Source organism: Salmo trutta, chromosome 24 (assembly GCF_901001165.1).
Source record: "Salmo trutta chromosome 24, fSalTru1.1, whole genome shotgun sequence".
Taxonomy (NCBI): Eukaryota; Metazoa; Chordata; class Actinopteri; order Salmoniformes; family Salmonidae; genus Salmo; species Salmo trutta.
The window spans coordinates 10,762,158-10,889,154 of NC_042980.1; the positions used below are offsets into that span (position 1 = coordinate 10,762,158).

The following is a 126,997-nucleotide window of genomic DNA, read 5'->3' on the forward strand; positions in this document are numbered from 1 at the left end:
TCTGGCTTTTTTATGGCGGTTTTGGAGCAGTGGCTTCTTTCTTGTTGAGCGGCTTTTCAGGTTATGTCGACATCGGACTCAATTTACTATGGTTATAGATACTTTTGTACCTGTTTCCTCCAGCATCTTCACAAGGTTCTTTGCTGTTGTTCTGGGATTGATTTGCACTTTTACGCACCAAAGTACGTTCATCTCTGTGAGACAGAACGCGTCTCCTTCCTGAGCGATATGATGGCTGTGTGGTCCCATGGTGTTTATACTCGCGTACTATTGTTTGTTCAGATGAACGTGGTACCTTCAGGCGTTTGGAAATTGCTCCCAAGAATGAACCAGACTTGTGGTCTACAATTTTTTTTCGAAGGTCTTGGCTGATTTCTTTTGATTTTCCCATGATGTCAAGCGAAGAGGCATTGAGTTGGAAGGTAGGCCTTGAAATACATGCACAGGTACACCTCCAATTGACTCAAATGATGTAAATTATCCTATCAGAAGCTTCTAAAGCCATAACATAATTTCCTGTAATTTTCCAAGCTGTTTAAAGGCACAGTCAACTTAGTGAATGTAAACTTCTGACCCACTGGAATTGTGATACAGTGAATTATAAGTGGAATAATCTGTCTGTTAACAATTGTTGAGAAAATTACTTGTGTCATGCACAAAGTAGATGTCCTAACCGACTTGCCAAAACTATAGTTTGTTAAGAAGAAATTTGTGGAGTAGTTGAAAAACGAGTTTTAATGACTCCAACCTAAGTGTATGTAAACTTCCGACTTCAACTGTAGTTCCAAGGGCTGGGGGTAAATTGAGGTCCCATCTGGCTGGGGGATCTGTTTGTTACCTTCCTCAAAGTTTTTTGCCAAGGGTTTACTATTCCCAATAATTTAGGCTACATCCCACATGGCACCCTATTCCTTATATAATGCACTACTTTTAAACAGAGTAGTTAAAAGTTGTGCAGTAGGGTATAGGTTGCCATTTGAGATGCAGCATTAGACACTTAAATGTCAAAGTTTACTCTACTGCACCTCTTGAGAGTAGGAAGCCAAATGACATATTTCAATCCCAGAACTCACTCATTCTGAACTAGAATCCCTTTTCAAGTCCTTGGCACAGAGGGGAGCTCATGCAGAAGGGATTTACCCTATCCAACCATTGTACCTGCAGTAAATAATAGATTTGGAGAGATTTGACAAAATGGCAACAAAAAAAATGGAAATCTCCCAGACATAAGACATGTCAAGTTAACAGACATAAGAAAAGAAACCGGGCTTGGAGAAAATTGGATTTTAGAGAATGCCTTGTCTTGCAAAAAATGACCAGTCAGAAAGTATTAGTGAAGCAGGCTGGCTTTCATTATATCAGTCATTTAGAGCTATTGAACCATGAAGATTGGTTAAGTGATATTATGTTAACCTCCTGTTCTACATCTAGAGTGAAGATTAAACGTAATTAGGGAGCTTTTGTAATGTTCCGCACTGTCCCCTAGTAATTGATGAGTGACTGAAGCCATTTAGTGTGTGTCTGTGCTATTGTTCCGATTCCAGGCAGTGGCATATGCCATTTTACAGTGATTGATCGCAAAAACAGCAATTCGCTATTTCACTCCTCCTTTTTGCTCTGAATTTGGGCCCATATTGCATTGGAAAATATTGTGTCACATGAGGGGTTTATCTATATTCTGTTCTATAATAGTATGTATTAAGAATTCTGCAATATTCTTAGTTACGCATGAATCAATGTTAAAACGAAATCGTCCTACTATCACATCTAAGCCAGTATAACCAATTTCGATAAAACTCAGCAAATCTACTTGGATGGAGGTCCACAATCAACTCTCTGCATCTCGTAATGCTAGCTAGCCAAAAATAACCAAACAAGAGTGTACAGTCGTAGCCAAAAGTTTTGAGAATGACACAATATTAATTTCCACAAAGTTTGCTGCTTCAGTGTCTTTAGATATTTTTGTCAGATGTTACTATGGAATACTGAATTACAATTACAAGCATTTCATAAGTGTCAAAGGCTTTTATTGACAATTACATGAAGTTGATGCAAAGAGTCAATATTTGCAGTGTTGACCCTTCTTTTTCAAGACCTCTGCAATCCGCCCTGGCATGCTGTCAATTAACTTCTGGGCCACATCCTGACTGATGGCAGCCCATTCTTGCATAATCATTGCTTGGAATTTGTCAGAATTTGTGGGTTTTTGTTTGTCCACCTGCCTCTTGAGGATTGACCACAAGTTCTCAATGGGATTAAGGTCTGAGGAGTTTCCTGGCCATGGACCCAAAATATCGATGTTTTGTTCCCCGAGCCACTTGATTATCACTTTTGCCTTATGGCAAGGTGCTAATTCATGCTGGAGAAGGCATTGTTCGTCACCAAACTGTTCCTGGATGGTTGGGAGAAGTTGCTCTCGGAGGATGTGTTGGTACCATTCTTTATTCATGGCTGTGTTCTTAGGAAAAATTGTGAATGAGCCCACTGCCTTGGTTGAGAAGCAACCCCACACATGAATGTTCTCAGGATGCTTTACTGTTGGCAGGACACAGGACTGATGGTAGCGCTCACCTTGTCTTTTCCGGACAAGCTTTTTTCTGGATGCCCCAAACAATCAGAAAGGGGATTCATCAGAGAAAATGACTTTACCCCAGTCCTCAGCAGTACAATCACTGTGCCTTGTGCAGAATATACGTCTGTCCCTGATGTTTTTCCTGGAGAGAAGTGGCTTCTTTGCTGCTCTTCTTAACACCAGGCCATCCCCCAAAAGTCTTTGCCTCACTGTGCGTGCAGATGCACTCACACCTGCCTGCTGCCATTCCTGAGCAAGCTCTGTACTGGTGGTGACCCAATTCCGCAGCTGAATCAACTTTAGGAGACGGTCCTGGCGCTTGCTGGACTTTCTTGGGCGCCCTGAAGCCTTCTTCACAACAATTGAACCGCTCTCCTTGAAGTTCTTGATGATCCGATAAATGGTTGATTTAGGTGCAATCTTACTGGCAGCAATATCCTTGCCTGTGAAGCCCTTTTTGTGCAAAGCAATGATGACGGCACGTGTTTCCTTGCAGGTAACCATGGTTGACAGAGGAAGAACAATGATTCCAAGCACCACCCTCCTTTTGAAGCTTCCAGTCTGTTATTCGAACTCAATCAGCATGACAGAGTGATCTCCAGCCTTGTCCTCATCAACACTCACACCTGTGTTAACGAGAGAATCACTGACATGATGTCAGCTGGTCCTTTTGTGGCAGGGCTGAAATGCAGTGGAAATGTTTTTTTGTGGATTCAGTTAATTTGCATGGCAAAGAGGGACTTTGCAATTAATTGCAATTCATCTGATCACTCTTCATAACATTCTGGAGTATATGCATATTGCCATCATACAAACTGAGGCAGCAGACTTTGTGAAAATGAATATTTGTGTCATTCTCAAAACTTTTGGCCATGACTGTATATATGGACATGTTGTGCACCATAACTAAATGTTGACTATATCCCACATTTTCCACAAAACATACTGTAGATAGCTAGCTAAGTTCAAAGCTAAAAGCAAACTTTGGGAAACTGCAGCACTGCTAACTCTCACGTGTATTACTTAACTTACTAGCTTGCTACATATGTAGCTACTAGATAGCTATCTACTCCATAATCCAACAAGCTAGTAAGGTAAGCCAGCTAGATACAGATAGAAGGTTTGAGTCTGCCCTGTGGTGAGTAGCCTACAGTACATGTTGTTTGAAGTACAATAGACCAACATAGCTATTGTAGTAGGTCAAAGCTGTGAGTCTATTAAACCTAAGTAGTGCATGTGTGAAGTTAGACCTCGTGTTGCTTGTCAGACCAGCCTCGCTTCTCACTTAAAAGGTTGTTTTTGTGCTTAATTGAAAGTATATTCTGTCTTTTTATATCCAGTATGCCGTACAGATTTGATAGACTCCCCCTGCAACATCTTGGAACAAATATGGAGGCAGGAGATGGATGACCAATGTCATTTCCAGTGCACAAATGCCTACATCATATTGAAGCGTGGACTCCCTGACCTTTTAAAAAGCACTATGAATGATATGTATTCACATGAAATTATGTGTTGTCAGCCATTACTCTGGACTCTTCTTTTTGTAACGCTCCTTTTCGTAACTGCAGCTTTCACAACCAGGTGTGAGATCTTTATTTGATGCATGCAGATGCATGTACATTTTGATAGTACATGGGGACAGTAGTACAGTAGTACAGATATGGCCAGAGATAGAGTGGTGGATTTGTTTTTCTAAGATATGGGAAAGTGGGTATGGAACACAAACAAATCTAAAAGTACTTTCACTCATGTTATTTTGGTATCTTGGACAATATGCTACAAAGGAGAGCAGGTACACTCTATCCTGCATAAGGGTAGAAGGAATTGAATTCTGCTCTGTCTTATGCTCATCATGGACAGAATGGAATGGCCCAAACAATGTGCAAATATACCTCATGCTATGTTAACTACCGTAAGTAGCATGTAATAACAACCATTTTAAATGATCAATTATTTTAATGACAAGATATAGATCTAAATAAAACAGCATAATCCCGTAAAACCGTGGTGATAATTTTCCATTCCCTGATCATGTCACGTGTAGCGCATGCATGCATATGCATCAGAGTTGTTGAAAGTCACCTTTCTCACCAATTCTCAGTAGAGAACACGCATATTTCAATAGCTTTTGGCAAGGCTGCTCCTTTTCCACCCATGTTAGGGGATGAGAGTGGTTTAGGGGCTGGAGAGGCAGATGGGCCCTCATCTTTCCCTCTCCACTGATGGCCTGACCTCTGCGTCCCCTGAAAGCATAATACCACCAAGGGCTCTGATTAAGACCAGTGCAGCCTGCATGGGGCCTGGAAAACCCACTGTGCAGGTGAGAGAGGAGGCAATAGAGTGGACATGATTGACTATGCTGCACACTCTGGCCGAGAGTTGCAGTTCTAACAGATCGAGAGAGTCCTCCCCATGTTTTCTGCTCTTTGGCTAATTAAGTATTATTATCCAACACAGCAGGAAGTACCTGAGAGATAATTGTCCACAGCGACAGCTAAATGTCCCAATCTGGAGGTTGAAGCCAGGAGCACTAGGAAAGGTCAGACACCATTATGTGTTCCGCTGCTGATCTAATTATTGCTACCATCCCTCACAAGGACTCCATTAATTCAAATTCCAAAATATTTCTTAGATGTAGTCATATTATTTTTTTTACTGTGTCGAAAAGTGAAAAAAATTCTCTCTTTAGAAAAAAAGTGATTTAATGGGCATTAGTGTCACCGGAAAGCAGCTATTTTGGTCTCTGTTTGAAAAGGTATTTTTATGTAGCCCCAGCCCTTGTTGGCATGCTCTATATTTTAAGGTCTGTGCATAATAAACAAACTGCTTTATTGTGGTGAATTGCTGTTTCGTCATAGTTCTTTGAAGACATAAATGACATTTGTATCAATAGCAATGCCATGCGGACTTGATTCGTTGCTTTTCTCTCATGCAAATGTTTGAATTCTCTGTGTTATGATCAGATGCAAAAGGTCATCTCAGAGCCACGAAGGTTACATACTGTTCACAGCTTGGTTACGTTTTACACTGATGCCTGATTCACATTGGACTTCATTGCAGTACATTTCACATCATAATAGATTCCTCCCCCCGCTGATGATAAAGACATTTTGGATCTGTTTGGGCAGAATGGGACTCACGTACAATGTGAAAAACGGTATTCAACAAGTAGCTAGCTGCACATTGTACTGTTATACTGTGTTACATTTTCCTTTTGAAGTACTCAAAGCCGTTGGTATACTTTCAATAGAGTGGGTTCTAACTTTCTTGATCTGTTTTCATTCAGAAGAAATAAAATCGACTCCCATTCATAGTGACTGAACAATATGAAGTTCTGGCTCATGTAAGATCGCACCAGCATGTTCTGAATGGCTCAAGTGTACCGTCAATCCAATTTAGTTTGGAACAACTGAACACATTTGAACTAGAAGGGTGACTTGTTCTGGAAAGTAATAAACGTCTACAGCTTACAACTACATCAACACATTTGTGCCCAACAGATGTTCGAAGCAAGACCTTGCCAAATTGTGTAAAATTGATCTGTCTTTCATTGCCTTTGTGAGGATCCCATTATCGGGTGACTCTTCTGCAATATTTATTCAGTTCACCCCTCCATGCCCCCTGGCTGATCCATCCATGCTCCCCTTGTACCTCCTTTAGCTATCCAATCACTCGCCAATGCTAATGAGCAGCTTAGGTGCCTGCTCTCCTGTCCCTCAGATATCATGACTGGAGACGGGCTCATTGATTGGAGTAGATTGATCAGGCCAGAGATGATACAGCAACATTACATGATTTATTCTGCCTCTAATACCCTGTGTCAGGGCCTCTCCCTAAGGATGCTGTTCTTCAAGCATGTTGTTCTTTCATCATCGGGAGGATCAGAACCTCTTTACAAAATGCAACCTCAACTTTTCTCGCAGGATGTGGCTGCGACACTCTTCACTTAGCGGGGAGCCCGGCTGTTTTGATGAATTTATACACTGTCTCAAAATTGTCGTCATTTATATTTAATAAGTTATTGTTCTAGGACTGTTTTTTTATTTCTCTCCCCTTCTCTTACACCGAACAGCCGTTTGTTTGTTTTGCATTCGGTAGATGCTATGTTAAGGCAATTTAATGAGCTGTTTCCCACCTCTGAAAGCCAAGACAGCACAAACAAACACAATGATTCTACCTCTCAAAATAACTGGATTAGAGATAAGATCCAGCCAGAGAGACAGTTTTCAACTTTTAACTCTCCTCCCACCACCACCACCCTCCCCCAAAACAGAATAGAATCATTATCATCGTCACTGACTCTCTGTTGTGTGAAATCCTAGTGAGCCTCACAGGGCTGGAGTGAGTTTTCACAGACTCTACCGAGTCGGGGTGGCGTGGCGTGCGTGGTTGTGAGGTACACAGCTGGCGGCAGAACATGCCCTGTTGTTGTTTGGGCTGGAGGGCAGGTGAGGCTCTGTCAGAGCAGGGGAAAGATTGGGAGTGTGATGCCCGTCTTGTTTGTAATGCTGATGGGGAGGGGGAAGAGGGTCAGCGGTCCCTCCCAGGCTTCCCTCCACATCCCATCTGTCCTGCACTGACAGCCTGTGAGCCCAATAACAAGTCAGCATCTGTCCTCTAATGAGGCTTCCCGCTCTGCATCAAGACATCAAACACAAACATATAGATAATCAAGGCAGGGGGAGAGGCGTCCCATGTGAAATATAGCCGTATCAGTCCACTTAATCACAATGTCTCCAAGTACAAAGTAAGCAATTATCTCAAGATGGCTCGGAGCTCCTTGCTGTTCATTTTACAACACACACAACCTGGCTTTATCAGTGTAAACTTTTGCTTTGTAAACCCCTCAAAAATCTTTCATTTGTAAATATCTGTCCCCGCCCCGCCCCGCTCACATTTATCATGTTTTTCCTCCTCTGTCATCCATTGTTTCCAACTGGACTGTTATTCTGTGTGTCGGATGCAAACCCGTATCAGGTTCAGTCAGTCGGTGTTCTCCCCTGGCATCGCAGGCCATCGCTATTTTGGCCGGCCTCCACAGAAAACCTGACACTCCCATGAACTCTCGAAGAGGGAGAGGGATTTTTATTAAGAAGCTCTTAAAAAGAAAGTCCATGTATTATTTACCAAAAGCTATGTGTTGTAGAAATTGCGCATGAGTGATTTTTGCGAAAGGAGATTCAGCCTGTGACATTTAGCTTTTGTTCCACTTGCTTATGGGAGAGAGTGCCTTTCTTTCTTTTTCTTGGGGGAAGGGTGTGGGGAGGAGAAGGGGCGAGGACACAAAAATATCATACTGACGGGGAAGTTAGTCTGCTCTACTCTGGCTGTGTCCTTCACTAACTATAGATGCAGAGCTCTGCCATTTTGGTTGTCAATACTTGAAAACCCAGCATATTGTCAATAACCTCAGTTTTTTTATTTGAGGTTTTGCCAATAATGTTGCATTTGTTAGCCTCGGTCTATTTTTGGTTCCCTTAAGAATAGTAGTCTTTCATCTGGACTGTAGCTGAGAGCAGCTGATTGGCAGCAATACACTGCCAGGGAACTAATATACTGTGGTCCTCAACATTCTCTGTGAGAGCACTACTAGGAAGGTCATGGGATGTGCACTTTCCGTGATCTCTCCCCATGTTATTCACATATCTATGGATTTTATGGACTTAAACATTGAAGATGTACAGTACCGTTCAAAAGTTTGGGATCACTTAGAAATGTCCTTGTTTTTGAAAGAAAAGCACCTTTTTTGTCCATTAAAATAACATCAAATTGATCAGAAATACAGTGTAGACATTGTTAATGTTGTACATTTTCATTTTACCTTTATTTAAGCAGGGAAGTCAGTTAAGAACAAATTCTTATTTTCAATGACGGCCTAGGAACAGTGGGTTAACTGCCTTGTTCAGGTGCAGAACGACATATGTTTTACCTTTTCAGCTGGGGGATTCAATCTTGCAACCGTTTGGTTACTAGTCCAACGTTCTAACCACTAGGCTACCTGCCGCCTATTGTAGCTGGAAACGGCTGATTTTTTTATGGAATTTCTACATAGGCGTACGGAGGCCCATTTTCAGCAACCATCACTCCTGTGTTCCAATGGCACGTTGTGTTAACTAATCCAAGATTATCATTTTAAAAGGCTAATTGATCATTAGAAAACCCTTTTGCAATTATGTTAGCACAGCTGAAAACTGTTGTCCTGATTAAAGAAGCAATAAAACTTGCCTTCTTTATACTAGTGGAGTATCTGGAGCATCAGCATTTATGGGTTCGGTTACAGGCTCAAAATGGCCATAAACAAATAACTTTCTTCTGAAACTCGTCAGTCTATTCTTGCTCTGAGAAATGAAGGCTATTCCATGCGAGAAATTGGCAAGAAACTGAAGATCTCGTACAACGCTGTGTACTACTCCCTTCACAGAACAGCGCAAACTGGCCCTAACCAGAATAAAAAGAGGAGTAGGAGGCCCCGGTGCACAACTGAGCAAGAGGACAAGTACATTAGAGTGTCTAGTTTGAGAAACAGACGCCTCACAAGTCCTCAACTGGCAGCTTCATTAAAAAGTACAAGCAAAACACCAGTTTCAACGTCAACAGTGAAGAGGTGACTCCGGGATGCTGGTCTTCTATGCAGAGTTGCAAAGAAAAATACATTTCTCAGACTGGCCAATAAAATGAAAAGATTAAGATGGGCAAAATAACACAGACACTGGACAGAGGAAGATGTGAAAAAAGCGTTATGGACAGACGTATCTACGTTTGAGGTGTTCGGATCACAAAGAAGAACATTCGTGAGATCCAGAAAAAATGAAAATATGCTGGAGGAGTGCTTGATGCCATCTGTCAAGCATGGTGGAGGCAATGTGATGGTCTGGGGGTGCTTTGGTGGTGGTAAAGTGGGAGATTTGTACAGGGTAAAAGGGATCCTGAAGAAGGAAGGCTATCACTCCATTTTGCAACGCCATGCCATACCCTTTGGACGGCGCTTAATTGGAGCCAATTTCCTCCTACAACAGGACAATGATCCAAAGCACAGCTCCCCTATGCAATAACTATTTAGGGAAGAAGCAGTCAGCTGGTATTCTGTCCATAATGGAGTGGCCAGCACAGTCACCGGATCTGAACCCTATTGAGCTGTTGTGGGAGCAGCTTGACCGTATGATAAGTAAGAAGTGCCCATCAAGCCAATCCAAATTGTGGGAGGTGCTTCAGGAAGCATGGGGTGTAATCTCTTCAGTTTACCTCAACAAATTGACAACTGGAATGCTAAAGATCTGCAAGGCTGTAATTGCTGCAAATGGAGGATTCTTTGACGAAAGCAAAGTTTGAAGGACACAATTATTATTTAAATTAAAAATCATTGTTTATGACCTTGTCAACGTCTTGACTATATTTCCTATTCATTTTGCAACTCATTTCATGTATGTTTTCATGGAAAACAAGGACATTTCTAAGTGACCCCAAACTTTTGAACAGAAGTGTACGTGAAGACATTGTGCATTTTTAAATAAAGCAGTGTACTGCTTCTTGAATAAAAATGATCCTTGCGGCTCTGAAAATAATCAGTGAACCTTGAGCTTTCTGCTCATGTGTGCAGAGCATGTCAATTCCTCAGTCCACTGCGTTGGCTACACTCTTTCTTTTTCTCCCTTGGGCAATGGGCTCCATTCATACATACAGCAAAATGAGTATCCATATGGTCCTTCAGTAGATAGTCTAACCTTAATAATGAGAGCTCTCACTAGGCCCTGGCACTTTGGACTTTCATGTAGTATTAGACCATGGCAGCAGGATTTGCGCTGGCCAAGGCTGAACTATGCGACTGATCCGTACCGTGTCCAATCTCAGCATAAATGGGGGGGGGGGAAGTCTGGTGTGTGGCTTTCAATGTCATACCAGTTATTTTAGCAATTTCAGAGGAATTAAAAGAAAAAGAGTCTCAATCTGTAATGAATGGTGAACCGGATGTAAAGCCGAAATTCCAATTCTATACTTAGCAGCAAGGTTGGCCTCAGTACAAATATCAGGGGAATATGTTAATACATTCACTGTAGTGTATGTATTTTTTGATTTGGATCCCCAGCAGTATCTACTCTTCCTGGGGTCCACAAAAATCACAAAACATGACATATAACAAAACACTGATACACTGCTCAACAAGAACAGTCACAGAAATATAAAATACAACGATATACAAACAATACAACTAAATAATAGTGTGTTAGTGTGTCTGTTTGTGTGTGTCCCCTCCCGCTGTTCCATTATTACCTGATGTAATAATATTACCTCTTTTATTTATATATATATATATTATCCCTTTTTCTCACCAATTTCGTGACATCCAATTGGTAGTTGCAGTCTTGTCCCTTCTCTGCAACTCCCGTACGGACCCGGGAGAGGCAAAGGTTAAGAGCCATTCGGCCTCCGAAACATGACCCTGCCAAGCCACACTGCTTCTTGACACACTACTCGCTTAACCCGGAAGCCAGCTGCACCAATGTGTCAGAGGAAACACCGGACAACTGGCAACCGTGTCAGCGTGCACTGCGCCCGGCCCACCACAGGAGTCGCTAGAGCGCGATGGGACAAGGATGTCCCAGCCGGTCTCATGGGTCTCCCGGTCTCGGCCGGCTGCGACACAGCCCGGGATTGAACCCGGATCTGTAGCGACGCCTCAAGCACTGCGATGCATGATGTAATCTCTAAAATAAAAACTAGCAGCCTAGCGTAAGAAAAAAATCTCCATAACGATCCATTAGTTTAAACTAGAGATATGTCATTTTTTGCAATGGATGCGTCTCAATATGCCACATCCACCAAAGTCGCACATCTGCATCTTCTGTGAAAGCTAGAGCAGTCTTTGTCAGACCATGAGACGTGAAAATTGGTTTTCTCAGGAAACCATCTGTAGCGTCTGAACAGTTTGGCATACAAACTATTATGACCCCTCTTTGGAAAGATGAGAAGTTTTGCTATGACCCCCACAAGTGTCTTGGGACTCGGCAGATCAGCTGTACTAACTTCAGACAACTTCTGTCTGTAGCGTCCGAACAGTTTGGGCTCCAAACAGGTACATGTCGGTTGTTTTGCTCTAGGACAACCACAAGCCTCACAAGACTTGTCTGAATGTTCCCCAGTACCAGTTTAAAAAGTTTATGGATATGTCACGCCCTGACCATACAGATCCCTTGGTTCTCTATGGTATAGTAGGTCAGGGCGTGACTAGGGGGTGTTCTAGGTTTATTATTTCTATGTTGGTGTGCTTGGTATGGTTCCCAATCAGAGGCAGCTGTTTAGCATTGTCTCTGATTGGGGATCATATTTAGGCAGCCATTTCCCCACTGTATTTTGTGGGATCTTGTTTTGTTTTGAGTTAGTGCATGAAGCACATCTGATGTTACGGTTCGTTGTTTGTTTCTTTCTTTTTGTTTGGAAGTTTCGCTTAAATAAATATGTGGAACTTTAATCACGCTGCGCCTTGGTCCAGTTCCTACGACGAGCGTGACAGGATATACAGTGGGGGGAAAAGTATTTGATCCCCTGCTGATTTTGTATGTTTGCCCACTGATAAAGAAAGGATCAGTCTATAATTTTAATGGTAGGTTTATTTGAACAGTGAGAGACAGAATAACAACAAAAATATCCAGAAAAACGCATGCCAAAAATGTTATAAATTGATTTGCATTTTAATGAGGGAAATAAGTATTTGACCCCCTCTCAATCAGAAAGATTTCTGGCTCCCAGGTGTCTTTTATACAGGTAACGAGCTGAGATTAGGAGCACACTCTTAAAGGGAGTGCTCCTAACCGCAGCTTGTTACCTGTAAAAAAGACACCTGTCCAAAGAAGCAATCAATCAATCAGATTCCAAACTCTCCACCATGGCCAAGACCAAAGAGCTCTCCAAGGATGTCAGGGACAAGATTGTAGACCTACACAAGGCTGGAATGGGCTACAAGACCATCACCAAGCAGCTTGGTGAGAAGGTGACAACATTTGGTGCGATTATTCGCAAATGGAAGAAACACAAAAGAACTGTCAATATCTCTCGGCCAGGGGCTCCATGCAAGATCTCACCTCGTGGGGTTGCAATGATCATGAGAACGGTGAGGAATCAGCCCAGAACTACACGGAAGGATCTTGTCAATGACCTCAAGGCAGCTGGGACCATAGTCACCAAGAAAACAATTGGTAACACAACGCCGTGAAGGACTGAAATCCTGCAGCGCCCGCAAGGTCCCCCTGCTCAAGAAAGCACATATACATGCCCGTCTGAAGTTTGCCAATGAACATCTGAATGATTCAGAGGACAACTGGTGAAAGTGTTGTGGTCAGATGAGACCAAAATTGAGCTCTTTGGCATCAACTCAACTCGCCGTGTTTGGAGGAGTAGGAATGCTGCCTATGACCCCAAGAACACCATCTCCACCGTCAAACATGGAGGTGGAAACATTATGCTGTGGGGGTGTTTTTCTGCTAAGGGGACAGGACAACTTCACTGCATCATTTGACGGGGGCCATGTACTGTCAAATCTTGGGTGAGAACCTCCTTCCCTCAGCCAGGGCATTGAAAATGGGTCGTGGATGGGTATTCCAGCATGACAATGACCCAAAACACACGGCCAAGGCAACAAAGGAGTAGCTCAAGAAGAAGCACATTAAGGTCCTGGAGTGGCCTAGCCAGTCTCCAGACCTTAATCGCATAGAAAATCTGTGGAGGGAGCTGAAGGTTCGAGTTGCCAAACGTCAGCCTCGAAACCTTAATGACTTGGAGAAGATCTGCAAAGAGGAGTGGGACAAAATCCCTCCTGAGATGTGTGCAAACCTGGTGGCCAACTACAAGAAACGTCTGACCTCTGTGATTGCCAACAAGGGTTTTGCCACCAAGTACTAAGTCATGTTTTGCAGAGGGGTCAAATACTTATTTCCCTCATTAAAATGCAAATAATTTTAGAACATTTTTGACATGCGTTTTTCAGGATTCTTTTGTTGTTATTCTGTCTCTCACTGTTTATATAAACCTACCATTAAAATTATAGACTGATCATTTCTTTGTAATTGGGAAAACGTATAAAATCAGCAGGGGAACAAATACTTTTTTCCCCCACTGTATGAAGGGGTCAAATACATGTAAACAAATATATACTTTTCTGATCTTTCTTACAACTCTCAGATATAGGACAGACACTTCAGTTATTTGACCAATCAGATCAGCTCTGAAAAAGATCTGATGTGAAAAGATCTGACGTGATTTGTCAAAAGACCAATTAGTGGAAAAAGTATCAGAATTGGGATGTATCTGTAAACACAGCTTTAGTGACAGCTTTTTGTTGTTGTTGTTATCTTCCCTTAATTTTACACCTGAATCTCCCAAACTGGGATCTATGCTATTTATTATTTTTTTAAATTGTAAATATCACCACATCTTTCAATTTCTCACAGTCCCCCATCCTCAAATGAGGAAAACCAACTAGAAATACAATATTGTTTTGCTTAAATGTAAATCTGACATTTCCCTGGCCTGTTTCAGGCAGTTGGATTGTCTGTTTGGTGCAGATAAACACCTTTGTTACTGCTTGTTACCTCACCTGCATTCAAGGAACATTTTTTAACAACTGTCAGAGAATTAATACCCCTCTATCAACAATTACATAGCCTCAGAGTCTCAAAGTTCATTTAGTTGTGTAGCAGCAAGGCTGGCTAGGGTCTGTCAGAATGTCAAACTTCATATCTCATAGTTGCACTCTTGGGAATGAATAGAAATGCCTGTGTGGAAAACATTCACCCCAAGGAAAAGTTTATTCAACAGAGATAAAAGAAAATATATTTATTCCCAAGATAAATCGAAAATATATTGAACTGCAAAACGGAAGCGCAACATTCTGGATTCATTATGTAGCACAAAACTGAAATGTGAAGAGAATTCTCCAGTTCTACACTGAACAGAGATATAAACGCAACATTCAACAATTTTTAAGATTTTGCTGGGTTACAGTTCATATAAGGAAATCAGTCAATTGAAATGAATTCATTAGGCCCTAATCTATGGATTTCACATGACTGGGAATACAGATATGCATCTTTTGGTAAGAGATACCATAAAAAAAAGGTAGAGGTGTGGATCAGAAAACCAGTCAGTATCTGGTGTGATGACCACTTGCCTCATGCAGCGCGACACATCTCCTTTGCATAGAGTTAATCAGGCTGTTGATTGTGGCCTGTGGAATGTTGTCCCACTCTTCTTCAATGGCTGTGTGAAGTTTCTGGATATCGGTGGGAACTGGAACACGTTGTCATACACATCGATTCAGAGCATCCCAAACATGCTTGATGGGTGAGATGTCTGTCTAATGAGTATGCAGGCAATGGAAGAACTGAGACATTTTCAGCATCCAGGAATTGTGTACAGATTCTTGCGACATGGGGCCGTGCGTTATCATGCTGAAACATCAGGTGATGGCGGCGGATGAATGGCATGAAAATGGGCCTCATGAACTCGTCACGGTATATCTGTGTATTCAAATTGCGATCGATAAAATTCAATTGTGTTTGTTGTCCGTAGATTCTGACTGTCCGTACCATAACCCCACCACCACCATGGGGCACTCTTTTCACAACGTTGACCTCAGCAAACCGCTCACCCACACGACGCCATAATTTTACACCTGCCCGGTACAGTTGAAACCAGGATTCATCTATGAAGAGTACACTTCTCCAGCGTGCCAGTGGCCGTCGGAGGTGAGCACTTGCCCACTGAAGTCAGTTACGATGCCGAACTGCAGTCGGGTCAAGACCCTGGTGAGGACGACGAGCATGCAGATGGGCTTCCTGAGACAGTTTTTGACAGTTTATGTAGAAATTCTTCGGTTGTGCATGCCCACAGTTTCATCAGCTGTCTGAGTGGACAACTTCTTTGCTCGCTTTGAGGACAATATAGTGCCACCGACACGGCCCGCTACCAAAACCTGCGGGCTCTCCTTCACTGCAGCCAACGTGAGTAAAACATTTAAACGTGTTAACCATCGCAAGGCTGCCGACCCAGACGGCATCCCTAGCCGCGTCCTCAGAGCATGCGCAGACCAGCTGGCTGGTGTGTTTACGGACATATTCAATCAATCCTTATCCCAGTCTGCTGTTCCCACATGCTTCAAGAGGGCCACCATTGTTCCTGTTCCCAAGAAAGCTAAGGTAACTGAGCTAAATGACTATCGCCCCATAGCAATCACTTCCATCATCATGGAGTGCTTTGAGAGACTAGTCAAGGACCATATCACCTCCACCCTACCTGACACCCTAAACCCACTTCAATTTGCTTACCGCCCCAATAGGTCCACAGACAACGCAATTGCAATCACACTCCCCTAACCCATCTGGACAAGAGGAATACCTATGTAAGAATGCTGTTCATTGACTACAGCTCAGTATTTAACACCATAGTACCCTCCAAACTCGTCATTAAGCTCGAGACCCTGGGTCTCGACCCCGCCCTGTGCAATTGGGTCCTGGACTTCCTGACGGGCCGCCCCCAGGTGGTGAGGTTAGGAAACAACATCTCCACCCCGCTGATCCTCAACACTGGGGCCCCACAAGGGTGCGTTCTCAGCCCTCTCCTGTACTCCCTGTTCATCCATGACTGTGTGGCCATGCACGCCTCCAACTCAATCATCAAGTTTGCCGACGACACTACAGTGGTAGGCTTGATTACCAACAACGACGAGACGGCCTACAGGTAGGAGGTGAGGGCCCTCGGAGTGTGGTGTCAGGAAAATAACCTCACACACAATGTCAACAAAACAAAGGAGATGATCGTGGACTTCAGGAAACAGCAGAGGGAGCAACCCCCTATCCACATCGATGGGACAGTAGTGGAGGAGGTGGAAAGTTTTAAGTTCCTCGGCGTACACATCACGGACAAACTGAAATGGTCCACTCACATAGACAGCGTGGTGAAGAAGGTGCAGCAGCGTCTATTCAACCTCAGGAGGCTGAAGAAATTCGGCTTGTCACCAAAAACCCTCACAAACGTTTACAGATGCACAATCGACAGCATCCTGTCGGGCTGTATCACCGCCTGGTACGGTAACTGCTCCGCCCACAACCGCAAGGCTCTCCAGAAGGTAGTAAGGTCTGCACAACGCATCACCGGGGGCAAACTACCTGCCCTCCAGGACACCTACAGCACCCGATGTCACAGGAAGGCCAAAAAGATCATCAAGGACAACAACCACCCGAGCCACTGCCTGTTCACCTCGCTATCATCCAGAAGGCGAGGTCAGTACAGGTGCGTCAAAGCTGGGACCGAGAGACTGAAAAACAGCTTCTATCGTAAGGCCATCAGACTGTTAAACAGTCATCACTAACATTGAGTGGCTGCTGCCAACATACTGACTCAAATCTCTAGCCACTTTAATAATTAAAAATGGGATGTAATAAATGTATCACTAACCACATTAAACAATGTCACTTTATATAATGTTTACATACCCTACTTTACCGTTCGGCCATCGCTCATCCATATATTTTTATGTACATATTCTTATTCATTCCTTTACACTTGTGTGTATAAGGTAGTTGTTGTGAAATTGTTAGATTACTTTTTATATATTAATGCATGGTCGGAACTAGAAGCACAAGCATTTCGCTACACTCGCATTAACATCTGCTAACCATGTGTATGTGACAAATAAAATTTGATTTGGATGGTCTCAGATGATCCAGCAGGTGAAGAAGTCGGATGTTGAGGTCCTGGGCTGGCGTGGTTACACGTGGTCTGCGGTTGTGTGGCCGGTTGGATGTACTGTCAAATTCTCAAAAATTACTTTGGAGGCATATGGTTGTTAAATTAGCATTCAATTCTCTGGCAACAGGTCTGGTGGACATTCCTGCAGTCAGCATGCCAATTGCGCGCTCCCTCAAAGCTTGAGACATCTGTGGCATTGTGTTGTGTGACAAAACTGCACACTTTAGAGTGTCCTTTTATTGTCACCAGCACAAGGTGCACCTGTGTAATGATCATGCTATTTAATCAGTTTTTTGATATGCCACACCTGTCAGGTGGATGGATTATCTTGGCAAAGGAGAAATGCTCACTAACAGGGACGTAAACAAATTTGTGCACAACATTTTAGATAAATAAGCTTTTTGTGCATATGGAACATTTCAAGGATGTTTTATTTCAGCTCATGAAACATGGGACTAACACTCTACATGTTGTGTTTATTTTTTGTTCAGTAAACTTACATGTTGTTGATTTTGTATGTTGCATACAGTATCAAGTAATCCCTTCCATCACAATAGTTTTTTAAATGGACAAAGGTGTTGAATAGCCTGAGGCCAACGAGTGACATTTGCTCGGCTGCTGCTACCAAAATATGATATGAAATGTAATATGATATTTACTAGGGCTGAGAATTGCCAGGAACCTCACGATACCATCTTATCATGATACTTAAGTGCCGATGCGATATGTACTGTGATTCGTACAATTCTATATGTATCGCGATTCGATACTGCAATTTTATTGATATTTGACGTTCCAAGCATATTGTTCGCTTTATGTCTGCTGCAGAGAGCGCATGAGGAAATGAGTTTTGAACAGTCATGGAAATGAAAGAGCTGAAAACGTGTTGGCTCACTCGTTAAAAAGTAGATGGAGAGCAAGCTATAGAATGAAAAACACAGGCGTTTTGGGACAGATACAGCTGACTAGCGCTAGCTAACGCTATCTAAACAAATTGATACTTGGAGTCAAAGAATCTATATAATTATCATCCAAAAATAATATTGTGATGTCTTAATGTATAGATTTTTTTCCCCTAATCCCTGATATTTACCATAGTCTCTAGGGTTCACTCAGTCACTTCACTCTAGGTCTATTGAATCCTATCATCACAATAACTTTCTTTAAGGTTTTGCGATTTTTTTCCCCCCACATCTTTGAAATACACCAACCAATCAGAAATACCCTATATTCCGTGTGTGCTTTGTGCGTGAACAATGGCTGCTGAAAGGTTTGAAGTTTTTGCATCTCAACATAAAGAAGGGTATGACAAAAAGCACAAAGATGCTGAACTAAGGTACATCACATGGCAGGGAATTACCATGCTACTGGGAGTGGCAGGTGCTTCCTTTCACAGCTTATCAGTAGCACCATTTTCCTTTTCACTGGGATAAAAAGACTACAGCTACTAGCTGCTATCAAATACTAGAGCTACAGTACTGCTGGATGCACCCATTCCTCCTTATTTTTGAGCTCAAAAAATATTTTAATAATGTGATAAAAACAGCAAAAAAGTTGTTTATAATCTATGCTCAACAAAAATGCAATTCAACATGTAATGGTCCCATGTTTAATGTGATGAAATGATCCCAGACATTTTACATACGCACAAAAAGCTGATTTCCCTACAATGTTGTGCATGCTGACTGCAGGAATGTCCACCAGAGCTGTTGCCAAATAATTTCATATTCATTTCTCTACCATAAGCCGCCTTCAACGTCGTTTTAGAGAATTTGGCAATAGCTCCAACCAGCCTCACAAAAGCAGATCACATGTAACCACTCCAGCCCAGGACCTCCACATCCGGCTTCTTCACCTGTGGGATTGTCTGAGACCACCCACCCGGACAGGTGATGAAACTGTGGGTTTGCACAACCAAAGAATTTCTGCACAAACTGTGAGAAACAGGGAAGCTCATCTGCGTGATTGTCATCTTCACCAGGGTCTTGACCTGACTGCAGTTCGGTGTCGTAACCGACTACAGTGGGTAAATGCTCATCTTTGATGGCCACTGGCATGCTGGAGAAGTGTGGTCCTCACGGATTAATCACATTTTCAACTGTACCGGGCATATGGCAGACAGCGTGTATGTCGCCATGTGGGCGAGCGGTTTGCTGATGTCAACGTTGTGAACAGAGTGCCCCATGGTTGTGGTGTGGTTATGATATGGGCAGGCATAAGCTACAGACAACGAACGCAATTTAATTAAATCAATGGCAATTTCAATGTACAGAGATACTGTGATGAGATCCTAAGACCCATTGTTGTGCCATTCATCCGCCGCCATTACCTCATGTTTCAGCATGATAATGCATGGCCCCATGTCGCAAGGATCTGTACACACTTCCTGGATGCTGAAAATGTCCCAGTTCTTCCATGACCTGCATACTCATCAGACTTGTCACCCATTGAGCATGTTAGGGATGCTCTGGATCAATGTGTAGGACAGCATGTTCCAGTTCCCGCAAATATCCAGCAACTTCGCACAGCCATTGAAGAGGAGTGGGACGACATTCCACAGGCCACAATCAATGGCCTGATTAACTCAATGCAAAGGAGATGTGTGGCGCTGCATGAGGCAAATGGTGGTCACACCAAATACTGACTGGTTTTCTGATCAACGCCCCTATCTTTTTTTTAAGGTATCTGTATTCCCAGGCATGTGAAATCCATAGATTTGTGCGTCATTTCCTTGCATGAACTGTAACTCATTGACATCGTTGAAATTGTTGCGGTTTATATATTTTTTCAGTTAGTGGACTGTGTTTTTTGGGTTGTAAGATGAAAAAACCTGTCTTGGCGAAATGCAAATATAATTCTCTCCAATATGAGAAATTGTTGACTTTGCCAGATGTGGCTGCTATATTTTTTGTAGGCAGGAATGAGGGCTGTACCCCTCCCCCAGGATGATGATCAGCCTGGCCCTCTGTGTGGCTGCTGTAAAGAACCTCAGCATCTTCGGGGTATCTCTAAACAAAATACTTAATGCCCAGCAGACATCACTGCCAGAAGCATGGTTAATCCGTCTAAACATCGTTCCCACCAAGCGAATGTAATATTCCTTAGATACATTGAGATACTGTATCTGTACGGAATTATGATCAAGGGTCCATCCCTTTATGTTTGATGGGAGTAAAACCCCTTGTTGAAGTGACTACCATGACATTGATCAAGGGTCAAGGGTCAAGGGTATGGCTTCAGCAGTTACTTGAGGGCACTTTGCCAGCTCTCACTGTGGATGGGAACTTCCTTGGCTTGCACAAACTAAGCGTATATTGATTGTTCTTGTCTTTTCAATCAATATCTGAATTCTTGATCATTTCTTCTTTCTATAATTTGACAAGATTTCATGCTATTCGGTTATTAACTTTCAAAAGTCAAAAAGTTTCACTGTTTTATTTACTCGCCCCAGTCTATGTAGTGAGTGAGTAAGAAAGGGGAGGGTCAGCGGAAATATATATTTTATGAAGCTTTTAAAAGCCTCATTGTCCCAGTAGTTCCTTGTTCAATCTGTAATTATCATATTTCTCTACCCTCTTACCAACTCCACTTGAGAGGACTTGGCATATGTGTTGAACGCGTTTTAATTCATCTTCAAATATGCCTTTTTCCTCTACAGGTCCCAGCCCTGTGTGATGTGAATCACATGACTAATCCAATTTAAAGGGGAATAACATGCAATAGGGAGCCCACTTTTGTGCCTCCTATTTACATCATTTTGTTTGGCAATCTGATAATGACCATTAATAACATGAAGGCGCACACTCTAAAAGAGGAGGAGTGGGGGCGAAGTGGGGGAAATCAATACTTTATTTCAACATCTCCAGCGTCATCATGGTCCCAGATCAGAAGGCGTCCACTAATTCAAATTCGTGCTGGATCCTGTGACGCTACCATTAATTCCTGATAAGAAAGGACCGTTGTACTGCCTTCCTTAATCTCTGACAGATGCTTCAGCCGGATCGATAGTCTTTCACTTTTTTTTTTTGTTCCAAAGAGGAGATTGATTGCTAGGAGTTGCCTGGTGCTCCTTTCCACTTCTCTCACTCCTCATTATTGTTCTAATTAGGCATTCTCTGGGGATCTGTGGAGGTGGGGCATTAAAAACTAGCGACACCCCGCAATTCACATAAAGCACCGGATGTTTGGCAGAACAACCTTTGACCCCAACTTGTTACGGTCAAGGAGTAAGACCGTTTCAAACAAGTGGATTAAGCAGGAGCGGGCTGTGGGAAGCACAGGGACGTACAACGGGGGAAGTTCCAGCTCGCGCCAGTGAGGAGGAAATAATCACAATGTTGCCTTCTCATGAATTATTAAGTAGCCCCCTGCCTCTTTTAGCTTGACTCAGAATGCTGCATTTTCATCTGTGGGTCTGAAGCGGGGAGCAAGGGTGTTTTTTTGACAGCTGTATTACTGCTGATAAGCAAGACTCTGCGAGATGATCAAGTACTGAGACACGCACCCAGAACAGCAGCACAGCAGCACTATTCACTACAAGCAGTGGCAGTCTGTAGCAGCAGCAGGAGCAGTAGCAGCACTAACAGCAGCAGCAGCAACAGCAACTCTCTCGTGCCTTTTTCTTCTTCTTTGTGGAGTTGTAATCTGTTCTGAGGACAACAGCCAGAGAAGACGGGACAAGTGGATCAGGGCTGACAGCTGTCATCAAAACAACCCCAAACGCAGAGCTGGCTGCCCACATGCCGATCGAATTTGTTTGCAAAATCAAATTTGCAGAGGAGGATGAGAAGCAGAAAGGCAAGCAGGATGGGGACAAGGAGAGCCTGATTGAGGAGAGCTGCTCACCTCCAGCTAAGGACCTGGTCGGCTTCGCCAACTCCAGCTCTCTCCACGGGATTAACCACATCTTTGTCTCGGGGCGCCTGGGCATCCGGCAGACCCTCTGGGCACTTGCCTTTTTGGCTTCTCTGGCACTCTTTCTGTACCAGGCGGCAAAGTGTGCCATCTCTTACCTGGAGCACCCTCACGTCACCGCTCTGAATGAGGAAGCGAGCCCTGAGATGGTCTTTCCCGCTGTGACCATCTGCAACATCAACCGCTTCCGCTTTTCCGCTCTCACCGACGCCGACATCTACCACCTGGCTAACCTCACAGGTCTACCGCCAAAAAATCGGGATGGCCACAAGCCCACTGATTTGGACTATCCTGCGCCGGACATGCAGGACATCTTCAACCGGACGGGACATCAGCTGGACGAGATGCTGAAGAGCTGCAACTTCAGTGGACAGAACTGCTCTGCTGAGGACTTCTCTGTGGTACGTCAAAAAGTTTCCCAAAGTAGCTGACATACCCTGTGTTATGTGTTTTTGAGAAAGAACATTTAATTCAGTGTTCTTCTGAACTAAAACATTACAGATACTGAAAACACAGGGCATTAGAAAAATAAGTACACATATGTTTGGAAGTGAAATATTCTGAATTTGATCAAAAACAGATCCTTGGACACTTCTTGTTTTTGCAAAACACCTGGAGGCACGAAAGATAATGTTGGAGTCAGCTATATACTTTAAAGGTATTGTAATTTAAATTCTCTGTGTTTTAGTGTTACTTCAAGAGCCATGTGCTTTTTACTGGGAAAAGCTTAAATAAATAGGATTCAGAGCTCTGTGTCTCTGTTATCTTTCGTCATATACAGGGGAGCAACAGTTCTCTAATGATTACCTAGCGTTTGAGAATGTAACGGCATGGAACAACGGCTCTGGCTGCCCTCAAGAGAAGAATTGTTTGCAACTGAGAGAGTACACGGCCACAAAAATCACCTTTTAAAAGCTAACTTCTCTCTCCCTCATGCCCTCTCTCTCTTTCTCTGTCTGGGATTGTGGAACGGCTCCCTAGCTCTCTCAGCTCTTGTACCTTTCAGGAGGGAAGGAGTAATGTTCCACCAATGTTGTATTTCAATCTCACTGCTGTTAAGATTAAATATTTAGAGACAGACATACATGATTTTTGCATTAGCCAGATTGACTAAAAGGAATTAAACCATTTCCATAAGCTTCTCCCACATCCAGTCAGGAATGTCCTCTCTCTCTCTGTGTGTGTGTGTGTGTGTGTGTGTGTGTGTGTGTGTGTGTGTGTGTGTGTGTGTGTGTGTGTGTGTGTGTGTGTTGTGCACTATTTATTAAAGCCACAGTCCTGATAGGAGATGGATTTTTTCCTCTCTCAAGGAGGAACAGGAATATGCAATTGCTTTAGTGATGATAAAGTACTGGTGTCAAGTGTTAATAGGGTCTGTTGTACATTGATATGCTCACCTTTCTGAGACCCAAGGATTCTCTCTTATCGTGGTATTACACAGTATTAACCTTTGATATGCCAAGTTACAGACCAAGGAAATAATGACGTGTCCTCCCTGATTTATGTGGCTGTTGCAATGTATAGGCCGCTTTTTCCTCTTTTGTAGTATTTCTGATCCTAAAGAATCACTCACATAGACATTTCACTACCCCTGACATACACATTTAGTAAGATTTGTATTTTTTTATTTTAACATGCCAAGGAAAATGCCATGCATCCTAGGGGACCAGAAAGATGGGTGAAGATGGCAAAACACTGGCAGCTGTGGAGATGTGATTCCAAAAGTTTGTTTTGCACTCGGGTTCAAGCTACAGTATTTCTACACCCGCTGATGAGAATGTCCTCTGACACATTGACAGTCACTTCTCTCGCGGTACATTAATTAGGATCGTGACATCCAGGAACGGGGCTGTCCCGTGTCAGCTGTTGAAACCTCACTAGTTCCCCGGGATGGGGCGTGACTTCAGCACAGATTAAGATCCCGTAGAAAGTTCCTTAAGTTGCTGTTTTTTTTCTCTGTATAGCTCTGTGGTCTGCAATTGGGGGGTGGGGGCTGTCAGTTAGATTTGTTACAGGCTTCCTACTGCCTCCACGCATGACATGTCATTTACTGCACCCCCAAGGGCAGCAGAACTTGGAGGGAGCGTCCGTGTGAGGAGCCAGCCAGCCTGGGTTGGGAGCTCTGAGTGAGGGCAGACAGGGATGGGATGTGAGGGATGTGCTCTAGCTAGCTAACAGATGTTAAGCCCAGACACAGAGTCTCTTTCACACGGCATTTACTCCACTTTTCATGTTTGCGTGCCTCTGAGGTTTGTGGAGCAACAGAAGTGTGCACCACAGTACGTAGCTAAGGCTGAATATTTAACTAACTGAATAGAAGCATGGTTATTACAGTTGAAATGCTATCACTCACACACACTAATACGCGCACACTAACACGCACACACACTAACACACACACACACACACACACACACGTGCGCTCTCCATCTCTCTCTGTACACGCATTCATTCTTCTTCTTCTCATTGATTCGCATTTATCGGGATTGCCTTGTTGCACGGCGTTGTGAGTTTCAATGGATGGTTTGGAGGACTCCAGATGTTTTGTTCAGGTAATGACTAAGATGGCGCTCAGGAGAAGTGTCTGATGAATAGTCTCATCACGAGGCCTTTGTCGTTTCATTTTGTTACCTCAAGGAACATTCCGTCTGTCTTTATCCTTTTACTGCAGTCGGGTAAATCAGGGTCACGTAGAGTGTTTCTTGGTAGTCTTAAACAAATCTACTTTGAAACAAAGGTGTACTCAACTCACACACGTGGTTATGGGCTAATCTGTACCACGTCGGATGTGGAGTGGAAATGTATTCAGTTTTGAGTTTGCATCCCAATATTACACTTTACAGTATATACATTTACATTTACATTTAAGTCATTTAGCAGACGCTCTTATCCAGAGCGACTTACAAATTGGTGCATTCACCTTATGATATCCAGTGGAACAACCACTTTACAATAGTGCATCTAAATCTTTTAGGGGGGGGGGGTTAGAAGGATTACTTTGTCCTATCCCAGGTATTCCTTAAAGAAGCCTGAAATATAAAAAAATGTCTTGACATAGAAACATTGGATTTTCAGCGCAATTTTTGGAAATAATGTTGATTCATTTTGAAATGATGAAAAATATGAATACATTCCACCCATGAAGCCACTAGGTCATTTGATTGCAGGAAAGAGATAGTACCTTGAAACTGCCATTTTGTTTGGATCTTTCTCTACTGTTTTTAAGAAATGGTCTCTCACAACACTTGAATGGTCTCAAGTTAGACACAACGCAACATTTTTATTGAAAAATAAGTGTGTCACTGTGCGTCTGAATCGTGTGCTTTGAAATGCAATAATTGGAAAGGGGAAAAAGGAATTCAAAAAACCATGCATTTGCGCTCGAGGCACTCGAGACCCTACCAAGATAGAGATGCATAGCAATTTATTATACATTCTGGTGAAATGATTGTTGAAGGAAAATAGGCATAGTTCAAAACCTGTCTTTGTCATCCAAACACACCAGCTCCGTGGAACCGTATCGTCGGAAACGCCTTGGATGAAAGTGGACTATCAAAGACCTGTTGTTATTTTTCAGAAGATTGATAGGTGTATTTTTAGGAGCGGTTCTTCTGCATTGAAAAGAAAATGCAAAGAAAAAGACAGCTGCTGGCACAGTCATATTGTTTTACTTGTACAGACACCCAATGTTAGCCATTCCCAGGCCGTATTCAGTTCACCAACCTGTTTTCCATAGAGGTCTTGTTGTTTCAAATTGAGTCTAAGAATGTGTTGACTGGTCAACAAATAGAAAAACAAATAGATGATCTATTTTAGGATGCGATCGTACATAATTATGCATCAAAATGATTTTTGTTCCCTTTAATACCTTTGTTTGACTAGCATTTTATGCCATTTTTAATAATAAAAAAAGTCATATTATTGACTCACATGAATTAATCAGCACCAGATAGAGCTAACTCAACATGCTTTGAAAAAATATCCACATTTTATTTGTTGTTCATTTTTTGTAACCTCAGGATAATTGTTCGTTCATTGTGTGGCGCTATCGTGTAGATCTGGCAGAGAGCCTTTGGCTTTTTAAACAGGATCTTTTGGATTTGTTTGCTCTCTGTCAGCTCTGTTTTCAGCTGCATTATCAGATTTATCTCTCAGCCAGGACAGAACCCTTCTGCATATATTCATGGGGTTAACTAAGTGGCGTTGGACTTGTAATGGTGTGCAGCAACCTATGAAACCTGGGTTAACGCAGTCGTCGTTAAAGGTCCCCCATCTGCAGTTTGTCATTTCTGCGTGTTAAGTCTTTGTTGAGAGGCTGCTGTGTTTTAGTAGATAATTGAAAATCTTACGACGTGAACCTGAATGGTTCACTATTCTTGATCTCCACCTCATCTATTTTGATCATATTCTAAGTGTTGGAAGAAGGATGATGCAAATCAATAGTATGCAGAAGGGTTCGGCAAGCATGTATGGTGATGCTGTTGTTGATCCTTACCGAGGCTGACAACTGCCTAACTAGAGATCTGGGGCTTTTGTTCATACAAGCTCCAGTGAATTTCCTATAGGCAAAAAACTCCCAGTCAACAACAAAAGGCACTCTCTAGATCTGATTCCTTTGTGTCGCCCTGTGAAAAGTTTTCCCATGAACAGGTGCTCTGTGTTGTGTCTGTGTGGCTGGCACCCACTCTCTCCCGGGGTGGCATGTCTCTTTTGTCTTGGAGTGAGTGCTGCACATGAGCGCAGGAGTATGTGAATGACAGTTCCCCCCAGTGGGTTCAGCGGCTGCCCCCCCCCCCCCCCTCCCCGCATCCCTCCAGCCCCCTGATAGAGACAGAGGACTGGGGACCGTGAAAGTGACCGCTTTTCTGGAGCTCCATCTGAAACAGCCTGTCAATTAACCATACAGTTCCACTGCTGTGGGCCTCTTTCCCTCCAGTCTTCACAGCTTGCCATGCTAGTCCGCATTTGATGTACAGACTCACTCTGAATTCGGAGCCCATCTTCGGTTAGGATATGAGCAGCTCGCCTGACCAATGCACAGTCTGTATAGTTATTGCTCCTACACGTGTAAAGAATACCCTCAGTTGATCCCACATCATGCTGCTCTGATGGGGGATATGTGAAGAGTACAGTCGGTGGAACCTATTCCAGCCCTGTCCCACACACTGTCCTCCTCCTCCACGCTGCCACGCTCGCTGGAGATGAATTACAGTAAAATTGGTTCGGCTGCTTTACTCGATAGGCATCATCAACATCTAATCAGATAAATCCCACCTGTGACCAGTTACTGTATAATACAAAACCAAACAGTTTATTTTCTTTGGGGGGGGGGGGATTTGGTTTTTAAAAAAATAATTTCTGATCACATTTAAAACGTTTTACCTCTGCAATGTTTGGAGCACTAGGCTGTATATGAGATGAAGCTAGAGCTTAGGGATGGCTTTTAACTCCACGATAAAGGCTTCTAATGCTCTGGTGCAGTTAACCCCCTCTAACCCCTGGGAGTCTTTACTCACATACACATTTGTCTTCTTTTGATGACCAGTACACCAAGCTGTTGGTGGTGTGTGTGTGTGTGTGTGTGTGTGTGTGTTCCATCACAGGCTGAAGGACTTGATTCAACAAGATTGATAATAAGCCCTAACTTTGTGGCCCTCCCCCTTCCAATGGATCGATGAATCCTTCAGTCAGATTGCTTCCCAGCCCTTAAGCCTGGTGTGACTAATTATCTGGTGGCTGTGTTTTGGGCCGAGTCGCTGTTGCATTTGTTAGCGCTGCCAGAGCCCAGGTTCGAGTTAGATTTGAACATTTCTATTAAAAGAAACACAGAGTTGTTGGCCGAACTCGGTCAATATGTCAGACCTTTCCTCATTTACATGTAAAGGGTGCTCCAATGGTCTAGTACTGCTACGCATCGAACCATGAGCAGCCATTTCCACACCTCATACAATAGTGGGCTGAAAATACACCCTGCGTTCTCTATGTATGTTTTCAAAAACAGTGTTTACGGTCTCCATCGGAATACAGTAACACTGCATTCCAAGTTGCTCCCTATTCCCTTTGTGTGAGCAGTAGTCCACTATATAGGGAACAGTGCACTAAGTAATGCGCAATATAAAGAATAGGGCGTCATTCGGGTCGCAGCCTAGGTGATGATGACGAAAGCTGCTGACCAAAGATGCACTGTAAACTCTTTCCTTTCTTCAGGGGAGCAAGCCGCGAGAGTCCCCCAAATGCATTAGTGGAAATGCTTGTGAAAAATGAATCAAGCCTGCTTCTAGACCACACCAGATAATGGATGTGTGCCTCTCATTTCCTTCTAGCAGTATCACTTAATTACCTTGAAGGAGAAAGCATATTTGAACATTTCAAAGAGATTTCAATTGTAGAAACCATTGTGGCTGCGATTTGCATGGAAATGTCATTGATCACTTGGACTACCATTCAGCGGCAGGAAATAACAAGGAGCACAAATGTCATGGTAGCGTATCTACCCCCGGCGCTATCTGTATCTGCATGAGGAACTGCCTGTGCCTGGTGTATCTGCTTGGCTGGAGAATTGGCTCGCGTCCTGAATTATGTCTAATGTCACTTGGCTCGGCCCCTTGCTGATCTTTCGAGTGTGGCCTGGCCCCACACTTGCGGTACATTATCGAGCGGGATTTCACAAACAATGGATCTCAATTTCTGTGCCAATTTTATAGCGTTCTTTGCATATTTGCCACTATTGCTCAAAAGATTGACGCAAACCAGGTATGACCTCTATTGACACACAGTGCCATTGGGTGTCAGGTGTGATATTCTGTCTCGATCGATTAAATCATAACAGTGTCCCGAAGACGACACTGAACCTAGAACCTCTTCCCCTGTGAGAGAGGTTTGGTAAAGCATAGTGTTATGGCTACGTTTGAAATGGCTGTAACGAATTGTGGAACGGTTAATGACGGTGTCTTGTGTTGTCATAGAAATCCTACTAAGCAATGTTAAAGCTTTCTGAATGATATATGAAGTGGTGTAATGGAGAGTGCCTTACGGTAATGCTCAGGACCTTACGGTAATGCTCAGGACCTAACGGTAATGCTCAGGACCTGTTAATGCGGATGCCCCCCCCCTTGCCATCGTAGCAATCTTCTGCTAATTAGATGTGATCAAATGTGTGCCTGAAATATTCCTACAATTGCGTATAGTGCAATATAGGCTAGACTCTAGAAACCATTTGGCCTGATTTAATAAGCGTTTACATTATAGTGCAAAGTTTGCACCTTTTTAGTTTCAGAAGGGAATGAAACATAGTGATGATTTAGCTTCGTCCCCTTCCTCCCCTAACTTAAAACACCAGATTTATGTGGTGCACGGTAACTGTAAATGGATATCTGTTACGTTGAGTGGAGAAAGAGGGATTATATTTAAACAAAGTAAAGATGGAAATAACCTTTGAAGGTACTTTAGTTACTAATACCTAACAATAATTTTAAAAAAGGGATTGAATATATTCAAACAAAGTAAAGAGAGAATTTCTGAAGGTAGTTACTTGAACAAGGTTTTACAGTACCTTGAATAAAGTTATGCCAAGACGATTTTGATTACCGTTGATATATTTCTATTTCTGTACATAGGCTAATCTTTCCAGACAGACAATTTCTTCATGTGCCAGATGTGGAGATGTGATGTTGACAAACCACTCGACCTTCAGACGCATAAAAATGCCATCTGATTTATCTCCCGGTGCTTGATTTACCACCTCTCATTTTGTCATCCTGCTAGTACATTTCACTTATGAAGTGCTTGAGGTGCAGGAAATACATTACAGTGTAATGAACTGCACAAAAAAGCAACCAAATTACTTCCTTTTAGATTCCAATTTGATATTAATGAATGCATTTTGTGGATATACACACATTTACACAACTTAAAGTAAGCATTGTGAAACTGTTTAATTCTGGTGCTGCAGCAGATCACACGACTGGAGCCAAGACCATATCTGTGCTTGGTTGGTTCCTGGGTGGGCCGGACAGGGCCGGACTGTGTCCCTCTGGGCTGTGGTGGGATGGTCTGATCTACTCTTCCTGTCCTTTTTTCTTCTGCCTGACCCAGGGCTTTCACCTTGTCTGCGTCTCAAATAGCACCATGTTCCCCGTATTGTGCTCTACATTCGACAAGAGCCCTATAGGCCCGTATGGGCCCTAGTCAAAAGGAGTGCAGTAAATAGGAAATAGTGTGGCATTTAGGACGCGGCTCTTGGATTACCGTCTCGAGCTTTGAAGTGACATTTGTTGATATGCTGTTGATCATGACTGGATCCAAGGTCGTGACAATATGTGATGGAGCAAGGGCATCCAGCAGCATTTAGGAGGAGTGCCTTTAATTCAGTGTAGACGTTCAGAAATGATTTAGATTGAACTCATATGAACCCGGCGGAAGTAGGAGGACATGTCCTTCAGAAAGAGTCATTCAGTTCTGCTAATCATCCACCCAGTATGCTATTACCCCAACTAATTATACCACATTTTTCTGATTGTACATGTTTTTTTTGTTGTTGTCTTAATGAGTCAGATAAGCGGCATTCCTCGCTTTAATAGCAGTGTTTGATGTTGCTAGAGTTTTATTTGTTGTCTTTGTGATTGTACTCCTCCTCCCTAACAGTGTTGTCAAGAGTTATTCGGTTTATCCTAATGTATGCTGTTGAGACGGTTTTGTGCATTTCATTGTCAATATCGTGAAATAGGGCCCTGCTCCCTAAATGACGTCTCCGTTCAATAACCTATTAAAGTTGAAACACAGATAACTTGGCACGCATCAGGAAATGTCTGCTGACATTGATCCAGCGGGGAGAGGACCTAGTGGCTCCGATTAACACTGCTGTCCCTAGAGGGAAGTCCCTTTGGCCATTGATGGCAACACTGTCCTCATGTCTTGGGTTCCCCTCATGATCATAGGAACATTCTTCTTCATGAGGACCTAAGTTGGAAGTCTAAAAGGGGGTAAAGAGATACTTGGACATGGGAGAGTCCTGCCCACCACCAAACACTGTTTCTGAACACGTGTGCCAAGTGAAGAGCTTACTGGTTTGTCTCTGCTCACATCTTTATCATATATTTTTCACCTTTTAACAGCAACATCACACCAGTGAGATACTGTAGGTGAAATCCAATACACATGACTGCCTGACTTTTCTTTTAAAAGATCAGAGCAGATTCTGTGAAGAAGCACCTTGTCTTTTGTTGACGGTGAGATGCATAAAACGAGGCACTTATTTTAACAGGAAAATTCACAGCACTTTTGATGATCAGCACTTGTGTGTGTGTGTCTGTGTGTGTGTGTCTCTGTGTCTGTGTGTGCCCGCGCGCGTGTGTGTGCAGCTGATCGGATCACTTGAATGTAAACACTCTAATTAGAGCTTCTCCGTTTGTGATTTTCTCATCTAAAGATAAGTTAAGATTATATGTCCTTTCCTGGGAGAAGAATGTAAATCGCTTTTCCTCTAAATGCCCTCGGGACCCACCAAAAAAAAGATAGATCTTTTCAAATTTGTGATCTCATCCATTTCATTACAAACACCGTGATAAGGGCATCACTTAGAATAAATATGGCCATTAATGAGGTATGGCATCCCTTCCTGTCCATGTTTACGTGTGTCCTTGACATTCTCTCTGAGGCAGCATCCCAAATAGCACCCTATTCCCTATATCGTAGTGCAATACATTTGACCAGGGCCCATGGCCTTTGCCATTGGGCTGTGGTCAAAAGTAGTGCACTATACATGGAATAGGTTGCCATTTGGTCACAGAGCTTTAGAGTAAAGGAAGGAAGGTATAATAGCGTGCTTCGAAACAGATCTCCAATGTCCAGGGAAGAAATAAATGTCACGCTGCTTCACTCACAAATCACCACGCTTTTTTTTCCCCTTCGTCTTTGACCTTCACCGTCGACTCCGTTCTATGGGAAATGAACAGGATGCTAATGTTTCATTAGTATGTGTACCATAATGAAAGTTCTCCCCTGAGACTGCTTGTATAGTTTTCCATATTAGCTATAATGCCTCTGAACTGACAATTAATTAGCAAGTTGAGGTGATACGCTAATATATAAATAATCACCACGACATTGAGGAACATCAGGGAAGATAATGTGCAATAGGACCTGAGACATAGGAGTGAGATGGAGATATATTGAACGAGACTTGTCATTCTAGAAAAAAATTGCCTGCTCCTTGTGACGATAGAGGCCTGCCAATGTCATTTACGCTCGTGAATCCATTTTATTCGGGAATATTGATGATCTAATAGGTATTATCATACTTTCTGAAGAGAACTCGGGTATTATTTGACAGCTCCTGAGGAAGCGCAACAGCTATGGATCGATATCAGCAGAGTACTACGCGTGACTATATGATGATTGTACACTCCAGCTATAGTATAAAGGAGAGGAGAAAGGCTGATTTGAATGAGCGCCACGCCCCTTGGCACAGCTTTCTCTTCCCAAAGTGGTACTCGGTGAGCTCAGTGGGAAACAGAGTGGTCAGCGAGATTGCGTCTGTCCCTTGCTGTCCACTTCTGTGCTGGACCAGTTGGTTCGGGAGCTAAATCGGAGCCACCCCGTGTGCCAATTTTCCGTATGCTATTGGAGTGTTCCAAACGGGGGCGTTATCTGCCTCCTTTCCTGCCCCTCTGGACTCGGCTCGTAATGAAGTCAAGCCGATTTCCTACTCAGAAAGAGCACCTTTACACAACGGATTCACCCTTTAGTAGGTAGAAATCACAAGGCACAGACAGCATTGGACCGCCAGTCACCGCTCTCTATATCTATGTTATGGTGCATGGCATCTTTCAGGAAAAACCAGGCCTGTTTGTGGCATGTAATGTTTGTTCATAAACAAACTATAGATTTGGGATCATAATATTTATTTAAGATTTGGATCGCAAATGAACAACGAATCACAAATTAATTATTCAGCCGTCCACAAGATTAATATCATGTACTTTTTTGCTTGAATAATTCAACGTCCTGCTGGATAAATTGAGTTAAGGAAGGAAAATAAATCTGAAACCAGCGTCGTACCAAGTAGGTAAAATGATGCTCAGGAGAAGTCACCTTTAACCACGCGCCTCGTTCAAATGCAGATAATGTCGGATGAAGACCTGAGACCTCTTTACACGAAACATGTATACAGATAGACACTGAATAAATAAAAGCCTTCTTTCTCCCAAACACTGGAATAAGTTGCAGAGGATTAGCATCTCATTACGAAGGAGTGCTGTGGATTGTGGACAAAGGGGTGTGAGGGAGCAAAAGAGGGACTGGGAGAGTTCCCTCTCTGAATATGAAAGAGGTCGTGGACGCTGGGTTCCTCCCGGGAGCGCTAGATAAACATGCATTGACTATGGATTGACACCGCAACAGAGAAAATGTGCCAAAAATGGTTCTGTTATTGCGGCAAACTTGCTATGAGACATGATTACACTCCCTGCTTAGTTCCGTCCGAGGTGGTGCATCCAGGTTGGATATTTCACAGCAATGTCTCCCAACCCAAACTGTGTGAGCTGTTTGAGTAAACAATACTCTTGAGACGTTGGGCGAGACAGTTTGCCACAGAGATCTATTGGCAAAAGCTACAAGTCTCCTGCTGCTGGCCAGTCTGCGTTCTGTGCCATGAACATGCAATTGCCCTTGATTCCCCTCCCCACTGATAAGTGTACACACTCAGTCATGAGGCAAACCACGGTAGACAAACCACGTTGGCAGTAGCTACGCTGCATCTGATTCTGAAGGACAACGAATACGCTCTCCCTAATTTGGATATTGTAGTGTGTTGTGTTTATAGTTAGTTGGATAAAGCAGCCCGATGATGCAGTTCTATCTTATTTCAAGTTGCTTATGGGAAAACCTCCAGTCTGTATTCCTCTCAACTGTTTGATGAAATTTGGAAGTGGGCCCGCTCAGACTCCGCTGCTCCACTCCCCACGAGGGCTACACTAGCCTGTATCCTGGCTGATTTGGTAGGCAGATGTCTCAGGGCAGCGTGTGGGAAGGGTAGGAGTGAAATCCTAGATGGCCTCAGTGACAGACGGCGTCCCATTGCACCACTTCAAGTAATACAAACAGGAACTTCGCAAAGTGAGTTAAATTGCATGGTCACGTGACGTTGCACTTGCATCTGAAAAATTCGAAGCAATCCTTTTTCACCATTGAATGGGGAGTGAGTTGTGATTCACACAACTCATATTTGTGTTGACCAGTACACAATGGAACCAGGGTGTATCAGTAACTGTGATACATCAATTATAATGTATGGATCAGAATACACCGCTAGAGAAAGGGTGAGTTTTCTTCCACAAAGCTGCAGAATTGGAGATGTAGGAATATGTCAGTGTCTGTCTTCTCGCTATGACGGCTTACCTTGCTGTACTTATCTGCTGTTGTATACAGGGCCTTCGGAAAAGTATTCAGACCCCTTGACTTTTTCCACATTTTGCTACGTTCTTCTAAAATGGATTAAATAAAACAATTTCCTCACCAATCTACACACAGTAACCCATAATGACAAAGCAAAAACAGGTTCGTAGAAATGTATGCAAATTTATTAAAAATGAAAACCAGAAATTCCATATTTACATAAGTATTCAGACCCTTTGCTATGAGACACGAAATTGAGCTCAGGTGCATCCTGTTTCCATTGATCATCCTTGAGATGTTTCTACAACTTGATTGGAGTCTACCTGTGGTAAATTCAATTGATTGGACTTGATTTGGAAAGGCACACACCTGTCTATATAAGTCCCACAGTTGACAGTTCATGTCAGAGCAAAAGCCAAGCCATGAGGTCGGCCAAACTGAGCAATCGGGGGAGAAGGGCCTTGGTCAGGGAGGTGACCAAGAACCCGATGGTCACTCTGACAGAGATCTAGAGTTCCTCTGTGGAGATGTGAGAACCTTCCAGAAGGACAACCATCTCTGCAGCACTCCACCAATCAGGCCTTTATGGTAATGTTGCCAGACGGAAGCCAATCCTCAATAAAAGGCAGATGATAGCCCGCTTGGAGTTTGCTGAAAGGTACTGAAAGACTCTCAGACCACGAGAAACAAGATTCTCTGGTCTGATGAAACCAAGATGGACCTTTTTGGCTTGAATCCCAAGCATCATGTCTGGAGGAAACCAGGCACCACTCATCACTTGACCAATACCAGCCCTACGGTGAAGCATGGTGGTGGCAGCATCATGCTGTGGGGATGTTCTTCAGCGGCAGGGACTGGGAGACTAGTCAGGATAGAGGGAAAGATGAACAGAGCAAAGTACAGAAAGATCCTTGATGAAAATTTCTTCCAGAGCGATCAGGACCTCAGACTGGGTCGACGGTTCACCTTCCAACAGACCATCGACTCTAAACACACAGCCAAGTCAACGCAGGAGTCTCTGAATGTCCTTGAGTGGCCCAGCCAGAGCCTGGACTTGAACCCGATCGAACATGTCTGGAGAGACCTGAAAATAACTGTGCAGTGACGCTCCCTATCTAACCTGACAGAGCTTGAGAGGATCTGCAGAGAAGAATGGGAGAAACTCCCCAAATACAGGTGTGTCAAGCTTGTAGCGTCATACACAAGAAGACTTGAGGCTGTAATCGCTGCTAAAGGTGCTTCAACAAAGTACTGAGTAAAGGGGTCTGAATACTTATGTAAATATATTTCCGTTTTTTACATTTTATTCATTAGCAAAAATGTCTAAAAACCTGTTTCTGCTTTGTCATTATGGGGTATTGTGTGTAGTTTGATGAGGGAAAAAACTATTTAATACATTTTAGAATAAGGCTGTAACCTAACAAAATGTGGAAAAAGTCAAGGGGTCTGAATACTTTCCGAAGGCACTGTACATCTTAAATTTCCTCCCCATAGCAACTACCAAATTCTAGCAACATGCTTACCTGCAGGGGTGGATAATTCCTTAATCCCCCGACAATCCACTAGCATTTAGTGTGTAGGATTACAGGTGGAAATGCAGAATATTGGTGACGACCTTTGTAAACACTGACAGGATACACTTTTTTATTAATATTGCTGAAGTCGGTCGAGATTTGATTATTTAAATTACCACAGCCATTATCACCTTGGCTGCTGTAGGTTAATTCAACTCAGTCAATCTACAAACGCATAGCCTACAGTGAGGGAAAAAAGTATTTGATCCCCTGCTGATTTTGTACGTTTGCCCACTGACAAAGAAATGATCAGTCTATAATTTTAATGGTAGGTTTATTTGAACAGTGAGAGACAGAATAACAACAAAAAAAATGTCAAAAATGTTATAAATTGATTTGCATTTTAATGAGGGAAATAAGTATTTGACCCCCTCTCAATCAGAAAAATGTCTGGCTCCCAGGTGTCTTTTATACAGGTAACGAGCTGAGATTAGGAGCACACTCTTAAAGGGAGTGCTGGAGGTGGAAACATTATGCATTGGGGGTGTTTTTCTGCTAAGGGGACAGGACAACTTCACCGCATCAAAGGGACGATGGACGGGGCCATGTACCGTCAAATCTTGGGTGAGAACCCCTCCTTCCCTCAGCCAGGGCATTGAAAATGGGTCGTGGATGGGTATTCCAGCATGACAATGACCCAAAACACACGGCCAAGGCAACAAAGGAGTGGCTCAAGAAGAAGCACATTAAGGTCCTGGAGTGGCCTAGCCAGTCTCCAGACCTTAATCCCATAGAAAATCTGTGGAGGGAGCTGAAGGTTCGAGTTGCCAAACGTCAGCCTCGAAACCTTAATGACTTGGAGAAGATCTGCAAAGAGGAGTGGGACAAAATCCCTACTGAGATGTGTGCAAACCTGGTGGCCAACTACAAGTAACGTCTGACCTCTGTGATTGCCAACAAGGGTTTTGCCACCAAGTACTAAGTCATGTTTTGCAGAGGGGTCAAATACTTATTTCCCTCATTAAAATGCAAATAATTTTAGAACATTTTTGACATGTGTTTTTCTGGATTTTTTTGTTGTTATTCTGTCTCTCACGGTTTAAACCTACCATTAAAATTATAGACTGATAATTTCTTTGTCAGTGGGCAAACGTACAAAATCAGCAGGGATCAAATACTTTTTTCCCTCACTGTATTAGCTATACAATTGTAATGTTATACCCCTGAAAGATGGGAAATATGAGAAATGATTCACACTGGCACGTAGCATCAGCTACTGTTCAGTCAGTTAATGATGAATGATGAATTGCATAAAATCCTCAACTCTTTACATAGATATCTCTTTTGTCAAAATACATAGCATTCACATTTGTATTCCTAGGCATTACTAATTAACGGAGTACACAGATTATTGTATTATCACATTCACATGAACTATTAGAATATGACTTACAATTCTGTACTAATATATTTAATACTATATATATATATATATATATATATATATATATATATATATATATATATATATATACATACACACACACATACATACATACATACATACATACATACATACATACATACATACATACATACATAGTTTTTAATTGAACCTTTATTTAACTAGGCAAGTCAGTTAAGAATAAATTCTCATTTACAATGACGGCCTACCCTGGCCAAACCCGGACGACGCTAGGCCAGTTGTACGCCACCCTATGAGATTCTCAATCATGGCCGGATGTCATTCAGCCTGGATTCCAATCAGGGACTGTAGTGACGCCCCTTGCACTGAGATGCAGTGCCTTAGACCGCTGCGTCACTTGGGAGCTCAAATTAAGGGATGTAGTAGTAAAAGGTGGGTAATGGGTAAATTATAAACTCCAGTGGGTGACTGAGATGAGCCAAACAACCACCGATTATAAACAAAAACGTATTACATTTTTACAACTGTATTGTTTGCATTTTAATGTAGGCCTAAAGGGAACAGAGGCCATGTGGAGATGTTCATATTGAAACATCAACAACAAAAAATGTTGTTCCTAACTTGTTTGATATGATTTTCTCTGAGGACCCCACAGGAGGGCCCTGACCCCAAGTTTGGGAACCCCCGTTCTCTCTCTGCTTGCTTTCTCTCTCTCTATTACCCATTTCGGACAGAAGATGTGGTATTGTTACCTGTAAAAATGTTTTAAGGCAACGTTTAAATGATCCCCTTTTAAACAGCGCCTTACCACTTTCTTTATCCCTTTTATACATATCAGTAGGTTACAGGCACATTGGGATTGGTGGGGGCAGGAGGGCGTTGTTTAACCAAGAGGGCTGTTTGCATTTCAAATTAGGGAGAAACAATGGAAGTGTTAATGAATTTACCTGCAGAAAAGCAGAGAACCATTTACATAAACCTGATACCAGTATTTTGGTTAAAGGGTCTGTGAAAATGCAGGAATCATGACTAGGTCTTTAGGTGTGTTTTATTTTCAAATTTTTTTTTTTTACCACCTTCCCCTTTCAGATATAAAAACAGGCAAAAAGAAAGCAGGCATAGTACATTAGTGGGATTTCGGTCAGTGTATGAAAGGGATATCTGTCTCCTCTGCTTCCTCCTGCATGCAGCCTGCCTCTGCCTCAGCCTCACCACTGGGCGCCACATCCATGTCTGTAACCTACTCTCTGTAAAGCAAAGTTATTATTATTATTTAGCAGCCTATTTTTTTGCTCGAGCTAAAGTAGGCTTTGTTTAACATGAGCCAGCTAGAAGGAGGAAGTCAGAGGCTAAGTAATACTAGCCAGAGCCCTTCAAAGTTATTGCAATAGAAGTCTCTGCCGGCTGATAGCCACCTGATTGTAAGCGACTATTTACTAGTTGTGCACTCGTTCTCCGAAAGTATTATTTGATTGTTTTAAGGAATGTCTGTAGATAAGGAGGAAGTCGATGGACGGTTTAAAAATGGCCTTTTCTCCGACGTCTCGCAAACGGCCAGCGTCTCTAGTTGCCTACTTGAGCCCGCTCCGAGCTGGTAGTTCGTTTCATGTCTCAGGCCCTCGAGGTCTGTGCCGCGAAAGGGTGGAGTTAGCCATTTGAGAGAGTGGTGAAAGTGCTGCTAAAAAGGCAAATCTGGGACGCAAATCCAGGGGACCCAGGTGAACATAATGAACAAACCACTGTTCATGATTCCACTCGTTCACAAAGAGGCATATGCGATTAGATCAAGAATATAAATGTTCTGAGCATTGATCAACGCTGGGAGCACTATTTAGATGTTGACCTGTAGGCTAATTGATTTGTAAAACCCTTTACATGTTGCATTCATAATTTTTGTCCCATATATATATATATATATATATATATATATATGGGACAAAAATTATGAATGCAACATGTAAAGTGTTTTCCAGACACACATAAAGCTTATTTCTCTCAAATTTGGAGCATAAATTTGTTTACATCCCTGTTAGTGAGCATTTCTCCTTTGCCAAGATAATCCACCTGACAGGTGTGGCACATCAAGAAGCTGATTAAACAGCATGATCATTACACAGGTGCACATTGTTTTGGGGACAATAAAAGGCCACTCCAAAATGTACAGTTTTGTCACACAACACAATGCCACAGATGTCTCAAGTTTTTGGGGAGCGTGCAATTGGCATGCTGACTGCAGGAATGTCCACCAGAGCAGCATCTAACGTTGTTTTAGAGAATTTGGCAGTAAGTTCAACCCGGCCTCACAACCACAGACCGCGTGTAACCACATTATCCTGGGACCTCCACATCCAGCTTCTTCACCTGCGGGATCGTTTGAGACCAGCCACCCGGACAGCTGATGAAACTGTGGGTTTGCACAACCTAACATTTCCACACAAACTGTCAGAAACCGTCTCATGGAAGCTCATCTGCGTGCTCGTTGTCCTCTCCAGGGTCTTGGCCTGACTGCAGTTTGGCATCGTAACCGACTTCAGGGGGCAAATGCTCACCTCCAATGCCCACTGGCACACTGGAGAAGTGTGCTCTTCACGGATGAATTCCGGTTTCAACTGTACCGGGCAGATGGCAGACAGCATGTAAGGCGTCGCGCTGGAGAGCGGTTTGCTGATGTCAACGTTTGTAACAGACTGCCCCGTGATGACAGTGGGGTTATGATATGGGCAAGCATAAGCTACAGACAACGAACACAATTTCATTTTATCGATGGCAATTTGAATGCACAGAGATACCGTGACAAGAGTCCCATTGTCATGCCGTTCATCCGCCGCCATCACCTCATGTTTCAGCATGATAATGCACTGCCCCATGTCGCAAGGATCTGTACACAATTCCTGGAAGCTGAAAATGTCCCAGTTCTTCGATGGCCTGCATACTCACCAGACACGTCACTCATTGAGTGTGTTTGGGATGCTCTGGATCGACATGTATAACATCATGTTCCAATTTCCGCCAGTATCCAACAACTTCGCACACCCATTGAAGAGGAGTGAGACAACATTTCACAGGCCACAATCAACAGCCTGATCAACTCTATCTGAAGGAGATGTTGTGCTGCATGAGGTAAATGGTGGTCATACCAGATACTGACTGGTTTTCTGATGCATATCTGTATTCCCAATCATGTGAAATCCATAGATTAGGGCCTAATTAATGTATTTAAATTGACTGATTTTATATATATAATATATATAACTGTAACTGTAACTCAGTCAAATCTTTTAAATGTTGCATTTATATTTTGGTTCAGTGTATATATATATATATATATATATATATATATATATATATATGTGTGTGTATATATGTATAGAATTTATTTTATTTGAAAAAATTCCAGAGGTCCGGACCTCAGTGTCTTCATATGTAGTTACAGCCCTGGTTTGGTCTAGACTAGATTTCGACGACGAGGGCTTTAGATCCCAAAGACTGATGAGGTATGAGAGACTTGCAACTGCTCCTTTTAAAATATTGACGATGGGATTTGTGAGGAATATTACTCCAGCATTCTCCCCACGCTCTCAACTTTAAGATCTTTTGATCACCCACCTAGAAGGCATCCAACCCGTGATTTACCCTCCTTTTTTCTTATCCCTACGATCATCTATCTTATGCTAGGATATGGAGTCTGGATTCTGCCTGTTTATTCTATCTTCCTGATTACAACAGGTTCGGGAGCTGTCTGTCTTGCCTTGCTAGCAGTCAGCAGAAGGCTTTGTGGGGGTGGGTGGGTTGCGGAGGTGGGTAGTGTGGGCGGGGTGCTGCTGGTGCTGCTGGTTTAGTTGATGGTGGATTAATCTCCCACACTGAGAAATTAGGTCTTGTGTTCTCCCTCTAGATACTGGAACTTTGATCAAGCCCTTATGTGATTAGACGCTGACCCTGACATGACAGGCCCCAGAAACTTTTAAAAGAAGAAAAAAAAGAAGGAGAAAAAAAAACATTTCTTCTGATCTGACGGGTAAACCAGGAAAAGTCTGAAATATTCTGAAGGTGTCTTTCCTGCCTCTCTCACATCGTCTTGCGGGTAATAAAGATTTAATGTATTCATTTTACTCTGGCAAAAATTGCAATCTATAATGACCTGACATTTTTTATTTTTTTTAAACTAGCCAGCAGCCTCATGATTTGAATGTTAACCAGAGTCCCACTCAACTCCAGGTAGTAACTAGTGGGAGAGGCATACTTTGAATTACACAGGGATTACATACCTGTGAATGCAAAGATGCATGTTTTGAATTCATCCGTATTATTCATTTGTTTATATTTTGCGTACATGTTTTCCATGTTGCAATTTTATAGCATGTCAGAAGACTTCTCTTTCTTTTTTTTAATAATATTTTATGACTCATATAACGTACAATTTGAATCAATGGCAGAAATGAAGATGGAATAGACAGAAAGTTAGTCTCTTGTTAGTGGAATGGATATTAATTGATCTGAATGTCAAATAGAGTAGGGTGAATTAGGAATAAGTGGGACACTTTTTGCATTTCATTCTTCTGTAACCTCTTACGACATCTATCCAGCAAATTAGCCCAACACATGATACATTTCTGAAATCCTCCAGATTTTTTCCTAATCACACAAAAAGGACTAATGTTGATATTATAGTCACACCCATTTGTGTACACTGAGCCAGAACCATATTTTCCGTTTGGTAAACTTGGACAGCAGGTTAGATAAAATGGGACAGTCTTAATTGTACCCCAATGATAATATCAATTACATTAAGTGTGATTAAGAAACATCGTGATCATGTGTTGGACTAATATGTTGGATGGATGTCGAAAGAGGTTACAGAAGACAGAAGTGCAAAATGTTCTGCTTGGTGCCATTGGTGCCAAAACAGAACCTGATAAAAGTACTAAAATAACCAGAGCCTAACCTAAGTACAGCGGGTCCTTAATGTAAACTGGATCTCTTCCCATTGGAAAAGCCTAGAAGATTATCACCACTTTCGCTACTCACTGATGTCCTACTTTAGCTACAGTTGAAGTCGGAAGTTTACATACACTTAGGTTGGAGTCATTAAAACTCATTTTTCAACCACTCCACAAATTTCTTCTTAACAAACTATAGTTTTGGCAAGTCGGTTAGGACGTCTACTTTGTGCATGACACAAGTCATTTTTCCAACAATTGTTAACAGACAGATTATTCCACTTATAATTCACTGTATCACAATTCCAGTGGGTCAGAAGTTTACATACACTAAGTTGTGCCTTTAAACAGCTTGGAAAATTCCAGAAAATGATGTCATGGCTTTAGAAGCTTCTGATAGGCAAATGTACATAATTTTTGTCATTTGGAGGTGTACCTATGGATTTATCTCAAGGCCTACCTTCCAACTCAGTGCCTCTTTGTTTGACATCATGTAAAACGAGTCCTATATCGACATAAACTGAAAGGCCGCTCAGCAAGGAAGAAGCCACTGCTCCAAAACCGCCAATAAAAAGCCAGACTTCGGTTTGCAACTGCACATGGGGACAAAGGTCATACTTTTTGGAGAAATGTCCTCTTGTCTGATGAAACAAAAATAGACCTGTTTGGCCATAACGACCATCGTTATGTTTGGAGGAAAAAGGGGGATGCTTGCAAGCCAAAGAACACCATCCCAACCGTGAAGCACGGGGGTGGCAGCATCATGTTGTGAGGATGCTTTGCTGCAGGAGGGACTGGTGCACTTCACAAAATAGATGGCATCATGAGGCAAGAATATTATTTGGATATATTGAAGCAACATCTCAAGACATCAGTCAGGAACTTAAAGATTGGTTGCAAATGGGTCTTCCAAATGGACAATGACCCCAAGCATACTTCCAAAGTTGTGGCAAAATGGCTTAAGGACAACAAAGTCAAGGTATTGGAATGGCCATCACAAAGCCCTGACCTCAATCCTATAGGAAATTTGTGGGCAGAACTGAAAAAGTGTGTGCGGGCAAGGAGGCATACAAACCTGACTCAGTTACACCAGCTCTGTCAGGAGGAATGGGCCAACATTCACCTAACTTATTGTGGAAAGCTTGTGGAAGGCTACACAAAACATTTGACCCAAGTTATACAATTTAAAGGCAATGCTACCAAATACTAATTGAGTGTATGTAAACTGCTGACCCACTGGGAATGTGATGAAAGAAATAAAAGCTGAAATAAATCATTCTCTCTACTATTATTCTGACATTTCACATTCTTAAAATAAAGTGGTGATCCTAACTGACCTAAGATAGGGAATTTTTACTAGGATTAAATGTCAGGAATTGTGAAACTGAGTTTAAATGTATTTGGCTGAGTTGTATGTGAACTTCTGACTTCAACTGTAGCTATGAAGTGGGACAACAACAACAACAAAAAATGACTGAATTACAAAATGCATTTATAAAAATGTAACTTTTGAATGTTTTATTTTGATGCACCAGTACATATGTAGTACACATTTACATCACAATTTTTTCCATTGCGCATTATTTATGACAGCTTTGTTCTGTTTTGATGTTTTATGAAACTATGTCACTGACCTTATTGTGTGCTTCGCAGGATGAGCTCCCTGTTAGAAGCTTGCTCTGCCCACCTCTATGATGTCACACTAACGAAGTAATGTGATTTTTTTTATCATGTGATTTCTCTGCAAGGGCTTAGTAACAATAGTTTTGATTTTCAATTGTCAGATCAAGAACTAAACACATCAGGATTAAGCTGTCCCAGTTTATATGACATCCTACTTTTATCTGAATTCACCCTATGTTCTAAAACTACCTGATCAGTGTGTTCCGCCTATCTTTAGAGTTCAGTTCCTCCTTTCGCCTTTGTTTGGGTTAAACTGCAACGCCTGAACTTCAGAGGCTGCATGCTGGCTGTGCCTGTGTCAGGTCTCAATGTATTAAGTTCAGTCTAAAGCTATTTAGCAGCTTTGGCATGGAAAGTCATGGAGATTAGAAAGAGGGTGGATAGTTGATTATTTAGCACTCTGTTTGGTTCTCCCCACCATGCCTGGAGTTGCTTAGAAGACTTGAAATGCCTGTCGGAATCTCTTTAACGTAGCGTTCTACTCCATCCTCGGGTACCTCTATTGCTTTTTACCACATCAGCCTAGCCACATTCCCATAATCTCCATTGGTAATGAGATCTAGAAGATTCAGGGCAATGTTGTCTCCACTGAGAAGCCCTCTGCAAAAAGGAATACTTCTTTCCACGGGGTATTATGGCATTTTGAGGGCGGTGGAGGTAAAATACTAGTAAAAAATAGTACAAAAAAAACATTATTTTAATGCATGTACTATTAAGCTTCTTGGGTTTTACACCAAATATGTAAAAATGAGTCAGTATAATTCTGAATTGATATTTTTAAACTTTATTTAGCTAGGCAAGTGATAGAATAATTTGTATGTGTTAGGATAATGACTTAAGTGTTCCACTCTGAAATTGTAGGGTAGGGGGAAAAAGTTTGATAATTATGAGAAGATAAAACCAGGATGGGGTTAGATCTGTTAGTATTGTAATACTATGATGTTATATTCTTTAGTAGGGATGTAAACAGAGTGAAGTTGTAGAGTAGGTAATAGAAAATCATTAGAGGTTTTCAAACCAAGAGGGTCATAAAGAGGGCCCCAACGGGGGAGGGGAGGTGAAAGCCTTGAAGAATGTGACAACTTTTATGGTTCTTTGGGGTTGGTGGAAAAGTACTGGTTGTTTGAGAAGGGAGTGGTCTAAAGATAGGAATGTGTGTGTGTGTATTATAACAGGACTGAGTATTCATTTTTTGACTTGAGAGCTCTCATGAATAAAGATCGTTGAACTTTTTTTTATAAAATCCGAGACTTTGCCCAATTATTAGTGAATCAAGGGTCTTACAAACCTCGTTGAATTGGTTAAAGATTAAATGCATTATTGGGATAAAAAATTCCCATAACAGCAAGTCAGAACAAATTCTTATTTACAATGACGGCCTAGGAACAGTGAGTTAACTGCCTTGTTCAGGGGCAGAACAACAGATTTTTACATTGTCAGCTCGGGGATTCAATCTAGCAACCTTCGGTTACTGGCCCAACGTTCTAACCACCTGGCTACCTTAATTACTGCATTGTTGGGTTTAGAGCTTGCAAGAAAGGCATTTCACTATACTTGTGCATTTGCAGGAATATTATATATGTTTACAGGAATACAGTCCACCCCGCAAAATCAACCAAGCTTTCATATTATGTCGCGTTGATAGTGACCAATGCAGAACACAGAAAATATCCTTAAATGAACGGATGGATATGTATTTAATATTCCATCCATCAGCATAACAATCAGTTCCAGTCCTTTTTATTTATTAATGTTCAAATCTTTTCGCACAAGAAATATAACATTCTATACAGGCAACAGACCACATTTTCCACATAAGAAGTGTGTTCAGGGACCTATCTGGAGATCCACACACATTTATTAAGCTTGCCTCAACAACTCATAAGGGACACTGGCAGTACAGAAGAGGTGAACGATATTCTACACAATTGGCCAAGAGATGGAAAAGACATTCGACCTCAAGGGATCCTCAAACATTAGCGCAGAATGAGAAAGGAGATGTGTAGAAATTGATTGGTTTGCGGCCGGACATGTGGCCGTGCAACTAAAAGGCACGGGCTTATTTCCTCGAACTACATCCTCCAGAATGGGGGAAAAAAAGTCAATGTGATAACGGATAACTTCAGCAAAATTGGATTTTGTTGTCCTTGATTGCATTTGCGGTTCATATCTCATTATCGATGTGTTGCATTAGAACTTTCACCAAATGAACACAAACACTTTCCTCTCTTATTATCTGCATCATTTTGTAAGAGCATTGCATGGCATTGATTGTGTAAGTCTACTTAAAAAGAGACAGATGTAATTGCGTGGATTAAGTATGGCAAGGAGTTGATCTGTTAGACATGTCTTTATGTGACCAGCTCTAACATAAGCCTTCGTGCTGCCTCCTTAGAGAGGGTGCTCGGTCATGATCTGTGTGTGTGAAATGTAATACATTATTCCAACCCTGTGCATCTCAAACAGAGGGCGGTTAGACATATCTTCACCTTTCCCTCTTTGGCGTTGTCCTTTGATGCTCTCTTTTTTGTGACTTCACTCTCTTTTCAACAACAACAACATCCCTCTACTTAACTTAGCTCCACTCTCCTGCTATCCATTCAACAGCCTTGTAAACCACGGCCTCCCAACCCAAATGGAGTCCTAGCGCAGTGTCTTCCCGGAGGGAAGTCAATCAAAGTCTCCCTGCGGTAAGTCATTTCTCCGGCCCTAACTGATCATTTTCCCTCTAATATCCCAGGCCCGGCTTCACACCGGCTGATCAATGTTGTTGAAAATAGTGGACTGTCTATTCCGTCTGGGAGCAGTGGGGAAGTGAAAAACGTACTAAATGGATGACTTTGTAAAGGGAGGCGGGATCGCTTGTATAACCCATGGTTCCCTCTCAAAACACACTCCCGTCAGCTTCATCACAACTAAATTAGCAATTCAAAGTGCGGCCCGGGGGTTGCGAATGTTTATGTGGATGCCCAGTGCAATGAAGGTTCACATTTGTATTCTGTCACTGCTCTGTCACTCACATGGCACTGAAGTTAGGAGGCAGCCCTAATTTTAAACCTCAAACACTTTTACAGTGGCCAGACGCTGACAATCTCCCTAAAAATAAAGGATGTCAAGGTTCTTCTATCATGATCATTTTCTCTCTCATTGCCTCCACTCCCAATGATATAAGGTTCTCCTACAGTGAGAGTATTTTGTCCCTCTCATTGTTTCCTCTCGAGCCATTAAAATGCATCCATCAGAAAAATAGTTTTCTTTTTATCATTTTTTTTTTTTTTTTTAGAAGTGCCCTTCGTGAAAGTTGCAAGGTTGCACACCTTGCACTCCCTGTAAATTATGTGGGAGTTTTTCTTAATCATCTTAAACTGTGACATGATATGCGATCGATAATCCTAATTAGCACATCTGAAGCATCCCAAAGTAGTCATCAGTGTTTGAGATTATATTTTCAACCTCACTGATCAATTGGCTGTTTGAAGTGTCTTACTTAATAACGCTACAGTAACTCTCACCCTGTAACTTGCTAATGAAGGCTCCTGAGTCTCTCAGGGACATGTGTAGGTTCAGCCCTATCCCACTGCTTCCCACTGCTTATTTTTGCTGTGCATCAGCAGTATCCACTGTGGTCTTTAGGAAGACGTGAAAACTTGCTATCTTTTCTTGATTTTGTTTTTGCCTACTTATATACTGTGTAGACATACCGAATAAATTTATAAAACAGGATGCCAATTGGTTGATAGCAGGGAATTATTCACCACAATCCCCACATTTTCCTGGTAATGCCTGTTAAGAGTTCTTTTATATTTATCAATGCGCAGCCACTGTCCCACAGCTCAGCCAGTCAGTTTATGAAAGTAATCTTCCCTGGAAAAAAGTGTATGATTCAAATCTTATTGGTTGCATACACATATTTAGCAGATGTTATTGCGGGTGTAGCAAAATGCTTGTCTTCCTATGTAGCTCCAGCAGTGCAGTAAGATCTAACAGTACACAACAATACACAACAATTTTTTTTTTTAAGTAAAAGAATGGAATTAAGAAATATATATAAGTATTAGGACAAGAAATGTCAGAGTCCAGAGTATAAATATATATACAGTGCCTTCGGAAAGTATTCAGACCCCATGACTTTTTCCACACTTAAAGCCTTATTCTAAAATTGATTAAATAGTATTTTTTTCATCATCAATCTACACACAATACCCCATAATGACAAATCAAAAAAGGTTTTCAGACATTTTTGCAAAAAATTTAACATTTAAAATGGAAATATCACATTTACATAGGTATTCAGACCCTTTACTCAGTACTTTCTTGAAGCACCTTTGGCAGCGATTACAGCCTCGAGTCTTCTTGGGTATGATGCAACAAGCTTGGCACACCTGTATTTGGGGAGTTTCTCCCATTCTTCTCTTTAGATCCTCTCAAGCTCTGTCAGGTTGGATGGGGAGCGTTGCTGCACAGCTATTTTCAGGTCTCTCCAGAGATGTTTGATTGGGTTCAAGTCCGGGCTCTGGCTGGGCCACTCAAGGAAATTCAGAGACTTGTCCCGAAGCCACCCCTGCGTTGTCTTGGCTGTGTGCTTAGAATCAATGTCCTGTTGGAAGGTGAACCTTCTCCCCAGTCTGAGGTCCTGAGCGCTCTGGAGCAGGCTTTCATCAAGGATCTCTCTGTACTTTGCGCCGTTCGTCTCTATCCTGACTAGTCTCCCAGTCCCTGCCGCTGAAGAACATCCCCACAGCATGATGCTGCCACCACCATGCTTCACCATGTTTCGCCTCCAGACATGACGCTTGGCATTCAAGAGTTCAATCTTGGTTTCATAAGACCAGAGAATCTTGTTTCTCATGGTCTGAGAGTCTTTAGGTGCCTTTTGGCAAACTCCAAGCGGGCTGTCAAGTGCCTTTTATTGAGGAGTGGCTTCCATCTGGCCACTACCATAAAGACCTGATTGGTGGAGTGCTGCCGAGACGGTTGTCCTTCTGGAAGGTTCTCCCATCTCCACAGAGAAACTCTGGAGCTCTGTCAGAGTGACCATTGGGTTCTTGGTCACATCCCTGATCAAGGTCCTTCTCCCCCGATTGCTGAGTTTGGCCAGGCGGCCAGCTGTAGGAAGAGTTTTGGTGGTTCCAAACTTATTCCATTTAAGAATGATGGAGGGCACTGTGTTCTTGGGGATCTTCAATGCTGCAGAATTGTTTTGGTACCCTTCCCTAGATCTGTGCCTTGATACACTGGGTTTTTGATCTGACATGCACTGTCAACTGTGGAACCTTATAGATAGGTGTGTGCCTTTCCAAATCAAATTGAATTTACCACAGGTGGACTCCAATCAAGTTGTAGAAACATCTCAAGGATGTTCAATGGAAACAGGATGCACCTGAGCTAAATTTCAATTCTCATAGCAAAGGGTCTGAATACCTATGTAAATAAGATATTTCTGATTTCTTATAAATTTGTCTAAACTTATTTTCGCTTTGTCATTATGGGGTATTGTGTGTAGATTGCTGAGGATTTACATTTTTTTATCCATTTTCGAATAAGGTTTTAACGTAACAAAATGTGGAAAAAGTCAAGGGGTCTGAATACTTTCCTTAGGCACTGTATAACTTATCTTTCTTATCTTATTTTGCACCCGCTATCATTTTGTCTTAACCCAACAACAGATTACTGCAGGCAGAGAGGAAGAGGCGAAGCTAGAGGGTTTACTCCACCCAAAATCTGTACACATTAAGCAGATCATTAATTATTAAGCAAGAGAGGAGTTTTTGTATTCAGGGCCGGACTACCGCATTTAGGGCCTCAGGAGTTTTTTATTTTGGGGTAATCAGCTAACTTCCTGTATTTGAACACATTTTGGAAATGTGCAGAGAGAAAAAAAATGTTTTATAATAATATTCTACACAATTTGTCATGAGGCTAAGCGAAAATGTTGCAGATTTAAATCTAATTTCCTGCAATTCTACACTTTTTGCCATGTTGTCGAGATTTTTTAGTTGTTGCTGTTATATAGCTCATCTCATGCTTTTGCACATTTTTGTAAATTGAAGAAACATTGCCTTGTGCCATAATATACCATGACCAAAAAAACACATATCTGTAAGATATTTCCTAATTTCTCTCCCTCATGAGGAGGGAGGATAATGAAAGTTCACAGAAGTAACAAGTAAAGGTAGACCTATCAATTAGTTAGTGTTTTTACTTATATCAATTTTGTTTATGAATTATTAAGTGATTCAAACTCAAAATTCTGTTACCAAATCGGTAACAGAATTTCCGAACAAACGGAATTGAATTGTCTGCAATGGGAAATCATAGTCATAAACCACAGAGTGGTCACCTGCTACTGTCCTCCCTTCCACTGGCATGCTGTTATGTTCAGCTCATAACTGTTTTCTTTCTCTTTCTGTCATCTGGTGGTCAAAGCAAGAGTGGGAAAAGTCTGGAAAACCCCTCCCTCCCCTCTCTCTCTCTCTTCTCTCTCGCCCAATCTATTTCCATTTAATGTAACCAGCATCCTCAACCACCGAGCACTGAATGACACCTGATGTCAATGGGTGTTGAAAAGTAGTTGAAATGTGGTCAGTCTGCCCTGGCCTTGATTTCAACGTCCACAACATAATTTTTTGGTCCAGACCAGCCTTGATTTCAATGGACTTAATTTGGCCCAAACATAGACGTCCATGATTGGTTCAGATTTGGTCCAGGCCACAATTGTCTGAACAGGATCAAATCTGAACCAATCATAGATGTCTATGTTTCACAAGTTTGGACAGCACAGTGTCAACGGTAAAAAATTTTTTTTAGTATAGCTCTGTACAGAACTGTACAGTACAATACAGTAGAGTACAGCAAATAAAAATATGTGGTCTTGTTTGGTGGCAGAGCTCATTAAAAGAATAGCCAGTGTGTCGAATAATACCCAACTACGCAAAGGAGAGTATTGCACATTTCGACCTTTGTGGACCTATTTAGGATACATCACCATGAAGAGAATGACATTCATATCCATAATTATGCATTTCTGGGTGCATGTTTTGGTTTTTGCTCTAGCACTACACAGCTGATTCAAATAATCAAAGCTTGGTGATGAGATGGTTATTTGAATCAGCTGTGTAGTGTTAGGGCAAAAAACAAAACGTTTAGTCCATTAATATTAGTATTTAAAAAAGTAAACGTCAAAATGTAAAATGTATTTTATTAGTTTATCATACTACCGTCATCAGAATTTCATTCATTTTAACCTCTTTAAAATGGACATACATTACATCCATAATTTCAAAGCTCACTACATTGAATTACACATCATTTTAAAGCCCATTTCATAGAAAATGTAACAAACTGGACTATATGTAGTAACTTACTCTGAAGAGATTTCGATTGGGTCTAAATAGGTGTTTGGCATTTGGTCATCTAAATTCAGCGCAGGATCTTTAACTGCAATTTCCCAAAAGTCAGATTCTTCTCACTCATTTTCCTTAGCTTCAGAAGCAGCCACATTCATCAAATTTGGTGTGATTATCTTTAGATATGTTCTCTAGACTTGCCCAGAGGGAATTGTTGATATGTTGTAATTTTTTTTACATTTTAGATAACATTTTCTTTTGAAAAATTTACCAAAATACAGATAGAAGATTGTGGATAAATACTTTTTTAAATATTTTTGAGTAAATTCAGTCTTGGTCTGTCTTAACAAAATAAAACCAAAACATTTAGGCTGACTTAATCCAATGTCCTGAAAAATGTATTTGTGTGATTTGCAAATATGCACATATTTAATGAGATATAGCCTCGTTTTGATATTTGTATACAACATTTCAGAAAAATTGTAATACAAAAAAAGTATTATATTTGTGTCTACATCTACCGGTAAAAGTTGATTGTGATATAATTAAGGGGGAAAAAATCCCTATTAGTAAGTGGTGCCTGGCCTTAAACTTTGAAATCAATAGTTTTTGATTGGCATACATGTTAATTAAGTGAAAAATCTGAGTTTCAGCACAATTCCGTTGCCGTGGAATTACCCTACACTTTCCGTCCTTTTTGGCTAAATAGACAATTTAGCAAGAAGAACAGCGCTTTATTTGCAAGCAGGGATAGGGCCTCAGGCTTGATATGAATGTTGACATTTCTACTTTCACTAATGGCTTGCCAATGTGGGACTGGCAGGTGTTAAACAGATGCAGTGTAAAGAAACACCAGAGGTGTGGTGAAGAAAAGTGACATGACTTGCATAAGCAGGTGCTGTGATTTCATGTTCAAAAAAATACATCTAACACAGGACTTTTGGCCATTAGCCAGTCAAGTAACACAATTTAATAAAATCCTGGGTTTAAATGACTCTTTTTTTAAAAAATTTGTCTTGCACTCCCTTCGTTAAAGTTCAAATTCAGTGTACTTATGCACAGAGTTCAGGTGGGCCTTCGCACTTCAGCAAACAAAGGAAAGGAGGGGTGCTCAACAACAATGACAAAAGTCATGAGAAGGGCTTTCCAAGAAAAACTTCCAAAAAGGACTTATTCGAGGCAGAAAGGAGTAAGAGCACTCAACAAAAAAAGCAGAGATTGATTTATTTTAGCTCACTTTAATCCATTGTACAGGATTACAACAAGTGACTGACGTTTCGACTTCAAGCTGACATCTTCCTCAGTGACCTGGCCATTGCATTTAGCTCCTATTTATAGCCTAGTAGCCCATTGAGTCACACCAATGTAAGAAAAGAATAATAATGTTTCAAGGTAAAGGGCAAATTATAGCACAAAATAATATTAATAATAAGATAAACCATCTTTCTCATTAATCTACAGGCCATGTCAAAATAAAGTATATACATAGGTGATAACTGGGTGTCTGCAACTGACTGCGGGTGTCCAGAGAAACTGTATTACGCCAGTGGCTTCTATGCAGTGGTGCGCAATAGCATAAGTCTGTGTTTTTATTACAAATAGCAGCCTTATGTTCTAGCGATGCAGAGTTTCAATGCTTGTTCAGTTTGACCAATATAAGCAACCCTGCAGACGTATATGACATTTGTGGTGCTTCAATCAACGAAGCTTTGGATTTTGTATTCTTTACGTGTTCTTCGGTGGTTAAAAACGTTAGTATTGGTTGTGTTGCTGCAATGTACACAGTTTATAAAATTTGTATCTAAATAGCGCTGCGTGTTTTATTCCCGTGTCATATCGCATGCCTCTCGACATAATCAACAATGTCGGCTGCTTGTTGAGGTTATTATCACATTGTTCCCGAACCAGCTTTGTATTATGATGACGGCTTATTGTAGCGGGCGACTTCTATTAAGTTCAATGAGGATCATGTCAGCCCAGTTGTTATTAATACGCTGTTTGTCCGTTCCTGACCCTAATTATGTAAATGTAGCATTAATCCTCCAGAATCCCAGGGATTGTGGAACTGAACTGGGGTCGTCGAGAGGTTAATGATGGTCGGAATTGTCTGGGTGGTTATCAACATACACTGATAACTTCTAGGACCCGTATTGGTTTTAGCTGCTGCTTTAACTGCACTGTGTAATTAGTGTTTGTACACTGTGTGCATATGATTAGCTCTCTGTGGCCCTAGCCGCCTTGTGCTTGTCAAGTGCATATTTTCTTCCTCTTGCCCAGTTATGAGACCCTATTAAGAATAGACACACAAAATATCTAATGTTTACTTATTGTAAACCTGCTACCCACGAGTGATACATTAATGTGACAATTCTTAGAAATGTTTTTGGTCTGAGCTTCATAATAAAATGTCATGTCTTAAATGTATTGCTGCAAATTTTTATCAAAAGCTTTGAGTTGCCTGCTCTTTTGTTGTTTTAGAATCAGTGAGACCTATGGGCGGGCACTTACATGTTCAGTGAGTGGCACATTTTCTCGTAGAACAGAAATGACTCAGATCGATGCAGGCAATAACCAATTCAAACTGATTGAACAGTGTCCTGAATCATTCCACACCACACTCAAAACGGTACGTGATTTCTCTTTAACCAACCAGAGCACAGCACATACGTGGCAAATACATAGGCCTACATCTAATGAACAGTTTATATATATATATATATATATATATATATATACACACACACACACAATTGGAATTAGCAACACTTGATATTTTTGTTCAAAAATGTTTTTGTCCTATTTGTAAAACACTTTTGAATCTCCTTACCTGGCAAACTACATGGGTAATCTATACGACATGATCTCATTGGGTTCCGATTATTACTCATCTTCATAACAACCTATCTCAGCAAATCCAACGTGTTTTCCAAGATGGCGCTGCAGTAGATAGCAGCTGTTTTACAGGCTCCTGACCAATCTTTCCACTGCAGGATATCCTGACCAATTGTTCTTTTTTTTTATCTGATCTTAATTTTTTTTTGTACATAATGTCTCTGCCATCATTTCCAATGACCGAAAACAGCTTCTGAACATTAGAACAGTGAACACTAACCTTTGTGTTGATGACAATTTCTACTTCAACGAGTCGGCAGCTCGGGACGTTCTGCTTACTCCAGACCAGGCCCTAATCCCTGGGATGCGAAAGACGGAATCCTGACGAGACTACGTCGGCAAACAAACGGACCACCATTACCCTCTGTTCTGTTGGCGAACGTGCAGTCACTGGGGAACAAAATGGATTAGCTCTGTTCGAGACTATCCTGTCAACGAGACCTGAAAAACTGTAATATCCTATGTTTCTCAGAGTCATGACTGAACGAGGACATGAATATACTGTACATTTCCCTGGTTTTTCTATGCATCGTCAAGACCGGACGGCAGACACGGGTAAGACGAGGGGGGGTGTCTTTATTAACAACAGCTGGTGCGCGATCTCTAATGTTAAGGAAGTCTCAAGTTTTTGCTCACCTGAGTTAGAATACCTCATGACAAGCTGCAGACCATACTATTTATTAAGAGAGTTTTCACCTATATGTTCCGTAACTCGCTATTTACCACGATAAATGGATAAATGCACAGAGATACCGTGACGAGATCCTAAGGCCCATTGTCTTGCCATTCATCCGCCGCCATCACCTGTCACGTTTCAGCATGATAATGCAGGGCCCCATGTTGCAAGGATCTGTACACAATTCCTGGCATCTGAATATGTCCCAGATCTTCCATGGCCTGCACACTCACCAGACATGTCACCCATTACGCATGTTTGGGATGCTCTGGATTGACGTGTACGACAGTGTGTTCCAGTTCCTGACAATATCAAGCCACTTTTCACAGTCATTGAAGAGGAGTGGGACAACATTTCACAGGCCACAATCAACAGTCTGGTCAAATTTATGTGAAGGATATATGTTGCGCTGCATGAGGCAAACGGTGGTCACACCAGATACTGACTGGTTTTCTGATCCACGCCCCTACCTTTTTTTAAGGTATCTGTGACCAACAGATGCATATCTGTATTCCCAGTCATGTGAAATCCATAGATTAGGGCACAATGAATCCATTTCAATTCACTGATTTCCTTGTATGAACTGTAACTCATTAAAATCGTTGACATAGTTGCATGTTGCGTTTATATTTTTTTGCAGTGTACATAGCTGCCTCAATTATCTCGTAACCTCGCACATTGACTCTGTACTGTTGCTTCCTGTATATAGCTGGGTTATTTTTACCCATTATTGTTATTCGTGTGTATTTGTTCCTCGTGTCACGATTTATATTTAAATTGTTGTATTTTTATCTTTAACTCTGAATTGTTGGAAAAGGATCCCTAAGTAAGTGTTTAACTGTCAGTCTACACCTGTTGTTTACAAAGCTTTTTGATTTGATTGATTTGATTTCTGATGTATGGACCAACATGAGGAACTCTCAATGAGAAGTATCACATAAAACTACATCCACCATGGCTATTGCACTGTGGAGACCTGTAGACTTGTATGACCTATAACCTGTTGTCATCATGGAAATGTTAGACCTGGAGAGGGTTGAGATTAATTAAGAAGCTCACTGTCAAGGCTAAGCTCCAGTGTTCTGTGACCTATGTCTCCCATCTGATCTAACACGCCCAGCGGTGGACAACTGTGACTCTGCATAAGTAGGGTGCTCACACAATCCAGGAGGAATGAACATTGGGCTCAGGGGGACACTTGATGTTGTCATCATCATAATTAGGCCATTTTGAACCACGATTGCCAAAGAGACAGATGAAAAGTCCTTGTAAATGTAGGTTCCCTGACCTTTGCAAACCACGCAAATAATATTGCAGCTCATAAATTCTGTCTCAAAAGAGAGAAGTTGTGTGCATGTTGTATTTTCCTCTCTGGGCGAAGGCATTTTTTGTGCTTTTGGAAGAGTACTTCATAAGAGCTCAGTAAGATCGCTAAAAGTAGCTAGTTTGGGCCATTCAGGACAAACTCATTGTGATCGGGCTATGCGACAAGATCACGTGGACTGCTTTTGAAGACTGCTTTTGAAGAAGAGATGCAGTTTTGTGTGTGTGTTCTTCTCAGCCTGGTAGAGGTTGAGGTGTGGGAGTGAATGACTTTCATGTTAAAGCCCTCAGGGATTTTTACCTTGACTCTTCCGTCTCCCTTGCGTATGAGAACATGAAGTTTCCGACGACCTCGTTATGCACATATTTTGAGAACAGCATTGGCACATCATGTGCAGTAAGGACAATAACACCCTTTCTTTCAGCACTGGCAAGCTGTTTCAACTCAGAATTCAATATTTTTAGATGGTGTTTTTTTTCCGGCCCGCACAAATCAAACGCACTTCTGAAAGCACAGTACAGAGAATATATCATTATGTATGTCAATACATATGCTTGGATGTCTCAGTCTGGACAAAGACCTACGACCAACTGTAACTTGGACATCATGCTTGGATGTTTTTGCTGTTTTGTTAGCGTGCCTAAGTCTGAGTATGAAGTTGTATAAATAAATCTCTACTGCACGTTGAATTGTCTGTGTAAACATTTATTTTCGACGGTTATTTTTGTCCATTTAGGCACATTCATAATTATTCAAGTAAGCCGTGCATGGATGATTAAACAATTTTGAGTTTGATTTAAATAAATTACGCTTTGGAAGACTCCAGAGAGATGGAGTCAGATTACTTATGTACCTATTTTTCACAGACCATTTCACTGTTTTTCTCTGTCTTTTCCTAACAGCTGTGCAATTGTATGATTGAACCATATAGTCGCGTGTTGTCTCTTACATCTTGAAATTACGACCAGCGGCCTGTGACATGTCGTTAATATGCAGTAACTTTGAATTTAACTTCCACTTTGATATTTGTGCTGTAAATTGCCACCAACCGGTAATGAGTTATCAGGAATTCATTATTGGTTTCAAGGGGAAGGGATACAAATCGATCTGGTGTCTTGATGCTGTGTAAAATATATGTCAGATTTACGGGGCTTGTCTTAGTCCTTGGCGATGGTGCTGTAGATCACATCAGGGGGCAACGGACTGCAGATTAAAAATGTAATTTTCAAACGTCACACACTGTTTTGCGATATATGGCCCATGATTGAGGATCTGAGCTGGGCTCTTCTCGTTTCAGAAGGACTCTCGTCTTGGATTATGCATTGTCAAGGCTTAGACCAAGTCCCAAATGTCATTCTGTACCCTGAGTAGTGCACTACATAGGGAATAAGGTGCCATTTGGGATGCACACTCAGTAGAGGTACATGTAAATAGAGGGCAGGACTGTTTTGCTTCCTGTTGATATGGCAATACACTATCTCCAGAATACACTATATTCCCAAATTCCCCTCTGTGTCTTTCTCTGAGTAATGCCCCTTCACCACTCCTAAACCACACTGGCCTTTGACTCATTTACACAGATTACAGACGTGATGTTGAAACATGGGCTGGATCAGCGCCTGTCCCTCTGAGGCCTAACAACATGTCACAATGATGGTGAGGACACACATGCTTTATTTTCTTGGACTTTTGTTTAGCAGATCCACAGCAAACGTGATGAATGTCCTGCAGCGGGACACACATCCTACCTGTCTACCTGTCTGTGGGGCTTTACCAGAGGGAAGAAGAGAAAGCTGCGGTTTCACATGGTTACATTAGGAGGGATGTTTGATCAGAGACGGGGCGGATGCACTCGTTGCTCGGTGTTTGGCCTCTGGAGAGTTGGGTCTGCCTCTGCAAGGGAAAATGAACTAGATCAGGGACACACATTTAGAAGGTCAATACAGGGATAGGCAGCTGTGTGCCACTAGGGTGTAGGCCACAGCAGCCTCCACAGCCACAGGATGTACCACTGCTGTCATACTGTATACCTGAGAGATCAGACATGGTAATACACTGTAACTTTGCTGTAATGTAGAGATATTTTCCATTTCCATTTCAGTCATTTAGCAGACACTGTTATCCAGAGGTACTTACAGGAGCAATGAGGGTTAAGTGCTTTTCTCAAGGGCATATTGACCGATTTTTCAACTAGTAGGCTCTGGGTTTCGAACCAGGGACCTTTCGGTTACTGGCCCAATGCTCTTAAAGGAGTAGTAAAAAAATGATGTCCAAATCACATGAAATCTATTCAAATCAGCTATTTGGTTAGATGTTACTTAAAGGTGATTTGGCCGTTAAAAAAAGCATGCTCACATGCCCCCATCATTTCCATTGATTGTTAGCTTGTGGTGGCTAAGGTTAGCAGAAGTTTGTAGTGGCTGTTTAAAGAAAACGGAAGCAAAGATTCCAGTTTCTCCTGGCCCATAGACTACTTTCAGAGTGAGGAACCATCTAATATCAAGTTGTAAATAGTGAACTCAATAGCATACCCATCTCAAGTCCCAGTGCAAAGTAACACCTCACTTTTCTATTTTTCGAGTTAATCATAAAACTGAAGTCATGCAGGAAGATGTTTTTTTGCAGGGTGTGACGTTATATGGAGACAGTGGTGATTTTAGCATGTACGTCTTGGTGGGGCAAACAAACAAAACATGTTGGGGACGCATGCCGGCAAAGCCACTACACAACACAACACAACACCTGTCACGTGTGCTCCCTCTCTCTGACTTGCTTAATACACTGAAAACAACTTAAAGATACCGAAAACTATTTAGTCCAATCAGTGTTGCTAAATATCATGTGGCTGTCCATGTTACTGATTTCTGTCTCTCTCTGTGTGTGTGTGTGTGTGTGTGTGTGTGTGTCCACCCTCAAGTAAAACAAAAAATGTTGAATCACCCTAAAAGTAGACTAGTTGAACGCCAATGTCATTCTCCTCTCTTTCATGTTGGCAAAACGGTCAATGGCATTGTCATACAGTAAATGTTTCATTTTTGTTGTCATAGGCTACCTAGCTAAAATGCTTGCTAGCCTAACTTCAGCGCATGGGCAACAATGAACCATCTAAGTTAGCTAGCTAGTTAGCATGAACCTGAAAGGTCTAGGCTACATCTAGGCTACATTTTGAACATCAATCGTCTCAGTGGCACAACATATTAATTTATGGTTAGATCAGAATCGGCGTCATAATCATTGGCTTGCCCAGAGAATTCATGTAAAACCACAAGCTCAAATCCCTGTCTGCATCCTTAAGAAATGGCAGATTTAGCTACTGCAGGACATCAACACAACCAGACCAGAAACAGAGTCTCGGAAAGGTTTTTCTGAAGTTTTTCTGAAAATTAAGTTTTGCTTAAGAAGTGATTTAATTTGTATGAAGTCAAATCCAATCTGGCCTCCCTTGGGGGGTGTTTTGCTGCACCAGGACGACCCACAGTTGAGCTCAGCTCAGCTTTTTTATGAAGGGAGGCCAAATGCTTGCTGGCATAAATCAGCAGATTTCTCTGCTGAGATTCAGCCGCTTGCAAATTTATAAAAAAAAGTGTAAAAACACAGAGACAAAAATATACATGATTTTGTCATTTAAAAAAATGTATTGGTCAAATATTTGGGGAAGCCTGGCTTCCCTTGACATATCAGATCAGATCAGTTATGTGTACCAGCCAATTTCAAGGGGAAGATCTTGTTCCAACATGTAAGGTAATTATAATGTAACACATTGACCTTGCGCATGACCTGTTTTAAAGGAGTGCTCTGCTGACAAGCACTAATTAATATTAGCCTGCAGCAGCAATGGACCGGTGTCTTCTGGGAGGAGGTAAACAATGCTAGCGAACTGGCTGAGGTCCTGTAGAACACAGCAAAGGCCATCAGTTCATCTGCTAACACCCCGGTCTCAGCCCTCTCTTTCTCCCACTCTTGTGAAAAATAAACTGGCCAGCTGCTCATACATATTACTAAATATGGAGAGTGGCTCAGCTCTCTAGTCCTGTGTAGCTCAGTTGGTAGAGCATAGTGCTTGCAGTGCCAGGGTTGTGGATTTGATTCCCACGGGGGACCAGTATGAAAAAAAGTATGAATATGTACAGTATGTACTCACTACTGTAAGTCGCTCTGGATAAGAGCGTCTGCTAAATGATTCAAATGTATGATATTTCTTGATTTAACTGTTGCAGGGGTGATAGTTGCCTCTATGCTGCGCCCGAGACTTCCGTGCAGAAGTTCAACAGGCCAAGAGCAGTGGCCATCAACAGGTCATTCCTAGTCGATCGCCAAACATTCCTGTAAAAAACAACCGGGTAGGCAACTGTTGCCATTTTGAACCAATTCATGTGTCTGAAGGTACAAAATCTGCATTCCCCCGGCCCGGAGGGCAAATCAAGTGCACTATAGGCCTACCGCTGGCCAATCGGAAGACTCCGATTACCATGTGTGCAGTAATGTAGCAGACATAAAAGAAAGCTATAGCAGAGTTCATGCTGTGAGATTTCAAAATGTTTAAAACCATGACTAGAGAGAGACTGTCAATGAATACAGCAAAGAGATGCTGTTTTTCTGAGTGAGTTCATGTTTAAGTTCTTACTCAGCACTGTCAACACTTTGTATTCAACACTTTTATAAGCCATAAAATGCGCGCTCTTCCTATTTCCACTCAGCGCCACAACAAGCACTTCAACAGTAATGAATGAGTAGGAAAGTGTTCCTATAGGCTTGCGTTGTTGTTATTATTAACGGCTTGGGTCTTTTTTAATATCAAGGAGTATTTCACTTTCAGTGTTCATAGGAGTAACAACATGAGGCAGAAATAATGTGGTGCACCTCGAGTTTTACCATCAGCTGGATGACGATGTCCCTTTTAAGTCAGTGTCAGTGGAGGAAAGGGAGAATGGAGGGATGTTGAGAGGCAGACCCCCAGGCTGAGACTGACCATCAGATGCAGGCACCATCAGCCCAGTAAAATTTTAAAAAAGCATTTTTTTTAATGAATGCTCACTCTGCTGTGCCTCACAAGTAATACAACAACGGATCTATTACCTGTGTGATCATACTGTATAGCTTACCTCACATTTAAAAATATATAATGGCCCGAACACCAATGCATTGGCAGGGCAATTCAAACAAAACCAATATGCGGTGATAATGTATTGGGCCTATAGCTTAATGCACAAACCTCATTGCTACAGTGCTGTTTTTAATTGGTTAATGTTGCATAGTCATGCTTTTTTTTTAAGTCTGTGAGGTAGATGTTGGCTTGCATTTTGACTTAGAAAGTGATCTGTTGGTGACCACTGTTCTAGAGTTTTCCCTGGGAACACTATCAACGTTTCCCTTTACTGTGGCAATTGTGATCTAATCAACGCAATATTAGCCACTTTCAATGCAACATACCAAAACAAAATGAACTATGCAAGAGATTTTGTTGTAGGAAGAATGCATTGGATTAGGATTCTATTGCATTGACACGCACGACAACTCTACACAGACCACTGCGGCATAAACAATCAGAGCTGCAGTAGGCCTATACGCAAATAGACTATTACCATATATGGATCTGTGCCATTTACTTTGAACTGGACTGTGTTTACAGCATGAGTGGTTGTGAGTAGATGCGCTTGTTTTGAGATCAAAGCGAGAGCTTCATGTAGCCACGTGTGCACATTTTGTTTATATCCTTTGCTAGTTAGTGAGTTATTAGCCCAGTTATGCATAATTTGTAGTCAGCAATAGGGGACTGATTGCTTCCTACAAGAGCACAAAACATGTACATTTCTTGACCTCTTTGAAAAGTGAGTCAGGTACAGAGCTTTTTTTCTTAAAGGGGCAGTGTTGTATTTTGAGACATAAGCTAAGTAGCCAATAGGCAGAGGGTAGCATAATTTGTCTGATTCTCTGTAATAATGGTATCGGAATAATAATGCATCTTATTTTGTAAAGTGGTTTCTTGCATCAATCAACACAACAATATGTTCAGTCAAATGGATAAATAGGTTAATATCAAGCCCTGCATGTTTTTTTCAAAAGTCTCATGGAATGTAGGCCTATATTGAACACCACACATTGGCTGCTACTGTGAAGATTCTCCAGCATGCTGGTGTTCTCTACAATGTCTCAATCTTCCTACATGGTCTTTTTTGGATGGTCTATAATATCCTTTAAGTTTAGCCTACAATTTTTATCAGTCTCTACAACGTTGTGTTCAACGTTTTGCTCCATCAGAATACCAGTGCACCAGAGTTCCTTTTTCAAAATATACTGTATGATATCAGAGCTTAAGACGGAATAAAGGTTTTCCTATATTTGCCATAGGGAAATCTACCTGGCCCACACCTTAAACAGTTTCTCTCACACAGGCAGCCATGTTTTTCCCTCCGTTTGCCATTTCTCATGGTCAAATCAATAGCAGTTTATCAGCTGCAGCAGGGGACTCATTTTCATCATCAGCTCATTGACCTTCTCGCTCACGAACGTCCAAATTCTTCCAATAACAATATCTACTGATAGACCTGGAGGCATGCAGCAGGGCCGGGAGATAATACTTGAGCACAGCACACCTTAATGAGCTTGTTTTAAGATTGTGCATGTCCGCTGGAAACAGCTTTGTTAGCTGACATTTTGTAAAAACGGTCTGCATCACAAATGGCACCACCTATTTCCTATGTAGTGCACTATTTTTTAACAGGGGGCCATAGGGCTCTGGTCGAAAGTAGTGCACTGTATAGGGAACATATAGGGAAGGGAAGGTAGCACGGCCAAGGCAAGGTTTCCCTTGATCTGTGCAGCTCTGAGGCATCATCACAAATGCTGTCACCTGAGCGGTCAGTGGGAACTCGCTGGTGAGATAAAGGCATCCAGCAGGGAGTTGGGTTTTATGTTGACATAGCACGTTTTTTTTTTTACCAGTTTGATAACGTTGCTCGGCAGAGACTGGGTGAAACCTAAGGTGTACATCAATGCTTGCTTTCTCCTGTCAACATTGATATAGGCCAAAGAAAATAGTTTTTATATATATATTTTTTTTTTTACAGTCAACTCCTAACTTGAATTAGGATTCGGACATGTTTAGACCTCGATCTGAATAAGACATTGATTGGGAAATGATTATACAGTTGTGTTTTCTGTGTGACAAACATTTGCTCCTTCACTATGTTCATGTTCTCATCAGGCCAATGCTATGAGCAATTATTTGTCAAATTCCGAGCCGAGTATATATTCCATATATTGATCCCATTAAAACTAGACTTGTGAGGCTGGCCACTATCGTCCTGTTTTGTCCGTTGCCATGGAGACGGTGTTGTCAGGAGAGTATTTCGGTCACTCATGGCGGAGGAATACATTTGAACATGCCATGTTAATCACCCGTTCTGATTAGTTTTTTGTTTTGTTATTAATGCCAAGGCCAATTATGATAAAGCCCTCACTCTGAGAATTACACTAGTGGCACAGGCTGAGTTCGCCTCTCCTTGGGTGGCCTCTGTAGTCAAGTACACACATTTCCCTCCCTGCAAAGCATACTGGAACAAATAGGGTGCCTCTGTCACTGCCGCATCTCAAATTGCACCCCATTACTTAGATGGTGCACAAATTTTGATCAGAGCCCCTATTCCCTACATAGTGCACTACTTTTGACCAGGGTCCATATGGTCAAAAGTAGTGCACTAGATCGGGAATAGTGTGCCATTTGGCACACAACCCCTGTGTTCCTAATGCACCCTCATGTTATTTCCAGCTCTGCTTGTAAGGGATTCTCAATAATAGCTCATGGATGCTGACCTTTTCTGCAGATTTTTGTGATGGGATCTAAGGTGACATTCAAGTATGTCCCCTGGATCGAAGGCCTGCTCTTAGTGCCTGTTTGGGAACAGAGATGCATCTCTCTCTGGTCTGTGCTATAGCCCGTCAGACAGGGATTGAACCAGTGGTCTGCTGGTCCCAGGGTGAGCCCTGGGGCAAGACAGAGGGACTGAGTACTGCTAAAACCTCAGTGGAGGAGTGCACTGAAAGGTGTGTGAAAATGTCAAAGGGGGAATGAAACATGAACACAGGTCATTATTCTCCTGTATCCAATTGTTCAATTTATTTTTTTTCTTTCCCTTTGCCCCATTTCATGTGATTCAAATATTTTCAGCTGTTCAATTAAACACAACTTATACTGTTCAGTAAGGCGGAGGAGAAGGCTGTGGCAAATGATATCCAGAGGCAGCGGAGTGTGTTAAAGTGGAATGCTAAAATATCCCTGCCGTGGCCTCAGCCAAGAGATGTGAGCCGCTCTAATGGAAATCAATGAAACCGCTGGCATTTAAAATGTGGCTTGATGAAATGTGTGAAGTGGCCAAGAGAAAAGGAAATGAAATGATCAGGAGAGTAAGCACACTGACGTCTGAACGCCACAGCGTGCCCCTGCTTGTTGGGCTTACTCTGTGGGACTCCTGATTCTGTGACCTAGGCTTTACCTCACTGCTGTCCAAAGGAACCTGGTTTTGCATCCCTAATGGCACCATATTGTCCTATATAGTGCACTACTTTTGCCCGGGGCCCACCCTATTCCTTATGTAATGCACTACTTTTGACTACAAAAGTAGGTAAACATAAAGCGAGCAGGGTCCCATTTGAGACGCTGCCCTAAGGTGCCTGGCCAAAATCTTAGAAGATGGATGCACTATATTAAGACATATTACAGTCACATAATACTGTCTGCCAGTGAAGCAGTGCAAGAAGAGAGCTAGAGAGTGACAAGCGACACAGTTTACCTCTGTTCTCTCAAGCATACAATTCAATGCAAATGACCTTCCCCCATTTTATAACTATTGTATAAAGTACAGACTGATGTGTTGCAATGTCAATCTAGTTAATTGTTTGTGGCAGGGTATTAAACGGTTTACCTTTCAGACTGAGAGATCCCCTTTGGCTGTGGTAACAGCATTCGCCGAGGGAGGATCCTGTAGTTTCCCTGAGGTGCAGTTTTTTTTGCAGACGGTATAAATAAAGTTTTAATATGATGGATTGGTGCAGTTTTAAGTCTCCAAATGACGCTACTACAGTCTAGTCTAAAGCAGCTTGCTCCTGTAACGTCTTAAAACACGCGCGCTGTCTCTAGCTGCGCCACTCATAGGAGTTGAAATTTACAGTACAAATTAATAAACGACGATAGGAAATGTCTACCTCTACCTATCAATTCCAAAATGCCCTGGTAACTAGAGTGTTGGTTTCTGGTGAATGTATTCATCATGTTTCTGTAACGTAGACGCAGGGAGCCAGGAAGCAGGTGCAGATGGTGAGTTTAATAATAACGAACGTGGAGAGTTACAAAACAAGAGAAGCGTCTGGACATGAGCTGAACCAATACTGCCTGAAGAGGGATGCTAGGGAGTGCTAGATAAAGGGGAAGTAATCAGCGTAGTGGTGAAGTCCAGGTGTGCCGGTGCGCGTAATGAGGGTTGCCAGGTGTGCGTCATGATGGGTTGCCAGGACCGCTGGTTAGGAAACCAGTGACGTCGAGCGCCGGAACGGGGGAGCGGGGGTAGACGTAACAATTTCAATACAAATGTGTGAGAACTCAATCAAAAGAGGAAATAATGTTTACTGTGAATCTCTTTCTGTTGCGTGCCCACACCGTTTGTCCTCAATGTTTATGCGAGAAACATATTCATATTCAGGCACAACATGTTCTTTGTTTGATTTGAAATATGTGAAAAGTAAAAAAATAAAAAAAAAGTTTTCAACTCTGCCCATTCTACTCTGTTATCATGTTGGAATTTCACCCCGGATGGTTGCATCAGATAAAAATGATTCATCTTAGAGGAGCGAGATTGTGAACGTAAAAAGGTAGATGTACAGTAGATCCATTACCTATTTGGACGTCCATTTTGACAGACCTTGTATTACACAGTGATTGACAGTAGAGTCCAAATGGAATATAAATGTATATTACTCCCATCCTCTAGTTGTGCGACATCCATGATGACGCCAATGACATTTGCAGTTGTAAAATGAAACTCCGTAGATACAGTAGATACATGATGCGCATGATGCCGTCATGTTGTTTAAATGCCACATTTGTTTTGAAACAAATGTCACGTTGCGTCATGTTTGAAGTTTGAGTCTAGAGTGGAAAAGAGTAAAAAAAAAAGACGAATAGAAAAAAAGTGGAAGTGGATCATTCGAGTGAGCTCCCTCTATGTTTGACAGTGCGACAGCTGCTCCGATGGTTCTCCGCAGCTCTGTGTTGACTCTGTCTTCAAGGGTCGGGGCTAAGTGCCCATTAAAATCCTATGATCACTTAATACACCTGTCATTAGCCATCGGCTGTCCATTAACAGTGTAAATCATCGGGCCCTTGCTCCAGGAGAATTCAGAACTTAATAGAAAACTCGGCTACATCCCAATTATCTCTCCTTCCTCCCATAGTGTGCACTTGTTCACTTCCCTTCACTGATTTTAAAGGAAATTACTGGTGTAAGAAATACGGTGAAAACTCCCTCTAGCTCGCCCACGCCTCCACCAATCCAATGGGTTTAAATGTGTGGTAAGTAGTGAACGTGTGTACATCTTAGGAGAAAGAAGATGGCATTGGAACGCACCCGCAGCCTCAAAAGCCTGCTTCAGAGATCCAACACAATAGGCCACACCTCAGATTTTTATGACAATATGTTTGAGGCAACTTTGAGGCAAGTAAAGGCAATGTGTGAATAAATGGGAAATGAAAATGTTTATTTTCAGAATCTCACGCTTACCTTTGGCAAGACAAAAATCTATTTTCTTCTGACCAGCTTTGAAGCTAAGGACAAGAAACACAACACAGAAAAAAATGGCAGTCGGTGTTGTTAGGACCATGGCAAGTCAATGGAATGTTCTCATTAACAGACTCATAAAAAAAATAGGTAGCTGTATGTAGAAATTGATTTTCTGGTAATTGTTTTTGTAGCTGGAGGCCAGAGATGCGGAATCGTTTAGTAAGACTGTTTATTTCTCTGAATATCAAAGAGAAAGGTAGCCCATTTCAACATATCATTTGAAAAGACCGGTTCCTTCTGCCACTTTAATTAGACTAGACCAAACTGAAATGTGAAGTTACTCTTTGGACGAAGGAGCACGTCAATCCTTTTCTGTCACCTCATTTTCTCTCCTCTGCTCTGCTTGGTCAGGGATGGACAAACTGCATCTTCAAAACAACAAACACATTACGTATTTCATATACAGTGCTTTGGGAAAGTATTCAGACGCCTTGACTTTTTCCACATTTTGTTATGTTACAGCCTTATTCTAAAATGGATGAAAAAAAAAATTCCTCATCAATCTACACACAATACCCCATAATGACAGAGCAAAAACAGGTTTTGAGAAATGTTTGCAAATGTATTAAAAAATAAAACGCAGAAATACCTTATTTACATAATTGTTCAGACCCTTTGCTATGAGACTCAAAATTGTGGTGTTCCCATTGATCATCCTTGAGATGTTTCTACAACTTGATTGGAGTCCACCCGTTGTAAATGTTATTGATTGGACATGATTTGGCACACACACACCTATCTACAGTATATAAGGTCTGACAGCGCATGTCAGAGCAAAAACAAAGTCATGAGATCGAAGGAATGGTCCGTAGAGCTCCAAGACAGGATTATGTCGAGGCACAGATCTGGGGAAGTTTACCAAAAGAAGTCTGCAGCATTGAAGCCCGCATGGAGTTTGCCAAAAGGCACCTAAGGACTCTCAGACCATGAGAAACAACATGGTCTGGTTTGATGAAACCAAGTATGAACTCTTTGGCCTGAATGCCAAGCGTCACGTCTGGAGGAAAGCAGACACCACTCATCACCTGGCCAATACCATCCCTATGGTGAAGCATGGTGGTAGCAGCATCATGCTGTGGAGATGTTTTTCAGCGACAGGGACTGGGAGACTAGTCAGGATCGAGGCAAAGATGAACGGAGCAAAGTGCAGAGAGATCCTTGATGAAAACATGAACAGAGTGCTCAGGACCTCAGACTGGGGCAAAGGTTCACTTTCCAACAGGACAACAACCTTAAGCACACAGCTAAGACAACGCAGGAGTGGCTTCGGGACAAGTCTCTGAATGTTCTTGAGTGGCCAAGCCAGAACCCGGTCTTGAACCCGATCAAACATCTCTGGAGAGAAGTGAAAATAGCTGTGCAGCGATGCTCCCCATCCAACCTGACAGAGCTTGAGAGTATCTGAAGAGAACAATGGGAGAAACTCCTCAAATACAGGTTTGCCAAGCTTGTAGCGTCAAACCCAATAAGACTCGAGGCTGTAATCGCTGCTAAACGTGCTTCAAGAAAGTACTTTTTTTGCAAAAAAATCTAAAAACCTGTTGTCATTATGGGGTATTGTGTGTAGATTGATGAGGGGGAAAAAACTATTAAATCAATTTTAGAATAAGGCTGTAACGTAACAAAATGTGGAAAAACTGAAGGCGTCTGAATACTTTCCGATTGTACTGTACAGCCCATCCCCGTTCAGTGTCATGCTCAGTCAATTCTACGGCTGACCACTTAGCCTTTGGTTGTTATAAGACTTTGATGAACAATTGGGATACAGCTCATAAAACAACAGAGATCCTAGCTAGTAAATATGTATACTATTGATGAATTAAATGAATGTCTACCTAGAGGTGATGCCATGCTGTGTATGGTTTCATCATGGATAACCCGCAGACAAGATTGTTTAATAAGATGTTATCATCAATGTCTGCACAATCATTTTGCTGTTCTGAGCATTTACAAAATAATTGGGATAAACATTTTTGGTAATTGACTAGTTTTCCCTGCTGTGCAGTAAGCGAAGTCAGTCTCAAGCTGTGCCTCCCCATTCAGTGTTATATGGAGCATTTTGACATGACACTTAGCAAATATGCTACTAGAAAGACCCATTCGATCCAAGGCTAAAGCAAAGTGCTCATGGTAAGGTCAAGCGAGGGACGACAAGAAACAAAGGTTTTTTAAATCATATAGTCATTAGTCCTGTTCCTGATTCAGTGGGCTGGGCATTTTTTCTGAGTGAGGGCAGATCTAGCATTCATTCCAAATGGCACCCTATTCCCTACATAGTGCACTACATTTGACAATTTATCTCTTTTCAAAAGTCAATGCTTATCAAAAGAAGACTGAGCCTGACTGTAATATTTGCTCAATTAAATGACATATGTTGTGAATAGACATAAGGCTCTATTCTTCGGCTGGCGATAAGGCGGCACTGGTCAAATGTACGTTAGTTGTCCATTTCGGCATGTAAAAACTGGCGCTACACCCCTTGCGACAGGTTCGGAAATGTACCTGGCCAACATCAACTCACTTGCACTGAAGTGGGAGCGGTGGCAATAGTTGAGATGTGTCCTTAAAAACAAGCGCAAAAGTGACAATTTCATTCAGTGCAAATAGGAAGATTTAAGAGTCACCAAAAGTCGGTCTTAGCGGTAACGCGGTTGGTTAAGGCATGGAATTTGACAGCGGAAACACAGCCTATCCTTCTCTTTGGAAGAAGGAACACCTGTCAATCATTTTCCGTCACCTCTTTTTCTCTCCTCTGCTCTGCTTGGTCAGGGATGGGCAGACTGTATCTTCAAAACAACAAACCCCTTTTCCAAGCCTTTCAAATACTAATATTTCAAATACAGCCCGTCCCTGTTCAGTGTCATGCTCAGTCAATTCTACGGCTGATCACTTAGCCTTTGGTTGTTATAAGACTTTGATGAACAATTGGGATACAGCTCATAAAACAACAGAGATCCTAGCTAGTAAATATCTACACTATTGATGAATTAAATGAATGTCTACCTAGAGGTGATGCCATGCTGTGTATGGTTTCATCATGGATAACCCGCAGACTAGATTGTTTAATAAGATGTTATCATCAATGTCTGCACAATCATTTTGCTGTTCTGAGCATTTACAAAATAATTGGGATAAACATTTTTGGTAATTGACTAGTTTTCCCTGCTGTGCAGTAAGCGAAGTCAGTCTCAAGCTGTGCCTCCCCATTCAGTGTTATATGGATCATTTTGACATGACACTTAGCAAATATGCTACTAGAAAGACCCATTCCATCCAAGGCTAAAGCAAAGTGCTCATGGTAAGGTCAAGCGAGGGACGACAAGAAACAAAGGTTTTTTAAATCATATACTCATTAGTCCTGTTCCTGATTCAGATATCTGGGCTTTTTGTCTGAGTGAGGGCAGATCTAGCATTCATTCCAAATGGCACCCTATTCCCTACATAGTGCACTACATTTGACAATTTATCTCTTTTCAAAAGTCAATGCTTGACAAAGAAAGACTGAGCCTGACTGTAAGAAAAAAGAAAAAAGAAATGCGAAGGCTGTGAATAGACATACGGCTCTATTTTTTTCGGCTGGCGATAAGGCGGCACAAGTGTCAAATGCACGTTAGTTGTCAATTTCAGCATGTTAAAACTGGCGCTCCACCCCTTGCGACAGGTTCGGGAATTGATCTGTCTAACGTCAACTCACTTGCGCTGAAGTGGGAGGGGTGTTAATATTTCAGGTGTGTCCTTAAAACAAGTGCAAAAGTGTCAATTTCATTCAGTGCAAATAGGGAGATGTAAGACTCGCCAAAGGCAGCTCTTAGCGGTAACGCGGTTGGTTAAGCCATAGATTTTGACAGTGGAAGTGCAGCTTATCCAGCCGTGACGCACAGGGTCCATTTGCACAGGAACAAAATATGTGCTTTTTGTGCACTTGAGCCTCGTATCTATGTATTGAATATTATTTTAGCCAGTTCCTGTTATTATTTTGGATGTTGGGTAAAACCCCCTGCATGTAGGCTACATGTCCATATACCCATCATGGAACGACAGATGACATGATGCCTGTGACCATATTTAGAAACATTTAAGTCATTTTTCTGTAACAATTGCTTGTTTTCCGTTTTATTCTATTAAAAACCAAGCCCTCAGTAGCATACCTTAATATAACAGAAGTTTGTTTAACAGCAGTGCTTTGGGTGTCTGTCTTATCCTGGCTATGCATTAGCAAAGTTGTCACGTCCTGGCCAGTATATAAGGTTAATTGTTTTGTAGTTTGGTCAGGGCGTGACAGAGGGTATTTGTTTTATGTGGTTCGGGGTGGTGTGTTTGTGTAAAGGGTGTTTGATTTAGTATGTCCGGGTTTTGGTTTATGTCTAGGTAGTTCTATGTGGAATCTAGTGTGTGTGTTTCTATGTTTGGTTGATTGGGGCTCTCAGTTGAAGGCAGGTGTTGTCTATCTGCCTTTGATTGAGAGTCTCATATATGAGGGTGTGTTTGTGATTTGTGGGTGATTGTTCTGTGTTCAGCCCTAGGCTTTGCAAGACTGTTTTGTTGTTCGTTTGTTAGTTCTAGTAGTTTTGGTATTTTGTATTCAGTTGTTTTTTTGTAAGTTAATAAATCTAAATATGAGCATACACGTACCTGCTGCATTTTGGTCCTCATTCACCAACGACAACCGTGACAGAATCACCCACCACCAAAGGACCAAGCAGCAGAGGAAGGAGCAGACGGAGTTCGAGTTGGACTGGCGGGAGAAGTGGACTTGGGAGGAAGTTCTGGACGGGGTCGGACCTTGGCATCAGGCTGGGGAGTATCGCCGCCCGCAGTGGGAAATAGAAGCAGCCAAGGCAGAGAGGCGGTGGTACGAGGCCAGAGACGCGCTGAAGGAGATGCACGAGAGGCACCCCCAAGAAAATTTTGGGGGGGGGCACACGGGTAGTTTGGCTAGGCGAGGGAAGAGCCGGAAGCCAGCTACCCGTGGTTATATGGAGGAGCGTATGAGGTGGGGAGCGCCATGTTTCGCTGAGAAGCGCAATATCTCACCCATACGCACGCACAGTCCGGTGCGAGTTATTCCAGCCCCTCGCAGGTGCCGTGCTAGAGCGGGCATCCAGCCTGGTAGGAGGATGCCTGCGCAGCGCATCTGGTCGCCGGTACGCCTCCGAGGACCAGGCTACCCAACTCCCGCTCTACGCACGGCTACCATCAAGCCCCTGCACAGCCCAGTCTGCCCTGTACGAGCACTCCGCTCGTGCAGGGCTACTAGTTCCATCGAGCCAAGGCGGGTTGTGCAGGAGGTAAGATCTAGACCGGCTGTGCGCCTCCATAGCCCTGGGGTTCCAGCTCCTGTCTCTAGTGCGGACCCGGAAGTGCGTCCACCCAGTCCGACTCGTCCTGTTCCCGCTCCCCGCACTAAACGGCAAGTGCGTAAACCCAGCCTCGCCAGTCAACAGTCGTCGGAGCTGCCCGCCAGTCAACAGTCGTCGGAGCTGCCCGCCAGTCAACAGTCGTCGGAGCTGCCCGCCAGTCAACAGTCGTCGGAGCTGCCCGCCAGTCAACAGTCGTCGGAGCTGCCCGCCAGTCAACAGTCGTCGGAGCTGCCCGCCAGTCAACAGTCGTCGGAGCTGCCCGTCAGTCAACAGTCGTCGGAGCTGCCCGTCAGTCAACAGTCGTCGGAGCTGCCCGTCAGTCAACAGTCGTCGGAGCTGCCCGTCAGTCAACAGTCGTCGGAGCTGCCCGTCAGTCAACAGTCGTCGGAGCTGCCCGTCAGTCAACAGTCGTCGGAGCTGCCCGTCAGTCAACAGTCGTCGGAGCTGCCCGTCAGTCAACAGTCGTCGGAGCTGCCCGTCAGTCAACAGTCGCCGGAGTGGCCAGACTGCCCTGAACTGCCGGAGTGGCCAGACTGCGCTGAACTGCCGGAGTGGCCAGACTGCGCTGAACTGCCGGAGTGGCCAGACTGCGCTGAACTGCCGGAGTGGCCAGACTGCCCTGAACTGCCGGAGTGGCCAGACTGCGCTGACCTGCCGGAGTGGCCAGACTGCCCTGACCTGCCGGAGTGGCCAGACTGCCCTGACCTGCCGGAGTGGCCAGACTGCCCTGACCTGCCGGAGTGGCCAGACTGCCCTGACCTGCCGGAGTGGCCAGACTGCCCTGACCTGCCGGAGTGGCCAGACTGCCCTGACCTGCCGGAGTGGCCAGACTGCCCTGACCTGCCGGAGTGGCCAGTCTGCCCTGAACCTGCCGGAGTGGCCAGTCTGCCCTGAACTGCCGGAGTGGCCAGTCTGCCCTGAACTGCCGGAGTGGCCAGTCTGCCCTGAACTGCCGGAGTGGCCAGTCTGCCCTGAACTGCCGGAGTGGCCAGTCTGCCCTGAACTGCCGGAGTGGCCAGTCTGCCCTGAACTGCCGGAGTGGCCAGTCTGCCCTGAACTGCCGGAGTGGCCAGTCTGCCCTGAACTGCCGGAGTGGCCAGTCTGCCCTGAACTGCCGGAGTGGCCAGTCTGCCCTGAACTGCCGGAGTGGCCAGTCTGCCCTGAACTGCCGGAGTGGCCAGTCTGCCCTGAACTGCCGGAGTGGCCAGTCTGCCCTGAACTGCCGGAGTGGCCAGTCTGCCCTGAACTGCCGGAGTGGCCAGTCTGCCCTGAACTGCCGGAGTGGCCAGTCTGCCCTGAACTGCCGGAGTGGCCAGTCTGCCCTGAACTGCCGGAGTGGCCAGTCTGCCCTGAACTGCCGGAGTGGCCAGTCTGCCCTGAACTGCCGGAGTGGCCAGTCTGCCCTGAACTGCCGGAGTGGCCAGTCTGCCCCGAACTGCCGGAGTGGCCAGTCTGCCCCGAACTGCCGGAGTGGCCAGTCTGCCCCGAACTGCCGGAGTGGCCAGTCTGCCCCGAACTGCCGGAGTGGCCAGTCTGCCCCGAGCTGACAGACTGCCCAGACTGCCCCGAGCTGACAGACTGCCCAGACTGCCCCGAGCTGACAGACTGCCCAGACTGCCCCGAGCTGACAGACTGCCCAGACTGCCCCGAGCTGACAGACTGCCCAGACTGCCCCGAGCTGACAGACTGCCCAGACTGCCCCGAGCTGACAGACTGCCCAGACTGCCCCGAGCTGACAGACTGCCCAGACTGCCCCGAGCTGACAGACTGCCCAGACTGCCCCGAGCTGACAGACTGCCCAGACTGCCCCGAGCTGACAGACCGCCCCGAGCTGACAGACTGCCCAGACTGCCCCGAGCCGCCAGACTGCCCCGAACCGCCAGACTGCCCAGACTGCCTGGAACGGCCAGAACCTGAGCCGCCTCCAAGATAGGTGGGTTGGGGAGGGGGGGTGTAGCACAGTGCCGTCGTTGACGGCAGCCACCCTCCCTTCCCTCCCTTTAGAAAGGGGGAATTTTTCTTTTGGGTATTGTTTGGGGGTATTTATATTTTTTTTTGTGTTAAGGTGCTTCTGGGGTAGCACCTTTAAGGGGGGGGTACTGTCACGTCCTGGCCAGTATATAAGGTTAATTGTTTTGTAGTTTGGTCAGGGCGTGACAGAGGGTATTTGTTTTATGTGGTTCGGGGTGGTGTGTTTGTGTAAAGGGTGTTTGATTTAGTATGTCCGGGTTTTGGTTTATGTCTAGGTAGTTCTATGTGGAATCTAGTGTGTGTGTTTCTATGTTTGGTTGATTGGGGCTCTCAGTTGAAGGCAGGTGTTGTCTATCTGCCTTTGATTGAGAGTCTCATATATGAGGGTGTGTTTGTGATTTGTGGGTGATTGTTCTGTGTTCAGCCCTAGGCTTTGCAAGACTGTTTTGTTGTTCGTTTGTTAGTTCTAGTAGTTTTGGTATTTTGTATTCAGTTGTTTTTTTGTAAGTTAATAAATCTAAATATGAGCATACACGTACCTGCTGCATTTTGGTCCTCATTCACCAACGACAACCGTGACAAAAGTAGCCTACCTGTAAAATGTTTTTTAAATCTTCTACTTGTGAGGCTTTTGTCGTCATGCTTTTGCATTATTCACAGTTCATATATGCCAACCTGCAGAGGCTACTCCATTTCGCTGGTATCCATCCCCATTTCCAAAGAGCACCTCTTGTCCGGTTACCAAAGACGTGCTCCTCCAAACATATTCGAATGATTTAGTCCTATAATGTCATATCTACAGTGGATATTGCAAACGTGTCTCACACATACAACACATCTCATTTTACGGGGAACCTAGTCATTTTTATTTTAGGAGAATTGCGATGCAACTTGTATGGCAACTACAACTAAAGCAACTACAACAATGTTGACTGCCAACACTCCAAACATATTTCGAAAAAAAACTGTATGTATTTTACTATTGCGAGCACTCCCCCATCCACATCGACGGGGCTTTAGCAGAGCGGGTTGAGAGCTTCAACTTCTTCGGTGTCCACATCACGAAGGAATTAACATGGTCCACGACAGCCCCTCAGGAGGCTGAAAAGATTTGGCGTGGACTCTCAGATCCTCAAAAAGTTATCCAGCTGCACCACTGAGATCATCTTGACACACACACACACACACACACGCCCACACACACATACGCCCACACACACTTTCACACTCACCACATACGCTGCTGCTTCATGCATACTGACGCCACACACACACACACACACACACACACACACACACACACACACACACACACACACACACACATATACATACACACACACACACACACACACGCTGCTGCTTCTGTCTATTATCTATCCTGTTGCTTAGTCACTTTACCCCTACCTACAAACATTAGGAACACCTTCCTATTGAGTTAATTCTGCATTGTTGGAAAAGGACCCGAAAGTAGGCATTTCACTGTTAGTCTACACCTATAGTTTACGAAGCATGTGACAAAAACAATTTGATTCGTCACTTATTTGTCACTGTTACATATTTAATAAACGATAACAATATACAATGGACTAGGACGCAAATATTTTGTGCCCCCCAAGCCGAATTGGAGTTGATGACAACGCATTGAGACGACATCATCAAGTATTAAGTCATGGAACATGCTGATTGGCCAGTGAATGGTCAAGCCCTCGTCATACCTACAACGTATTTATTCATCAAAACCCAGCTTTTTCACGCCACCGCCAACTATTGCACACACAATTCTCACTGTGAAAACAGCTAACATATTTCTGACACACCCCCGGGCCTACAGTATAGCTACCACTATAAGATTTACCATTGTGTTAGGTTTGTTAAAATAGAGTCCATAGCCTTTTTATCACTATAGTGATATTTATGTTTGTTGGATTTTCCCACATTGTACTAAGCCTCTTGGTAGTTGACAGCTGCTGAGTTTACAAACACAATTTGCAGTCTTTTTGCAGCCCACTGAACCAGGCGAATGAGCTGGAGTGTAGTGCCAAGGCTCCAGTGGCCCAGATTCATCACCCCCTCTATAAAACAAACAGTGAGAGGAAGGAAGGAAAGAATGAGTGGCCAACCCCTGGGTGTCCGATAGAATCAGTGGTATGGTACTCTCCGCTCCCTCTCTATGGCCCTTACAAAGCTGGATAGAATCAGTGGTATGGTACTCTCCGCTCCCTCTCTATGGCCCTTACAAAGCTGGATGGGGGATGTCTGGGCTGAGTTAGGCAGGGCTGGGATGGCAGTACCCCGGATGCTGTCCCTGGTTCCCCCCCAGCTCCCCCCCCCCCCCCCCCGCCTCTCAGTACTGAGTGATTTCAGACAGTCAGACTGCCTGGGTGCTGAAGGAGTGTGCAGAGGCAGCAGGAGGCAGAGATAAGGCCTCCCCATACCTCCACAGATTAAACAGGCGGATTAACCTCTCTCTTCCAACACCACTGCTTTTTCACCCCTTATCTGGCCCCCTTTTTCCTCCAACATTTGGCACCATTATTTGTACAGATGTCATGATGGGGGAAATTGCTTTTTAACCCCTTGCGGCACTCCCTCTCTGGTAATTGAAGCATAAAAACAAATGGAACTGACACTGACTAAACACAAAAGTAGCATGGTGTGTTAGTCTTGGAGAGTTCAAAGTATCTTTCATTGTGTTTTATTTCCCCGTTTTCTCTCCCGTTGTCCCAGACTTGACATGAGCAAGCATGGGGACATTGGAAAAGTGCAAGCACTGCAGAGTAATCCACAGATTACAATGGAATGATCTTTGTTGATTTTCTTTTTCACTCTGCCAGATTTAATAACTTTGGAAATTCAGTCGCACATCTGAGTTATTCGTGTTCAGTGGAATAGGGGCGCCAGCAGCACCAATAACTAGTGGCTGTGATAATGCTGTCCTCAGCTGTGCCACCCTGAAGCCACACAACAGAAATTATTTGTAGATACTTCCTTTACCCCCCCCCCATAACCATATTCTACAAAAGTATACAGTATGTCTCCAGCCCTCAGATGTGCTTAGTTTCATGACCACTGAATGGCAATCACAATAATATATGTTAAATACATCCTGTAAAATGGAATGGTTTGTATTTACATCATTTATATTCTGAGATGGCCCAGGGAGGCTTTAACCAATACCCACTTAAGTGTCTGGCTCAAGGATGGAAAGGCTAGGTGTTGTAGTATAATCTGATTGTTTGACTTTTGACAATCAAAGATTGTTAATGAGAGTGGTAGCTGTAATGTTCTTACAAGTCTCATTTAAGAGTACCTTCATTTCAATGAAAGATCAAATGCACAATTTTTTTTGTTCAAAATTAAGCAAATTAATGTATACATTTAATCCATGAGTGTGTGCAAAATGTTTATATTTCTGTCCCTAAATGCCACTTTTTAGGGTAACGTAACTGTTAACTCTGAATTACAGAAACATCAAATGTGTTTTAGGATTTTGGACTGGCAGGAAAGGGGCAGAGATGCCCTGTTGGAGGAACATGCCCCCTGCACCCCTCCAGACTCCGTGATTAGCATAGGCCCCCCTACAACTCGTTGCTGTAGGTACCTGCGATAAGAGGGCTAGTGACCAAGTGAGCTATGACGTTCCATTGATCCAGAAAATTGCTGCGGAGCCAGCCTTGAAATTAGTTTAAATTGCTGATTCAAAAAATGTTATCCGTGATTCTGGCAAGGCTAGCGTAAAACCCTCTTCCTAATCCCTGGCTGATGTGAAAAGTTGTCAGGGATCGTGTCTTCCGCTGCTCGATTGATGGGGGAATTTGGATTGCTTGTGACAGAGAGACACACATGCAACCAACTGGGATTTGACTTGGATTGCACTTATGGCGACCAGGGTCGTGCCTTGGTTTTGAATTGGAGGGCTTGAGGAATTTTGAGTGTGATCTACAGCGGCTTTGTGCTTTTCAATTCAATTACCCACCAACACTTTCCACTGTGCCAATCTGATCCTCTCTTAGTTGTGATTTGAGTCATAACTCCATGCCTTGCTACACAGTTCAAGGATTGGGGAATAATTTAACGTCAATCATGTTTCTTTTTTTTACCCAGTTTGCTTCATCCTAAAAATAGCAGCAAAGACCAGCGTTTGAGCTGGAGATTGATGTGAAGAGGGAGCAGGCAGGGACATTTTGACACAACAATAGCCCTAATGTGGAGTAAGTCTAGCTAAGAGGATCACTAGGGCAAACACAGTAGTGGATTATACCACACATATTCTGTCATTATTCCGTATTATTATCATTCCATTAAAGAGCAGAAAGAAGGTCTCAGCATACAGTACCTGTCAAAAGTTTGGACACACCTACTCATTCCAGGGTTTTTCTTTATTTCTACTATTTTCTACATTGTAGAGTAATAGTGAAGACATCAAAACTATGGAATAAAACAGATGGAATCATGTAGTTACCAAAAAAAGTGTTCAACATATCAAAGTAGCCCCCCTACTTTCATAAAAAAGGATTCTATGGATTCTGCCCGCTATTTAATTGGGAAGTGGGAACATTTATCGTAATACAATGAAAATGTAATGGAAAGTTATGATTTTAACATAAAGCCACACTCCCACATTTATAGCTTGCACTCTGTAATTGTCCAAATTGACTGAGACTTCTAAATTCTTTCCAGTTAATTACCTGCATGCAGAATCTTGCTATCAGCCAGGTGTAATGGGGACTGGGGCTAATTGAATTGCTTAAGAATAATGCAAACACACCAGCAGATCACACTGGTACTAAAACGTGCTAATGTTGTCTCAAGCGATCCTTGGGAAAAAGGCAGGTGTTCCATTTTATTGTCAAAGGTATATCCCGCCGTAGATTGTTGTGAATCCTGAAACAAGAGAATAAGTTTCTTCTCCACGGAGAACAGTTTTATATTTTCATGACTGATGTCGAAAAAATGTCTGGGATAAAGGATGGCAGATGGCTTTTCATCTGCCACTTTGATGGGTGATTTTTGTTTGTTTCTTTACGCCATGCATCGGGGTGTCGGCTCACTCAAAATGTAAAACTCATTTCTCCTTTGTTTTTTCGCCCACCTTTCCTGGCAAAAGTTGGAGGGAGAAGCTTTAAATCTTACCCATAATCCCCCCCATCGCTGACAGGAATAAGAATTCCGCCCAGAAGACCACTCAACAGATTTTAAGTTAGTGTGTGAAAATCCTTAAGGATGAAAGACTGCCCGACTGGATACAATAGGATTAGAACGTCCTTTAAGTGTCTATTGATTTCTGTCATCACCAGCTACATGCAGTGTATTATAGGCAGATTAGTTAGACAGTATCTGTCAACATTTAAATGAAAGGCAAAGAGGGTGGTCAAGGACTTGCATGTATCTCAAACAGCTGCTTCAAACAGGAGGCTTCTTGGAAGTCAGGGGGTAGATTTGCCCCCACCTGACCTTGCCCTACAGAAAAAAACATGGGTAAATCCAGGGCAATGCTAAATGTCTTCTAGTCTGAGATGTATTGCCTCTGAGCAGATGTTATTTCAGTTTTATGAACAGGGATCTGAAATTGTTTCTTTATAAAGGAAATCAGGCATTAATTAAACAGTGTTTTGTTGTTATACATTTACATTGATCGATTTCACAGATCTCTAATAGGCTCTGCGATTTCCAAAATCGAATTGGAATTTCCCACTTCATTTCGTAAGCGAAGATCAAAAACTTGACAGTCTCACTCATGAAAGCCATTCGGTCTTTTCCTAGTAGGCTGGTTTTGCACAAGCTCTTTGAAATGAGAAATTCATGACAATAATTGTCAGGGTGATTTGACTTCATATGTATACATTTTTTATTTCACCTTTATTTAACCAGGTTGGCTAGTTGAGAACAAGTTCTCATTTGCAACTGCGACCTGGCCAAGATAAAGCGTAGCAATTCGACACATACAGCAACACAGAGTTACACATGGAATGAACAAAACATACAGTCAATAATACAGTAGAACAAAAGAAAACAAAAAGTCTAAATACAGTGAGTGCAAATGAGGTAAGTTAAGGCAATAAATAGGCCATGGTGGCGAAGTAATTACATTATAGCAATTAAACACTGGAATGGCAGATGTGCAGAAGATGAATGTGCAAGTAGAGATACTGGGGTGCAAAGGAGCAAGATAAATAAATAAATACAGTATGGGGATGAGGTAGGTAGATAGATGGGCTGTTTACAGATGGGCTATGTACAGGTGCAGTGATCTGTGAGCTGCTCTGACAGCTGGTGCTTAAAGCTAGTGAGGGAGATATGAGTCTCCAGCTTGGAGTCCCACCTGTCCTGGAGACCCCAGCACACTCTGTGTCCTCTCTGTGGCCCTGTAGGGGATTGAAAATCATGAGGCCTGACAAAGTGCTGACAACTTGTCCCATGCAGACCAGCCAAGGCGTTCTCAGGTCCGTCTGTCTGTCTCAATGAAGCGCAGTACAGATGCTACACATGCCAACCAGGATCAAAGTTAGACTACCATGGTGCAGTTGATAGGATAGGATTGGATAGGAGGAACTTCAACGTCCCCAAGGGGAAAATTGTCTTAGACACACAGTACTGCTGTATACAAAATAGACACTATATATCAGTGTGTAGTACTCGAGGCCACATATTGAGTATCTCGGTCTTGACTCGGACAGTGAGGACTCATAATTTCTTCCTGAGACCAGCCGAGACCAGCGGAGTAAAAAAATCATAATTTTCAGCTTCCATTCAGTCATCGCATAAAACTGCTTCGCCAGGCCAAATATATACACTCCTTTCTTGAAATATGAATATCTTAACAGCATTATCTATTATAGACATTTTTTGCACGGTGGCGAACCTATAGGCTTCCAGTGTGTGACAGGTTTCTGATTCTGAAAGGACAGCAACCAAATTACCAGCGCACTCCTGTAGGAGATTGCACTTTTTGTCAAACACAAAGGGTCAGTGGTGTAGTGGAGGGTATACGCAGGTATAAACCATATACCCAGTTTTTTTTCAGTGGTGATTGCGTGTACTCACTTCTTAATCCCTACAGATTCGTATCAAAGTAGTGTCGTGGAGGTACACGACTTATCAATTATGTAGTACAATAGAGAAAACATGCACAAAGTACGTGACATATATTCACATGCGCGTCGCACAGATAGCCTAGTTTCAGTAGAATATCATCTGCAGGCAGCAAGAGCGTGCAGCTCTCAACTGGTTTTGGAATGGAGCAGCCCCCAGACGAATGACATCGGTAGGAAAGATGTTTCATTTACATTACATTTACATTTAAGTCATTTAGCAGACGCTCTTATCCAGAGCGACTTACAAATTGGTGCATTCACCTTATGACATCCAGTGGAACAACCACTTTACAATAGTGCATCTAAATCTTTTAAGGGGGGGGGGGTTAGAAGGATTACTTTATCCTATCCCAGGTATTCCTTAAAGAGGTGGGGTTTCAGGTGTCTCCGGAAGGTGGTGATTGACTCCGCTGTCCTGGCGTCGTGAGGGAGCTTGTTCCACCATTGGGGTGCCAGAGCAGCGAACAGTTTGGACTGGGCTGAGTGGGAACCGTGCTTCCTCAGAGGTAGGGGGGCCAGAGGTGGATGAACGCAGTGCCCTTGTTTGGGTGTAAGGCCTGATCAGAGCCTGAAGGTATGGAGGTGCCGTTCCCCTCACAGCTCCGTAGGCAAGCACCATGGTCTTGTAGCGGATGCGAGCTTCAACTGGAAGCCAGTGGAGAGAGCGGAGGAGCGGGGTGACGTGAGAGAACTTAGGAAGGTTGAACACCAGACGGGCTGCGGCGTTCTGGATGAGTTGTAGGGGTTTAATGGCACAGGCAGGGAGCCCAGCCAACAGCGAGTTGCAGTAATCCAGACGGGAGATGACAAGTGCCTGGATTAGGACCTGCGTCACTTCCTGTGTGAGGCAGGGTCGTACTCTGCGAATGTTGTAGAGCATGAACCTACAGGATTGGGTCACCGCCTTGATGTTAGTGGAGAACGACAGGGTGTTGTCCAGGATCACGCCAAGGTTCTTAGCACTCTGGGAGGAGGACACAAGGGAGTTGTCAACCGTGATGGCGAGATCATGGAACGGGCAGTCCTTCCCCGGGAGGAAGAGCAGCTCCGTCTTGCCGAGGTTCAGCTTGAGGTGGTGATCCGTCATCCACACTGACATGTCTGCCAGACATGCAGAGATGCGATTCGCCGCCTGGTTATCAGAAGGGGGAAAGGAGAAGATTAATTGTGTGTCGTCTGCATAGCAATGATAGGAGAGACCATGTGAGGATATGACAGAGTCAAGTGACTTGGTGTATAGCGAGAATAGGAGAGGGCCTAGAACAGAGCCCTGGGGGACACCAGTGGTGAGAGCGCGTGGTGCGGAGACAGATTCTCGCCACGCCACCTGGTAGGAGCGACCTGTTAGGTAGGACGCAATCCAAGCGTGGGCCGCGCCGGAGATGCCCAACTCGGAGAGGGTGGAGAGGAGGATCTGATGGTTCACAGTATCAAAGGCAGCAGATAGGTCTAGAAGGATGAGAGCAGAGGAGAGAGAGTTAGCTTTAGCAGTGCGGAGAGCGTCCGTGACACAGAGAAGAGCAGTCTCAGTTGAATGCCCAGTCTTGAAACCTGACTGATTAGGATCAAGAAGGTCATTCTGAGAGAGATAGCAGGAGAGCTGGCCAAGGACGGCACGTTCAAGAGTTTTGTTTCAACTTATGATATCGACCAGCAAATAATAAATCAAATATTACATTTACATAAGTATTCAGACCCTTTACTCAGTACTTTGTTGAAGCACCTTTGGCAGCGATTACAGCCTCGAGTCTTCTTGGGTATGACGCTACAAGCTTGGCACACCTGTATTTGAGGAGTTTCTCCCATTCTTCTTTGCAGATCTTCTCAAGCTCTGTCAGGTTGGATGGGGAGTGTCGCTGCACAGCTATTTTCAGGTCTCTCCAGAGATGTTCGATCGGGTTCAAGTCCGGGCTCTGGCTGGGCCACTCAAGGAAATTCAGAGACTTGTCCCGAAGCCACCCCTGCGTTGTCTTGGCTGTCTGCTTAGTGTTGTTGTCCTGTTGGAAGGTAAACCTTCGCCCCAGTCTGAGGTCCTGAACACTCTGGAGCAGGTTTTCATCAAGGATCTGTCTGCACTTTGCTCCATTCATCTTTGCCTCTATCCTGAGGAGTCTTCCAGTCCCTGCCGCTGAAAAACATACCCACAGCCTGATGCTGCCACCACCATGCTTCGCCGTAGGGATGGTGCCAGGTTTCCTCCAGACGTGATGCTTGGCATTCAGGCCAAAGAGTTCAATCTTGGTTTCATCAGACCAGAGAATTTTGTTTCTCATGGTCTGAGAGTCTTTAGGTGCCTTTTGGCAAACTCCAAGCGAGTGGTCATGTGCCTTTTACTGAGGAGTTGCTTCCGTCTGGTCACTCTACCATAAAGGCTGGATTGGTGGAGTGCTGCCGAGATGGTTGTCCTTCTGGAAGGTTCTCCCATCTCCACAGAGGAACTCTGGAGCTCTGTCAGAGTGACCATCAGGTTCTTGGTCACCTCCCTGACCAAGACCATTCTCCCCGATTGCTCAGTTTGGCCGGGCGGCCAGCTCTAGGAAGAGTCTTGGTGGTTCCAAATGTATTCCATTCAAGAATGATGGAGGCCACTGCGTTCTTGGGGAACTTCAGTGCTGCAGACATTTTATGGTACCCTTCCCCAGATCTGTGTATTGACACAGTCCTGTCTCGGAGTTCTACGGACAATTCCTTCGACCTCATGGTTTGCACTCTCAACTGTGGGACCTTATATTGACAGGTGTGTGCCTTTCCAAATCATGTCCAATATATTGAATTTACCACAGGGGGACTCCAATCAAGTTGTTGAAACATCTCAAGGATGATCAATGGAAACAGGATGCACCTGAGCTAAATTTTGAGTCTCATAGGGTCTGAATACTTATGTAAATAAGGTATTTCTGTTTTTAATGTTTTATAAATATGCACATGGGTTATTGTGTGTAGATCGCTGAGGATGTTTTTAAATCAATTTTAGAATAAGGTTGCAACGTAACAAAAGGTGGAAAAAGTCAAGGGGTCTGAATACTTTCCCGAAGGCACTGCATCTCTTGCGTTTGCAAATTCACTCTGGCTATCTACTCCTATTTCAGAGCACTCTCGTCTGACTGTGCCAGAGCGCAGATCAACTGATGAATTTACGAACGCGCAACACTCGCTGAATGTGACCCGTGTCAGTAAACGTAGCCAAAAAAAGTTAGTCTGTCAACAAAGCTCTGGATAACATGTAAACAGCCCAACTAGCTCTGCTTCGGCGAATAAAATGGTCAGAGTGAAGTGTTCTCTCATTTGTGTCTGGAAGTCGCAAGCTAGCAAGCTAGCCAACTTTAGCCAGTCAGCTTGGCTGCTTGGTTGGTACAAGCATGCATTGGCAGGCAAGCTGCAGAAGGATGAAGATGCTACAATTCCCCATCGATTATCAGTGCAATTTTGACAGCCAACTAGCTGAAAAAGTTTGAGAGGGTTTATCTAATGTTTCTTTGTTAGATTTGAGCTCATCTTGCTCTGGCTAGCATTAGTTGTTGATCTTTTTGTTGTTGATGTGCATAACTGCGGGAGAGAGAGGCTACCTTTTCACGGTTGTTTGATCAATAGGATTGTATAATATTTTGTGGCTTTTGGCGAATGCGGTTTAATGATCTAAAGTCGCGCTGTCACAACTGCCTGTAAACACACAGTCCAGTTCAAAGTGAATGATAGCAGGCCCGTGTGGCAAATGGCTTGTTTGTATAAAGGCCTACTGTAGCTCTGATTGGCTGTTTGTATAAAGGCGTACTGTAGCTCTGATTGGCTATAGTGCACCGGTCTGTGTAGACTCCGGTCCTGGACAAGACAGATGTTTTTATTCTGTTTTATTTACTGCAGTGTCTATTAATTGTCCAAACACTCGGCCGCTTTCCCTCTCCATATAGCTATAGAATTTCCACAAATGCCTTAGTATGTGTAATTCCCAAACATTCTAAGAATTTATGAAAACGTGAAAATGACCATATCTAAGTGTAATATACTTCCTGGGGATCTAAATGAACAGATTTGAATACGATTTCATGTTTCTATAATGCTGTCAGTTCCACTTTAAACGCAAAAATGTTTCACACACATAAGTTATTTTCAGAGAGATGGCTAACAACAGCAAGCGCGCTGCAATAAAAAAACACAGTTCCACTCACCAGATGGTGATCATTTGAAGCATAACCTCTTGTTGAAAGTTATTCTTGAAAAGGGAGATGCTAACAAATTAGCAACAACATCCTCTTTGATAACACCTGCTGCAGATGCTGCAAACTAGTCGAAATGCTCCAGTGTTGGTCTTGAATCGGTCTCGTTTTAGGTGGTCTAAACACTGATATATATTACACATGCAACATGGTACATACATTGCCTAGTGAAAGTCTACACACCCCTTGCACAGTCTTCACATTTTGTTTCCTTAAAATTACATCTAAAAAGGGATTCAATTTCATTTTCATTCAAACCTCGTCTCTGATTTTCAAGCAAATTTAAGTCAGGACTGAGACTGGAACGCTCAACACCTCTTGGAAAGCCATTCTGCTGTGTCTTTGGCATTGCAATTTGTGTAATTGTCCCGTTGAATTTTTAAAAATCTATCCCAGGGTTAGGTTTTCAGAAGACTCATGCGGGTTTCGCTCTAACTTTTTACCTGGGTTTTGCTTCTTTCATATTTTCAGATCCTGTCAAACTCCCCAGTCCCTGCCGGGGATAAGCATATCCATAACCTGATTATGCCACCGCAATATTTGAAAATACAGAGGGTTTCACTCTGTGATGTGTTGTTTTGGATTTGACCCAAACCTGTAGTTTTTAATTTAGGCCAAAAAGTTAATTTATTTGCTGTGTAGTCTTGCAGTATTACTTAACGGCCTTGTTGCTAACATAATGGATGATTGAAATTATGATTTGGAGTAGATTTTTTAATACAGGCTACCTTTTCACTTTGTCATACAGGCCAGTAATGTGACATGAATGCAATGTTGTCGATCCTCTGTATTTTGAAGTATTGTGCTGGCAGCATGATGTTATGGGTATGCTTGTCACTGGTAGGGACTGGGGACTTTGTCAGGATCAAAGTAAAATCCGCCTCAGTCTTCTAAAAATCTAACACTGGTACAGAGTTTTATTTTTCAGCGGGACAATTACACAAATTGTAATGCCAAAGACACACCAGAATGGCTTTCCAAGAGGTGGTAAGTATTCCAGAATGGTCCAGTCATAGTCCTGACTTAAATCTGCTTGAAAAATCAGAGACAAGGTTTGAATATTGATGTCCATCAATTATTCCCAACCAAACGTACTTAGCTTGAGCAATTTTGACAAAAACAATGGATATATGTTTCCCTAAGAGTTGTGCAAGCTTGGACGAATCGTATTCAAAATGATTGACAGCTGTAAAGACTGGAAAAGGTGTTTCCACCAAGTAGTAACTCGGGTGTGAAGACATGTGCAATCAATACATGTTCATGAATGTTCTATAATTTGTTTTAGACTTAAAAAATGTGGAGTAGCATGTGTAGATGTAATTTTAAGACAGCAAAATGTGAAGATTGTGCAAAGTGTTTAGACTTTCATTAGCACATTACCCATCATAACCATTGTGCACTGCTCATATAGCCACATACATCATTTATATTGCAAATTTCCCTTACATTCGGTCAGTGGCATACCAACACAGCTTTACTTATTGCTGTTCAGGTATTTGATGGACATGGAAATTAAGGAGTCCTTATGCCTGTTCAGTTTAGATGTGAGGAGCCTATAGCGTCTGCCTGAGGGGAGGAGCTGATAATAAGCCTGAAGTCCATGGGAGGGGTCTGCAATAATTTTCTGACCTTGTCTGATAATGGTCTGTTCAAAAATAGTCTGCAGGGAGGATGAAGGAGGATGATTTTTTTGAATGAACATAGCCTTATTTCTATGTCAGCATATTGGATGACTGTCATTCATATTCCATTGACCCAGCTCAATGTTACATCGATAGGTTTAGGCTACTACATGATACTCACATTCCTTGTACCCATCAACCTAGCCTATGAATGAACTTTTACAACGTAGGTGCACAGCTCAACGTAGGTGCACACTCTTGCCTTCATCAAGCTGATATAGGGTGTAATCATTAGTCCAACAGTTGCAAACAAGAGTTTTTTATTGGACAAATGTAGGTGCATTACATGACCAAAAGTATGCGTACACCTGCTCGTCGAACATCTCATTCCAAAATCATGGGCATTAATATGGAGTTGTTACCAGCTTTGCTGCTATAACAGCCTCCACTCTTCTGGGAAGGCTTTCAAGGTTTTTACTAGATGTTGGAACATTGCTGTGGGGACTTGCTTCCATTCAGCCACAAGAGCATTAGTGAGGTCAGGCACTGATCTAGGGCAATTAGGCCTGGCTCGCAGTCAGTGTTCCAATTCATCCCAAAGGTGTTCAAAAGGGTTGTGGTCAGGGCTTTGTGCAGGCCAGTCAAGTTCTTCCACACCGATTTCGACAAACCATTTTTGTATGGACCTCGCTTTGTGCACGGGTTCATTGTCATGCTGAAACAGGAAAGGGCCTTCCCCAAACTGTTGCCACAAAGTTGGAAGGACAGAATAGTCTAGAATGTCATTGTATGCTGTAGCATTAATATGTCCCTTCACTGAAACTAATGGGCCTAGCCCGAACTATGAAAAACAGTCCCAGGCCATTATTCCTCCTCCACCAAACTTTACAGTTGGCACTATACACCCACCAAACCCAGATTCATCCGTCGGACTGCCGGATGGTGAAGGATGATTCTTCACTCCAGAGAATGCGTTTCCACTGCTCCAGAGTCCAATGGTGGCCAGCTTTACATCACCCCAGCCGACGCTTGGCATTGCACATGATGATCTTAGGCTTGTGTGCGGCTGCTCGGCCATGGAAACCTATTATATGTTATTGTGCTGATGTTGCTTCCAAAGGCAATTTGTAACTCGGTAGTGAATGGTGTCGGAGAAGAAGGCAGACGTTTTACGTGTCCCCAACCGATTGTGTTTTTTTGTTTGTTTATTTGCGTTGTTTGTAACTTATTTTTTTACTTATTTTGTACATAATGTTGCCACTACCATCTCTTATGACTGAAAATAACTTCTGGACATCAGGACTGCGATTACTCACCACGGACTGGCAGAATCCTTTTTTTCATGTAACAAGTCTGAAGAGCCCGACACAAACTATATACTGCTTTCTCGGGAACAGGCCAGATCCCTGTGATTTGTGTGAAGAGGTGGAGGAGAAAAAGGGGCCAGAGGGCGGGCTGCCCTCTGAGAATTCGTAGGCGATCGAATAAACCCCACTTCCTTCCATTCTGCTAGCAAACGTGCAATCTTTGGAGAATAAAATCGATGACCTACGTGCAAGATTAAACTACCATCATTATACAGCAGACCAAGAATGTCGGGATCATCTGAAAACTTGACAATATAGTTATCAGGATTACTGCTGGTGCATTAATTTGTGTAAAAGGTATGAATAAATGTAAATGTAATGTAATAAGATGGGATAACTCACAGAACCCTGCGGGGCCACCAGTGCTAATGTCTCTATACTCAGCAAGTGTACCGTTAACTCTAACCTGCTGAGCTTGGCTAATCAGGAATGAGCGGTACCACCTAATGTTATACGGCTTAACACCCATTCGCTTTAACTGGCTGAGTAGGACAGGTGGCTGCAGCGAGTTAAATGCTGAACTGAAATCAATAAATAACAGTCTAGCATAGGCTTGGGGTTCTCCAGGTGCTTAACAGTTAGATGTACTATGCTGGTGTCACGACTTCCACCGAAGGTGGTTCCTCTCCTTGTTCGGGCGGTGCTCGGCGGTCGGCGTCGCCGGCCTACTAGCCATCACCGATCCATTTTTCCTTTTCTGTTGGTTTTGTCTTTGATTCGTTCACACCTGGTTTTCATTTGCTTTAATTTCTGTGTGTATGTTTACCCCTGTTTTTCCCCGCTTAGGTTTGCGTGGGGGTTATTTTCATGTTGCTCGTGGAGGTTTCTTTCCTCAGTTTATTCACGTGTGTACTGTGTGTTAAGTGTAGTAGGAGCGCTGTGTTCCTTCTCCCGTGAGTAACTGTGTGTTCCATTGTCTCGGGCGTTTATTGGACTTTGTACCTGTACCGTTTTGGGACTTGCCTATTAAAGACGCTACATTGACATCTCTGCTCTCCTGCGCTTGACTCCTTAGCTACCTTCAGTACGATTACGCAACAGCTGGTGATTGCTTTATCAGTCCCACAACTTTTCGTATAGGTAAATGAATCCCTGGTACCACTGGCAGATTGCTGGTCTTCTATGCCTCCAACCTCCAGCATTTTTCCTACATGCTACACTTCAATAGACATTTTAGTCCCGCAAGAAGAGTAATTAATGGATTATTTCTGGAGGAATGGCTAATTATAATTTTTTTAGACAAATGTTTCTGGTGAGAGATAAGGTTTGTCCATTTGATGTTCCAGTAATAGGCCTACAGTGCCAAACCCAGTGCCCACCCCCACCCAACACTGTACTATATCTGAGTTAGGTGATGAATGCAATGAGGCCCCGGTTGGAGTTGAATGATAGTTAAAGGGCAATTGAATGTCAGCTAAATCAGTCAAACATTTCATGAAGAGGAGGACACATTTGATGACAAAGAAAAGAAAGCGCCCCCTTTTTGTTTCGTTCAGTAGAGCCGTACCTCCCATCGTTAAATAGTTACCGTGCTGTGGTCTCCTGGGAAATTAAAATCATATTGTGCACAGTTTCCCTATGACTCGGAGACTCTCTGGGGAGGAGACTTTTTACATTTTCTAATAAAGGAGACTTCAAATGACTGAACAGGGGACTTGTCTTTAATTAAACTGGGAATTTGGACAGGTCAAGCTCTCATATCTATCTGTTTATGTTCTTTGTTAGAACTCCTAAAGCATGTTCAGACTTTTAGGATCACCACTTTGAGGACTGGTCACCCCCATGGGTTGCGCAATAAGTGATTTGTGTGTTGCAATAACTTCAGGTGATAAGATGAAGAAAGATGGTAGAGTAAAAAATAAAGCATAGAAAGGTTCGGACAAATATTTTTGGGTGGCACATTGTCCTTTCTCTTTGATATCTTGCATCACAAAGGATTCCCAGCTAATGTAATATTTTGGTCCGTGGGACATCGACGTTGGATTTCATCATCTCATTTCACAGGTACCTCTTCATTCTTATGCAAAGTTTAAACATTTGGAGCAGAAGTTAGACAATCAGCTTGTGGGTCGTTAAATAAATGTAGCACAAAAAGTGGGAAAATATTCAGGATAATACTTGAATGATAGTGGGATGAAAGTGTGTGTGGAATAATTACATACTGTATAATCAGGCACTCATAATTATCCTCTTGATCTCTACAGTATGTTTGCTGTGAAGCATGCGTTCAATGTTGATTTTAGGGTCAAGAAGGACCAACATAAACATCAGCCATACACAGCGAGTATGTCCTATAATCGCCTGTAACCACAGAACATCGGCCCTCGTTTTATCTTAATTTCCTGACGATTCTACACGTTCGTTGACACCCAGCAGGTGATCTACTGCACACGGCCGACGTGGTCTGTTTCATGTTGATTAATTGATTTATTAAGCATTTTGACCTCTAAATAATGAATGTCTTCCTTTACCCTACGCTAAGCATTAATATTACTTTATTAACCTGACACCTGTTAATCAGCCATTACACAGCATTTATTCTCATTTAATAAAGGAAATAAGGCAACATTCAAAAACATGCCTTGAAGTGCAGCAAATCGGTTGAATGTACGGTAGCCATTTTGAAAATCGGTTCCTATATCTGCGTTGTGAAGTTGTGGCTCTTTTTTCCTTCAATTATAATAGTTGTTTTTTATGCTTGATCACACCCAATTAAGATACCCTACGTGTAGCTCATACTGCTTTCCAGTAAATAGAGCGCCTGGGAAAAAAGTGTGAGTTTAATGAATGGTTATTGACAGCTCTTCTGCTTGTTTGTCCATCCCTTGCTTTGTTGTCCCCGACGATGGGGACTGTGGATCTGCCTCCGTCCGTTCGTCCGTTTTTTTGTTAGTCACACGATATCTTAGACAGCACTGGCCCGATTTTGACAAAACTTGGGTGAATGATGTGTCTTGCCACTGATTAGCCAGATGGTGGCGCTATAGCAAGAGATTGAAAATGTAGACTTTAAAAGTTCACGCCCCTCACTGTGTTTGACCTAAAGTCATAAAATTCGGTACATAGGTCCCTCTCCTCAGAAGGAACAAATTTGACTCAGGGATCCATAAGGTCTGCCATGATGGATTTTCCACCATTTAGAATTTGGTGAAAAACACTCAAAACGCACCAAATGACCGATCTGCATGAAACTTGATATATGGCATCTATGGACAAAGGTCTCTCAATGCAATATTTTCCAGACTAGTACCTAAAACAGCATAGCTGCTATTGACCAATAAACATTCACGTGGGCGTGGTCTGGCACATAAATGCATATAAATCAGTCAAGGATATTCATATTATAACAACATTTGGTACACTTGTTGCAAACACTGTCAAGACTCAACATATGCGAGAACATTCATATCAACCTTATGGTGGCGCTATAACGTGCACATGTTTATATCGCTTGATCTGTTTGACTCGGGGATAAGTCTAACTTACCCATGCTATATCACAGACACCACTTGCCAGATTCTGACGAAACTTGGCTGAATGATGCATCTTGCCATAGAGATCTGCCTTTTACAAAATTACACGGATTGGCCCAAGGGTGCGCTATAGTAATCAACTGTACGTATGGCAGTCATACACGATATCTCAGACACCACTGGCCCAATTTTGACGAAACTTGGGGGACGGCATGTTTACTGTTGTTTACCCTTGTTTAAACAAGACCAAAGGAGGAAGCCGAAGTGTTTCACTGAGCAGAGGGGCATGGTTGCTTACGTAATCCACTACCATTGCATTTCTAAGAAATGCAATGGTAATCCACTACCATTGCATTTCTTAACACCAGACACCCTTCAAACCTCAATATCAGATGTCTGCTATTCAGACAAGTTCAGCTGAAGACTTTCCATCCTCGTATGAAGCCTTGCTGGGCATCAAGGCGTCAAGGCCAACATAAGTCGTTTGTCTTTGTTCAGGCTCCTTCATTCCATCTTTTAAAATGATCTTGAAAAAAAAACACTGTTAATGAGTGATTGTAGATATCCTCAGACTTAAGGAAAGTGTTTGGGACATTTTCGAGGTGGCTGACAGGACCCAAATTGGTCATACAGTAGGTCTATGTTAGCAACAACAAAAATGTTTGACTTGGCTTTTCAACCTATGGTGACTAGCAATGTGATTATAGTAAAGGGAAGAGAGGGAGGGAGAGGGAGAAAGTCAAATGTGACATGAACACTCTTAATGGGATACTTTGGGATTTTGGCAATGAGGCCCTTTATCTACTTCCCCAGAGTCAGATGAACTTGTGGATATCATTTGTATGTCTCTGTGTCCAGTACGAAGGAAGGTAGAGGTAGCAACACATACACATAGACTTTCAATCATTGCACTAACGCTAGTTAGCATTTGCGCTAGTGTTATTTAGTAACATCCTTCTCGCCTTGGTGTCTATTATAGGAAAATAAATTGCAGGGATTTAGACTACTCGCATTTCCTAGGGAATTCATGGAACTTCAACAGTCTGAATCCACAGGACGTAGTCTAAGTCAGAGGCTAACCGCTTACAAATGGATTTGTCAATGACATTATACTGTAAATAATACAAAATCATTGAACATTTTTGTTTTGAATGCTTATTCTGACAAGGCTATTTTGTTTTATTCCCTGTATGGGATTTGATAGCATCTCCACTGCTCACCAAAAATGTTCTACCCTAATATCCAGTTTAAAATGAATTTGACAGAAAATGTTACACCCATTTACCTTGAGGGAACTATCCAACGATGAGGAGAAAAAACTGTAAAAAGAATTGTTGCTTATATGCAGGGTTTCACTGCTTATGTGTTTGTATCATCATCATTGATCATCATCTCTGGTGTTGGTACAACACAGTGGATCCTTTTCACTCAGAAGTAATTTCCCCTCACTTGACCCGTGCATTGGCATCAGTTTGACCTCCAACTCATCTTCCCCCAAGAGCAGAATAACATCAGCGCTAGCTCTGAGTTTGGCTGTAAATAAAAGCAAATGTGTGTCATCATTGCTCAACACCAGCGAGATCAAATCCACATCGACAGTTAGCGCTGTAACCGCAGGAGCCCTTCTAATGTGTGTAGACCTGTGTATACCAAACGAGTCCTTCACCTGACATTAGTAGTCTACTCACCTGTGGCAACATTCATACCAGTATGGGGTTGCCATTACAACAAAATATACAGAGTTCACACATATTTACCTTACTAATCCTCTCAGAGAAGTCTGGCACAGAAAACCAAACAGCATTGGTTATATTTAAGTCCAACAGCATTGGGGTGAGCTTTCTGAGACTTGACCAGTAAAATGTAGTATCCTTTTTCCAAGAATGTTAGCCGCCTTGGGGTGTTATTGACTGACCACAGACTTGCCCTTGATGGGAGCATCTTGGGAGCATCACAGGCCTCTTGGAAAATATCCTTGTGTCTCATGACCCAATTTGGCAGCTCAAGAGTCCACATGCCAAACATCTGTGAGGATGGCACCCAGCGCTGCTGCTAATAGCCCATCATATATCTGGACCTGGTTGGACAGCTCCTCCACCACTCTTTGATATGTTGACCATAGAGTTGGATAGAGGGCGTGTCTTTGCATCTTTCGCTTTATGGCTTAACCCAGAGGAAGTCCCACTCAGCTGTCTACTTCAAAATGGTGAAAGTAATCAATGGCGCTGGCCATGCTAAAACAGGAACCCAATCCCAAATGGACCCCTAGACCTTTCGCCCTATGCACTTGTGGAGATCTGAGAGGATTTGACCGGTGCAATCAATATGGTAATAGCTCCAACTTGTCCTCTGATAGGATGAAGTTCCACCATATTGCTTATACCAATCAAATCCTCTTAGGGTCTAGGGGTCCATTTTGGATTGGGCCAGGCTTTGTGGAAAGTGCGCCCTCCATCTAACTCTATGGTGTTCACAAAGATCCCAGTGGTGGCTAGCACTAGATCCCCACCATCATGCTAACCAAAGAAAGTAATTAAAGTGTGCAAAATGTGTCTTCCACTAACTTCCACACGTTCTAAGAACAAGTGTATAGGCCCGAGTAAAGATGCTGCTCGGGGGCGCAGTCTGCTGACTCACAGACCATGTACCACACTGGTCCCCGGGATCATCAATATTACAAGGTAAACATTGTTTAGTTGTTCGTGTTAAGCCCACCAAAACAAGAGGTTTGGGTAAGCCTGATATGTTGCGCTTATTGCACCACCTTGTGAATAAAGGTAGTGTTGCATGTCTCATTTGGAATATCACAACATGGGCTATGGTGATCTATAAGTATTCCATGTATAACTTATTTAACATTTGTAATAGATGTGTAATAATGCTGGGTGAGGTAATTTTCCCAAATGACCATAATCCTTCCGTTTATAGTTAATGTGTTCAGTCTAGGTCTAGACTCTTAAAGGACCATTGACTGATGAACGGAAAAAACGCATACTAAACCCATAAACACCATATATTTTATACTGATGAGTTATGTAGTGGTAATTTAATAGTTGCTGTTCTTCCAACATGGAATTGTCAGTCCTTAACAAATATTGTTTTCCCAGACTTCCTTCCCAGAGAAATTAAAACAACCGCGACAGTGTCTCACACCTGATGAATACCAAATCAAATGTTTGCCAGGCAAAAAGTGGAGCCCGGCTACGCCGGTGACGACGGTGGGAGCAGTTGGTGGGGAGTCTGGAGGAGAGCGAGGTGGAAGATTGAGAGCTGGGGAAATGAAGGTTTATGTTAACGAGAGAGGTGCCTTAATTAAAATAGAAAAATCTAAATGGCAGCGAGAAAACAAAGTCGACAGTTAGACAAATGCCTCGGGCAGGGCTGTTTCTGCACACTATGCCCAGGGCCGATTTCTTCTCTCCCCTTCAAGCTCTATCAAATATTACCAAACAGAATCACTGATAAGAACAAAGAGCAAATTGACCCAAAGGGAATAGCCTGACACATATTTGATAAACGTGGATTCTATAAATTGGTGAGGACCCTTGTGACCTACGATAACATGCAGTCAGCAGTGCTGTTGTACTAATCTTCTCCAGTCCTTCCATCCACGCTATGATCCTGACCATCCAAGTGGAAAAAAAGAGCCAGAGATCGTAACTATAATGCCATGGGCAAGAAAAGGCACAAGTCAACTGTCACAAATGGTTAATGTAGTTTAGACACATGATGCATAATCCAGTAAACAAATTTGCTAATTTGAATACAGATCTGAAAGAATGAGATGACTACAGAAGTACATATAAATGAAGCACATACTGTATCTAATGTTTCCCAATGATACGTTTATAGAAGCCTTTGGGTGTTTTAAAAATGGGAAGATTTAATCATTTGATTTATAGAGGAGATCAGGGGGCATCGTTTCTGTGCCCAATCAGTTGTTTCAGTCCTCCAAGACATTTAACAAAGCTTTACAAGCAAGGGAGGACTCATTTCCATTACCGGCAAAGACTGCTTAGAGAATTGTATGCCTCTGGTGATAGAAATTAATAGATCTCCGTTATATTAGTGGTATCTAATCACATTTCCAAATGGCTCATTTGTGTGCCCGTGTACGCTGTTGGATGTTGGCACACTCTGTCAACACTGTCAAGGTAGATTTCCCCCCATCTGTCTGAGCTGTTGCCTGCGTCCCAAATGACACCCTGTTCCCTACATAGAGCAGTACTTTTGATCAGAGCATTATGGTGCCATTTGTGACGCAGGCTTTGTCGAGTGCTCATGTGCTGCTCCATTAGCCTGTTATAATCCAACATGAGGAGAGGAAGGAGGGCTATACAGCCTGCTAGTTTCTGATGAAGTTGTGGATACCATTTTAATGTCTCCGCGTGCAGTTTGAAAGAAGTTGCTAACTAGCGCTAGTGCAGTTGCTAACTAGCGTCAGCTAACTGAAAGTCTATGGGTATCTGCTAACATGCTAGCAGATACCCATGGACTTCCAGTCATTGCTCTAAATGCTAGTTAGCATTGGCTCGCGAAACTACCTCTAAATGCGTTCATACTGGACAGAGAGACATAACAATGGTATCCACAAGTTCATCTGACTCTGGGGAAGTAGATAAAGGGCCTAATATTGTTAAAATCCTGAAGTAGCCCTTTAACAATATGTGTATTCTAAGGAGTATAGTGTCTTTTTCCCCCCTCATTTCCTATTTTTGGGATTGAGTGAGGGAGATAAAAGTCCCAGAATTTTTGTTGTTGTTGACAATACAGTAATTGATATTTCAGTGTATATATATATATATTTGTAATCCCCCCCCATATACTGTATATTTACCAGGATATTGATGATTAACAAAACTGTTAAAAGAAAATATAACAAAAACGTTTGAAAATATAGATGGTTCTTCCTCTTGGTTCTCTTCAACAGTGATTATAGACTCGGTAGTTTGATAAAGGATAATCTCACCGCTGTGGCGTCTGTCCTTAAACTACATAATTTACTACAAATATCCAATTAAAATAATGATTTATAATACCGTCATAATCCACTCTGATTTTAAAGTGGTGCAAACAAGTCCTTGATGACAAGTCTTACTTACTGCGGTGTATGCGAGAGGGATAGGCCACCACTCAAGAGATGCTGCCAGTCAGTTGTTTAATGAAGTTAGGAATTGATATACAATAAATGTAATGTGTTTGATAGTGTGCCAAAGTGGTGCCCTAGACGCCGAGTTGAGTGGCTTACCCCTGAGACAGGAGCTAATGGTGCAGAACCTTGCGTGCCTATCCACACTGTTTAGACTTTATGTTTCAATGTCTCCTCCGTTTTAACCAGTGTCTGGGTGTCTGACCCATGACAAATCTCATATGTTTCATGTTGCCTCTGATAGACTCTAATAGCATACTTTGATTCTGGATTATTTGAGAATTAAGTGATTAAACTGCAGTCGAGCAGCCACTGCACCTTGAGCAGTGAAGTAGAACCGCCTCCCTTAGTTCCTTAATTCCTCTGGCACCTAGCTACTGTATGTGCTATTCAGGCGGTTGTGAGACTTCATAGATAGTCCTTACTTAATCATCCCTGCCTTGCAACTTAACACAAAAGCTACCGACCACGACACGTCTCCAAATAGGGTTGCAAAATTCCACAAACTTTCCCAAAATTCCCAGGTTACGCAGAAATCCTGGTTGGAGGATTCCAGATTTCCTGCTTATTCCCTCCTGATTCCGTGAATTTTCCGAGCAGGATTTCTGGAAAACCTGGGAAAGTTTTGGGAGGTTACCAGTGTTTTGCAACCCTATTTGCAACTTAACACGAGAGCAACTGACAAAAAGACAAAATATGTATCCAAGCGTTTTGCAGCTCTCATGTAAATATTCCATAAATGTATGCCACTGTGTGATCCCTAGCACTTTGCCAGAGGTCTGTAATGAAGCCATTAAACGAGTAAACGTTCTGTCTCACCCTTAAACCTGCATGAGCTGCCCTTAATGGGACTCAACTGCCAATCAGCCATGCAGCATGTTCCACTACCCTCTGAAATTAATTCCAATCCTCCTCCTCATCCATACACGAAAAGAGGCCGCTGACACACGGCCACATGCTAGGAAATGGATGTCCTCTGGAGAAGCGCGCAAGCGATTCTTTTTGGGTTATTTAAAAGGAAAGCGCCCGGAAAGTGTCCGATGACTGTCATAAAGCAAGTGGTGAGCCTCTTAATGTATTTAAAATGGAGAGACAAGGAGAGAAAGAAAGCAATTTAAGGATAAAACAATGCCAAAACACTGTTAATGGCCTGACATTAAGCCCAATTAAGTTGGGTGCTAGAACAGGATAGATTTATGCAAATGAGACATAGCTAGGCATCTTTCCAAAGCAAAGATACTGCTACGGACTTGGGTTGCATTTTAATGTGGATAACATGTAACGATCCAGCTGTTCATGTGGGTGTTGCCCTATGAATTTGTATCCTTTTTTACTTTCTAACCTATGTCCCTCAGCAGAGGATGAGAATGTCAAATGAACCAACGACCGAGACAAGGTTCACTTAAGAAAAAGTTTATTAAGAAAATAGATCACGTCACATCACGCATAGCACAGCAGCAGCTGCATAGGTCAGTATCCAGCACCTTCTGGTTTACACATACTTGTCTATGATTGGCTTACAGGGTTGTCTGTTAATAGATATGGCTAATACCTTGACACCTCCTCCTTGAAGATAATGACCCTTTTTCCTGCTTTGCCAACCATACTATGCAATCTGTAATGTCAACATTAAGGTATCACTTCAACCCGAACTTCAAGTTGCTTATAGGAACTTCCAAAACAAGCAGGTCTATCAGCATTAGACATCTTTGCTATTCGTTTAACTGACCTCTCCATACTCTGCTGATCATTCATTTAAATCAACTTGAACAACTGTAACACAATAAACATTCTTGTACTGCTTGTAGCGCCACAATTTTTCAGACTATTATTCAGACTGTTTTAAACAGTCCCCACTAGCCAACGTCCGCCCTGTACCCTGCCCTGAACCTTAGTCACTGTTACTAGCTGGCTACCACCCGGTACTCTACCCTGCACCTTAGAGACTGCTTTTCCCTATGTGCATAAAGTAATTGAACACTGGTCGCTTTAATACTGTTTACGTACTGTTTTACCCACTTTGTATATATATGCTGTATTCTAGTCATGACATATCCCATATAACTACTGCTGTACTCACCTTTTCTATATATATACTGTCCATACTGTCTATATACACCATTAAATACAGCATATACAGTACCAGTCAAACGCTTGGAAACACCTACTCATTCCAGGGTTTTTCTTTATTTTTACTATTTTCTACATTGTAGAATAATAGTGAAGACATCAAAATTATGAAATAACACATATGGAATCATGTAGTAACCAAAAAATTGTTAACAGGAAAACAACCCTAAGCACACAGCCAAGACAACGCAGGAGTGGCTTCGGGACAAGTCTCTGAATGTCCTTGAGTGGCCCAGCCAGAGCACAACCTTGAACTCGATCGAACATCTCTGGAGAGACCTGAAAATAGCTGTGCAGCGACACTCCCCATCCAACCTGACAGAGCATGAGAGGATCTGCAGAGAAGAATGGGAGAAACTCTCCAAATACAAGTGTGCCAAGCTTGTAGCGTCAAACCCAAGAAGACTCGAGGCTGTAATCACTATCAAAATGTGCTTCAACAAAGTACTGAGTAAAGGGTCTACTTATGTAAATGTAATATTTAAGTTGTTTTGTTTGTTATAAATTAGCAAAAATGTTTAAAAAAAAAACTTTTTTTGCTTTGACATTATGGGGTATTGTGTGTAGATTGATGAAAATATATTTAATACATTTTAGAATAAGGCGTAAGAACAATGTACGTGGAAAAAGTTAAGTGGTCTGAATACTTTCCGAAGGCACTGTACATAGGGCAACAGCCTCTAAGGTGCAGGGTAGAGTATCGGGTGGTAGACGGCTAGTAACAGTGACTAAAGTTCAAGGCAGGGTACTGGGCGTAGGCTGGCTAGTGGTGACTGTTTAACAGTCTGATGTCCTGGAGATATAAGCTGTTTTTCAGTCTCTCGGTCCCAGCTTTGATGCACATGTACTGTCTCTACCTTCGAGATGGGTGAACAGGCCGTGGTTCAGGTGGCTGAGGTCCTTAATGATCTTTTTGGCCAATATGTGACACCTGGTGCTGTAGATGTCCTGGAGGCTAGGCAGTGTGCCCCCGGTGAAGCGTTGGGCTGACCGCACCACCCTCTCTTGCAAACCTAGCTCAGGGCTAGCTCGTCTCTGTTCCATTTATTGGGAACCCGACACAGGCAGTGCTTGAAGATGCCGGCGATTTGTCCTCTTCTCTCCCACAACCGGAGTCCTCAGAAGGTAAGAACGTTGGGTCACATTCTCTCTCACTACCAAAGCTGGGCCTTTCCATATCTTTTCCCCCTTCCAGCTTGACCAGTACCGGATTCCCAGGTCTCAACGTGGATAGGTCTCGTACTCCGTGACGTCTGTTAGAGTAGAAAGCATGTTGTTTTGCTGCCGCATCTCATTGCCTGATAACAGCTCTGTTTTGCCATTTCGGGTTTAGGTTATTTTCCAGTGTAGGTAGTGTTGTGCGGATTTTCCGTCCCATCATCAGCTCTGCCGGGCTCACACCTGTAGACGTAGCTGGTGTCATATTGCTGTAAGATCTGTTTTGCTGTCTGGACTGCAAGTTCAGCATGTCCATTCCAATGCAGGTTGTGAGGTTGTGCTCAAAGTTTTACTGTTTAATAAACTCTCCAGGCTTCACTGGTATACCGGTGTCCAGTATCACTGACTATTTGGGTCGGAACCTCGAACCTGCCGAATGTCACTTACAGTTTAGCTATAACCTGCCCTGTTGTTGTAGTAGGCAGATGTCGTATCTCTAAGTAGCGTGAATAATAGTCTGTCACTTCGAGGTAGTTTTGACCTTTATACTCACATAAGTCTGTGCCTATACGCTGCCTGGTCGCTCTGTGGGTGGGGTCGGAACTGAGTGTCTCTTTCTGTTGTGTTTTGCGTGTCTCACAACAAAACTTGCATGACAGTACTCTGCTTTTGATATCCGATGATAAACCTGGCCACCACACTGACGTTCTTGCTCTTTCTCTGCATTTAGTCCCTCATGCCTATCATGAATAGAATCTAGTAGTCTCATTGCATCAGTTATGACTGATAAAGCATCTTTCATAGGACAGTAGTCTAACACTGTTGCTGGTATACTTTTGGAATGTTCTGGACAGCTTTGTTTTTTTAGTCTCTGTACAGGGTAGACTGTCAATCACAGTGTTTTGTCGTGACCAGTGACATCAGTTGTGCTCTGCTCCCTGCACAGTGGGCTGCGTGATAGTGTGTCTGCCACTACCAATGTTTTACCGGGTGCATATTCTGCTGTTGCCCCGAATCGCATCAATCGCAGTAAAAGTCTCTGGCATCTTATCGGCACTGCAAGTCTTTGCTATCTATCAATGGAGTTAGGGGTTTTGCGGCCTGTTATTAGACTGAATGTGTCAATGCCAACTTTTGGAAATGTTCACATGCCCAAACTCCAAACAGTATGCAACAGGTTTCCAGCTGTCCCCATTGAGCTGTAGCATTACTCCGCCTACTCTATAACTGCTCGCATCAGCTGACACCGCAGTCGCCCTCCGACTGCGGTGTCTGGAAGGTCTGGAATGTTTTTCCCCATGTATTTTATCATGCCCTGGACTCTTTTCAGCTCCTGCACATTTGTTGGTGGGTCGATCGGAGATTGCTCATACCTTTTCTGTATCTGTCCGGATCCCATTCTTGTTAACGATGTGTCCCAGGAAGAGTAGCTCACTTTTCCTAAACACGCACTTGTCCTTGTTCAACTTCAAAACAGTCTGTTCGATTAATTCCAGGAACGAGCTTCAGTCGCTCATCATGCTCTGTCATGCTACTTCCATAAACAATGACATCGTCCATATACACTGAAACGCCCTCCAGCCCTACAGAAGCAATAGTTCAGTTCTTTTGCGTTGGATTGTCTCTGGTGCTATACTAATTCCAAAAGGGAGACATTTCAAACCGTATCGTCTGAATGGCGTTATAAACGTTGTCAGAAGGCTACTCTCGCTGTGTAATGGTACCACTTGCTGCGTGGTTCTCATGAGAACACAATGGCACCTGTTAGTTTGGCTAGTGTTTCCTCAGTAGTTGGCAATATGAATCGCTCTCTTTTCACATTCTCATTAAGTTTCTGCAGACCAATGTACACTTTACCATTCGGTTTCATCACTGTCACCATTGGTGTGAACAAGTCTGTTGGTTGTGTCACTTTCTCAATTATGTTGTTTTCTTCCATTATTTTCTGTATCAACGGCACCTAGGTAGTATGCATTCTCAGTCTCGTAATCGTTTGTAACTTCCCAGTGGCTCCCAGTGTCCCTTGTTGTCGCATCTCCTGCACATTGAAACTACCATTGGGGACCTAGATGCCACCTTGTGCTGAGCTTTACCACATGTTATGCATCCGCTGCTTGTGTGCTATGACTAGGCATTCTCTCTCCTATTGCCTCTGTCGTGTCTCTTTCTTTACAGATGTGAGTCATTCCTCCGTGCCGAACGTCGGCGGAATACCTCCTGTATGTTCCCTGACGTGTTCATTTCTCTGCTCACCGAAGTCCCAGTTCTTTGTGAAGTTGTAGAGTGCTCTGATGAACATTTCAGCTTTTCCCCCAGTTTCTGGACTCGCTTGTAGAAGCATGCCTTCTCGTGGATTACATTTTTCTTAGCCGCTAAGTACTTTTCAAACCTAGCTAGCATTTATATTGCAGTCACCTTTTTTCATTTTCGTCAAATGTGAATGTTTTCAAAATATTTTTGGCCTCTGGGCACATAGAGTATATGAGTCTGCTCACTTAAATGTCACTGTTTTCTTCACTTAGCTTGGTAGCTATTCTGTAACACGGGAAATTGCTGGCGCCACGTGGGCCAGTCCGCTGGAAGCTCAAAGTCAACTTTTTATGGCAGGTTAAACTCCGGATTCTGTTATTTTGTCTAGCTTCTTCCCCTTTTACCGGACTGCTTCTGACAGTATGTCAAATGAACCAATGACCGGGATAAGATTCACTTGTGTATTAAGAAAATAGATCACGTCACATCATGGATAGCACAGCAGCAGCTGCATAGGTCAGTATCCAGCACCTTCTGGTTTACACGTGCAGTATGTCCCTTACATCTGTTTATGTACTTGTCTATGATTGGCTTACAGCAGCCAAACTCAACTGGCGGACCGCGGTCTGGGACCGGACCCAGAGACGGGTCAATACGGACTGGACAACATTGCATTTTGTTATATAAAAGTAAATAAATAATCTTTAGACAGCTTTTAAAAATCAACCGGCCTCTCTAACTCACAACCCCGTCTAATCCAATCGCATGGTTAAATGCAAATACTAGAGGCCGCGTCTTACCCAATAACAGCAATGCAAATATCCTCTGCAGAAACTTGGGACAAGCAGACAGAAAGATTTGACCGCGGTTCAGCTGTTAATATCACAGATAGCAGTAGCTTAGTTACCAGTATCTTTTTTAATAAATAATAAAATAGTTGACGCTGAAAACTGTATATTCAAAGATGAGCGGACGGAATAGTATATATTAATTCTCACCGCAACTAGCACAAAACCAATGTGCCTGATATGCAGCGAGTCCGTAGCCCTCGTGAAAAGTGCCAATGTTAAGCGCGATTATGCCCCCAAGAAATTTGGATGAGACGTATCCCCTGAACACGAAGGTGAGATCAAGCAAGATTAATCAACTCAAATCCCAATACGAGAGGCCCACCAAAGTCCTTGTCAATTGGCTGACAGCCCAACAACGTGCAATGGAGTGTTCACTGAGGATATCTTGGATTTTGGGAAAAAAACACACAAAAAAATGATGAGATGCTTAAAGAAGGCATGTGTGAAGTCGCTGACACTGCTTGAAGGTTAACAAAAACATGAGCTCAGGGAAAATATCAAACAGAGCTCACTGTCAGACTCCACTGCAATTAGGGGAACTGAAATATTAGCTGAAGATTTAGTAACTTCACAACTTGATGAGGCCATTTAGAATTCACCATGCATTTCATTAGCTGTGGATGAGTTAACAGATAACACTGATAACGCCCAGCTTCTGGTGTTTCTCATATTTTGTAATGAAACAAGGAAGGAATGCTGTGGGGAGCTGTTGGGCTTAACAAATCTAGAAGCACACACACGGGGAGAGGATATCCCATGAGGCCATCAAAGGGATGCTGACAAAAAGCAGGATAGATCTGAAGTCGGAGGTCTCCATCATCACAGATGGAGCTCCAGCCATGATAGGAAGAGGGAGGGGACCGGTTGCACGTTTGAAAGAGAACCACCCTGACCTGACATCATCCATCAATCTGTTCTGTGTGCCAGTCTGGGGAAAGAGTATTCTGAGGTCATGACAACGATAATGAAATGTCTCAATTTTTTGAGAGCAACGTCATCCCTACAACACCGCCTGCTACGAGGCTTTCTGACAGAGGCCAATGCCAATTTTGCTGACTTACTACTGCACAACAATGTAAGATGTCTCAGCAAAGGCAGGGTCTTGGAACACTTTTGGGCCATTCAGGAGGAAATCAAAGCTTTGTTATCAGAGCAAAAGAGTGACAAGGCAGCTCAGTTTTTGGAGTTTTTGGAAGATGAGGAGAAGATGGAAACAGTTGCATTTTTGACAGACATTACATCACACCTTAATCAACTGAATGTTAAGCTGCAGGGATGGCACAACACAGTGTGTGATATGATAACAGCAGTCCGGGCTTTCCAGAAGAAATTGGAGATTTTCAAGAATGATCTCCAGGGAGAACTTGTCCGCATCCCCAATCTTCCTGTGCAAACGCAGGGAGACAAAGATGTTCCCAAACCATGTTGATTTCATCCAGAAGCTGATGGAAAACTTCAAGGCTCGCTTTGATGACATCACTGTTGGATGAGAACTGCTGCTGCTCATTCAGAACCCCTTCTTGGTCATAAGTGTGACAAAGTTGTCAGAAGAAGCAAAATAGATCTTCAGATGGGTAGATGTTGCCTCACTGCAAATGGAGTTGATTGAGCTGCAAGAAAATGTGTATTTGAAGGAGCAGACTGGTGATTGTGACCCTGTTACTTTCTGGGGAAAGATGGTGCCTGCAAATGATGTCCCTGTTCTCAAGAAGCTGGCACCATACATCCTGACCATGTTTGGCTCCGCATACAGCTGTGAATCAATTTTCTCCACAATTAACTTAATTAAAAACAAATACTGCACCAGGCTCACCAATGAACAGTGTCTCGGAGTTGCTCTCACACCATTTGTGCGAAATTTCAAAGGATTGGCAGGAGACAGAAAGTGTAATTTCTCTCATTGATGCAAGGGCAAGGCCCAGAGTGACTTCTACATTAAGTTTGCACGGCCCACAGAGACATTCAAATTATTATTTGTGTTAAACTCTCCTTTGTTCTCCAGAAAGCATGCATTTTATTTAAATGTGGTTGTTTTTTATTCAAGGCCCATCTACAATGGTTCACAGTACACTTTTTGCATAGACAATTATGCCACGTTTTCAATTATCACTTTTGTTCTTCAGCAAAGTTGATGCAATGATGCACATGTTTACATTCTGAAGAAAGAAGTTGTAATTAATTCAAATGTCTTGTCTGATTTTCTGTATTTAATGTACATTTTATATAACAACATGTTTCCTAAGTCGTAGACAACTATGTTTGTTACTGCAGCTGTACCACAGCGCCGATAAAGGACGATATCCATCCGGACCTTTGCCACCCAGGAAATTTGTGTCACTGGACCTCTGGCTTACAGGGTTATCTGTTAAATATAACCAAGACCTTGACAGAGAACATCGTAGAAGTTTTGTCATGAATGTACCTATCTATTACATTCATTAAAAGTTACCAAGAACACTAGTCCACAGCATGGTTTACCTTAAAGGTGTATAGCTATAGATGCCTTTGAGGGATTCTTTTAGAACTCCCTTAGTGTGATTTGTGATTTGAGGATACTTTGTTCCTCCTTGGAATTGACAAAGTCAGAGCTGTTACTTTGCTAAATTTGGTGCGAGATGTAACACGGAGAAAACGCACCATCAATCACACAGACTCCTGGAGCGACGAGAGAGAGGCTCTAAAGCTGAGAAATGAATCAGTGGAGGCTCTGCCAGCAACGATTTCCAGGCTGAGATGATGGGAAAACTTCCCCTGCTCTCTGGGGATATCGTTTGTGAACACGCCGGCATTCTCAAAACAGCCAAAGTTTTAGAGCAGAACTCGGGGACTCTCTGTAAGAGAGTATTCTTTCCTTTTTTTCGTATTTTTTTTACATTTCTAAACTTGAATCCCTCTTCCGCTGTAGCCTGCTGGATCAGATTGAGTGCAGCGGTGGAGGCTTAAGTATGTCAATGAAGCAGGCTAAATCAATGATAGGTACAGCTTACCTTCTCTGCTTGCTCTGTGCCAGCCTTCCACAGATTAAACCAATTTACACTAACAGCACATGTCAGTCAAAGAGGGCGGCTTGCACACCATTGTCCTCTTCATACACTATTGGTCTAGCCACAATTATACTGAATGCCTTTGAATCATTTGATAACATTGTTTTGTTCCTACATATTGTACCCATTTACTAAACAATCATACAGTAGATTTGAAATGTTGACTTTTTTTTGTCAAAGGAACCGTATGATAGGTGTGTACTATGTTTTAGTAAACATCCCAGTTTGGTAATACAGTTGAAGTCGGAAGTTTACATACACCTTATCCAAATACATTTAGACTCAGTTTTTCACAATTCCTGACATTTAATCCTCGTAAAAATGCCCTGTCTTAGGTCAGTTAGGATCACCACTTTATTTTAAGAATGTGAAATGTCAGAATCATAGTTAAGAGAGTGATTTATTTCAGCTTTTATTTCTTTCATCAAATTCCCAGTGGGTCAGAAGTTTACATACACTCAATTAGTATTTGTATTTTAAATTTGTATTTGAATTTTAAATTGTTTAACTTGGGTCAAACGTTTCGGGTAGCCTTCCACAAGCTTCCCACAATAAGTTGGGTGAATTTTGGCCCATTCCTCCTGACAAAGCTGGTGTAACTGAGTCAGGTTTGTAGGCCTCCTTGCTCGCACACGTTTTTTCAGTTCTGCCCACACATTTTCTATAGGATTGAGGTCAGGGCTTTGTGATGGCCACTCCAATACCTTGACTTTGTTGTCCTTAAGCCATTTTGCCACAACTTTGGAAGTATGCTTGGGGTCATTGTCCATTTGGAAAACCCATTTGCGACCAAGCTTTAACTTCCTGACTAATGTCTTGAGATGTTGCTTCAATATATCCACATAATTTTCCTCCCTCATGATGCCATCTATTTTGTGAAGTGCACCAGTCCCTCCTGCAGCAAAGCACCCCCACAACATGATGCTGCCACCCCCGTGTTTCACGGTTGGGATGGTGTTCTTCGGCTTGCAAGACTCCCCCTTTTTCCTCCAAACATAACGATGGTCATTATGGCCAAACAGTTCTATTTTTGTTTCATCAGATCAGATGACATTTCTCCAAAAAGTACGATCTTTGTCCCCATGTGCAGTTGCAAACCGTAGTCTGGCTTTTTATAGCAGTTTTGGAGCAGTGGCTTCTTCTTTGCTGAGCGTCCTTTCAGGTTATGTCGATATATCTATATCTACTCAGGATATAGATACTTTTGTACCTGTTTCCTCCAGCATCTTCACAAGGTCATTTGCTTTTGTTCTGGGATCGATTTGCACTTTTTGCACCAAAGTATGTTGATCTCTAGGAGACAGAACACTTCTCCTTCCTGAGCGGTATGACGGCTGCGTGGTCCCATGGTGTTTATACTTGTGTATTATTGTTTGTACAGATGAACGTGGTACCTTTCAGGCATTTGGAAATTTCTCCCAAGGATGAACCAGACATGTGGAGGTCTACAATTCTTCTGAGGTCTTGGCTGATTTCTTTTGAATTTCCCATGATGTCAAGCAAAGAGGCACTGAGTTTGAAGGTAGGCCTTGAAATACATCAACAGGTACACATCCAATTGACTCAAATGTTGTCAATTAGCCTATCAGAAGCTTCTAAAGCCATGACATCATTTTCTGGAATTTTCCAAGCTGTTTAAAGGCGCAGTCAACTTAGTGTATGTAAACTTCTGACCCACTGGAATTGTGATACAGTGAATTATAAGTGAAATAATCTGTCTGTGAACAATTGCTGGAAAAATGTATTGTGTCATGCACAAAGTAGATGTCCTAACCGACTTGCCAAAACTATAGTTTGTTAACAAGAAATTTGTGGAGTGGTTGAAAAAATGTGTTTTAATGACTCCAACCTAAGTGTATGTAAACTTCCGACTTCAACTGTAAGCGTCTGCATAAGCATTTCACTGCACCCACGATAACATCTGCAAATCTGTGTAGGCGACCAATAAACTTTGATTTGGGCTTAAAGGGGCAATCTGGGATTCAAACAACAACAAAACTGGTCTTTAATGACTGTTATGGATGGTGTACAACAGCCAGCTGCAGAGCCAGATGACATAGGTTTTATAGATCAACCTTGGCTTTAATTTGTGTGTAACTATCAGCGTTGTCTCGTTTTTGTCCCTAGTTTAGACGTCACACCAGTCATTATAAGGCTTGTGTTTAGGGTTGCAAAATTCAGATCATTTCCAGGATTTCTGGATTTCCTGCTTATTCCCTCCTTTTCCGGGAATCTTCCATCTGCGATTTCTGGAAAACCAGGGCATTTTGAGAAATTATGCAATTATGCAATTCTAAGTGGGGTGATATTGAAGTAAAAACAGGCTTGTTTTTACAGAAACATTCTGGATTTGACACCATTGTTATTTTACTGTCAACCCCGCTGTCTCATCTGCTCATCTTGTTTGTCATGTGCTTTTCTCATCTTTCATTCTTTCATTTCACAAGGTTCATGGTGTCAAGTCAAAATAATAGACATGTGTCACTTTGGCTTGTACTGTAGTGAGATGAGGCCCATAAGCAAAGAAAATTCACTTCCTTAAAAGGCTGCTGTCAAGCTTTCAAATGATATTGTACATCAGTTTGAAATGCTTCAGTTTTTTAAATATTTTCTTATTAACGTAGATTAAAAGGATCTTTGTGGATTTCTGTGGAATCCTGAATGGATAATTGTATCGTAGTCATACAGTAAGTATGTAAAATATAGGTATAAGTTACAAGTTGTGTTTTTGATATGTTTTTATCAGTAAAGATCAAGACTGTTGTTATATAACTCTCCCCTCAAAACACATCTCCTAGGTTTATTACAGACAGAGGATGTAAACCACGTAGACAATCTTGTTTATTTTCCAGGCCATATCTTCAACTTCATTACGACACCACACGAGTATGTCTGTCATAGTAGAGATGGACATTGTCATGTTTATTATGACATTTCTGAAATGAACATATTCTCCTGTAGGTCTACACCAGATATGGAAAATGTTATACTTTCAACGGGAACAAGTCGACGTCCAGGAAAACCAAGCAAGGTGGAATGGGAAATGGCCTGGAGATTATGTTGGATATTCAACAGGACGAGTATCTGCCCATCTGGAAAGAGACAAGTAAGCCATGAATCATGTTTGTATGGGACCCTAGCGATACATTTTTGCAATGGCACCACCATCCTGAATAATGTTTTCGTAAAATGATTACTGGAAGGGATACATCTGTTGACAGCGCTGTTAGTCATATACTATACACACACACACACAGGCGCACACACACACACAGGCGCGCGCACACACACACACACACACACACACACACACACACACACACACACACACACACACACACACACACACACACACACACACACACACACACACATTGTCAGTGTCTCTTTTTTCTCATGACTGAGATAGGCGTAGTGAAAATTAGCCCTCCCCTTAGGATTGATGAATAAAAGGCTGAATGAACCCACTCTGTATGTGTCTTTGTACTGCCTGCGTGTGCCTCTTTTATCCCGGAAGATGAGACGTCGTTAGAGGCAGGGATCCGCGTGCAGATCCACAGCCAGGATGAGCCTCCCTACATCCACCAGCTGGGCTTCGGAGTCTCCCCGGGATTCCAGACCTTTGTTTCATGTCAGGAACAAAGGGTAGGCCCCGGCACTGCTTTCTCCCAGATTACCACCCCCTCAGTACTTTACCCACTTCTCCTCCCTGTGGCTCAGACACGGCTCTAATCAATCACTCTGTGCTTAGCTGACCTACCTGCCCCAGCCCTGGGGGAACTGCCGCTCCACCAGCGACCAGATGATCCCGGGATACGACACCTACAGCATCAGTGCCTGCCGCCTGCGCTGCGAAACCAAGGAGGTGCTCCGGGAGTGCAACTGCAGGATGGTGCACATGCCCGGTAAGTAGTCTACTGTAAACCTCACTCCCTACATGGCACAGACATCCATCCAACGTCTATTCCACGTTGGTTCAACCTAATTTCATTGAAATGACATGGAAACAACGTTGATTCAACCAGTGTGTCCCAGGTAGGTCGCTGATGTTAGATATTTTTTCCCTGTTAACCATTTCATGTTCCCACACTGTGTCAATATGTATGTCTAGGCATGGCAAGAGTCCTATGTGGTATAACAATCTGCTTCTTTTAATTCCTTGATGAAAATCCCCTGTACAGACACACCTGACCTCTCTCCATTGAAAATATGGTGAAAGATTTCCTGTGCATTCCTGCTACTCTGATCATAATGACAACTCTGCTCCTCTGTGCCCCCGACTTTAATGTCCCCAAATCAATCTTCCCTAATGCAAATTGGAAAGGCGACTGTTCTCAAAACATTAACTCAAAGAACATTTTGCCGTCTGCGTTGCCACACATATTTCCCGCGATTAATTGTGCTCCTGATGAATTCCTATCATTAGTGCCCCCTGCGCTGTGTTTGTCACGGTGAGAAGGTAAATCGTTGATTGTTTTTTAGACTTTCTAAATATGCCTTTGGGGTGGGGCCCCGGTGCTCCATTTCTCAATGCAATCAGAGGCGGACACCCTATCCCTGGAACTCATCTTCCCACGTCTGTGTTCGTGGATGAATGATAAGCTGGTGTTCTGTTCTCAATGAGAGTTTTCCATGTTGGCAGAGATACGGGCGGCGACCATTTTGTTTTTGATTGATCAAACTCATTTCATGTTTTGTACTCCAGGAACTGCCGATATCTGCACTCCCAGTAACATCAAGTGTGTTGACAAGGCGCTTGGTAAGAAATGTTTTTATTTTCTATTATAATAGAGTAAAACAACAGAATGTTGACTTAATTTATAAGGAAATATTGGGTTTCAGTGTATGGGTGGAGATAGCCTGGGTAAAGATTTCAAAATTAAATCGCCTCCATGTTGATATGTCAATTGTAGGAGACGGAAATACGCAAGCTGTGAGTGACAACGATGTTGCCCAACTCTTTACTCAACTTCATGTTGGAGCTTTCACAATACATTGATATTCCTTCACCAAACCAACTCCATCCGGTGCGGCCGACTCCCCACTGGCTGGTTCGGGTTATCTCTGTGCAAAGGTGCCTTGTCTCAAAGACATTATGATGGTCATAAAAGAGACGCTTTATTATGTGATGAGAGATATATTAGTACAATTTGGATTTTCAAGCCTAATAAGGCAGACATTTAATTATCATCTTCTTCAAAAAGAATCCAAGCCCATTTAATGGGTGGGTGAGCTAAATCTAGATATATCTTACAAGAACTGTTCATTTTTATATCGGTTATATTCTCCACTCAAATAATCAGAATAAATTCACCCATTGTGAAAGGTAATAACTTAAAACATTTTTATATATTTGTATTATATAGTTGATTTTTTTTTTTGTGTGCCTCAGTCCGAGAACAGATTATGTGTTGCCCCTGCCGAGGCGGCAGGGTAGCCTAGTGGTTAGAACGTTGGGCTAGAAACCGAAAGGTTGCAAGTTTGAATCCCCTAGCTGTCAAGGTACAAATCTGTCGTTCTGCCCCTGAACAAGGCAGTTAACCCGCTGTAATCTAGGCCGTCATTGAAAATAAGAATTTGTTCTTAACTGACTTGCCTAGTTAAATAAAGGTAAAATAAAAAAAATAAGAGTTATAAAATTGGAATGACTGTTATCAGGTCATAGACACTGGCCATTTTGTCCATCTGAATTGAATTTTGTCTTGAAAATAGGGATGATTGAGTAAGCCATGTATTGTGGTCTATGTTAATGTAATATGTGAGTTTTTTTCTGATTGTGCATATATTTGCTTTTATCGCTGTGAATGAGAAATTGTTTATGCATGTACAGTGCATTCGGAAAGTATTCAGACCCCTTGACTTTTTCCACATTTTGTTACGTTACCGCCTAATTCTAAAATGGATTAAATTATTATTTTTTCTCATCAATCTACACATAATACCCCTTAAAGACAAAGCAAACACAGGTTTTTAGAATTTTTTGCAAATGTATTAAAAATGAAAAACAGAAATACGTTATTTACATAACTATTCAGACCCTTTGCTATGAGACTCGAAATTGAGCTCAGGTGTATCCTATTTCCATTGATCATCATCCGTGGTAAATTCAATTGATTGGACATGATTTGGAAAGGCACGAACCTGTCTATATAGGGTCCCACAGTTGACAGTAAATGTCAGAGCAAAAACCAAGACATGAGGTCGAAGGAATGGTCCGTAGAGCTCCAATACAGGACCTGGGGAAGGGTACCAAAAAAAAGTCTCCAAGAACACAATAGCCATTCTTACATTGAAAATGTTTGGAACCACCAAGACTCTTCCTAGAGCTGGCCGCCCGGCCAAACTAAGCAATCGGGGGAGAAGGGCCTTAGTCAGGGAGGTGACCAAGAACTTGATGGTCACTCTGACAGAGCTCCAGAGTTCCTCTGTGGAGATGGAAGAACCATCCAGAAGAACAATCATCTCTGCAGCACTCCACCAATCAAGCCTTTATGGTAGAGTGGTCAGACGGAAGCCACTCCTCAGTAAAAGGCACATGACAGCCCGCTTGGAGTTTGCCTAAAGGCACCTAAATGACTCTCAGACCATGAGAAACAAGATTCTCTGGTCTGATGAAACCAAGATTGAACTCTTTGGCCTGAATGCCAAGCGTCACATATAGAGGAAATCTGGGACCATCCCTACGGGGAAGCATGGTGGTGGCAGCATCATGCTGTGGGTAGGTTTTTTAGCGGCAGGGACTGGGAGACTAGTCAGGATCAAGGGAAAGATGAACGGCACAAAGTACAGAGAGTTCCTTGATGAAAACTTGCTCCAGAGCGCTCAGGAACTCAGACTGTGGTGAAGGTTTACCTTCCAACAGGACAACAACCCCTAAGCACACAGCCAACACAATGCAGGAGTGGCTTCAGGACAAGACTCTGAATGTCCTTGAGTGGCCTAGCCAGAGCCTGGATTTCAACCCGATCGAACATCTCTGGAGAGACCTGAAAATAGCTGTGCAGTGATGCTCCCCAATCAACCTAACAGAGCTTGAGAGGATCTGCAGAGAAGAATGGGAGAAACTCCCCAAATACAGGTATGCCAAGCAAGAAGACCTGAGGCTGTAATCACTGCCAAGAGTGCTTCAACAAAGTACTGAGTAAAGGATCTGAATACATATGTAAATATGATATTTCCGTTTTTATTTTTAATCAATTTACGAAAATGTCTAAAAAACAGTTTTTGCTTTGTCATTATGGGGTATTGTGTGTAGATTGATCAGGGGGAAAAAACGATTTAATCAATTTTAGAATAAGGCTGTAATGTAACAAAATGTGGAAAAAGTCAATGCACTGTGTGTTAATGTGCACCCAATGAAATAGCCATGATTTTAGAAAGTCTATTAAGCATGTACTAACATTACCTCTGCCATACTGACCCTCAACACGGGGGCCCCACAGGAATGTGTGCTTAGTCTCCTCCTGTACTCCCTGTTCACCCATGACTGCATGGCCACGCACGACTCCAATGCCATCAAGTTTGCTGATGACACAACGGTGGTAGGACTGATCCCCGGCGACAATGAGTCAGTGACCTGGCAGTGACCTGGCAGTGTGGAAGTCAGTGACCAGGCAGCATGGATGCCAGGAAAACTAACCTCTACCTCAACGTCAAGTAAGACCAAGGAGCTGATCGTGTACTACAGGAAACGGGAGTGGGGCGAGCACACCCCCATTCACATCGACAGGGCTGCAGTGGAGCGGGTCAAGCGCTTCAAGTTCCTTTGTGTCCAAATCACTAAGGTCTTAAAATGGTCCACATACCACATACAAACAGTCGTGAAGAAGACGCGACAGCGCCTCTTTCACCTCAGTAGTTTGAAAAGATTTGGCATGGGCCATCAAATCCTTAACAAGTTCTACAGCTGCACCATTGAGAGCATCTTGACTGGCTGCATCGCTGCTTGGTATGGCAACGGCACCTTTCCCTCAATCGCATGGCGCTACAAAGGGTGGTGCGGACAGGCAGTGCATCACTGGGGCTGACCTCCCTGACATCCAGGACCTCTACATCAGGCAGTGTTGAAAGGAAGTCCCGGAAAATTGTTAAAGACTCCAGCCACCCCAACCATATACTGTTCTCTCTGCTTCCGCACGACAAGCAGTATCAGAACATCAAGTATGACACTAACAGGCTCGTGAACAGCTTTCTATCCCCAAGCCATAAGACTGCTAAATAGCTAACAAAATGGCTACACGGACTATCTGCATGAACTCTTTTATTTTTGCACTGTCTCTATGCACATTCTACACACTCACTCACTCACATACACACACACACACACACATATATTCATACTGACTCTACATACGCACACACGCTCACATACAAATATCAAACACGCTGCTGCTACTCTGTTTATCATATATGCTGATGCCTAGTCACCTTACCCCTATACATATCTAATCGTATCACTCTAGTATCCCTGCCCATTGTAAATATGAAATTAACACTGACCCTGGAACTAACCCTGTATATAGATGAGTTACTTTTTTTGTGATCTTCTTTTTTGGATCTATTTCATTTTTTTATTCATTTTTTTTATAGAACTACTGCATTGTTTGGAAAGAGAGAGCAGGAAAGGCATTTCACGGTACTAGTACAGTACATGTGACAATAAAAACTAGAAACTAGTAAACATTGAATTATATGAAAGGGAAATCCAACCCATTTTCATATTCATTATTTCCAGCACATAGACACCGGAGATAATGAATATGAGGATAAAAAGTAACAGAATTCCCCTTTAACTTGCTAACTGAAATACATCAACAGTGGTTATTAGGGAGGCATAGATGGAACCCAAACACACCTGCATCCTATTTGTGGTGCCCATGCAGGAGAACAAGGGCCTCACTTTGTGCATGGCAGGTGTTCTATCGTCACTGGAGTCTATAGCTCATTTAGGATCACCTGGCTTTAGACTGGCCTACTGACCCAAGCTATATCCTAGAGCCAGGCTAACACACTGCTCTGTGTTCGAGGCTATGTTCCAGACCCAGGCTATAACACTCTGCTCTGTGTTCCAGGCTATGTCGCAAACCCAGGATGTAACAATCTGCTCTGTGTTCCAGCCCTTCTCCAGAAGAGCACTGGGGACACCTGTCCCTGTGAGACACCATGTAACCTGACCCGCTACGGCAAGGAGCTCTCCATGGTCAAGATCCCCAGCAAAGGCTCCGCTCGCTACCTGTCCAGGAAATACGACAAGTCTGAGGAATATATCAGGTAGATCTAACTTGACGATTTATATTAGTATGACCTGGAAAAGATCAGCGCTGGAAAATGGAGACACCCTCAGGGGTTGGCTACACATCATGTGTCTCAAATGTCACCCTATTCATATATAGTGCACTACTTTTGACCAGAGACATATGGACCCTGGTCAAAAGTAGGGTACTAGGTTGCTATTTCAGACGCAGCCCATGCTTTTCATGTTCACTGCTCAATGCTGTTAAAATCTTAAAGACCGCATAACCTGACAGTCATTAACTTGATTACTTTTAATTGCTTTAAGGCATGAAAGTGCCATCGTGACAATTTATGATGACCATAAAAATGACATGGTACAGTATATGTTTTGACGTATTATCCTGTTAATATCATAGTGCTGTGGTTGAGGTTAAAAGGAAAGCGCAAGTTGTATTCTTTTTCATAACACTTCACTGTTGGCTTTAACTACGTATAATAAACATATGCAGTTACCTTTTATTAATGTTAAAATTTTCTCCGTCTCCAGAGACAACTTTCTGGTGTTGGACATCTTCTTTGAGGCTCTTAACTATGAAACAATTGAACAAAAAAAAGCATACGATGTTGCCGGTTTACTAGGTGAGTTTCCCTTTTCTGCCATGACCCCTTTCTCTCTCGCCATTGTATTATTCAAGGCTTTCAATACTTGGTGTTTCATGTGGTTTAAGATGAGTCTTAATATAGAAACTGCCTGACAGTGGTTCTTTTGGCTCTAGTAATAAATGGAATTTGGAATCAGATAATGGGTTTGAAATATGAGTTAATGAGTAATCATTGGCATCACCTGGAACCATACCAGAAGGAGGAATCTTAATATGATATATGTCTTCCTTTTCAGGTGACATCGGAGGCCAGATGGGTTTGTTCATTGGAGCCAGTATTTTGACAATCTTAGAAATTTTGGATTATGTTTACGAGGTACATTGTCTTATATGCGTATGTGCATGAAGCTCACAAAAGGTGACACATTTCGGGGTTGCAAAATTCTGTTAGTTTTCCCAGAAATTCTGGTTGGAGGATTCCGGATTTCCTGCTTATACCCATCTGATTCCAACCGGGATTTCTGGAATACCTGTACATTTTGGGAAAGTTACTGGAATTTTACAACCCTACACACATTTCAGCTGTTCTTAATCTGTAAACCCCAAGGACACCATTCTAAAATGGCAGCCTCAATCAGTGTCAGTGGGACTTTGACCTTTTCAACTGTTACGTGAGGACTACGATCACTGCTAATGTGTCAATAATGAGCGTGAATGATTTCACTCGTGTTATACGAGGCTAATAATATGGATAGCCTCCGCTCGCTGAGCACTGGGATATGTCAGATGTGCTGATGGAGTGAACTCCTGACTTTCTCTCTTCCATGCCTTCATGCAGGTGATCAAGCACAGGCTGCAGCGTCTGCTGAGGCCACAGAAGGATGAGAAGAAACAACAGACGACCACTGTTGCAACTGTGGATCTGCAAGATATGAAAGCCAGTAAGGTGAGTGTGTTGCTTGTGGAGGGCAGGCATGTTGCATCAGGCATGTTGTGGGCCTACACATCTACAGCATGTGCATGAAGGGATAGCCCAAAGGGGAATGAACCTCCTAAAAATGGGGTTGTTCAGTTCACTCTAGCCGTGATGTACAACCATTTGACACAACGGTTCTCAATCTAAATGTCACTACAAGCTATATCACTATACATCTTTATATATCACTATACATCTTTATATATCACTATACATCTTTATATATCACTATACATATTTATATATCACTACAAGCTATATCACTATACATCTTTATATATCACTATACATCTTTATATATCACTATACATCTTTATATATCACTATACATCTTTATATATCACTATACATATTTATATATCACTATACATCACTATACATATTTATATATCACTACAAGCTATATCACTATACATCTTTATATATCACTATACATATTTATATATCACTATACATATTTATATATCACTATACATCTTTATATATCACTATACATATTTATATATCACTACAAGCTATATCACTATACATCTTTATATATCACTATACATATTTATATATCACTATACATCTTTATATATCACTATACATCTTTATATATCACTATACATATGTATATATCACTATACATCTTTATATATCACTATACATATTTATATATCACTATACATCTTTATATCTCACTATACATATTTATATATCACTACAAGCTATATCACTATAAATCTTTATATCACTATACATCTTTATATATCACTATAAGCTATATCACTATAAATCTTTATATATCACTATATATCACTATAAATCTTTATGTATCACTATACATCTTTATATGTCACTATAAATCTTTAGGTATCAATATAAATATTTATAAATCATTATAAATATGTATGTATCACTACAAGCTGTATCACTATAAATCTTTATATATCACTATAAATCTATATATATCACTATACATCTTTACATATTACTATAAACTAAATCACTATAAATCTTTATATATCTTTATATATCACTATACATCTTTATATATCACTATAAGCTATATCACTATGAATCTTTATATATCACTACAAGCTATATCACTATGAATCTTTATATATCACTACAAGCTATATCACTATACATCTTTATATATCACTATAAGCTATATCACTATAAATCTATGTATCACTACAAATCTTTATATGTCACCACAAGCTATATCACTATACATCTTTATGTATCACTATAAGCTATATCACTATGCATCTTCATATATCACTACAAGCTATATCACTGCATGTCTTTCTCAAGGACATCAGTTTAGTCTCCTGTTAAAAATATTGTTTTATCCCATTGTACAGGATTACATCCCCCCAGAGGCAACTCCAATTCCCAGGTCCCTCTCTAATGAGGAACAAATGTACTTCTCGAGTTCATATAAAATCATCCAAAATCCTCCATTTTCCCTAGATGTAAAAAAATCATCTACATGAAATATCTACCATTACATCAAAGGTATTATCATTTTGGTTTATTCAAAGGCATTGTAATTTTGGTTTATTGAGCCAACGTTAAACTGTACATCAGTTATGGCCAGTTTCCCAGACACAGATTAAGCCTCCATTGAACATGCTTCTTAGGGCTCTATTCAATCCGTAGCGCTGAAGATTTGCTTTATAGCGCGATTGATCCTCTTAAGGAGCCGCCTCTTTTTTTCAAATTTTGCCTAAAATGACATACCCAAATCTAACTACCTGTAGCTCAGGACCTGAAGCAAGGATATGCATATTCTTGATACCGTTTGAAAAGAAACACTTTGAAGTTTGTGGAAATGTGAAATGAATGTAGGAGAATATAACACATTAGATCTGGTAAAAAATAATACAAAGAAAAAAAAAACTATTTATTTGTACAATCATTTTTTAAATGCAAGAGAAAGGCTATAATGTATTATTCCAGCCCAGGCGCAATTTAGTTTTTGGCCACTTGCTGGCAGCAGTGTATGTGCAAAGTTTTAGACTGATCCAATGAAACATTGCATTTCTGTTCAAAATTTTGTATCAAGACTGCCCAAATGTGCCTAATTGGAATATGAATAACTTTTCAAGTTCATAACTGTGCACTCTCCTAACAATATCATGGTATTCTTTCATTGTAATAGCTACTGTAAATTGAAGAGTTCAGTGAGATTAACAAGAATTTAAGCTTTCTGCCAATATCAGATATGTCTATGTCCTGGGAAATGTTCTTGTTACTTACAACCTCATGCTAATCGCATTAGCGCACATCAGCTCAACCGCCCCGTTGGTGGGACACCGATCTGTAGAAATGCTTAATGTACCCGCGGTCGCTGACACTGCATTCACAGTAAGCGCTGCATATTGCGGCTTAATTGGAAATTACCTTAAAATGTATATGTGGATCTTCCGCGATACTTCGGCGATACGAATTGAATAGAGCCCTTAGTCCAAGACTAATGTTTATCTGTGTCTGGGAAACTGGCCCATTTTGTATATCTTATTGTGTTGTGGTCTTTGTGGCCACCAGGAGTCCAGTGATATGACCATGACCAGAAGTCATCCTGAAGGAGCTTACGCCAATACGATTCTACCGAACCACCATCTTCCCCACCACCAAGGACAGCCACATGGAGTGTTTGAAGACTTTGCCTGCTAGAGCCGGCGGCCATCTTTCCATCCTGATGACAACAAAAGTTGTGTCCTCTCTGGGCTGGATCGGGCATCAAAACAGACCCTGGGACCTCAGTTCTATATATTTCTTGCTGTCACCAGTGAAAAAGCTACAGCCAAAGTTGAACACCAAACCTGTGCTGCAAACAGACCACTTGTATGTAGGCACAGATTGGACCCCACATTACTGTCCAGCTGGAGACGCCCACCTTCGACCTTCCTCCACTTGAAAGCTGGCCACTCTGCGATTTCTATACTGGTTATTTTGGTACATGGTCACCACATGGGAACAAGACAAGGACTGCATGTCATCTTGATTCATTTATACTCACCTCCAGTATCTTGATTTCTGTACCTTTCTTAATTTGTTATTATTATTCTCAATAAGTTCTCACTCGGCTCACTGTTTTGAATCATTGTAAAATAAGTAATTATTTAATGAGATATTATAATTTCCCCTTTATATTGTATACAAGATGAGTATAAGACAGGTTGTCATATTCAATCAAACCATTGTACTGAGTTATCAAACAAAATCAGAGGAATTACATTGATCTTTTAGCGTGTTAAAACCATACTACCCTCGCTTTGATGATAGGGCCCATACTGCGTACCAGCTATACACTATTTAGTATTTATTAGGATCCCCATTAGCTGCTGCCAATATAGCAGCTACTCTTCCTGGGGTCCAAGCAGGGTTAAAACAATTACATCACACCCAAACACAACAGCCTAAATCATAAATAAAACAACGCATCATACAATATATTACATTATTACACTTTTATTACCAATGTAGAATCTAAAATCTACAATACCACATTACAAGTGTGTGTGTGTGTGTAGAGTGCGTGTGTTAGATTGTGTGTACGTGTTTGTGTCTCTTCACAGTCCGCGTTGTGCCATGAGGTGTTGTTTTATCTGATTTTAGTGCTCGCTTGAGTTACTTGATGTGGAAGAGTTCCATGTAGTCATGGCTCTATGTAGTACTGTGAGTTTCCCCAGAGTCTGTTCTGGACTTCGGGACTGTGAAGAGACCCCTGGTGGCATTTCTTGTGGGGTATGTATGGGTGTCTGAGCTGTGTATTAGATGTTTGAACAGACAGTTCGGTGCTTTCAACACGTCAATACCTCTCACAAAGGCAAGCAGTGAGGAAGTCAATCTCTTCTCTACTTTGAGCCTGGAGAGATTGACATGTCTGGTTTATGGGAAAGGTGTTTTAGAGAGTAGCATTATAGGTTCAACCTGAACACAAAGAGAAAGCACTGTTTAAATGGATGATGATTAATTTAATATAACACTAATACTAATTTTTGTAATTGATTTATATATTTTAGAGAAAATTATTAAAAAAATAAATATATATCTATATATATATATATAACTGTTATTATGATTGTAGTAAATCACACTGACATTTCTGTTTATTAGCGAAACCAGTCAGAAAGATGATTGGAATTGCCTTGCTCCAAGCAACAAAATGCACATCGATATGGTTAATATTACTGTCATTATTTTTATTTACTGACTTGGGCATGGGTGAAGATCTTACAACAATTAGTGTCCATATTAGGTCAGCATTCAAAAAGGCAATGAATAGCAAGCAACAAGCTGCGCTGTGAATCCCCTTGACATGGATGAATCATAATACACATTATTGAGCACATTCCAGTGTCTGTAGTAGTTGAGCGCCTCTATTTAAAGACAGGGCCAGAAGAGTCCTTTCCCATAAATCCCTGTTGGAAGCAAAGTTGCTTCCAAAATAATTGTTTTATGTCTCCTGCACAATCTCTTGGCTTAGATAGTGAATTTGTTACAGTAAAGGTTTATCCAGGACTAAAACTGCTGTCCACTCCCATGTAGAACAGCCTCAGTGAAAGACCTATCACTTTGACTAAGTATACGATTTTGTATTTTGCTGGGCTATTCATTTATACCTCACATTACAGCACATGATCACATAAATAGATAAAGTTGGAATATAACTATTTTTTAAATTTATTTTGCTTGTGATCTTAAAAAGGTCCAATGCAGCCGTTTTTATCTCAATATCAAATTATTTGGATAACAATTAAGTACCTTCCTGTGATTGTTTTAAATTAAAATGGTCAAAAATAAAGAAAAAGGTTCTTAGCAGAGAGAAATTTCTCAATCAAGAATTTAGCTAGGACTGTCTGGGAGTGGAGAGGGAAAAACTAGCTGTTATTGGCAGAGAGGTTTAGAACTCTTTCTTATTAGTCTATGAAGTAATTGATGTCACCAGGCAGGGCAAAACTCCATCTCACCAAAACAGGCTGAAATTTCAGGCGGTCTTTTCAAACAGCCATTACACTAAAAGGGCATTATCATCATCTTCATAATTTCACAGTATTAGTCCAGGCTCCATGTGGAAATATAAAACACAGGAAACTCATTTTTGACCCCACTGGGCCTTTAATATTGGTAACCCTGCCGAGTGCTCCGAGCTGTGCTTTGTTTGACAAGTCCACAATGAAATTACCCATTCATCAGCGTAAATAGAATCTACTCTTGTCCATATCAAGTAATCATGGGCCATACATGGCTTTTAAATATTCATAATCATGTGTCACTATGACATTTTCAAAAGGTTCCCAATCATGGTCTCTGATGGCACCCTATACCAAGTTTCTCCTCTGTCATCAATAACACTGAAGGACAGGTCACACGCTGAGGAGATGCTGTACTAGGGTGAACATGGGGTCAAATGATCAATGTAAAGCTTGACTTCACTTGTTACAGTCATGTATAGGCGGTCATGCACGTATTGATACAGGAAAGCCTCAGAGTCAGTCTGATTTGCTGTGTGTATAGCATACACGTTTGGCTTGTCTGAAAATGTGTACATAGAATTCTGAAATAATTTGGTATGTAATATTACAAATAGGAGATGCAAATTACATCTGTGCATATTACAGTGGAACTAAATGGTGGCTGTGGAGCTGGAGTTGACCTCGCTTGATTTCCCCAGTTGACAACACTCTGTACATTACCATTACTAAATTTGCCACTGTGCTCGTTCTTTCACTGAATTTCGCTCTTCCTCTGCTTGTTCAGTTTCGCAATACTGTTGACATATTGTATATTCACACAATCAAAATCAATTCTCTGTAATAGCAATTTGTGTACTGCAACTTTCTCATTTTGGTCTGAATGTTCCACATGACAGCAATAGGGGTTTCATTGAGTGAAATGGCAATGCAGCATGCACCGTTACACTGTCGTCAGCTCAAGACGAAGAACGGATCAGAGCAATTCTATCAAACAGTATGACACCAATGGAAATTCACTAAGATTTACAGGAGAACGCTGAAGACATTTTGTTCAGAAGTCTGCTATCGTAACTGTTTATTCTGTTAGAACACATTTTATAAATGTTATGGTAAGTACAAATATTAAAGTTTAGATTGGTACATTAAAATGCCTCCTATATGATCTATTGTAAATTCACCTTTTCTTTCTTGCCTTCTTCACTTTGTTCTTGAGCTTTAAGGAGCTTAGCCGTCACGTGTTTTTATTAATACTCACTGTGACTGTCGTCAAAATCATTTCAGAGATAAGGGGAGAAGACAACTTACGTTGCTCATACATTTACAACAGGTTGAGTGTGACTCAACCGTTTCTCTGCAAAGCGTCAACAGGAACAAACAAGAGCATTTTCGATAACAAGTTGGTGTAACTAATGTGAAAGTTGAACAGCAAAAGTTTAGTAATTCAGCTCACCTAAAAATGTGCATCCCAAATGGCCAACCTATTCCCCGTGTATTGCACTACCCATAAGGCTCTGGTCAAAAGTAATAGGGTGGCATTTGGGACACATCCCTCAAGTCTGAATTCTTCAGATGAACCCTTCCTCGTGGGAGGAGAAAGTCCAAAATGGAGTGCAAAATAATGACATACAATTTGATCCCGGCTGCCATATAGTTAGGTGGTTTCACAGCATGCCTGGGGGTAGTATGTACTAGGCCCTTGAAATACACCTGCTATAAATATCATTTAGTGTTTTTCATTTTTCCCCAAACAAATTTCAAAAGAACATTTGATACAAGACAAAGTAAAAAAGATAGAGAATATACCAAATATAATATAGCGTACTGGCTTTGAAAGTGTGTGGTTTTAAAACATTTAAACAGAAGAAAGTTGGTCGTCGCACACTTTTCGCAACATTGACAAACCGCCAACGTTTGGCCGTGGCTGAATGATTGTGTGCTCTTTTGCTGACACCTAAAGGACAACTTAGGCTTTGTTGGCTCCACTGCCTCAATGTAACGTTCCGCTCACCATTTCTCTACGCTTGTTCATCAAACTACACATTTAAAAAAAAAAAGGAATTAAAAGACAATGTTCATACTCAAATAGTTTATTTTAAAATTACAATAATTCACAGTTCATTGAAGATTTCCAGTATACCACTGAGTGTTTTATCTACATAATGACTCATTTGGATTAATATGACATGCAAAATCTTTGTAATAGGAGACTTACCAATGAGTATTTTGGTTTTCTGTTGGTAGGTAAGAATGTCCTGCATTTGTGTAACAAATGTCCTAAGATGGGGGCAAAACATCAGTTTGTACTGTACACAGGACCTTTTCTCATATATATATATATATATATATTTATCTGGATAGCCTTGGGCCAGCTGCTTTAAAAAGGGAGGATATGGATTAAATTTCTAACCTGTCACGGTTTCTCAATTCAATGAGCAATGGCTTTGGGTAACACTACCATTAGAAACATACTACAGTGCACTGGACACTTCAAATTACTGGTAAATAAAATGATTGATCAAACTCTGAATCCAATACTTGGACTTACAGTGGTAGTAAAAAGAAAATGCATTGTGTAAAATAGAAAATGTCTATCACACACACTATTACCATATGTAAACAAAGCTAATAACAGAACAAATATATCACACACACAGAGATACAAAGCAAACAAATTGGAATCTCTATTTGAGCTTCAGCCTTCCGAATTTGCATAATGTAACCTCATATAGTCTCTGGTGAAGTAGACGCGCATTAAGAATTGGGGATGCAATTACAAAACCACTTGGAAAAATCAGGACGCACATTTAAAATCAAGACTTAAGGGAATTAGGTTATTTATTTTAAGTAGGTTTTCATGTCATGATAGATTAAGTGTCCATTTTGTTTGTCAGTATAATACAATATAAATCTAATCTTGTAAATGTAGTGTATTAACACACAAGACAGTAACGCAAGCTAAGTCTTAATGTGGTTCCTATCACATTCAGTGTTGTTACGCAGGATATTTCCTTGGTATAAGTTTTAAATAAATACAATTTAGAGCATGTAGTCAACTTGCAACACGTCACAAAAATGTAATCCTTGTTCTTGATTGGACAGTACAGGTTTGTTACAATCTATACAGTATTGCACACATTTTACTTAAACTCACATTTCAAACTCAGGTTTCTAGTACCTGCTGCATCCACTCAAAAGGCCTCTGGTTGCACAATACTGAGCGGGATTCGGGGTGTACAGCTATATTTGATAACAAACCATTAGATATTGAGGGCTACAATGTGTTACCATTTAAATACATATAATAATACTTATCAAAATAAAATTTAAAAAACTTCCATAAATGTGGCAGGGAAATGTCAATATCAAATGTAATTTCAAACTATGTACACTACCGGTCAAATATTCTAGGACACCTAATCATTCAAGGGTTTTTCTTTATTTTTACCATTTTCTACATTGTAGAATAATAGTGAAGACATCACAACTATGAAATAACACATATGGAATCATGTAGTAACCCCCAAAGTGTTAAACAATATTTGAGATTCTTCAAAGTAGCCACCCTTTGCCTTGATGACAGCTTTGCACACTCTTGGCATTCTCTCAACCAGCTTCACCTGGAATGATTTTCCAACAGTCTTGGAGTTCCCACATATGCTGAGCATTTGTTGGCTGCTTTTCCTTCACTCTGCGGTGAAACTCATCATTGTGGGATTGTGGAGGCCAGGTCATCTGATACAGCACTCCATCACTCTCCTTCTTGGTCAAATAGCCCTTACACAGCCTGGAGGTTTGTTGTGTCATTGTCCTGTTGAAAAACGAAATTATAGATGGGATGGTGTATCACTGCAGAATGCTGTGGGAGCCATGCTGGTTAAGTGGGCCTTGAATTCTAAATAAATCAGACAGTGTCACCTGCAAAGCACTCCCACACCATAACACCTCCTCCATTATGCTTTATGGTGGGAAATACACATGCTGAGATCATTCATTCACCCATGTCACAAAGACAAGGTGGTTGGAACTAAAATTCTCCAATTTGGACTCCAGACCAAAGGACCAATTTCCACCAGTCCAATGTCCATTTGTTTCTTGGCCCAAGCAAGTCTCTTATTATTGGTGTCCTTTAGTAGTGGTTTCTTTGCAGCAATTCGACCATAAAAGGCCTGATTCACAGTCTCCTCTGAACAGCTGATGCATCTGTTACCTGAACTCAGAAGCATTTATTTGGGCTGCAATTTCTGAGGCTAGTAACTAATGAACTTATCCTCT

The 126,997-nt window shown here is 42.2% G+C and overlaps 1 protein-coding gene and 1 long non-coding RNA gene across 3 annotated transcripts; one reads left to right on the plus strand and one right to left on the minus strand.

The window, feature by feature from the left end:
* Window positions 1–21,693: 21,693 nt before the first annotated feature.
* Window positions 21,694–121,201, plus strand: LOC115160677 (acid-sensing ion channel 4-A). 2 transcript variants are annotated; one of them, XM_029710927.1, is made up of 11 exons: window positions 21,694–22,629; window positions 109,902–110,046; window positions 110,458–110,585; window positions 110,692–110,845; window positions 111,646–111,699; window positions 116,057–116,210; window positions 116,722–116,813; window positions 117,073–117,152; window positions 117,615–117,722; window positions 119,105–119,258; window positions 120,291–121,201. In XM_029710927.1, exons 1-10 carry the CDS (start codon window positions 22,054–22,056, stop codon window positions 119,234–119,236), a joined length of 1,623 nt encoding a protein of 540 aa, XP_029566787.1. In that variant the 5' UTR covers window positions 21,694–22,053; the 3' UTR covers window positions 119,237–119,258; window positions 120,291–121,201. The 2 variants fall into 2 exon arrangements, with proteins under 2 accessions (XP_029566787.1, XP_029566788.1); XM_029710928.1 differs by lacking the exon at window positions 119,105–119,258 and having other exon boundaries at window positions 21,696–22,629.
* LOC115160679 (uncharacterized) lies at window positions 58,077–65,427 on the minus strand. The gene is made up of 2 exons (XR_003869103.1): window positions 65,344–65,427; window positions 58,077–58,315 (listed from the first exon to the last, which is right to left on the minus strand). It is a non-coding gene; the product is annotated as an uncharacterized LOC115160679 (long non-coding RNA).
* Window positions 121,202–126,997: the final 5,796 nt, after the last annotated feature.

Bases quoted from the DNA above. Each gene is read 5' to 3' on its own strand.
- LOC115160677 (XM_029710927.1), top strand. From the start codon at position 22,054: ATGCCGATCGAATTTGTTTGCAAAATCAAATTTGCAGAGGAGGATGAG. The intron at 116,814-117,072 runs GTGAGTTTCCCT...CTTCCTTTTCAG, and splicing joins CGATGTTGCCGGTTTACTAG to GTGACATCGGAGGCCAGATG. The intron at 117,153-117,614 runs GTACATTGTCTT...GCCTTCATGCAG, and splicing joins TTTTGGATTATGTTTACGAG to GTGATCAAGCACAGGCTGCA.